General features: G+C 39.2%; 3 protein-coding genes and 1 pseudogene across 3 annotated transcripts; 2 read left to right on the top strand and 2 right to left on the bottom strand.

Moving 5' to 3' along the window:
- Nucleotides 1-12,180: 12,180 nt before the first annotated feature.
- LOC140226290 (steroid 17-alpha-hydroxylase/17,20 lyase-like) lies at nt 12,181-46,535 on the bottom strand. Its single transcript, XM_072306786.1, has 9 exons — nt 46,364-46,535; nt 25,466-25,639; nt 20,996-21,089; nt 20,270-20,428; nt 19,744-19,955; nt 15,265-15,387; nt 14,002-14,241; nt 13,574-13,672; nt 12,181-12,440 (listed from the first exon to the last, which is right to left on the bottom strand). The coding sequence occupies exons 1-9, from the start codon at nt 46,533-46,535 to the stop codon at nt 12,181-12,183; spliced, it is 1,533 nt and encodes a 510-aa protein (XP_072162887.1).
- Nucleotides 46,536-60,162: 13,627 nt separating this feature from the next.
- LOC140226288 (steroid 17-alpha-hydroxylase/17,20 lyase-like) lies at nt 60,163-68,272 on the bottom strand (annotated as a pseudogene).
- A 3,616-nt stretch (nt 68,273-71,888) lies between these two features.
- LOC140226287 (cytochrome P450 2F3-like) lies at nt 71,889-81,488 on the top strand. The gene is made up of 9 exons (XM_072306785.1): nt 71,889-72,060; nt 73,472-73,645; nt 74,592-74,685; nt 75,302-75,460; nt 75,939-76,150; nt 77,103-77,225; nt 78,832-79,071; nt 80,043-80,141; nt 81,232-81,488. The coding sequence occupies exons 1-9, from the start codon at nt 71,889-71,891 to the stop codon at nt 81,486-81,488; spliced, it is 1,530 nt and encodes a 509-aa protein (XP_072162886.1).
- A 3,436-nt stretch (nt 81,489-84,924) lies between these two features.
- Nucleotides 84,925-96,611, top strand: LOC140226286 (steroid 17-alpha-hydroxylase/17,20 lyase-like). The gene is made up of 9 exons (XM_072306784.1): nt 84,925-85,096; nt 87,284-87,457; nt 87,929-88,022; nt 89,686-89,844; nt 91,710-91,921; nt 92,781-92,903; nt 93,927-94,166; nt 94,626-94,724; nt 96,355-96,611. The coding sequence occupies exons 1-9, from the start codon at nt 84,925-84,927 to the stop codon at nt 96,609-96,611; spliced, it is 1,530 nt and encodes a 509-aa protein (XP_072162885.1).
- The last annotated feature ends 10,820 nt before the right edge of the window (nt 96,612-107,431 follow it).

Genomic DNA, 107,431 nt, shown 5'->3' with positions numbered 1-107,431 from the left:
TGCACTTGGGGTGCGAATTATACAATTTAACTTTTTCACGATGAAGAAACAGCTTTGCGGTGTGAGCGTAGAGATTTTGTTACACTGCCATCCAGTAATGGGAATATGAGTAATAATGCACACAACATATCGAATTGTGTGTGTTTACCAGCAAGCACAGGCGATCTACGAGTAACTTTACAGCCCTTGTCGCTGCACGGCGTCTGGTCGGGCTAGGTCGAGTGTACGTGTCCCCGCGGTGCTGACACGGAAGAAAGCTGGATCCAAAGAGGTTCTATGATAGTATGAAAATTAATAGAGTGAGCGCACACTATTCAGGACGTAAAAATAAGAACGGAGCCATTTGAACAGTGGCGCGCACGCACGAACGAGGTCGACTGGTCGAACCCGGAACCCGGAAGTGCACATAGTAATGCCACAGATTTGCTTGGCTCTCTATCATCTTTGGTAATGGTATGTAAGGCACAGCTTTGAATGTGGGGCTGGGTTAGCAAAATCATTCTAATTTTAAGGAAAATCAATATTCATCCAAATGCCGCCAGATTTTATTAGAGAGATACATTCACGAGATGGTCAATGTGCTTTGATGAAAAAAAGGGCATGGAAAAAAAAAAAAAAAAAAAAAAAAACTTGTTCTAATGTGTCAAATACGAACCCTAACGTGAAGCCACAAAATTGTCAAACGCATACACACGTCAATCTCACAGGCACAATACTATAGTATTACACTTAATACAGACACTCTTCCGCGCGCATGAATGTTCTTGTCTCAATCTGTATTCGCCACTATTAATTACTTTGGATTCTTCAATGAAATAAACTGCATGAATATTTTTGCAGAAATACTCTGGTATATGGAGTAATGATTAACTTTCACTGATTTCTGTGTCACTTAACAGTACACACAATATGTAGGCCCTACACACTCCATGCAATATATCTAAAAGCGCTGGCACATCGCTTCGCGGCAGCGCTATGTGTACAGTTTGTACAGCGAGTGCATCGACGAAACGCGAGATTCAATGTTGCCATCGCACTGAGCTCTGTGTTTTTTTAACCGATGTGATATGTCTTTGTTCACTATAATATATAAATATAATATAATACGGTAATTTTTCATCGCATAATAAAGGCCAAGGTGATAAGGGAAGACGTAGCCAAATAAAGTTGATTAGATTGTACAATCATGTATCTACTACTTTGTACAACGTGAGTCCCACAATGTAAACACGCATACGGCTCTATCTCAGATTGCATCAATAATTTTTAGTTCTTGAGTAACTTAAACCAGGGAGCCGTATGGGATTTTGTAAGTCCCATCTCCCTTAACTGCCAAAATGCTACAAATAGAGTGCAAATCCTTTCTATGCAAGGAAATTTTGTTCCCTGTGTTTTAGCAGCCAAATGCTGCCCATTTTGTGGGCATTTTGGTTCCTGAACTCCAGAGCAGGTAGGTACTACATGACGTGATACATCCGTGGAAGTTCGTTTTTCGACCTCTTTGCTAATGGCGGCGGGTCGTTCAAATGGCCCGCTTCAATGAGCGCGGGCGTACTCTATTAGGATACAGAATCTCTGTGGCTCGATCAAAGTCCACATGAAACAGCATGTCAGACATCGCTCGCCACGCAGTGTCGGGTGATCATGGGCGTAAATCCCGGGGGGATATATCCCCCCCCCCCCTGAAATGGAGGAGGGGGGGGGGGATGGCCTGTACAATCATCCCCTCTGAATTTTGAGGAAAAAAATGGAGGAAGCAGAAATGTGATTGTATCAATTTTGGCATATTGCATGACGTTTGTACGCCGGCCTTCAGACATGTAACAGACCTGAACAGTATTCTATCTTGTAGGAAAATGTGTAATTTTCTCAAGCGCTCGCTCGCTTCGCTCGCTCGCGAAGAAAGTAAAATCGACATGCACTGTAAGGTGTGGCTCAGACGTTGACAACGTCAAATAGTATAGGCCTACATGTAAACATGCTATGACGCGAGTAACTGGGGACCATCTGCAAAATATGTACGAAAAGAAACAAATAAACAACAATAACAAACACTATATAGCAATAATTGAACCCCCTCCATTTCCTGAATCATTCCTGAGAAACGACAGTGGACTCAGTCAGGATACATCTATGGGCATACCCAGGGAAGATCATTGGCGTCGAGTCTGTGGGGGGGGGGGGGGCAAAGGGGCAAAGGGGCGTTTGCCCCACCCCTACGGAAGTGTTTAAGCAGACAAATCATTTATCCCCCAAGCAATTCCCGAGATGAGGACAAATCTCGAACTTTCTGAATGGAAAATTGTCCAAATATCGCCAGAACTATGCACCAGATCGTTGCACTGCAATCATAAACATGCAAAAGTTGCGCTATACAGGATCCCTTTCGATAAACTTTGTACACTTTTGAGATTGACGTATATTTCCCTAATTTATCAAAGGGTGTGTAGCAGATCTTTCACTTAACAAAAGCACCCTCATTATGCAGAGGCGTCGATGGGGGGGGGGGATGGTTCCCCCATAAAAGTGGGACAAACAAAAGCGAAAAATATAGCTACAAACGGTAGTTTTTTGAGTGTAAAATGTAAAAATTTTAAAGCTCGCTCGCTCCACTCGCTCGCATTTAACCGCTATGCCGTTCTCCTAATGTTGCTGCCACTGACTGACAGCAGTTGCGCCCGGTGCGCCCCCTTAATTTCCAAAGCGGAAAAAAAAACAGCCACAAACGACAGTTTTGGGGACTGTAAAATGTCAAAATTTTTAAGTTCACTCGCTTCGCTCGCTCGCATTTAATCATTATGCCATTCTCCTGATGTTGCTGCCAGTAATTGCCAGCAGTTTTCGCCCAGTGTGCCCCCCCCCCTTAATTTCCAAAGCGAAAAAAAAAAAAAAAAACAGCGACAGACGGCAGTCTTTGGACTGTAAAATGTCAAAATTTTGAAGCTCGCTCGCTTCGCTCGCTCGCATTTGATCATTATTCCATTCTATTGATTTTGCTGCCAGTAATTGCCAGCAGTTTTCGCCCCGTGCGCCCCCCTTAATTTCCAAAGCAAAAAAAAAAAAAAAAAAAATATATATATATATATATATATATATACATATATATACAGCCATAAAGGACAGTTTTGGGGACTGTAAAATATCAAAATTTTCAAGCTCACTCGCTTTGCTCGCTCGCATTAAATCATTATTCCATTCTCCTGATGTTGCTGCCAGTAATTGCCGGCAGTTGCGCCCGGTGTGCCCCCCTTAATTTCCAAAGCGAAAAAAAAAAAAAAATACAGCGACAAACGGCAGTCTTTGGACTGTAAAATGTCAAAATTTTGAAGCTCGCTCGCCTCGCTCGCTCGCATTTGATCATTATTCTATTCTATTGATTTTGCTGCCAATAATTGCCAGCAATTTTCGCCCGGTGCGCCCCCCTTAATTTCCAAAGCGAAAAATATAGCTACAAACGGCAGTTTTTTGACTGTAAAATGTCAAAATTTTGAAGCTCGCTCGCTTCGCTCGCTCGCATTCATTATTACGCCATCCTCCTGATGCTGCTGCCAGTAATTGCCAGTAGTTTTCGCCCTGTGCGCCCCCTTAATTTCCAAAGCGAAAAAAAAAAGCCACAAACGACAGTTTTGGGGACTGTAAAATGTCAAAAATTTTAAGCTCACTCGCTTCGCTCGCTCGCATTTATTCATTATGCCATTCTCCTGATGTTGCTGCCAGTAATTGCCAGCAATTTTCGCCCGGTGCGCCCCCCTTAATTTCCAAAGCGAAAAATTACAGCCACAAAGGACAGTTTTGGGGACTGTAAAATATCAAAATTTTCAAGCTCACTCGCTCCGCTCGCTCGCATTTAATCGTTATGCCATTCTCCTGATGTTGCTGCCAGTAATTGCCGGCAGTTGCGCCCGGTGTGCCCCCCTTAATTTCCAAAGCGAAAAAAAAAAAAATACAGCCACAAACGGCAGTCTTTGGACTGTAAAATGTCAAAATTTTGAAGCTCGCTCGCTCCGCTCGCTCGCATTTAACCGCTATGCCATTCCCCTGATGTTGCTGCCAGTGATTGACAGCAGTTGCGCCCGGTGCCGTCCCCCTTAATTTCCAAAGCGAAAAAGTATAGCTACAAACGGCAGTTTTTAGACTGTAAAATGTCAAAATTTTCAAGCTCGCTCGCATTTAATCGTCATGCCATTCTCCTGATGTTGCTGCCAGTGATTGACAGCAGTTGCGCCCGGTGTGCCCCTCCCTTAATTTTCAAAGCGAAGAATATAGCTACAAATGGCAGTTTTTGGACTGTAAAATGTCAAAATTTTCCCCCTACCATACCCTCCCCCCCTCGCTTGCTTCGCTCCCTCACATAACCGCTCCTCCTTAGATCAAATCCTGTCTACGCCGGTGATAGGCCCCACTATTTAGTAGGCCTTCATAGTGATGTCGCACATGCGGAGCACCCCACTATTTAGTAGGCCTTCATAGTGATGTCGCACATGCGGAGCAAGAGCTGAAATACCACGATTTAGTCATTCAATAATATATCGTGAATATTTCATTTTCTTATTGTTTTTTTAAAGAAAAGAAAACACATTTTTTACCAAAAGTGTGCACCAGATCGCTGAATTTCAGGGCTGAAAATGCAAAATCTTCCTCGTGTGGGAGAAGGCTACCACCCCCATACACAACCTCCCCCCGTTCGGTCGTTCCGCTCCCTCTCACATATATATATATATATATATATATATATATAGATAGATATAGATATATATTAAAAAAAAAAATGTTTTCATACTTTTAAGGTCTGATTTTCCGCCGAAAGTCATCTGATAAGCAAAAAAAAAAAAAGGCAACAAGAACTTCGTCTTCATATTTTTGCTGCCACTTTCCTCCCACATTATATTTCATGCAAAAGAGTGGGACATCCGATCCCTATAAAGTGTGTGTGTGGGGGGGGGGGGGCACCAAGCTTCTCCCCCCCCCCCCCTCCCCAAGGCTGCGCCGGTCCGGTGGGCTTGTAATCGTGGTGATGGTGACCATCCCCCCCCCCCCCCCCCCCTCTCCTCAGGACGGATTTACGCCGTTCGTTGCGGGTGATGTCTCGTCATAATACATTTATGATTGTGTTAAGTATGCATGTTTGAATGCAAAATTATTCGAACAGTGCGGCTGAAAGTAAATAGAAAAAGATAGAAAAAGCACCTAACCCTTTAATTGTTCGGCACCTGATTATGAGTTAAGAAATAAACATGTCAAACCTGCAGAGGACCGCCTCAAAAAACAAACAAACAAACAAACAAACAAACGAATAAACAAAATGCCCACCATGACCATCTCACCTGGCCTAGTGCTCACCTGAGCATCGCTAGTTTCCCTTTCACGCATTCATGCAGACTACTATTATACCTAAGAAGAACATAGCGAATTTTAAGGCGGGGGGGGGGGGGGGGGGGTGGGGGGTTCGGGGCCTAATTGGGGCATGGTGTCCTTTTGAATGTACCCTCACACCGGCGATAATACCCGCCTAGTTTGTAGAAAATGTTATCATGCAGTTTCAAAATGAAGACTCGTCATCCCTGGATAAGCCACTACAAACTGTAAAGTATACACTCCGTGTAGACGTTTAATATAACGATATTTGTCAACTCTTGATCATCGTAGGCCTATGCATCTTATAAATGGAGGTGGACCGAAGGGGAAAAATTAGCTTTTGTTTTCTTACAATTTAAATTGAACGAGCTGGCGTACAATGTGGGGGAATATTCGCACATTTTTCAATCAAATAGTAAAGAAAATTAATATATGCAGAGACAATGTGAATCGCTAAATCATGGCAGATGTCCCCTCTTAATTCACGTATATGCATCTCATATGGCAGGTATGGACCGAAGGGGGAGGGTGCTGGAGGAGGTGTCCCCTCCCACTTCAAAGAGCTTTTTCAATTTTAGAATTGAAATTGAACGATCTCGTTCACATTAAAGGTACTGTTTCCATTGGGAGCAGTGATTTAAAAAAAAAAATGTTCAAGATAGCACATTTGATGTATAGCGTATCGGTCAGGTGTATCGCAAAACATCCTTCCATGTAATATTTTTTTGCAATAAAGCATAAAATAATAAGGAGATATCACTATTTTTCTCACTAAACCGTAACTGTGGACGGTTTAGTCTAGAAACAATATTATCATAACTATTGTTCACATTTTTTATATTTAACAATACTTAACATCAATTATACTGATTCAAATTTTTATATTTTGTTGTTTCTATCCCCAATTCACATTTTAGAACTATTTCAAAGCACTAAATCTGGACTTTGGTTTCATCTGCAAATGGTAAATAATGCCTTTAAGTTGTTGTAGAATACTTGCAAATTTTTCAATCCTAGAAGCAGAAAAAGGGGGAAAAAAAGATTATTCAGAGACGATGTGAATGGCTAAATCATGGTAGTTGTCAACTTAGATCCATGTATGCATCTTTTATGGGGATCGACGTGAGGGGAGGGTATTGGAGAGGGTGTCCCCCTCCCACGCAAATGACATGAATGAGCTTTGACTTTTTAGAATTGAAATTCAGCGGTCGGTTTTAAGCTTTGACGGAATGTTTACAATTCCTTTGAAGTTAAAAAAAAAAGTAAGAAAACTAAATATCCAGATGCATTGGGAATGGCTAAAATGACATCATAGATCAATGTGCTCAATACTATATAAGTTGATGGAGCTGGAGCAGAAGGGGGAGGGTGTGTCCCTCCTTTCACACCGATCGTAGGAGGGAGCTTTTTACACTTTCAATATCAAAACTCATCGATATATAGTGCACACTTGTGGTGGAATGTTATTAAGAAAATTTTCAGTTAGAAACAGCTAATTGGAATACATAATTATGTTACGACATCAAACTAAAATTAGTTAAAGTATTTCTATTTCTTGGTTCTACAGAAGACAAGGTCTTGTTTACTTTGAGAACAGTGATTTTTTTTTTTAAATCGTGATATTTCATGCATATGATATTATTTTAATGCACATGTGTAGGTCTGTTGTAGCACAAAACATCCTATCATATAACATTTTTTTTTTCGCAATAAAGCCTAAAATATAAAGAGATATCTGTATTTTTCTCAATGAACAGTAATTGTATACGGTTTACTCTGGAAACATTCTTATTATAACTATTATTCACATTTTGTATATCTATAGTTTTTGGCGGTTCAGATTTTTACAGTGGTTGTTTCTATACCTAACTCACATTCTAAAACTATCTCAAGGCACTAATGCTGGGGTTTTTTCATGTGCAAATGGTAAATTATGCCTTTAAGTATTACAATATGCTTTTTATGCAAAGTAGTTAACATTTTCTGCGAAAAAAAAATTCTTTTCCATTTTTAAAGCAAACGAAGAGAGTAGATAAATATGTCTGAAAGTATAATTGTGTCCGGTAATAACTGGAATCGTATCTATATTGTTTTTGGCTGCCTGTAGCTGCCTGTCAAATCGTATTATTTGTTTTATGTATCATAATTATGATGTTTTGTTCATTTGTACCTGAATGTCAATAAGTTAATACAATTTTTTGTGAAAAAAAAAAGAAACAAACAAACTTGGTGCTTGCCGGTCAGTATAGATAGCAAGATTCCTGGATCTGTAGACCGAATGTGCGAGTACCACCACGACCACTTAAAGAATAGCGCCATCATTCTAATGACAGGCAACCAAAGAATAAACCTTTACTTCCAAAACTCAGAAGGACGTCTTATAGAAGGACGTCCATTGTCTCACCCTTGACTTGGGACTGTCAAGCGCATGCGAGTTGACCAAAAAAAGGTTTAACTTTATCTCCTCAGACTATGAAGTCAACGTTACGTCTGGTTACTCAACAGAGTTCTGACGAAAATTGCACTGTGAAAGAAGCAGTTTAATGTAAAGAAGTGTGGCAAACAATGATGGTCTAACGATAACATGATCTCTCTTGGTGCCTAAGAAGTTTTAAAACTATCAGAAGACATATCAGAATACGTCCCCCTCCCACACAATAAGGGAGCTGCTTTTTTGGCATTCAAATCGGAAGAAAAGGTGCACACCTTGGCGGAATATTGAAAAAAGTAATACACAAAAAAAAATAAGAAAAATGAATATTCAGAGACAAAATTCGGAACACCAGCATGAATGGTCTGAGTGATTTGAGAAAGTTCCCAACAAGCTAAACTGGGCATCTGATGCCTCGGAAATTCTCTTTGTATCTTGTTTCAAAATGAATGTACTATAGGAAATAGCTGATAAATATACAGAGAGTTATGTTCCGTTTATGTTGTTCATATTTATGTTTGAATTACCTCTGTAACTCTTTGCAATGAATGTTACAAACACCTGCCCAAATACACGATGTTTGACATAATGTACTGTGATCCTACACATCTTATGGATTCATGTTCCATGAAATAATTGTAATATAGGTTTTCCCGGCCAATTTCGCACTTTTGTCAGTCCAATTGCTGCATTCAATTTACCAAAATTAAGCGTAGATGACATGTTCGGTATTTCAATTTTGTTATCTCAAAATTCAAATTCATTTTTTTTTAGCATTCACATTACCTTTAACCTCATTCTAATTGACACTTTTTTTTTTCAACTGAAATCCGTAAAACAAGCACCATTTCGTTATTCGTTCAATCAATTTAGAATATGGTCACGTTATCACGCATATATGCTGCGCTCGTTCATTCGAATTTCTCATGGGGCACCCAATTTAACGTCTTTTGCAGTAAATTTAGCACACATGTTTATGCTTTGGTTCTTTTTCTTTCTTTCTTTCAACATAGTCAATGTTTTGTTATAGATATCGTTACATTTCATATTTTCGTATTCATTTTAGAGATTTTGGCAGCAGTTTTTTTTTCCCCAATGAGTCTTCCAGTCCAAAGAAATAGTGCATGTGGCCACAACTAATCTGGCCGTTGAGCGCTTTATTCAGAGTGTGTCGGCCAGAGTTCTAGGAAGTCGAAGATATAATCATCAAAATGTTCCTATGATTCTTTCTTTGTCTTCTTGAGATGTACGTCTGTATCTAAATTGTGCTGTCATGACTGTAAGAAGATGAAGTTAATCTGTAGTATTGTACATGTAGGCCTATAATGACATGTATGAATAAAAAGGGCGGTGCAGAACAACAAACTCGAGTTATATAGGGTCAAAAATATGATACTTTTACTGTTTAACAGTGTGTAGATGAAACAAAAAGTCACACAGAAATACACATCTAAAAGTTCTCACATTTTCCAAAAAAAAAAAAAAATAAAGAAGATGTAACATTACGTTAATTTGAGAGAAAATGTTTGGAATTTGACTGCCCATTCGCGAGTTTAAATGACTCAAATATACTTTTCGGCGGGTGGAGGCGAATTTGAATGAACGTGGGGTACCGGCTAATTTGAATGTCCTTTTTACGAATTCGAAAGCCACATGTGTAAATTCAATTGATCGAAATGCTAAATTGAACGCACAAGTTGCAATTTTGCAAGACAAACTGTGCGATATTGGGGGATTTTGCTAAATTGAATGAACCATCTATCAATTGGACTGACAAATGTTATTTACGTTTGAATTCCGTTAGTATTGAAGAGAACAAACTTTGAAATACAATACTAATAAGATTTTTTACATGCTTTGTATTCTGGCAACATTTTTTTTTTCTTCTCTAGTACTAGTAGTGTGTTTATTCATATGGTATAAGTTATGAAGAATTCTGTATGCGCCAATTGTGTGCTGAGAAAGAATACGAACGCTGGCCAGGCCAAAGATATAATGTAGGTCAGCTCGCCTGGTACCTCCTCGGCTAGGCAAGCTACGGTGACATGAGAAGAACTTGATATCTCGAAGCAGCCGTTGTCATCTTTATCACATTTACATTGTGAAATATCTAAGTTTAAACAACTCAAATGATTCAAACAAGATTTTACATGACTCCAACTTGTTACGTTATAGACGTGATCAATCAAAGCAATTCAGTTTATTTCCATTTTTCTTCCATGAAACATAACATACGAGAATTACAAAATTATCTTTAGTACATATTAGATGACTATAGGCAAATGAAAATTAAAAATGATGAAGTCAGTGGAAGCATATACATAAACAAATCAAATTTGCTGCATCATATATGAACTGTAAAGTATTACGAAATGAGAGGTTTAACTGAAGAGTATTATTTGTCGACTGTGGGCAACCCATACAATCGATGAAAAAAACTTTGACTTTCTTACGAAATAGATTATATATTAAGTAATTCAAAACAGGGCAAACATTACAGGACAGACAATACAGGAAGCAAACAAACAAATAAACAAACAACAAAGAACAGCAACATTGCATGACTGTAATTGTTAATGTATAAAAATGCAAATATATGAAATACTTACAAGCTGCTAATGACACGTGAATGAAGAACAAGAGTAATCAAGGAAGTGGGTTCAGAATAACTAATGATTCAGCACAGCTGTGCTGATGAAATAAAGTATGCATTTATCATCTATGGGAATGATGACATGGGAATTTGTTATGGATGGGTTAGACACACCACCCCATTACCACTCAAAGAAAAAAGTTTCACCTCGAAAAAAAAAAAGAATACAGTGAGCGAACATTTCGTTTTTATTTCGTCATTCACAAAATTATAAACGATAAAAGTACTTAAAAGAAAGTTCAAGGGATGGTACAGCTTCGATTAAATGGGGCGTCTGATTTTAAATGCTTATCGATGATGATTTTTTTTTTTGATAATGAGAAACCTCTTATGAAATATGAAAGAACATGTAGTTCCAAGAGGAATTCAAAGTTTATTTGATGAAAATCTGTTTTGAAATGTCCAAAACAAAGCGATCCTAATAAAAGATTGGACCCATCTTTCATTCCGGTCTCTTGATTTTATTTGTTTTTTGATATCTCAGCCATTTCAAAACTGATCTTTATCAAATAAATTTTTAATTCCTCTAGAATTGTATGCTCTTTAACATTTTGTAGAGTGGTTTCTAAGTATCTCGCAAAAAGTTAAAAGCTGAATCGTCACATTAACCAATACTATATTATCTCTTACTGTTCAAATTTTTACATCAGATCTCAGGAATTTGATTCTGTTCTTGAGCCCGTGTGTCATATTTTGCCACTATCATGACTATGAAACAGATCATTTTGATTGCTATACAATGTATCCAACAAAGTTACGATTTTCACTGTGATATTACTAGTGCTGGAGGTTTCTATTACTCTTAACGTTCATAATCATATGGACAATTGATGACGATTAATATGGTGATTTCATTCGCACAATCTTAATTTGGATTAAATGTGCCTGTGCTAGTATCTACACTCGGCATGCTAGAATAAGATTGTCGTCAATCTCTTTTTATACCACCTCTGAATTTCTATAGATATTAAATGTATTAAGAGCGTATTGTGCTCAATATCATACCTGCAGTACTTGGTAAAAATCAAATTATTTTTTTTGTTGTCATACATCAGAAACTCATAAGATTCATGTAAACAACTTACTACTTATGACAACGCACTGATATACTTTGATATTGACAAAAAAAAAATGAAATTTTCAGCATGCATTGAACACCTACCAAATTGTCATGTTAATCATGTTTGCTACATATTTAGTAAGTAACGACAATGAATTTGAATGAAAATCAAGATTATACATAATTACGCTAACGCTCCTTTGAAAGTGTCAGTAATACGGCAAACTGGAACACAAAGCTGTACCACCATGCTATAAAGACAACTTGCCATCTTCTCTTCTCTCTAATTCATCATCCTCAAATTTCTCTAGCGACATTCTTTCTCCCTTCCTTTCTCAATGTCGTCCCTATCCAGTACCTTCTTCAGTATGTCCACTCTGATGGATATCAGATTGCAACTTATAATGCATTGGTTCTATACTATGAACTTTTTATTGTTAGCGTTGTATGCGACTATTTTCTCTCTTTTTATTTGTCATCGAGACCGCTTTTTGGGACCCGCGCACATGAAGTTTTATGATAACGCTATTACGCAGACATGATATTAAACAAGTTAAACGCCCTTCGAATCTTTGACAGTGGCAAGCAAAGATACAAGAAAAATCAATCGCGTTCATGGCTACATTTTTTAATGTGCTCAAAATCAATCTGTTTTTCTCAAGACAAGTGACATTATGATGTTTATTTCCTCCTCTCGCTGATCACGATTTCGTATGGTTTCAGAAGACGCCCGGCAGCTGTCTTTGGGATGAGGTTGATAAGGCTCTCACTCTCCTTGCCCGGTACCTTGGAGAAGGTGTAGTTCTGGAGGAACCAGGAGAAGATGAGGAAGAGGTCGGCCTTAGCAACCGCCTCTCCGAGACAGCTACGGCGACCCGCTCCGAAGGGCATGAAGCTGGGAGGGTGCTGGCGGACTGTGCCGGCCTCGTCTAAGAAATGTTCTGGTAGCGAGTAGAAAAACACACTAGAATGTTGGTTGGCCAGAAAATAATGACAGTTCTACTTTTTAATCAGACTGAATGAATGTTTCAATACATAATATTTAGTTAACATATTCCTACGAATCCTAAAGTAGACCCACCCATGAATTGCGCCAAGTGACGCAGTGCCATGACGTGACAAAAAATGACATCAGTTTATACGTGACGAGCCATGTCACGGCTAGACTTTCTCAACTATTCCCGGGGGCTATTCCTTTAGTCGAGGGTATTCTCTCATGCATATAGTAATTCTAGACTCGTGGGACATCTCGGTACAACTAGGCCCACCTTATCTATTGGTATAATACTGTATTGGAGCTTCCTATCTACTGATATAATATTCTGTATTGGAGATAGTGAGACACATCCGTGCAGTTATGCTAGAAAATGTCCTGAATGCCATACAGACGAGGGGTCCGTTTTATGAAGTCATCACATAAACGTCTTTACATAAATCTCAGAATGGCCAAAGTCCCTCATTATGTAGCAATGAGAAACTTTCAAAGAGAAGTTAAAGGCATACAATCGTGGCGAGTGGTCTGTGCGACACGGAGACGAACGCAACACGCGGCCTCCCCCATTCTGTATCAAATGTAGTGACCCCAAATGAGAATATTGCTGGCTCAATGGGTCAGCGAACAACACTCTAGACTACAAGAGCTCTGTGCTACAAATCTCCTAACCCAAAATGGCTGTCCGAGCGAGCCACGAGAGCTTCCGAATGGACGCACACTCTCAGTGCGCATGCGCATGAAGAGAGGCCAAAAGAGCCAAGCGTCGTCTGGCCTCTCTCCTCCAATCACCGCAGCTCGCGGTGACAATGTTTGTGTATGATGCGTACACACACACGCACACACACACACGTGTCTCAGTGGCAGCATTGTCCCACACGTTTATGGATATAGCACCGAGTCTGGCATTGCGCAATTGCATGCACAAACTTCTGTCGTTCGCAGTTTACGTTCCATAAGGGATGACTATCGTATGCCTTTAAATCCATTTCATGAATTTCTTTATAAGTGTGCCATTTGAGCAAACATTTTGTCATAAGACTTTCATGTCATGGACCCCAAGTTTTTAACAGGATTGCCTACCTGGCTTGAAGGAATCTGGGTCATCCCATTCCTGGGGCTCAAAGTGCATCGAATGAATGTTGATTATCACAATAGCTCCTTTTGGGATGATGCAGTCACCTAGTTCAAGTAATCAATGAAAATACATTACTGTCCTTATGTCTACAAAGTCGTAACCTCGACTATTTAAAAAATAAGATTTAACAATTACGAAGTTTCACTTTCATAGGACTCGACCGTTACATCCCGTAACGAAATTCCGAAATTTAAATGATTCCATTTCAGAAATGTCTTGGATGTTATGGAAGTACATTACGCCATACATTATACTCAATCCACGAAAGAATCGAGTTTCATCATTGGTTTGCCGCTGACCAGATTAATTCAGTAATTGCGTGACTGACGCAGGAACTAATGTGAATTTTACGTGCCTTTCGATCGATACTCACTTATCTTGGTATCGCACATGGTCGAATGTGGCAACGCGATAGGAGCGATCGTGCTGTACCGCATCACCTCATACAAAGTGGCCTCGGTGTACGGCAGAGTCCCGCGGTCCTCAATGGTTGGCACACGATCAAGGCCGACCACGGAGTCGATCTCCGCCTGGACTTTCTTCTGAATCGCGGGGTTCTCGGACATCAAGGCAAATGCCCAGTACAATGTGTCAACAGTAGTCTGCGTTCCAGCTGGTAGCATAAGACAGATAATATATATATATATATAGAGAGAGAGAGAGAGAGAGAGAGAGAGAGAGAGAGAGAGAGAGACTGTAATGTCTTGCTTTCCAAGGAGCCATGTAATTTTGCTTGAGTTGCGCATAACTAAGTTCACAAATTTCAAGGCTGGAAATCGTTGTTAGTGAGCTTACCTGAATGTTGCCGCTTAATAGTGGGACGAATTAAACATACAGGACAGATTTTTTAACAGTATAGTGCTTGTATTTCAATGGGGGTGTAAATCAAACCAAAACAAACAAAATTGAAATGAGTGAATGAGAATAATCGATATCAAATTTTGGTGTTATATCGAACGATCAGAGGGAAAGCTACAATTGCCATAATGATGGAGAAGCAAAATTGGAAAACCTCTTCAGGTAAGCACCCGTCTTATCACCCATGACATGTAATAATTAGTGTTTGAGCACTGATATAGTTAAGATTGCACGCCAGTACAAATACAAGTAATGAATTGCATCGTATATTCATGTATTCGGATATATGCATAGGGTCTCAGATACCATTATGGATACTGTTAAAAAACAACTGAATCACGCACACACACACACACACAAAAAAAAACAACATGTGATATATAAATTGCAGCAGGTCAAACTCGTCGTATCCGAGGTTAGTGAGATGTATGTGCTTAGCTCCATAAGACCATAATCTTAAAAGACTTGTATTTGTATTCTCGGGAAAATATACAAACTGATTTTCATTTCGGTGTGGAATGCGAGTGGTGTCAGATCTCATCAGATATGGATAAATCTTATGTACAGAGAACTTTTAGGTATTCAAGAATATTCATTCATATATTGAAATTACTGACATAACATGAAGCATACTTCCATGAGTCAATAGCGTAAAGAGGTCACACATGTTTGCAATTTTTAATTTGGCGATTTAAAGAAATGGAAGAGAAAATATTTTAAAAGGGATGACAATATCGAACCAGATCATAAAAGATCTGTCGAGTATGAGTATGCTTACCGCCAAAGATGTCCGATATAGTCTGTAGAATGTGTTCATCGGTCAGTTTGTCCACGTTCTCCCCTTCTCGCTTTGCGTCTTCTTGGGCCTTCAGCAGCATGCTGTAGAAATCGCTGATGTTGTCTGGAAAACGGATACCAATGGAATGAATCTTACTTAGTACTTTATTATCATGTCAAATTTGCAATGAATGTGCTCAGTCTAGAACACAGCAATAACGATGTTCTTGACTTCTCACCTTTGAAAGTAAATCAACAGATACATCAGGTAGTAGGTCTACATCTAAAAATGACTGCCTACCTTCGACAGGTATTGAGTGAACTGCGATTGAAATGGAATTTTGTCCGCTACTTTCCATCTGAATTTCGCAAGAAATTGCATCTTAATAAAATCTTCACGTTCCTTTCCGCTTTCCCCTTCTATCTGATAGCGGGAAGCCAGGCTTACTTTCATCAGCTCTCTCTTTCTCCCTCTCTCTCTCTCTCTCTCTCTTTCTGAAAATATGGATATACGTTGACTTCTCTTTATACATGGCAGCCGTGGGGGCCGTATAAAGGAATACATAAGGTGTCATCACTTTGGGCCCCCACACTTTTTTTATTTTACCCGGAAGTACGTAAGTAAAAAAAAAAAAATAGATAGAGATCTTGAAGTATGGCGGCTGTAAGGTTATGTTTTTTCTCTGAAGACCTTTTTTTTTTTTTTTTTTTTTTTTTGCTTGTCAGGTGAAAACACTCGGAAATGGAAGGGGAGAGAAGACTGAGCTGAGGACCCTTTTTTTTTTTTTTTCTTGTCAGCTCATGAAACCCGGAAGTGGGCCCCCACACTTTTGAAAACGCTGCGCCGGCCCTGCGCCGGCCTTTTGTTATGTCAAAAATATGCCACGGCAGCATCGTAGTGAGGATTAAAAAAAATAGTTTATAGCCGTTATATGGTCGTAATATTAGAACGCAACCAACATTTTGACATCTCGTGAAACGAGGAGGTTGTCCGTATAATTGGGACGGGATGTTTCCCGGAATCTTTCACCTTCTATTTTCAGTTTTTTCATGTTCTGCCCTGTTTTGTCCAGTTTCAACACGTTTTGTCAGGTTTTCATGACAAGCTAGGGTGTTTGATAGCCGCGTTTTCGTGTTCAATGTTTAGTGTTTGAAGTCTCAAGATACAATTATTGCTTTTGCATGGATCTTTACAGGAGTGTTCTTTTATATCGTGGGCACAACCTTGCTCCAAAGCTGCCGGTTCTCCACGTGACATCTATAGAAACCTTGTCAAAACGTAAAAAAAAAAGATAAGATCTTGATCACAACGTGAATATTTTGAGTAATCCCATCAGAACGTGACGGGCACAGCACCTGAGGGAACTTACTGGCATCCGTGGTAGAGCACGGGCTTCCGGGAGTCGGCCTCCTCTTTCCCGCACTACCTGTCACAGATACCGGGACTGACAGTGAGAAGTGATGTGCAGAGAAAGACCTAATGCTAGAGTCACACACGGCCGGGTCACAAAACGTATCCGGGTGAAAATGAGCCGGAATGGTCCCGGAATGAAGGGTAATTTATGCTACAGTCACACACGCCCGGATTTCGAACCGGTTCCATATGGAATTATAACCGTATCGACCCGATTCAAGCCCTAGAGACCCGTATTGATCCGTATCGAACCGTATAAAAATCCGCTTTTGATATCCCTTACTGAATCCTTTTCGACCCCTATCGACCCGTGTCAACCCGCTTCGACCCGAACCGACGCGGATGTAAACCTTGCATCGTCATCCGTTGCATTGAAGGTATTAATGCGGCACACGGCAAGGGTCCATACGGTTTTACGCTGCGGGTTGCAGCGGGTCGACTCGAGTCAATGCGGTTCGAACCGGGTCAATTCGGATATCAATACAGAATTGAAATCCGTGAGACAATTTTGAACATGACCAAAAATTTTTCACCGCCGTATCATAGCCCTTGGAATCCATCAGGAATTGACACAGGTTACGATGCGGGTCAATGCGGGTCTCTACGGCTAGGACCGGGTCGATACGGTTTAATTCCCTATGGACCAGGTACGAAATCCGGCCAAGTGTGACTCTAGCATAAAGCTTCGTTTACACCATGATCCGGGGGCCACGGCAGCCCCATTTGCCCGAAACGTAGGGGTAGATGGGACATTCTCCTGCTTTCCGCCCTTCGCATTCTAGTCTAGGGGTGGCATTCTTAAAATCTTCCTAAGTTTCTTCAGAAGCCAGAAAGCTAGGAAGTGCCTAGGAAAGACAGAATTGGTATTCTGAATTTTCTTCCTAGGAACTTCTTAATGCAAATTAGGCCATCCTTATCCCCTCACACGTCCTTTCTTAAGCCAATTCGAAATGTCGTATCATATAAGGAACCAACCAATGACAACTGCATATGACGTAGGGTTAGATACACGTGTGCGCGGCATGTCCCCTTTCTCATGCCCATTTCGTGCATCAAAGTACCTGTTGGGCGCAGTGAATGGCATGCGCCTTTCATGATGTTTGCAGCTTGCTATATCTTAACAACGTACTTAGGACAGGGGTTGGGTTTTTCTGAATATCTTCCTAAAATTCTTTCCCAAGAGCATTCTAGAATACCAACTTCTTCCGTAGTCAGAAATTTGCATATCTCAACCTCATTTGCACATCTTCCCAAGTTTCTTCCTAATATTTAGGAAAAAGGTTAGGAAGACGCGTAGGAAGAAACTTACGAAGATTTTCAGAATGCCACTCAGGATGAAATCCTGACTTTTAGGAAGAAATTCCGGGGTCATCCCACGAGACCGACACCCACGAGTCATACGGTCCACGAGACCGACATCAAAAATAGGTCCATGAGTCATACAGCCCATGAGTTCGACACTAAGCATAAAAGGCTCACGAGACCGACACTGAGCAAAGGAGGCCCACGAGACCGACACTACACAATTAATTTCTGTGAATGTATACCATTTCAACGCCTTTGCAGATGACTACCCCCCCCCCCCATATCATGTAAAGCAGATGTGCACTACAACACTGACCATTTTGTGGATAATTTTCTTGTAGTGAACTTCATTTCATACCTGGGTATTTTTCTAGTTGGTTGATCTGAATGTCCACATCATTTTATCATTTTTTGCTAAGTAGGTGTATACCGGTATATGGGCTTTTCACATAGGGAAACTAGGGTGTTTTGGTATTTTCGAAAGTAATGTTGAAACATCTCATGCACTTTTACTGATTTTTGTTTATTTTTTGATAAACACTCACATACGCAAACACAATTAAAGATCTTGAACCGTTCAGGGGGTGACGGAGGGCAATTGACGGGGTGATACCCTAGCAACTTTCCTTTTCCATCTCTTATACCTTCTTTATGTCATTATCTGGACACCCTATACAATTTATTAGTCTATAGATGGCGCTGTTAATCCTGTCGGTCTCGTGGGCCTTCTTTGCCTAGTGTCGGTCTCGTGAGCCTCTTTTGCCTAGTGTCGGTCTCGTGGGCCTCTTTTGCCTAGTGTCGGTCTCGTGAGCCTTTTAAGCGTAGTGTCTCTCTTGTGGGCTTTCTTTGCTTAGTGTCGAACTCATGGGCCGTATAACTCGTGGGCTTATTCTACTTGATGTCGAACTCATGGGCTGTATAACTCGTGGGCTTATTTTACTTGATGTCGAACTCGTGGGCTTTATTTACTCGGTATCGAACTCGTGGGCTGTATAACTAGTGGGCTGTATGACTTGTGAGCTGTATGACCCGTGGGCTGTATGACTTGTGAGCTGTATGACTTGTGGGCTGTCATGACTCGTGGGTGTCGGTCTCGTGACGTGCACCCGAAATTCCTTCCTAGGAATACCATCCTTGTTCGTTCCAGTTTTCGCCCCGGTGAACATAATAGGCCTAGCTATCAGTCGCTGTTCTCACGGTGTCTGGTCAGGCTAGACTATCAATGTTTTCCGTCGCGTCCCGCTACGGACCGCCTCCAAGTTTTGTTTCGGCCTATTACGTGCCGTTTTGTTTCGTTGCGTTTACCCCGTTTTATCGCGGCATACAAGATTCCTCATTAGCACCGGGACTGCCGCGGCAATTTTTTGACAGTTTAAAAATCTGACACGGCATCCACGGTAATCACGTTTGTTTATCCCGTTTCACCACGTTGTTTCACGTCCATCCCATTTTGTCCACGGTGGCCTGAAACTTGGCTGCCGTGGCTGCCGGAAACATGGTGTAGACGCAGATTAACAAACTTGAATACGGGAAAAATGGCAAAATCTCATGCATCCCGCGTGCGCGCTCTACCTTGCGGACAAACGGGACAGCATGTGCAGGGTGTGACCAAGGAGTTACTATAGGCCGGCCTCCTTGGCATGCAGAGCCTACCTCGTTGGTACTGTATAACGAAGCAGAAGCAGAATGGGGGACAATGTAATAATGTACGCTTTGTGCTTTTGTGCGATAGTAACAATCGCCTGTATCAAGAAAGCTTACCAGGGTCGTAGGCTTTCTGTCTGTGTTGCGCCAGTTCAGATTTAATGAACTTCTCCATCCCAGCCTTGAAATCTTTGATCATCCGTAGCCCGCTGGTAGGGACGCACTTGGCCCATGAGAAGAAGTCGGCTGCAAGACCGAGACCGAACTTATTGTTGAATTCGTCATTCAGCTGCATCCATTGCTTCACTCTGGGGTCATGAAGGGCGTAGCTAGATCGAGAGAGAGGGATATACTAGGTTCAATTATAGAAACAAAAACAAAAATCATGTGTTAAAGGAGTAAACGTCCTGGCGACGCTTAGATAGGGCTGGGTAGAGGGTATAGGGATTTAAATCTTGCACGAAGAGGATGAAGGTCCCGCTTCCCTGGAAATATCTCAAAAAATCTTTAGGAGCAAGTGTACGTTATATCAAATTCCATTGATTTGTGTCAACACATACATCATTGCTTGTGTTTATGTGCTCATTTTGTATGTTTCCCTGAGATCACCTGATGCCCATGCCGTGTGTAATACAATGTGTACCTCTTTCCAAAGCACATCTGTGAAAGGACATTGGACATGATCAGGGTAAGGAGGAGTCGAGGGTCGATCGGCTTCCCGTCATTCTCTGCTAGCTCCTTCTCCACCTTCGGGTACACGCTGGAGATCAGCTTTTGCACGGGCTTGCCGGTTGCAAAGTGCCTTGAAAATAGAATAGAAAAAAATGGACAATATTTTGACAGAAAGCAATGATGTGAGTACTTAATAATCATGATATTGGTAGAACTGCTACTACTTTAGAAATGAAATCTCATGTTATATCAATGGTAACTGTAGAAATGTACACATTTACAAGTATGCAAACACACTGTTACCAGTAAATAGGCAAACTGCACACAACTGACAGGAATGTAATAATTTGATGTCAAATACACGTATGCGCATGAAAAGTGACCATTTTGTCTTGTTCTCACACATGCATATCTACATACATTATTTTCATTTTCACAAGGAACTTAGTGGATAAGTATGAAGATACGCCCATGCCAAATTATTTTACTCAAAACGATTTTGTCAGAAAATTACGCCATATTCATTAGCACGTGGGGAAGTTATGTTTTGTTGTGTATATATACAATATGTAGCTTCAGATATATACACATAGGAACAATTTTTGTGTTTGGGAGAAATTATTTGAGGTTCACCTCAAAGTGCCTTTCAGCCTGGACAGAGTAGCCTACTAGTAAACAGTCAATCGTCCTTACATACCTGAGTGCCGTGTGTCCTAGTTTCCGATGAAGCTTCCACGTGTCAGAGTAAGTACTGAAGATAACATCCTTAAATCCATCCGTATAGAGCTCAGCTGCCATGAAATGTAAACAAACACAAACAAACACACACAAAAATAAGAGAATACTTGCAGGAGAATGATATTCTTGATAGCCACCAATCAGCGTATCGCCCTGATCATAGCGTAGAGACGTTACTTACTGACCAAACTGATCAAAGTTTGAGACAGATAGATGCTGGAAATGTCACTGCAGTTGTTTTACTTGATATATCGGCAGCATTTGATACTGTGGACCATTCCATTTTCACCCAGACTCTTAGATCTGTGAGTGTCACAGGACTTGCATTAGAGTGGTTTCAATCTTACCTTATACCAGCCGTTCACAGATCAATGACAGTAACTCTAATCCGGTTACATTTAATTTTACTTCGTCTCGTCTAGATTTCTGCAATTCTCTGTTTTGCATCCTTCCACAAAAACAACTCAGTAAACGGCAACGTCTTCAATATTGTGGCGCTATAGATTGTATGTTTGTTTGTTTTTATATTTCCATATTCCACATTTCAACAAATACATAAACCATAAACATAACAATACAAACGCATGGATGAATTGTGAAGTACAGCTTATAAGACAATTTAACATGTGAAATATGAGGAATCTACATTGAAGCATTGCTTGTAGGGTGTAGATTACCAGATGCGCATGTGAGATTAATTCTTACTTGACAATGCTTGATGCATGCAATTGAAGGAATGACAATTTGTGAATTGGTGAAATATAAACGTCGAAGAATAAAAAAGAAAAAGAAAAGACTAAGAAAACAATGTCCGCGGCACAAGACTTCTTGAGAGATGCGTGATCACCCGAGCGAGGTACAAGTCAGATACAGTGTACAATAGCAGAAATACAAAATATGCACAAAGGAGGTTCAGGAGATAATAAGAAATCACGAGCGAGGCACATGTTACATAATCGATAATGACAGTAATACGAAGTATGAACAGAGAATGTCGAGGAGCACTGAAGAATAAGTATAAGTATGTGTTCAGAAAAACTAGTTTAAGTTTATGCTTAAATGAATTAAGAGACTGAGATTGGATTATTTCTCTGTTCAACTCATACCAAAACTTAGGTCCTGTAGTAGTTAATGTTTTTAAAGCAGATACGGTCCGTACAGGAGAAAGATGAAAAGAATCTTTTTGTCTAGTAGGGTAAGAAGGAACTTCAGTATTTTTTAACAAACATCGAATAAACACATCAGGAAGACCACCTGAGTTTAATTGATACATAAATGATCCGATATTGAAATAATATAAATCCTGGATTTTAAGTGTTCTACTGGAAAAGAATAAGGCATTCGTGTGTTCCAGAAATGCAGCGAAGTTAATTATCCGTATAGCTCCTTTCCGTATCAATAATAAAGAATTACGTCTAATTGTATAGCAGTTTCCCCATGCCAGGATTCCATAACCTATATTAGGCAATAAAAGAGTAGAATACAATGAATGCAGAACATGCTTAGGAAAATACTGTTTTAACTTATACATAACACCTACATTTTTTGATAATAATTTACGCAGAGAATCAACATGAACTTTCCATGTCAACTTCACGCCAATTCCACGTCGTTTTATACGAACAACTTGCCCGGTAAAATATTGATATTGCTAAAAAAACCATAAATTTTGTCTTAATCAAATTCAGTGACAATTTATTAGCCTGAATCCACTTAAATACTGACTTTAATTCAGTATTAATGGTATTCAGTAAAACATGAGGGTTTCGATTCGAATAAAAAATACTGTATCATCGGCAAAAAGTAGAAAATAGAACAGAGAGGACGAACTGCGAAAATCATTCATATAAAGAATAAACAGAAGAGGACCTAAAAGGGATCCTTGCGGTACCCCCACAAGTTATAGGCAGTTATAACCACTCCAAGGCCCTTCCACGAATCCCATAGTGTTGTAATTTGTATAATAATATTTCATGGTTGATCATGTCAAAGGCCTTGGTGTAGTCAAGAAAGAATACTGTGTGACACTTGGCATCGATCGCTTTAGTAATTTTCTCTATCATTAGTGAAATAGCATGAATTGTGGAATGCTTTTTGCGAAAAGATGACTTACCTTCACGAATAAACCAACACATACTATCCCAATACTTCGGTCCCTGTAGAAAAACGTATTAACTTCAAGATTCTTCTTCTTCTCTACTGTACATTGCACAAATTTGCCCCTGCCTACCTTCAAATACTCTTCATCTTCACCAACCACCACGAAATCTCCGTTCATCGAACTCGCAAAAATTTCAGCTAAGGTACCTGGATTCAAGCATAGTTGCGGGGTCGTGCTTTCTCATACATGGGCCCAAAACTTTGGAACAGCCTTTCGATATCCCTACGACATGCACCTTCTGTTGATGCTTTCAAAAAGAACCTAAAAACCTACCTTTTTTATTTGAATTGACAATTATTGTTTACCTATACGTATATTGTTTGTTTGCTTATTGTTAATGTCTTCTGTGATACTCGTAATACTTCACAGCACCATGCGTATATATATATATATATATGTATATATATATATATATATATATATGTATATATATATATATATATATATATATATATATATATATATATATATATATTTTTTTTTTTTTTTTTTTTAGGTAGAATTGAGCTCTTCATAAGATTCTCTCTATAATTAAACGGAAGGCTCATCATAACCCACGTGGTTTCTTTTCTTCACCTTCCACGGTATTTGATGTAATTCGAGTTGTAGCACCTATTCAGTTCAGTTTAGTTGTATTTTCAGCAAACATTACAATACCTTCAGTGTCATGAATGTGTATATTGGTAGGTAATATGATGTATTGTGTGGTTGCTTAGATGTGTATGGGTACAGATTGTCCAGATTAGCGGATAAGTTTCTGTTTGTGTCAGCTGCTATTACATACATGTGGAAGGAAAGAACTCACCCAATCCAGAATGTTCTAGGCAGTGCCTACATAACGGCTATTAAAGTGATGCAATACACACACTGTATGGATAGTACATGCATAATAGCCCAGTGTTTGTGGTACAGTGTGTAACTATTTGTAGGTATGATGTCATGCACAAAACTAGTCAGTGTGAGTCAGGGTGCCTGGAATGATCTTGAAATCACAAGTATAGATAGTCATAGCTTGGAGATAATTTCAGAACATTCCAGAAAGGGGTGAATGGACCTATATATATATATATATATGTGCCACAGAAATACCCAACACCTTTGCTTTGAGAGTTACGGTACGTCACTTCCGGTTCTGAAGCGACTTGATATACGAGTAGTCAGTCCTGTGTTACCTGCTGACATGCCATATTATTTTGTGGAGATAAGGCGTGAGAAACATATTGCCTGGAAGACATATTGCCTGGGAGACATATTGCCTGCGGAGAATTGATTCGCGTACATTGGTGACCGACTCCATTTTCATGTCCATGGACATAGCTACTTTGAAGCGGTGACGGGCTGGATTCCTAGCTTGATATTATTTGCTGGAAGATCATTCACATATTGACTGGACATGGTCGTCACAACGTCCGGATTCTACACGTATCGCTGTGGATTTATGCTTTGGATTTAATACAGTAACCTGTGCCCATTAATTTACGTCAGAAGAATCATTCATCTGTGCATCGAACATCAGCTAAGAACATTTCCAGGGATTACATGTATGGAGCCTGTAATTATTACTTTCGACGGTGATATAAGTGATTATAGTAATTGTTTTACCGATTGATCATTGTCTGTACTGAAGATAAATACTTACTACTAATAAACCGCCTGAACATATTGGTTCTTTTGTGCGATCATTCCCAGTGTGAGTTTGGTCGTAACACTAAGTACAGCTAAATATGCGATCAATTTGAGCATGCTTATAGGGGCAGATCTCTAGATGTAAAGGACATTACGTCACAACTGCATTTATACAGTATTACACTTCACATGGTATAATCCGATATACCTACAAATGGCTTGAGGATTTTTCCAATACACCCATCTACCACTTGTGTTTTCTGTTGCATCATTATAAATACACGGAAACGGTAACAAAATATGATTATAACAACAGCGACGATAGCACTAGTTGTACGAAAAATTAATGAAATAGGTATTACGATCAAATTAATGATTATTAATTTCTCCCATTTTTTTGTTCAAAAGTCCGTACATAAACAAGTATCAATTTCCGTGTTCAGAGTTTAATAGAGCACATACTGACTTTTCTTTATCACAAGTAGTATACAATGTAGGACATTAATATGGGTTTCCAATTTGACAAGTCAAGTGGCAATTATACTTTGACAGCACGGTACATGTAATGCACAACCAGCTAATATCCCACTGTCAACGTCTAACATTTTAAAGATTTTTCAGTAAACAGCAACTGTTTCTTACATGAGTAGAAATCAGGGCGTCCTGCGAACTCCACATCCTGCTTTATCACAGCTTCCTTTATGAGGTCTTTGCGATTTAAGACCACCATCCATCGCTGTCCCATCTTGAGGCCAAAGATGTCACCGTACTTCTTGGCCCATTTACCAAACACTACCTCTGGGCTGTCAGTCATGTCTTAGAAACAGGAGAGATGGAAAAACTAAGATGTTATGAACCCAGTGAATGATACACATTCATGGATACCCGGCTATAATCACTCATCAGTCAAAAAACAAAACAAAACGAAACAAAACAAAAACAGAACCTTTACAAACAGTTTACATAAACTATCGTTATCATATTATGCAGGCTATATAGTAAATTGCGCTTATCATTACTTGTTCATTCTAGTTCAATTCATTTTATTACCGCCTGTATGTAATTTTGAAATGTGTTTGTCTGTGTAGCCATGTACGCCACTTCATTCATGAACATTTTCTATTTTACGGACAATCAATAAATTGAATAAATGAAATGAAATTGATATACACACATGAAGGTCCTACATAATGCAAACAGAATTCCGAATAAGGCTATAGAAAACAAGTACCACAATAGAAAGCAAAAAAAAAAGAACAGAATAGAGAGAGACAGAGAGGGAGAGAGAAGACGAAATGGGGCAGCTGAGGCAAAATATCTACACTCTTAAAGGTATTAGCCCACATTTGCAAACCCACGAAAATCAAAACTGCATATGTGACAGGCCCAATATGACTTCAAGTACAAGTTGTAACAGTAGCATACCTCACCTGTTGCTCTTTGTCTATACCATTCGATAAAAGAGAGAAAAATCATCGTTTTAAAATCAATTTTAAAACCGGGTCAACCCGACCCAAAATCGAACTACGAGCGCGGGCTAGCTACGTACATGTATCGCATGCATGTAGTACGTGCGTGGACCGGAGCTAGCGAGCGTTATACGCATGCATACGGTGCATTTTCATTTATTTTTATGAAAGTAACGGACCAATTGGAACGAAATTTTGCACAGGTGTTACTGCAATCATACCCAAACTCCATTCTAACTATGAGACAAATTGCTGCAGGTTTACAAATGTGGGCTAGTACCTTTAAAGCCCCTGTTTCACTATGCCGTTCTCGCCACGATTTGACAATTTTCTCAGATAGGGAAGGATCGGGTAAAACATGAGTCGATGTGGACATAGCTTGATGTTAGAATGGTCTAAGAAAGCTCTATTTACGACTAACACGTGCTTGCTACGCTCTTACTACGATGATCGGAAATGAGACATTACAATCTCTGCCGCTGCAGTTACGCTTTAGAACGATGTAACTACCTGTCAGTGCGATATTGCCGATGTTATCCGATCTCTGAACACTGTATACGCTCTGAACAATCTATTCGATCTTATCACCCTGTCGATTCCTCCGTCCAGAGAGCTGAAAAGTGCCCGATGCACCCCGATTCGGCCGCCGGTTCTCAGTCAGTCAGCTTATTAGCATGCAGAACCAAACAGATATACTATGGACCTCGGAGAGGCTCCTCAGCTCACGGTTCTTCTGCAGCAATTCATTATTACTCAAACACGTGCTGATCTTTCCAAAGCTTTTTTTTTTATTCCTAGCTTGCTTTTATAGTCAGTCTTCTTCCAGTTGTGGATGATTTCATATCCTTCAAAATTCTACCATGTCCTCTTCTTCGATCGTCCTCTGTTAGCATCACGTTCAGTCTCTCTTTCTTCGCCATGTGGGTAGCTGCTTCGCTGCTTTTTTGTCTTTTTTGTCTTCATCTCTTAATGTCTCTTCTTCTACTTCTTCTTCTTCGATAATTTGCACTCCTTCTTCTTCATATTCTGCCTCGACAGGTGCAGCGACAACGTCCTCCTCCTTCTCCTCAACAGTCTTGCCTCTCAATCTCTTTGATCTTTTCTGGCAGACATTTTGGCTGCGAATTTTCCAGCGAATCGGCTGCGTCCCTTCTAGAGCGGTGAGAGCGCAAGACGTGAGTACGTGATTGAGTCTGGGAAACCGTAGGAACAGCGTAGCTAAAGCGGAAACAGCGTAGCTAGGGTGGAAACGGCGTAATTACAGCGGGAAGGAAGCGTACTGAGAGCGTTGTAGGAACAGGCCTTGATTCTATACGAGAGTAGAGAACGTAGTGACAGCGACGTTAAAGCGGGAAGGTCGTGGTTTGATCAGCGAAAAGCGGCGCAGCGGCGGGACCACGTCGGTGTCTAGTTTACTTCCCGTTCTTGTATCGATGTTACGCTCATCTCGTGGTGTTTACACTGTCACTACGCTATTTGACAGAATTTTTTGAATTTTGAATTTGAGCCCTATAGAGTATACATGTAATACACACAAGCCAATGGAAAGTATTCACCTCATACAAGCTCTGCTGGTTTATGTTGATCTATTCTGTCAACTCCCTCCCTTCCCCCTTCTCTATAACTCTGCTTAACTACACTCTGTTTTCTTTTATGAACTTGTGGTACTAGATATTAGTAGCTGAATTCATAAACAATAAATTAGTCATCACACAGTTTTAATGATTGTGGTATCTTAATGTATTTCTTTGTTTTAGCCACCATTAAAACATAGTTCAAAATACATAAAGTTAATCTGTTTGATAAATCAAAGCCTTTTACAGTTCTTTGTGTACAATTAGGTGATGATGATTCTCCCTCATGCAAGGATACCTGCATGTAGACCTATTTATATATTCATCTGTACAGAATTAAATCGGCTCTGCATGCAAGATTTTTTTTTTTTTTTTTGGGGGGGGGGAACCCCCAATGTGCATCATTTTCCAAAGTGCCCCTTAGAGCAACTTTACAACCTTTCAATGTGCAATTTCTCATATGATGTTATAAGTCAGTAAGTCGAAATATGAAAAACGCATTTATGATTTCAAACAAAAACAAAAAAAAATCAGAAATGCGACCTTCACTATCGGGCTCACACCTGCATGATGGAATATCGCTGACTGCATGAAAAAAAAAAAAACACACCACATATCAAAGATTCTAAAATAAATGAAGAAAAAAAATAATTAAAAATCAGAAAAGGCAGTTTGTCAAGAGGTGTATAGCTGCTGATACCGAGTGTGAATTCCTCTACAAACTGCATTTTGGTTGGAAGATGAAAGCTTTTCTGATAAAATTTGAAGGGACTATGATTGGGTGCATGTACAGAAAATATTTGATTTTTTTTTTTAGTAAAAAAAACTCGTAGTCTGGCTTAGCGAACCCCCTTGGAAATTGGATGAAAGGATATACCTCACTTTTTCACGTTACCGAAAATGAAACACCTTATTTTTCCAGCTATTTCACGGATTTTCCTTTAGGTGATACTCTTGACGGCGTATCACCTATTATGTTTGCTCGAAATTCCCATTTCTTTCTGACGAATTTTGTGAACAAAGTATCTCAATAATAACTCAGCCAATTCATATGAAATTTTCAGTCATCATAATTATGTCATGACAATATCTCAGCACAGCAATATTTTCATGACGATGACTTATCTGTGACGTCATCTAGGCGCCATTTTGTGATTTTCAATGATCGATCATAACTTCATAACTAAATGTCATTTCTTTACCATTTTCGGTAGACATAAAGTTTAAGTCACGTCTGATCATCCTGTACTACGCTAATTACCAAGGTCACCATGACACGCGCGCACGCGCGCGTCAAAAATTTAAAATTCTCAAAACGACTTCCCGACCGGTTTTCTCGAGGTTTCAAAAAATTTTGAGCGTTTCAAAAAATTCAGCGCGTGCGCGTCCGTCCGCACGTTTTCGCGCGCACAGTGCGTAAGCAACATGAAAATGCACTTTTTCGTTTTTCGACTCATTTGTATTTCTGATACATTAAGTAACAATATCCATTGATTTCAGATCGATTTTAACCGATAACAAAGGAATGCACTGGCGTCAAAGTTAAAAATCCGTGCGCGCGTCTATGTGTAAATATAGTGAAAAACATGTCTTTGTTTATTTCGCCATGGCTCTTTAAAATGTCAGGTAACCCTATGTTTTTATTACATATTACAAAAGCATATGAATTGTAAATAACATTTCAAGTATCAACATTTCCATGAATACTCTATGTCATCATATTGTCATCTGAAATTTAAAAAAAAAGGGGGGGGACTGAATTTTTTGAGGTACTGTTTCTGACATTCATTTGCTGGTATCTCCGTTGTTTTAGCTCAATATTATCCCAAACTCGGATATGTTGTACTTTGAACATTTCTCTTTTAAGTACATGTCATTGTTTTGCAGTTTGATAACGTCATCATATTGGAAATTGTGATTAAAGGCAAAGACTCAAAATCAGTCATGTTGTTACGTGTTATGTCTATGGGAGGTGATTTTTTTCATAAACCATGCATTGACTTGATAACGTTTAAGCACCTTTACCTCAGCTGATTTTGCTCCATTTCCTCTGAAACTTAAGTATGTTGTAGTTGAGACAATGAGCTGCAGTAATCTTGCATTTTATTTTTTCAAATCTCCTCATCAGGCTGATAATTTTGCAGCTTAAAACTGAAAATGAGAATGGAATGTGGACGAAACAATTCCTGATTTATCTTTCACATATAAGCTTAAGTTCCTCGTAGTATTTCCTCGTCGAGACGTATAGCTGAGAGGTTAAAGGCGACGTCTCTGGCGCCAGAGACGTGAGGTTGCACACGTGCGGGTTCGAAACCAACAAGAATACGAAACGAAATACTTCGTTCTTTTACTTTTTTTTCTTCAATTAGGCCATGGGGTGAAGCTGAAAAAGAGGCTTAGAAAATGGGTTTCGTTCCAGCAACACTGGCACTACTTTCTGAATGCGGAAATGTGATGTTTTGTACATCCTAAATATACAGTAAAAAGTTCTCCTCGACATATCCTGTAGTTTTTGCGAAAATCCATATTTTATAAACTGCGACCAGCAGCCCAATACACATATCGTAATGGGCCTGCGGATTGTAGCATGTAGGATCATGACAGGGTAGTATCGCGGACAAACGTCAACCTTAAATCGAACAAAAAATTTTCAATTTGAAGACTTACAAGTAAGGTTGAAGTATTGACAACAGGGTTCGTGCAAGGTTTGGTTCTACAAATAGTCATTTTCTGTTCGAATTGATGACTTAATATTGACTAGGTCGAGAGGAATCTGGGAGAGCTACGCTGAATTGACGGTCAGCGCAGGCGCACACATCACTGCGCACAAATTTCGAATCCATTGACTGGATATCATGATGTCTGTGTGCGCATGCGCTGGCCGTCAATTCAGTGTAGCTCTCCCAGTTTCCTCTCGACCGAGTCACATTTAGTCATCAATTTGAACAGAAAGGAACTATTTGTAGAAGCAAACCTTGCACGAACTCTGTTATCAATACTTCAAATTTATTAATAAGTCTTCAAATTGAAGATTTTTCCCCGATTTAAAGTTGATATTTGTCCGCAGTAAAATATCCGTCATGATCCTGTATGCTACAGTTCACAGCCCCATGACGCTATGCGTATGGGGCTGCTGGCCGCAGTTATGCGTATGGGGCTGCTAGCCGCAGTATAGTTCCCATAGTGTTTCTAAGCTGAAATAAATATACACATTTGTAAAGCACTGCTTTTAGCCATATAGTACCTAGAAAAAAAAAGTGAAGTTTTTGTTTAATAGTTGCATTATATCTCATGTTTCAGCTTTTCCTGATGCTGGCTATGCAAAGGAGGACAAGAGCAAAGTGGTTCGAGACCATAATGAGAGAGAGAGCAGTGACTAACCGTCAGAGGTCAAGGCAAATGCCTTATATTCTGTTCAAAGACATGTTATTAATCAAATGACTAATCATTCAAGGCAAAAGAAAAAAAATCTTAGCGTTTGTTTGTGTGTGTGTCCGCGTGCATGTGGGAGAATCTTATTGTACACACACACACACACACACACACACACATACCCTCACATGCACACACACATATGCACACACATAGTTATGAAGATACCCAAGTGTATTACAATATTATTCTACATGCCTTGGCCATTTATCACATCAGCATCATAAAAAAGATTATCATAAACATGAACACACACAATGATATAATACATGTATTGATCAATGCATTACACATACACAGGTGCATAAAAACGCTGACATATTATATACACTCGCATGCACACATACAAACTCATTTACACACATGAGACATTACTATTAAACAGATCATATTGTTTATCTGTAAACATGTTTTTCTTTTCTTCTTCTTCTTCTTCTTCTTCTTAAGAAGCTTTAATATAGATCACATAGCAATCACGTTGTTCATGAAATATTACAGTACTTTAGAAAATTTAATCTTCATAAAATTTCCTGAAGTTTTCATTGCTATGATTAGGTTGGTGGGACACTACCTCCTTTCATGTAAGATAGCTCAAAATGATAATCAGTCAAATTTTCTAGTTTTAATAAATTTCCTGGAACATTCCATGGTCCAAATATCCTTGAAAGGGTGTAAAAGTTTTGAAAAATGCCAATATATAAAATAAAGGCAATATCATAGTTTACCCATTCATGAGTGAAAACTGCTGGATTCTGTATTGGAGGCAATGTGTACCTGAAAATCTTGGAGAGAATACATATATAAAACAGGTTTGGCATTAAAAATTATGATAACATTGCAATTAACTTCCAATATCAGAGGATCTGTGCAAACCTGACTCAACTTATGCACAATTTTCATTTGGCTGGTATTAGTTTTAGCAAACTGATTGTGTACTCACACCTACATTGTACTGACCTTTCTACATGAACATTCTGTTTCAGTATTAATAATAGTTACACATTTTTTTTTCTACCAGAGTGGGAGAAACAAATTTTAATCGTAGTCATTCAGTTTTATGAAAAAAAAACACACTTAGGAAAACATCTTTGTTCTTAGAATAATTCAACCCTAATCAAATCATAATAGTGGGCAGAAATGTTTGCTAAAGGGCAAACAATCACATACTGAGGCAAGGAGTCAAAACATGTTGCATAAACATTGGCATTCAAAATACAGGAAGCAATCTGTATTTCAAAGACATTTTATCATGCACAACTTTGGTAAGATGTCAATTCTTGGACATTAATCACATTGACCAAAGCATTGGTGCATATACAGTACATTCTGTTGTTTCTGAACTTTGCACTGAAGTTCTTTGTGTATGTGTGTGAATGTTTCAGTGGTGTATATATATTGCCCCATTTTATCAAGGACAACTTATAGTAACATGACAATGTTTTCATGCTTCAATATTAATCATATTGACCTATTTCCCTTGGCAAGTAATGAGCAGGTTGACTCTGTTGCAAATGATGCATTTTACAGGCAACACAGCAGAACCTGAAGAGCTTCCAGAAGAAAAACTTGATCTTGATGTGAGCGTCTTAGGGGAGGAAACAGATGCTCCTGCTGACGGACCAGGCTCCTCCTTCAGCTTTCGTTTCCTAGCGAGATTCAGGCGTTTGCTATCTATAAACCTCTTGTAGCACGTTTCATGGAATCCTATTTAATACAATGGAGAAATGAACAGCAATGATTAGCCGTTGGATTTTGTTAGGGGGAAAAAAAGGCTAAACGCTAGGGGGAGGGGTTGAACATTACACTCAATATATCATTAAATGTACGGTAGACTATTGACTGCCAATATTTGAATCTTGTAATTACCAATAGGCCCTAGTACTATGCCAGGTAATCATTAACACCTCATGATCATTGTCATCATCAACTACTTCAACTTGTACTTGCACTGCAATTACTGATTTTAAATGACATCTACAGCTTTCAGCACCTGATCGCATGCAATATCAATTATCATAATTATGAATACAACTGCCTTATCATCATTAATACTAGTAATCCTTGGCCTTTCACTATCACCACCACCCACTGCTTTATAATTTGGCACAACATAATGGTAATCATATGTTTTAGGGAGTTTAATTGTTGAAATTATGTTATTGTCATTGTTGGTTTTTCAGACCTATTTATATCAAATATTAATAAGTTGATTTAAGAGATGCTAAATGTGTGTTTTGAGGGGGGATTCGCCAATTTCGGGGTGAGAGAGACAGGATGGATTTTTAATATTAATACTCCATGGCCATGATTATGAAAATATAAATTTACATGCAGTTTAGACCTTTTTCAATCCAGTCCTGTGTGTCAAGATTTTTACAAAACAATTTCACAGATCAGCTACATCAACCTAACCTGGGCTGTACATAGAACAACATGTAAAATTCATCTAGGCTACATTATAACGGCGCTATGCTATGCCAAGGTGAAATTCAAGATAATTCATCTAAAATGTAACAGACACGCTACTAAACGGCTAAGCTACAGCATAAGCGTCCATTATAACATACACAAGCAACGTTCATAACATAGCTAACGTTGTACTTGTAGTCATCATGCATGGTCATTAACATTACGCATAGCCATATATGAGACTGCACTGCAGTGTCGACTGCTACGACTGTACGCACGTAAACTAACCTGTAAATTATCCTATGTAGGTTGCAGTCAGTCCCCCTGAGCAGATGAATCACTTCGTTCTGGTCTGCGATTTCACGGTTTCCCCCACTCAATTTGATCCACTCTTTGGCACACAAAATAGGTTTCGTCTATCTTAGGTTTGTCATAGCCGTGAAATTTTCAAACTTCATCGATGTTACATGCATAATAACGCATCTTAAAAGTTTCGGCAGAGCAGACGACGTAGACGCGTCGACAGGCTCACAGGGGGCGGCCATTTTGACTCGTAAACAATAATTCTCGATTCGGATTGGATAACATACATCACATGATCGTTCGCGAATGAATATCGTACACGGCAAAGTGTACATATTCAGCTCCTCAGTGACAAAAAAGTTCACTGTTTCCCCCTAAATTACCAAAATACTACAGGAGGGTTTGTGTCGAACTTTTTCCTGTAGCCTTTTTGGTTATTTGTTTACACGTAGCTGTGGAGAAATTTTAGTGCCGCAGTTGTCGGAACGAAACAAGCGAAAAAACCAGCTCACCCCATGGCCTAAATGGAGTAAATACACCTTCGTCCATGTAGAAATCACGTTCTCATGTAAACGCACCCATACGCACACACACACAAACACACACACACACACACACACACACACACACAATATCCCTTTGTTTTGTGTTGGAGACCACGTTGCTTCGACTGCTGCAAAATTTTGCAGGCTTATAGGGTTTGTCAAACTTATCATATTATAATATAATGACGAGGAGATGAGACATAGCCCGTTTGGTTGTGTAAATAATGGTCAAAATTCATATTTGAAAATACAAATGTTAAAGTGAAGGTGACTCTTAAAAGACTTTATCGCCATGTTTGATTTCTGCTTTCTTTTTTTTTTACATTTTGAAGACCTATCGGTAAATATTCAGTTACATAGCCTGTCTAATCGACTTACTTGCACACGCCGACACATGCATGAAATTTCTACTTGGTTGCATGACAGAAACAATTCTGATCTGAATTAAGTAGGACTGTATAAAAAAAAAGAAAGTGGACTTCACGAATATTTCTCAATATGACTTCAAGTCGCTATTTAACATCATTTTCGTTGTCGATCACCCGTGACCGATATCTGATGACCCCCAGCGTATCACCTAACTCGTCTTCAGCGTGACGAGTTTCATATCTCGTTTAATTTTGAATTTTTAACACACGTCTCTATGGGGAATTATTTACCCGTGCGAGCCCAGTATCCCATGGAACCCAACATGGAGCCTAATGGCCATTTTGGTAACAAATTGTGAAGGCGCTGGATTATCGTTAACGATTATTACGTGACTCAATGGAGCGAAAACTGCCTTCCTTTCATTTTCTCCATTTTAAGGAGGCAGACAGCGGTATAACTGTGTTTTAGACCTCAAAATGTCATCCAGAAGCATCTTTCCTGCCGAGGCCTCAAAAAAGTATGAAATAATGTAATTTCCTTTTCAATCTGTAGTCCCTCAAAGTTTGTGTTTGAGCTGCCAAACGACTTCTATCTCCTTCTCTCTCTCTCTCTGTCCCGATTACGGTTGACCGTAGGCCTATACAGTATCAAAATAATATATGAGAATAATAATAATGATGATGAAACCAATAAACGAACCAAAGCAAAACAGAAACAACTTTAGCAGACGACCCCAAAATATAAATGGTGCCTATGCAGTTAAGATTGTGAAGGGCAAAAGAAAGGGACTCGATAAGACTATGAATGAAGAGTTATTTAAAAAAAATTCCTTCACTGCTAAAAGAGAACGGCAAAGAAGGGAGGAGGTGGGGAGAGAAAGCCTGGGATTTTGTGAGCACTACCATTCACACCATGAATGATAGGCATACACCATGAAAACACGATGGTCTATAAAATACAAATTCTCCCCAATTACTAGTATATAGCTCATCCTTTGTGGGAAAATAAAGGGCATTTCTTCATTTGCATTTCATGCTTAGACAGGAATGATACTTTTGTATGACAAAATGAGGTCCTAAGTACATCTCATACTCTGTAAGTCCCTTAAACAAAGGGAGAAATGAAAGGGAGACAGAAATCGCCTCATATCTAGGACCCAGTGCAGATTTCATCCGGCACCATAGGGTCACGTGAATTATACGCCCTCTATCGACTACACTGAAAGAGTCAAGTGGTCGCGCACCCCAAAAGGTTTGTCAAGTAGTTCGTCAAGACATGTTTAGAGGCGATTTCACGAATAACAAATTTTTCATCACCCATGACAAATGTTTGTCTTCACTGTACGCTTGTGTGAAGTGCAATAACGACTTAAAACAGTGTACTGACGAATAAAAATTTTCCGACTGACAAAGTTCTGGGTCCCCCCCAAAAAAAAAAATCAACACTACAAATTCACAATTCCTTTACAAATAAATAAATAGATAAATAAAAATAAAGGTCCTGTGGTAATCCTGATGTAAATACCACCGGACAGTACCACCGCACAGGAACTGTCCTGTGGCATTTTGGGACATTACCACAGGGCAGTACCATAGTAACTGTCCTGTAGTATTTTGGGACATTACCACAGGACGGTCCCGCAGGAACTGTCGTGTGGTCATTTCATTTTTCGAATTAGCTAACCCTCGGAATTACGAAACCTATTGCGTTTTGGGATCAACAAACCTTATTTCGTTTTCTGATGAACGAACCTTCGGAATTCACACCTTATCTCATTTTCGGGTTAATGAACTTTCGGAATAACGAATCTTAGTTCATTTCCGGATTAACGAACCTTCGGAAGTACGAACTGTAACCGTCATTCCGAAGGTTCCAGAGACTCCAACCCAAAGCACCTTCTGATCTGGAGATTCTCCCGCCTGAAACCCCTATCAAACGGGAGACTCGAACTTGATGTGTGCGAAGCGCGAAGTTCCCAGGGTTCTAGATGCTCTCTTGTGCTATCTAAGGCTTATTTTTTCAACATACGATAGAAATAAGTAAGAAATCCCTTCCAACGGGAGACAAACAGCCAGGGCGGGAGAAATTAGATCTCAAACGGGAGAACGGGAGATTTTGCAAAAATGGGTTTTCGGCGGGAGATCTCCCGTCGAAAACGGGAGAGTTGGAGTCTCTGAGGTTCGTTATTCCGAACTTACTCGAGCAGGATGCGAACCCATGACCTCCTGATCTCTGAACAGGCGTCATCATCACAAGATTACCAAGCTTCCCGTTACCGCCCGACAGCAAGTGTTGGTTCTAATCTTTATAGCATGCAGCGGGTACTGCATAATTATTCAAATTCATGGAATTCTTGAGAAAAAAAAAACACCTTGAAAAAAAAAAACACCTCGACTGAAGTATAATTAGACCCCGTTTACAGTGCGAGGCTCGGCCGCGGCCGAGTCCAGCCTCGCTTCAGTGTAAACGCGCAAAAGGCCAAATGCGAGGCCAAAATTGGCCTCGCATTTGGCCTCGTTCTGGAGGTGGTCTCGGCCGCGGCCGAGCCGCGGCCGAGCCTGGCCTTTTCTCAGTGTAAACGCAAACTGGGCCAAATGCGCGGCCAATTGCGCGGCCAATTTTAGTCTGGCTTCCAAACCCTCTGCCTGTATCTTTCGCTATTCAGGATATTAACCCCCTCAACGTCGAAAACCAGTATAGTTTCAGGTGGTTTTGTCCTGCAAAGGATTCTTTCCTTCGGCAAAGGCCTTTGCCCGAACGGCGACTTCGTCGCCACGGAATTCATTTGGCAAAGGGTCTGAAAACCAGACAATACCAAATTGCATTTGTTTACAAGCAGAGCGCCACTACGACAAAATATTGAAAGGTTTGAATCAAAAGCGCGGCCGAGCCCAGCAGTGTAAACGGACAAAATTGCGAGGCTCGGCCGCGCAATTGAGGCCGGGCTCGGCCGCGGCCGAGCCGCGGCCGAGCCCGGCCCCGCACTGTAAACGGGGTCTATTTCTCTAACTAATATTTGAAAATGGTTTGTCATGCCAGGTATGCGCCCCAATCAAATACACGTGACTGCGACCGCGGTAGGTAAAAGCGGGGCTTGATCCGAGCTGCGAGAGACGCACTTCTATAGTATGTGCCAAAGATCGTACACACCATGTGTGCTGGATCTTTGGTATAGCTCGCGCAAAGGGTTACAGCTCGTTATTCCGAAGGTTCGTTATTCCGAAGGCTCTTAAGTTCGAAGATTCGTTATTCCGAAGGTTCATTATTCCGAATTTCATTTTCGGATTAACGAATCTCCGGAATAACAAACCTTCGGAATAACGCCACAAATGTTCGGATTAACGAATTCTTTTTCATTTTCGGATTAACGAACCTCTAGGTATAGGGAATTTGTGTGTTTAGGATTAACGGCCCTTCGGAATAACGAACCTTCGGAATAGCGAACCTTCGGATAACCAGGGAGGTGTGAGAGAAGGAGATACAACTCCTCCTCTCCTTTGAAGTCATGCTTGGCACCGCCGAGAAGTTATACGCTTAACTACAGGTGGAAACCAGGTGCTTTGACAAAAGGGAGCATCAATAATTGGGACTAGGGCTCTCACTCCAGGAAAGATTTCCCCCTACTGCAGTTCGCTCTCTCTTTGAATGTGATGGCAACAATGAATTTGTGTGCCTTAAATCGGAGCAGCGAATCAAAATACAGTGTAAAACCAACATTTTTAACAGTAAAAAGTTTAAAAGCACGCTGGAACACGCTTTAGCAGAGGGCTTTATTTGAAAGATCAAAACATCTCAGATTGAAAGATTAAAAGATCAATTTGGAGAAAAAAAAATGGGGGCCTCATGATTACGACAGATTCGCTTGTCATTATAATGCTAAATGCCATAAGTTCAATTCAAGATGGTGGTGCACTGGCACGAGCGGTATTGATGCGTTCCGCCAAAGCTGGGCGGGTACAATGAACTGGTGGGCACCACCACCCAGGTTAATCTCTAAGGCCATAGACAAACTTGTCAAAGATAACGCTACACGTACGCTTATTGTACCATACTGGAAGTCCGCCCCCTATTTTCCAAAACTGTGGAACGGAGACATTTTTTATTCTTTCTTAAAAGATCATGAATTTTTCTCATCTAATGTTATAAACAAGGGCCGGGGGAGAAATGGAATTTTTGGTAGCCGCAAGAGCAAATTTCTGCTTATTGCTCTGAAAGTACGATTTTAGCGCTTTCTTGTATTTTTCTTCACACAGATTTAAGAGTGAATGAGTCTGTTTAAATGCCATAGACGCAGCCGGGATCAAGTCCGAAAAATTTTCGGAGCTAGCCGGTGTATGGCCAAACAGCTCATCGGAGCCAGGAGCGAAGGTACAGTTGATAAGTATTTTGCTGCATACAAGAAATGGAAGCTGTTCATTCAGACCGAAGGAGGCAGAGCTTTACCAGCAGAGCCAATTCATGTAGCGTTGTACATTTCAAGTTTAATAAGGTTCTTCAGTCAGCGTCGTTCAATCTGCTTTGTACTCCATAGAATGGATCCACAACATGCACGAGGTCGATGATCCTACTGACAACGCCTTCGTTAAAAACTTATTGGAAAGCGCGAAGCGATCGACGTCAAAACCTGTGGTCAAGAAAGACGTGGTTACATCCGACCAAATCGTGCTATTATGCGACAAATATGCAGGAAGCAAAGACATCTTGGTTCTGCGTGATCTTGCTTTGATTGTTCTTTGTTTTTTTCCGGTTTTTCCTGTTTTTTCCGGTTCGATGAGGTTCAGTCATTGAGAAGTTCCGATATTTCATTTGAGGACTCGTTCATTTTGGTTCTTGTCAGTAGCAGTAAGACAGATCAATATCGAAAGGGTGGTATTGTTCTAATAAGCTAAGGCGAAACCAGTGCTTGTCCGATTAAGCTCTTAAAATCGTACATGGAGTTTGGGGGTATTTCAGTTGGCTCCGATCAGTATCTTTTTCGACCAGTTTATTCGAACAAGGGAAAGGAAGGGCTGTGTAGGAAGAATAAGCCCATTAGCTATACAAGGGCTCGTGAAACAGTAGTAGCCTAACTGCGTGAAGTTTGTGGTCAGGCTAACTTTAGTCTTCATTCTCTCAGAGCCGGTGGGGCCACTATACTGCCGCCAGGGCATCCGTGCCTGACAGGTTGTCGAAGAGGCTGGGGAGGTGGAGAAGCGAGAATGCGAAAGACGGATATATGTTGATGACAGTAGGTCCCTATAGATCACAAATTGATGGTTTCAAACTCCCTAAAGCTTAAAGGTCTTAAGTTTATTCTATCAATAGTATACGTCGTGCATAACACGATTTTTCCTGTGTTGTGTATGGTACCATTTGGTCTGTATTTTATGTTAGGAGTACGGTAATCTATATGGTTATTAAAGGCATCTCTCTTTGCACATTTCTTATCATTGATACATTTAGGCACGCTAAAGCCAGTCAGTATCATTTTTGCTTTTATTTTTCATAGATTATGACCGAATCAGAGTTTATAAAATTATGTCCCGGCTAAAGTTTTATTCGCTTGAAGACAGACTGGGGTTTTTGAGGTGTGTTCTGTTATCTACAATGCGTGGATTATTTGCAGCAAATAATTATATTGTATATAAAGCCTGTGGTATATACGTATAAAGGCTTTGAATACGCATTTCATATATATATTTTATTATGTCTCTCATTTATATTGTTTTGCTCTATATTTTCTCCTATAATTCCAAATGCATCAGTTTTTCAAGTATAAATCATTGATTTTATATAATATGATTCCAGTCGGTTCAGCTTTGTATAAGATATTTCATTTTCACTGTGTCGGGTTATCTTTTCATATTTCGGGAAGCAGAAAATTGTTTGATAATCAACTATACTTCAGGTATATTAAAATTCTTCAAAATTATATGCTCCTTAAATAGAAAAATGACAGTAAACTGATCCTCGGATTCATGGACATGTTGTATTCACACTTGATTGTTTCTGTTCAGCGTTGTTCCCGATCTTTGAAGTCTAGTCGTCGTGCAAGCCATTCCTTACTATGCCGATGTATATGTTTTCATACTTAGTTACGTTGTGCTTCTGTGATGTTAAGGAGAGGTGTAAAAGAAAATTTTTAAAGTGTGAGTTGTGTTTGTAAGATGCTGAAGTTATAGAACAGACTATTCTTTGCCTGCGTTACGTTTGTATAGCAGGCAAATGTTGTTTGCTCGTTAATGTATTCATGCTTATTGCTTACGCATTCCGTCGGAGCCAGAGAATCTGACGTATGAATAGTCCGGAATGCCACGGATGGCTTGTCTGAGTAAGGTGTTAAATGTTGGGCATATAGTGGCGTTATAACGTGTATAGAAAATCATTCTAGCTTGCATCTTCACCACGACCAGTTTAGTTTATTTGTAATAATACGGTATTAATGTATGCTCCTTAACGAGCCACAAGGTTTTCCAGAGTCTTTTGCTCATTGAGTTTTATCTCTGGTTTTTTACCCTGGGCTTATTAGGAGTTTATTATCGCCAATACACAGTTGCGCCATATTACATGTTGAAAGCGAACACAAATGCATCGTGTCGTTATATGCATATATACGTATACTGATAATGAACGGCCGGCTCTAGTCGTCGTGCCAGCCAAACACATCCCTGGAATAACGAACAACACCCGTGTAAAGAGCATTTTACAGCGTGTCCCAGATCACCTTCCATGTTTCTGTGACTAAAAAAAGACATGGCGAGGGAACGTGCAAGTTATGGTGAGTCGAGGGGAAGGTGCATTCCAATGTCTTTTGTTAAACATTTCAGTACTTTAGCAATGATTGACAGATGAGGTCATTTGAGGAATATTGGTTTGGAAGGATCTTTTTTTTTGTGTGTGGGCGTTCCAAAGTAATGTGAAGAAAAATAGAAGCAAAAATCGTTAAAAATAGACGCATTGTTGCTAGATATTCGCTTCACCGCAAAAGCGATGTTGAGGGTATCATAAATCAACACAAATCAACATGCATTTGGATTTCAGGGCCCCTTTAAATGTTCGGTGGCATTTCAACTGCACATCAGTATCTGAATCAATCTTTTCCTCTCAAAGTACAGTTATTGGATTCGTGACCAATGTCCTCTTTCTGATCTTCCATTTTTTACTGGAAACCTTCAGATTAACTCCAACCAGGCCAAGATGCACCATGCAACAAAATACTTTCATCATAAAAATTCCAACAGTGAGTCAAGCACCCCTGCGCAAAATTTAGTTAAAGAAAAACTTTGATTGAACTATAAAGTTACTGTTATCTTATAAACATTTGGTCACTCACAAGACATTTGGAAGGAATAAGACCTGAAGTCCTGAATGTTAATTAAACGGTCTCACTGAAAGTGCCAAACTTTGGACACTTATGATCTTGATAGATTTGAAATATTATTACAGGTGAGGTAGTGGCATTGCATTGTACATCCATGAGCATGCTTAATGACTGTATGAAATATTACCTAAAGCCAAAACGTTTCGAATTTATGGTTGCTGAGATAATTTTGGGAAACAGAGACAATTTTTATTGTGCTTTTGTATAGACCACCTATACAGCAAATGCAGAATTATTTACTTAAAGTAGAAATGTACCAGAATGTTTTGAAACCCTTGGAGATACAGGTTATGAATTTTTCATCCAAGAAGATTTTGTTTGTGTCATGCAGTCTCTATATAGAGCAAAAAAAAAAAATAATAATGTGACAGATTGAAAAGTTACCTGATATTGTACATGACTCCAATCGTCAAAAAAATGTTAAAGACCCAACAAGATTAACATAATCATCAGAGACTTTAATAATGATATGGCAAGAAAAACATGATTGTACTAAAGTGCAAGAATAAAAAAAAAAAATGATAAAAGTAACTACAATTGACCTTTCAATTACTGTGCAAGAGGCAGACATGAAGAAAAGCTCCAGAGACTAAACAAATTTTCACGAAACTGGAAAAGAGTACATTAGAATATTGTTAAGCAAGAAGTCAATGAAACAACTTGCGGTAATACAGTTTTAGTAATATCTTACGGATCACTGATCATCAGGTTGCATGCAAAACGTTTCATTAAGTTATGAACCTGCTTGAAACATTATACTATACGTGGATTGATCAAAAAGGTAGGCAACACTAACTATATTAGTATTGTAAGAAATGAATACTGGCGCACGCCTTTTCAAATAAGGAAATCTGAAGATTTCACAGCTACCACTATGCGTGAACAAGATATTAAGGGAAGACGGTATTTGTGACGGACGATGGACTGTACCAATTCACAGTACTGCCTTGTGGGATGGTAAATGCCCTCGCAGTCTTCTCGAGGCTCTTGCGCACTGTGGTAGAGGGACTGACGAATGTAGTCAATTACATTGACAACATTCTCGTACACTCCGAGACATGGGAGGAGCATCTCCAAGCGCGATGCAGCGGCTCGCGGAAGTTCTAACTCAGTCATGCATGAACGATGAACATTAAGTTGTACATCAAAATAATGAAAGAAGAAAAGCTGATCTTTCCATTGATGAATATTTCATAATGAAAAAGAAAGCAGGCTTGACCGCCCAAGCTAAGCAAATCTCATGTCCCATAGCCATTGGACTGCGTGCAATTATTGGTTATGTCTCATAGCTTATTCTCAATAAATGACAACAAAGGGTTTTCCGTCTCATAGAGCATTCTCTGTAAATACCTCCCCCCCCCCCCGAACAACATTCACTGTAGCACGTACTGCGGCTGTTTTGTGTGAATCCAATGGTGCAGATGAGCCCATTGTCGAATGTTAAGTCGAGAGAGCTGAATGTTTGTTTTTCGACTACCCGAGGAATCGGTACAAATGAAGCAGTTTACATGCAAATTTTTTCAAGCATGCGTTATTCATAATTGACGCGTAAGGTCTCATATGAAAGAAGAAAATATGAATTATGGGTTATGAACTTTTTTTTTCGAAAACGCAACGTTCAAAGTCTGAAAATTCACTTAAAGTCACCATTTGCGCGTGCAAATGAAAATTTGTAGCACCACTGTTCATTGTTCTAACTCAGTCATGCATGAATGATGAACATTAAGTTGCACATGAAATGAAAGAAGAAAAGTTGATCTTTCCATTGATGAATATCTCATAAACAAAATCTATGATTTCGATAGTAAAAAGTTACATGAAAACCCGGTTTCGTTTTTGCTGGGACACGCTGTATTGTGTTCTGCAGGTGACAGGCGGGAACTGTTTGCTCTGAGAGCGCCGTTGGCGAGGGGGTAGTGGAAGAAGTTTTGATTTGATTATTGGGCAGTGGGCAAGGTCATTGTTGATCCTAAAGAGCATAGAGAGACGTGAGATCTTTCTGCCGTGTTTCAGGGACTGCCAGCCAAGGGTCTTGATCATCTGGCTAACACTTGATGTGTTGTGGCACCTGTTCAACACAAAGCGAGCAGCTCGTCTCTGTACAGACTCCAGCTTATTGATCTGTTGATGTTTTTCCGAGGAGCAGGATCCCAAACACAGGAGGCATACTCAAGTGCTGGTCTTACAAATGCCTCGTACGCCCTTTCCTTGATCTTACTTGAACTTATCATGAGATTTCTTCTCAGGAAGCCCCGTGTTCTGCTTGCTTCATTGCAGATTTCGTTGATATGGTTGTCCCAGCTTATGTTCTGCTGGACAGTCACTCCGATATATTTTGTACTTGTGACCCTATCCAAAGTGTGTCCATGTAAGTGGTATGACAGCTGTAATGGGTTTCTACTCCTAGTGACTGGCAGGGAGGAGCACTTTGTCGGATCGAACTTCATGTCCCAGCTGTCCAAATGTAGTGGGGGACGGTACTCTAAAATCACATCCAGACAAGGTGAGTCAAATTCTGAACGCTGAGGCACCAAAGACGAAGACACAGGTGCGAACATTCCTAGGCCTTTCGGGCTATTATAGGAAATCATCCCTAACTTTGCCGCCATTGCCGTGCCACTAACGGACCTCACAAAAAAGGGATGTCCTAGTAACAAGGTGGAGTGGGGAGGTCTAGAACAAGGGAGGTGGGAAGAGATTCATCTCCCCGCCTAGAACAGAGGGCATTCGATACACTCAAAGCTTCTATTAACCTGCAGTGAGAAAGGCCTATGTACATATCCTCTTGATTTCGATGAAATGAAAACGAAGCAAACTAAATAAACATACACACACACACACACACACACACACACACACACACAAACACACACACACAAACAGATAACAAATTAATCGTAGTGTTAATTTGTCAATGATAACTTTATGACGGAAGGGATTGTATAGTCTAATATTGACCCCCAAACGTGATTCAGTTTAGTTCAGTTTATTTTATTACAGCTGGTCCGTGCCCGATAAAATCACATGTACATCATCATACATTATACAACAACAAAAGTAACAATACAAACAAAGCCGAAAATACAATTCATTGATTAAAATACCAAAAAAAAAAAAAAGGAAAATGAAAAACGTTTACCCTCTCCCATCCCCCCGTCCATTCCTAAAATATGATACTGAATATTCATACAATATATATCTTTATTCATCAAATATGTTTCATAAATTAACACCATCTTAGTCTAACACCTAAACACTCATCTTAAATCCAGCAAATGACTTATTTCTTTTTGTATGTACAGGAAGCTGCAGTCCATCGTGTGATATCCCTATGTGATAAGCTCCGTTTCCTGAAACTTGTATGAGGTCTTGATCATTCTAAATTCTTACATATATTTCTCAAACCATAATAAAATTCTATTAATAAAAATATTTCATAAACTCACCAGGCATAATTTCGTGGACAATCTTATACATAACATATAAAACATGTTTATCTCTCCGAACTGAAAACACTCAAATACTTCCCGACTAGAAAATCTCCACTCGATATCGGGAACCACCCGGAGTGCCCTATTTTGTATTCGCTCTAACTTTCCAAACACCCTTTGCCAGCATTCCCCCATATTATGCTAAAATAATCAAACTTACTTTACATTACAGATTTATGAAATGTTCAAGCAGTTTGTTGTGTCACTTACGGTCTTAATCTTTTAATGAATAAATGCCTTTTGCTGTATTCCTTCTTAAATAATCAGTATGTGTGTCCCAATTCAAATGCTCATCATTGATAACTCCGAGATACTTGCAGTGCGTAACGCGTTTGAGAGGAATATTGTGAATACAAATCAATGTTTTAGGGTTGTAAAAACTATCGGGTGAGTTTTGAATTGAAATGATGCCATTGCTCTTCTGAAAATGTACACATTGGTGCGAGAAAAGCTAATCTTTTAATCCGATAACTCTCGTACTCCATATTATGGAAATTCGGAGAGAAACACTTATCACACACCCTGTTTTATAATATTCAATAACTGTGAACGTTTACATGGATTGACTGTACAAGGAAATTTACTCACCATAGATGCTACCCACAATGGGAAGACCCCTTGGTCCGGGTGGGAACCTGCTTGGTCGGCTGACGCTCCATATTGCCATGGAGACCAGAAGGACTCCAAGAGTAGCTGTGATGGTCAACCCATTGACCTGTCCGAGACTGGATTCCGTTAGGGTTCCGAAGAAGTCGATCATAGTGGTGACTGCAGCTGAGCTACTTCACTCTGATCTGACTTCTGCGGCATCCGGTGTATAAAATAAGATTTCATTTGCGTTCGACATGTCATAACAATACAAGGCAATCAAGCACGGTTGTGTAAATATCACGGGACTGGCAAATTGAATGATCATCCTGACTCTTAGCCAAAGTCATGCAGGGAGCTCAAAAGATATATTTCATTTCATTTCATTTCATTTCATTTCATTTCATTTCATTTCATTTCATTTCATTTCATTTCATTTCATTTCATTTCATTTCATTTCATTTCATTTCATTTCATTTCATTTCATTTCATTTCATTTCATTTCATTTCATTTCATTTCATTTCATTTCATTTCATTTCATTTCATTTCATTTCCGTGAGTTGAATGATGCTTTCGCTCTTCTGAAAATGTACACATTGGTGCAAGAAAAGTGAATTTTTCTAATCCGACAATTTTCCTACTGTATGTGGAAATTGGGAATGAAGCGACTAGTCATGATGCAGTGACACATGAATCAATTGTCTTTCTATCTGTGAGGCAGTTCCAGTTTAGCACATACTTCAAATATTTCTGAGTGGCGGCATTAAACATGGGATCAAAGGAAATAAGACTGTTGGTACTCCATCTCTTGAACCTTCTCGGTCACACCAAGGAGGTTCGAGAAATGGAGTCACAACAGTCTTATTCGCTTTGATCCCATGCTCGAAGCCGCCACTCAAAAATATTTGAAGAATGTGTCAAACTGGATCTGCCGCTCAGATGCGAAGACAATTGACTCGTGTCTCATTGCATAATCACCAGCCACTTTCCAAGGAAGATATGTCTTTATAATGGTAATTACTTTTCGCTATCCCTACTTACAAACTATGGGCTGTAGACAATGGTAAAGGCACTGGGGTGCGCGAATAGAAATTACTCAAATATTGCTGAAATAAATATCAAAATTACTCGACTGTACGTGTCTGTATGCTAATCTGACATATTAATTTATAAGGAACCATACTTGAAGATGATACCATATTAGTTTCATTTGGCGGAAATAAGGAGAAAAGTGATAAAACCGGCTTTCCGTGAGGGTAAAATTTCAAACACTTTCACAAGATACAGTTCAGATTTACACTTTTGTACAAATTTTCGAACGGAATTGACTTTTGTTTTACATGCTTTATCATTAGGTGAAATTTCATTGCATTTTTGATATATAAACGAGTAGCATATACCCAATATTATGTTAGCGTTATAAATGAATCTTCAGATTGCTCAGAAAGATGGCGGCTTCAAGCATCGAGCATCAAAGGCACAAATGCACCTGTGGAATTCTTTTGTCCATCCATAGAAAACTGACAGCTGATTGAGTAATTATAGTCAGTTGTAACTCCATCTTTCGAACCTTCTTGGTCAAACTGAGCGAGACTTTGTTCGTCACGCATTGTTCAATTCAATTCAATTCAATTCAATTCATTTATTTCAATCTCATTTTTCTTCCAGAAAAATGACAAAAAGTACAAATCAGGAATTCTATCATAAGCATATATTAAAGGCAACAAATTTAATTTTAAGATTTGTAATTCATTGGATATTTTGTGGATTGTCCCCGTTTTCACGCATGCTGGAGTGTTGTTTTAATCCTCCAACGTTTAGCACATAAACTGTAAAATATTTTTCCCAAATATACTGACCTTCTCCCCCTGATCTCTGTCAGCGTGGTCTTCCAGTCGGACTGAGGCACACAATTGCTGCACTTGAGTGGACTATTGCTTAGCTACTTTACAAATAGATTACTTTCGGATTATGTTGGATGGATTGTTGAGTGCCGATGAAAAATTTGGCAAGATCAAGTCAGCAGCAGAACATTCAAAAGGTTTGGGGTATGTTGTTAAAACAGGTTTAACCCTTAACCTCTTTGCCTGTGTTATCTTATTGCAATTCACACACAATAAAAAGACGTATACCACATCCACACTGGCACACTACATGGATAATATAATTCAGTGAGCTGTCAGTATGGTAGATAGATAGTGACATAACTTATTTCCCGTCTCCCGGCTTTGTGATGTTTACAAAATTCATCAAATAATGACGATGCCTGGTTATCTGTATTTTTTCTTCTTTCAGTGTTTTTGCTGTCTTATAAAATGGCTTAACGAAAAGTAAAAAATCGCCATGAATATTATGAAAACAGAAAAAAAAAATCCATATCGCGATTATACTTTTGACTTTTCCTGCCCCCACCCACGAAATCGGACCTGTCATGGGGAGAGGGGAAGGGGGTGTCAAGTAGTGTCAATGGTACCCTTTCACTTTATTTAGAGCCAACAAGATATGGAAAAGAATATTCAGGGACAATGTGAATGGCTAATTCATGTTATCTGTCACCTCTTGATCAGCGTGTGCGTCCTCACGTGTAATGTATTAAAGTTTATGTAATCCACAGATAAGATTCTTGATAGATGGGTGGAATATGTTGGCGAATTGTTTGCTGATGATCGTCCTCCAAAACCAGAGGTAACTGAATGTGAAGGCCCCGCCATTCTAGAATCAGAGGTTATAAATGTTTTGAAAGAGATGAGAAACAACAAGGCAGCAGGATTAGATGGGATCCAGGCTGAAATGCTCAAAGCTTTGGATGATTATGGTGTTGCTCAGTTGACTCAATTATTGAACAGTATATGAAACAGGATATCTTCCATCAGGCTTGCTGGAATCTGTGTTCATAACACTGCCCAAAAAACCAAAGGCAATGGAATGTGGTGACTTCAGGACTATCAGTCTCATGAGCCACATCACGAAGATCCTACTCAAGATCATTCTGAAGAGGAATCAGTTTCTGCTCAGTGAGAACTCTGGAGAAACCCAATTTGGCTTCAAGTCGGGGTCTGGGACACGCGATGCCATATTTACTATGCGCATCATTACGGAGAAGTGCTTGAAAAAGGGAAAAGATCTCTATGTATGCTTCATTGATTATGCTAAGGCATTTGATAGAGTCGAGCACCAGAAAGTTTTCGAGTGTCTCCGCAATACCGGGATGGACAGTAAGGATCTGAGAGTGATTGCAAACCTGTACTGGAACCAAAGGGCATGCGTCAGGATTGACAATGAATTTTCTGATTATGCAGAAATCAAACGAGGTGTTCGTCAGGGATGCATCATGTCACCTAGTTTGTTTAATCTATACACAGAATGCATTTTTAAAAGCATTGAAGGCATGCATGATAAATAATCTGAGATATGCGGATGATACCGTGTTGCTAGCTGACAATGAACAAGACCTGCAAACAATTGTTGATGTCATATACCGCCAAAGTAAGGCATTTGGCTTGGACATGAATGTGAAAAAGACCAAAACGATGGTAATATCTCGAAAGGTGGAAATACCAAGGATAATCATCTCTATCAGCAACAATCTCCTGGAACAAGTCAGTGAATTCACATAATTAGGACAAAATGTTTATGAAGATGGGAAGAATGGTGGAGAAATTAGAAGAAGAATTGGAATGGCTAGAACTAAGTTTACCCAAATGAGTAAAGTGTTGACATCAAGGAAGATATCTACTGCAACCAAGCTCAGACTGGTTAAATGTTACGTGCATTCAACTCTCCTTTACTGTTGTGAAACATGGACATTGTACTTGGATGATATGAAAAGGCTGTCTGCATTCGAGATGTGGATATTCAGACGCCTGGGCCGTATGTCATGGTCAGACAAGAAAACATATCAGTATGTTCTAGATCATCTGAATGTCACAAAAACCTTGATGAAAGACATCAAATCAAGAAAACTCAAATATTTTGGCCATGTTAAAAGACATCAGAACATCCAAAAAAGTGTACTGGAAGGGATTATAAAAGGCAGGAGATGCAGAGGACGCCAGCGCAGTGTGTGGTGTAACAACATAAAGGAGTGGACAGGAAAGAGTGTGGCTGCATGTAGTAAGGCGGCCATGAAGAGAACAGAGTGGAGGTCTATAGTCGCCAACCTTCGGACTGAAGACGGCACTTAAGAAGAAGAATCCACAGACCGAAGGAGGGAGGGGGTAGGGGTGTCCCCCTCCCACACAAGAAGGGGGCTGCTTTTTTTAGAATTGAAATTGAACGAACTGGTGCACATTTTGGAGGAATATTGGCATTTTTCAGTAAAAAGTAAGAAAAATGAATATTCAGAGACAAATTCGGAACACTAGCATCAGCGGACTAAATGATGTAATTAAGAAAGTTCCCAACAAGCTAATAGGGCTCCTGATGTCTCGGAAATTCTCTTTTTATCAAAATGAATATAGCTCATAAGTAGGCCTATATAAATGATATGTATAAATATGGTTTCTGTTTCGTTTGTGTTGTTCACATTCATGTTTGAATTACCTCTATAACCTAATGAAAGAACAGACTGTGAAATTCAGCGTTCGCAAATTAGGAACTCTTTGCAATGAATTTTACAAACACCTACCCCATGCAATACACGATGTTTGACATAGTTTACTGTGATCCTACCGATTTTATGGATTCAAGTTCCATAAAACGAAGGTAAATATGTGATAATGTTTACGTTTGAATTCCGTAAGTATCTTATATAAATGAAGCGAACAGGCTGTGAAATATAATACAAATAAGAATTTCGACATGCTTTGTCTACTAGGCAACAATTTTTTTTTTCTAGTACTAGTAGTATGTTTATTCGGGTGCACGTCACGAGACCGACACCCACGGGTTGTACAGCCCACAAGTCATACAGCTCACAAGTCATACAGCCTACTAGTTATACAGCCCACGAGTTCGACACTGAGTAAATAAAGCCCATGAGTTTGACATCATGTAAAATAAGCCCAGGACTTATACAGCCCATGAGTTCGACAATACGCACAAAAGGCTCGGCAAAGAAGGCCTACGAGACCGACACTTGGACAGACAGGATAAACAGCGCCACCTATAGACCAATTCATTGTATAGGGTGTCCAGATAATGGCATCACCGAACTAAAATGAATGGCATAAAGGTATTGACCGATTCGGGTTCGTTGAGGGCAGCAGACATTTTACGGCACAGGGCGCAGCCATAGTGGGTGTATCAGCCGACCCCCCCCCCCCCCCCTGCTCTCCCCCACCCCCGGGCAACATGTTTATCACGCACTTGTAACAAAGGTTCGCGCGCTAAGCAAGCATTCGCGCACTCAGTACGAGACGCCTATTGGCTAAAGCAGTTTTTCATTCTGCGCGTGTGCTAATGTAGGGAGAGGGGTGGGGGAGTGCGGAGGGGGGGGGGGGGGTCGGCTGATACACCCACTATGGCTGCGCCCATGCCAAAAATACACATAGCGCGTCACAGAATCGGTCAATAAGAGATGGAAAAGGGAGTTGCTAGGGTATTACCGCGTCAGATGCCCTCCCTCACCCCCTAAAATGTTGAAGGTCTTTAATTGTGTTTGCGTATGTGAGTGTTTGTGAAAAAATAAACAAAACTCAGTAAAAGTGCTTGAGATGTTTCAACATTACTTTCGAAAATGCCAAAACACCCTCGTTTCCCTATCTGAAAAGCCCATACCGGTATACACCTACTTAGAAAAAAATAATAATAAAATGATGTGTACATTCAGATCAACCAACTAGAAAAATACCCAGGTATGAAATGAAGTTTACTACAAGAAAATTATTCACATGATATGGGGGGGGGGGTGGTCACCTGCAAAGGCGTTGAAATGGTATAAATTCACAGAAAATAATATAATCGTCACTTAAGGCAGCGTTAAAAATTCGGAAAAAGAAGACGCATCCATGAAAACAACTTTTCTATTTCATGAAAAATGTACCGTTTTGAGAAGAATAGTTTTACAAACACAAGCCACTGAAATCGAGGTGAATCGCTGCGATGAAAAAAAAAAAAAAAAAAAACGTTTTCATCCGTTGAATTTCATACATCATAGTTACAGAGAAAATTACAAATTAAACTCTAAGCAGGCCGATATAAGCAGGCAGATAGGATATCAAATAAGGCCTACTTTACTCGTGAAGGGAGCAAGAAACAGGCCAAAAAAACTGAGATCCTGTCCACCGTCTAATTAAAGATTAGGAAAGCCTATGAAATATAACACGATGGCATCTGAAATTAAACCATTCACCGTTCTTGTCTTCTATCATTTTTTCATACTTTTTTTTTGGGGGGGGGTGGTCCCATGAAGAGGACAATTTTGTGTAAAAAAGAAAAAATGGTAACTATGTCGCTCCCCGTAGCGTGACAGAACTGCCCCTAAAAGCCACACGTGTACAATACATAATGTTGTTGATATGTAGATGGTGCTGTTATTCAAGCTCAAGTTCATATTTATTCGTTTTTTTCCACAATATACAAACATAAATCTCACTTTCTTAAGTGACAAAAACAATGCATACAATTGTACAGAGAAGACAACAATAATAGGAAAAAAACTAACAGTAGCGATACATTGCAATATATTGCAATGTATCGCTACTGTTAGTTTTTTTTTTTCGTTATCTTAGCAACTATAGTTGCTAAGATAACGAAAGTGAAATAGTTTTCAATATATGCACTGTGTGAAAAAAAACAAAAACAAAACGGAGGGACCCACTAAAAAGACAGAGCTTGTAGAGTGCGGGCCCCTTTTGTATAAAAAGCCCGATGCAAAAATTGAATTGAAAACAACAACAAATCGGCACAAAAAGTTCGTCACAAAAAAAAAGTTTGGCAGCCCACTAAGTGACAGACGAACAAACAGTTATACATAAAACAACAACAAACAGAGTAATGAACATGAAACAGGACTGGGACAGCAACAAGACTACTTATAGGAGGGGAAAAAAAGAAAAAAAAACTGACTAGACGACACAAGAGGAAACAAGACTATAGCGTGATAAAGAGGTAACAGAATAGACAGGAATATGCAACACAGACAACGATCCTCGGAGGTTTGAAGAAGAAAGAGAAGAAGAAAAAGAAGAAAAAGGAATATAGAACAAACCCTTCAACTGCAAAGTATAGGTTAAAGAAAATCTTATAATGAAGGCTTAAGCAATAGTTACAATAATAAAGAAAACGGCAATGCAGATATTGCGGATGAGTAACAAAGTAAGCCTAATAAACTAATCTGTTTCTGGGAGTCGTCATTATAAGATTGTAAAAGAAAGGACTGTAATCTCCTTTTAAATGAGTATATAGATGAGCAGATTTTAGATTATGATTCAGGGAATTCCAATAATTTGGTCCAGTGTAAATAAGTTTATTCTTAGCTAAAATCGTTCGAAGAAGTGGTAAATGAAACTCGTTAGAACGTCGGGTGGGGTAATTATGGAATGATTGATTTTTTTTTTTAAACATAGTACCAAAGATAGGTGGGAGTAAATTGTTATCATACATATACATAAATTGACCTAAGTTAAATAAAAATAATTCGTTGATTTTTAATAGCTTATAACAGTCAAACAATGCATTTGTATGTGAACGTGTAGGAGAATTAGAAATGATACGGAGGGCTTTCTTTTGCAATAATAACACTCTCTTCAGTAGTGTCTGATGAGTATTGCCCCAAGCTAAAATTCCATAATTAAGGTAGGGGAGTATCAAAGAGGAGTATAACACTAGTAAGGTCTTTTCAGGAATGTAAAATTTCAGTCTATTAATAACACCTATATTGCGAGAAATAATTTTGCAGATATGATCAATATGTATTTTCCAAGAAAGTTTATCATCCACAAAAATACCAAGAAATTTAGAATATGACACACTTTCTAAATTACAATCATTCAGAACTATTTCTGAGTTCAAAGGATCAACAGTATTGCTGAAAAGCATATATTTTGTTTTTTGAATATTCAAAGATAACTTGTTAGCTCTGACCCAGTTAGTCACTTTTTTCAATGCCGTATTTACTTGTTGAACAAGAACATCGATATCGTTATGGGCAAGAAAAACACTGGTATCATCAGCAAAGTGTATAAAAGAAAGTAGCTCTGAAACAGAGGAAAAATCATTGATATAAATTATGAATAACAACGGCCCTACAAGACTTCCCTGTGGAACGCCACACTTAACATCTCTTATAACTGAATGATTATCCTTAATTGAAACAAACTGTTTTCTGTTAGCTAAATAACTCTTGAACCAATCCAAGGCCTTCCCACGTATTCCATAGTACGATAACTTATGGAGCCAATGTTATGATTAATTGTATCGAAGGCCTTGGAGAAGTCCAAGAATATACTAATTAAATGAGAATGGTTGTCGGTTGCATTAACAACTTTATCAATGAAATAAAGAACTGCGTGGATGGTACTGTGTCTCTCTCGAAAACCAAACTGGCAATTTGTGAATATTTTGTGCACATTAAAAAAAAATAATAATTCTGGTGCATTTTTTTCTAAAACTTTCGACAATAAAGATAATAAAGAGATTGGACGATAATTGCTGACATCCAGATTATTACCTTTCTTAAATATTATAATTACTTTAGCCAATTTCATTTTATCAGGAAAAATACCATTAGAAATTGACAGATTAAAAATGTGGGCCAAGGGATCTGCAACTGAGGATATGACACCTTTAAGGATACAATTATCTATATCATCATAACCGGAACTTCGTTTGTTTGTTAAAGAGGATACAATGTCGATAATCTCATATCTATTTGTTGGAGTTTAAAAAAAAAACGAATTTGGGTTATTCTGGCCTAAAAATTCAGTGAAATTCTGTTTTGTAGCCGGAATGCCATGAGCAAGCGTTTCACCTATTCTTGAAAAACAAGAATTAAAAATATTTGCAATATCAACTGGATCATCAATTATTTCATCATCCCACTTTATTTCACCAATCTCTTACTAGTTAGTTACAATCTCTCGCTCGACAGCGTAACGAAATTGCACCCGCCAGTATGTAATTTTCCCCTCAATGGAACACCCTGTACAGGTCGGTCTCGTGAGCCTCTTTTACGTACTGTCGGTCTCGTGAGCCTTAATTGTGTAGTGTCTGTCTCGTGGGCTTTCTTTGCTTAGTGTCGGTCTCGTGAGCCTTTTGTGCCTAGTGTCGAACTCATGGGCTGTATGACTCGTGAGCCGTATAACTCATGGGCTGTATGAATCATGGACCTATTTTTGATGTCGGTCTCGTGAACCGTATGACTCGTGGGTGTCGGTCTCGTGGAATGACCCCTGTTTATTAATATGGTATAAGTTTTGAAGAATTCTGTATGCGCCAATTGTGTGCAGAGAAAGAATACGGACGCTGGCCAGGCCAAAGAGATAATATAGGTCAGCTCACCTGTTACCTCCTTGGCTATAGGCAAGCTACGGTGACATGAGAAAAATTTGATATCTCGAAGCAGCCATTGTCATCTTTATCACATTTACATCGTCGAATATCTAAGTTTAAACAACTCAAATGACTCAATTTTTAGATGACTCCACCTTGTCACGTTATAGACGTGATCAATCAAAGCAATTCAGTTTATTTCCATTTTTTTTCTTCCATAAAGCATAACATACGAGAATTACAAAATTATCTTTCAATAGTACATATTAGTTGACTGCATGCAAGAGAAAATTAAAAATCATAAAGGCAATGAAAGCATGATACATAAACAAACCAAATTTGCTGCATCATATATGAACTGTAAAGTATTTAAAAAATGAGATGTTTAACTAAAGAGTATTATTTGTCGACTGTGGGCAATTCATACAATCAATGCCAAACTTTGACTTTGTACGAAAGTCAAATATATATTAAGTAATTCAAAACAGGGCAAACATTACAGGACAGACAAGACAGGAAGCAAGCAAACAAATAAACAAACACCAAAGAACATCAACATTGCATGACTGTAATTTGTTTTGGATGGTTTAGAAACACTACTCCATTACCACTGAAAGAAAAAAAAATGTTTCACCTTGCTAAAAGAATACAGTGGGCGAATATTTCGTTTTTATTTCGTCATCCACAGAATTATAAATGACAAAAGTACTTTCAAGGGATGGTACAGTTTCACTCTGTCGCCCTTGAATGCCTTGGTCCAGCCACTAGGCACCATCAAGACTGGTTTGATGAAAACGACGCAGAAATTCAGGAGCTCTTAGATACTAAACACAACCTTCTACGTCTACATCAGAATGATCCCTCCAGCATGGCAAAGAAAGCTGCATTCACCAAGGCCCGCAGCAAGGTCCAAGCAAAACTACGCCACATGAAAGACTCTTGGCTTAGTGCTAAGGCCGATGAGATCCAAAGCTTTGCCGACAGAAACGACATGAAGAACTTCTATGATGCCCTGAAAGCAGTCTATGGGCCAAAACCGTCCGGATCATCCCCAATTCTCAGTGCTGGTGGTTCTACGCTGCTCACAGAGAAGAAGCTGATTCTAGATAGATGGGCTGAACACTTCAACAGCGTACTAAATCGACCAGCCCAGATCAACAATGAAGCCATCAATCGCCTCCCCCAGGTGCCCATAAATCACAAGCTTGATGTGCCCCCTTCAAAGAAGGAAATCGACACAGCCATCACACAGCTGTCTAGTGGGAAAGCCCCAGGCTCTGATTCCATCCCTGCTGAAGTGTACAAAAAGGGTGGCCCAATCACCCTCATTAAGCTCACCAAGCTGTACCAATCCATGTGGAGCAAAGAACAGTTACCACAAGAATTCAGAGATGCTACAGTTGTTCACATCTACAAACGGAAAGGAAATCGCCAGGCTTGTGACAACCATCGAGGCATCTCCCTCCTGTCTATAGCAGGCAAGATCCTGGCCCGAGTCCTCCTCAATCGCTTACTGGAACATCTGGAGCAGGGTCATCTCCCTGAAAGTCAATGCGGCTTCCGTGCAGGTCGAGGTACCACTGACATGATTTTTGCTGCCCGCCAGCTTCAGGAGAAGTGCATTGAGCAGCATCGTGACTTATACACAACCTTTGTCGATCTGACCAAGGCCTTCGACACGGTTAGTCGTGAGGGACTCTGGAAAATTATGGGAAAGTTTGGCTGCCCCCCGAAGTTCATCACAATTGTCCGCCAGTTTCACGATGGGATGACTGCCAAAGTTCTTGACAATGGTGAACTCTCCAATGCCTTTCCAGTGACAAATGGAGTCAAGCAGGGCTGTGTCCTGGCCCCGACACTATTCAGCATGACGTTCTCGGCAATGCTCTCAGACGCCTTCAAAGACTGCGAACCTGGCATCAACATTAGGTACAGGTCGGATGGAAAGCTCTTTAATCTTAGGCGCTTGAAGGCCATCACGAAGGTGAAGGAGACCGTCATCAGAGACTTCTTGTTTGCTGACGACTGCGCACTCAATGCCAATGGTGAGGACGAGATGCAGTTGCAGATGGACAGATTCTCCTCAGCCTGTGACAACTTCGGCCTCACCATCAGCACCAAGAAGACTGAAGTGATGTTCCAACCAGCCCCAGGGAGCCAGTACCACAAACCACAAATCCAGGTGAACGGACAGACCCTCCAGGCAGCAAAGACCTTCACCTATCTGGGCAGTACCCTCTCCAACTGTGTCACAATTGATGCTGAGATCAACAACAGGATTTCTAAAGCCAGCAGTGCTTTTGGGAGACTCAGAAAAAATGTTTGGGAGAGGAGAGGGATCAGCCTTTCAACAAAGCTGAAAGTCTACTGTGCAGTTGTTCTCACCACGCTTCTCTATGGCTGCGAAACTTGGACTTTGTACCGGAGACATGAGAGGCAAATCAACCACTTCCATATGCGATGCCTCCGCAACCTCCTTCGCATCCGCTGGGAGGATAAAGTTCCGGACACAGAGGTACTGAAGCGGGCAGGCATCCCCAGCATCATTACCAAAATCCGCAAGGCCCAGGTGAGATGGGCAGGCCACGTCACCCGCATGTCTGACGACCGCATCCCGAAAAAGCTTTTCTATGGGGAACTCGCTGATGGGAATAAGCGTAAGGTGGGAGGACAAAAGAAGCGCTTCAAAGACAACCTGAAGTTCTACCTAAAAGACTTCTCCATCAACACTGAGTCCTGGGAGACACTTGCCGCAGATCGCCCTTCCTGGCGCCACGCTATTGCTATAGGGGCCCGTAGAGCAGAGGAGCAGCGCGTCAAGCAGGCAGAGCACAAACGCCAGATGCGAAAAGCAAGAGCAGCCAACCCCAGCAGTGTAGCCCCTACCCACTTCTGCCCTACCTGTGGGAGAGGCTTTCTTGCCCAGATTGGCCTCATCAGCCACCTCCGAACCCATCGAGCCAATTGATGTCATTGGTCATCCTCGAGAACGAGGGACGAACACACACACACACAGTTTCGGTTAAATGGGGTCTCTGATTTCAAACGTTTATCGATGGTGACCTTTTTTTTTTTTTTTTAGATAATGAGAAACCTCTTATGAAATGATATGAAAGAACATATAGTTCTAGAGGAATTCAACGTTTATTTGGTGAAAATTGGTTTTGAAATGTCCAAAACAAAGCGATCCTAATAAAAGATGGAACCCATCTTTCATTCCGATCGATTGGTTCTATTTGTTTTTTGATATCTCAGCCATTTCAATACTGATTGTCATCAAATAAATTATGAATTCCTCTAGAATTGTATGCTCTTAAACATTTTGTACAGTGGTTTCTATAGTATCTTGCAAAAGTTAAAGGCTGAATCCTCATTTCAACCAAAACTATACTATCTCGTACTGTTCAAATTTTGACATCAGATCTCAGGAATTAGATTCTGTTCTTGAGCCTGTGTGTCATATTTTGCCACTACCATGACTATAAAACAGATCATTTTGATTGTTATACAATGTAACCAACAAAGCTACGAGTTTCACTGTAATATTACAAGTGCTGGAGGTTTCTATTACTCTTATAACGTTCATAATCATATGGACGATTGATGACGTTTAATATGGTGAATGTGCTTATGCTCGTATCTACACTAGGCATGCTGGAATAAAATTGTCGCCAATCTCTACTACCTCTGAATTTCTGTAGATATTACATGTATTAAACGCGTATTGTGCTCAATATCATTCCTGCAGCACTTGGTAAAATCACTTTATTTTTTTTTTTCATACAACAGAAACTCATAAGATTCATGTAAACAACTTACTACCGATGACAACGTACTGATATACTTTGATAATATTGACGAGAAAATTATATTTTACAGCATGCGTTGAACACCTACCAAATTGTCATGTGATGTTAATCATGTTTGCTACATACTTAGTAAGTAACGACAATGAATTTGAATGAAAATCAAGATTATACATAAGTACGCTAGCGGTCCTTTGAAAGTGTCCGTAATACGGCAAACTGGAATACAAAGCTATGCCACCATGCCATAAAGACAACTTGTCATCTTCTCTTCTCTCTAATTCATCATCCTCTACTTACTCTTGCCACCATAATTCTCCCTTCCTTTTTCAATGTCTTCCCTATCCAGTACCTTCCTCAGTATTTCCACTCTGATGGATATCAGATTGCAACTTATAATGCATTGGTTCTATACTATGAACTTTTTATTGTTAGCGTTGTATGCGACTATCGTTATCTTTTTTTTATTTATTTATTTATTTTTTTTTTTTTGGTCATCGAGACCGCTTTTTGGGACCCGCGCGCATGAAGTTTAATGATAACGCTATTACGCACACATGATGTTTAACGCCATTCGAATCTTTGAAAGTGACAAGCAAAGACACAAAAAGAAAAATCAATCGTGTTCATGGCTACATTTTTCAATGTGCTCAAAATCAATCTGTTTTTCTCAAGACAAGTGACATTATGATGTTTATTTCCTCCTCTCGCTGATCACGATTTCGTATGGTGTCAGCAGACGCCCGGCGGCCGTCTTCGGGATGAGGCTGATAAGGCTCTCACTCTCCTTGCCCGGTACCTTGGAGAAGGTGTAGTTCTGGAGGAACCAGGAGAAGATGAGGAAGAGGTCGGCCTTAGCAACCGCCTCTCCGAGACAGCTACGGCGACCCGCTCCGAAGGGCATGAAGCTGGGAGGGTGCTGGCGGACTGTGCCGGCCTCGTCTAAGAAATGCTCTGGTAGCGAGTAGAAGAACACACTAGAATATTCGTTGTCCAGAAAATAATGACAGTTTTACTTTTTGATCAGACTAAATGAATGTTTCAATACATAATATTCAGTCAGCATATTCCTACGAATCCTAAAGTAGACCCTATCCATGAGTTGGGCCAAGTGACGCAGTGCCATAACGTGACAAGAGATGGCATCAGTTTATACGTGACGAGCCATGACACGGCCAGACTTTCTCCACTATCCCCGGGGGCTATTCCTTTATTTCATGCTATTCTCTCATGTATATAGTAATTCTAGACTCGTAGGACATCTCGGTACGACTGGGCGCACCTTATCTATTGGTATAATACTGTATTGGAGCATCGTCTCTACTGATATAATATTCTGTATTGGCGATAATGAGAAACATCAATCCTGTGCGAGCATATTATCGGTTGTTGTTGGATTTCTCCCCTAATTTCCGCGCAGTTATGCTAAAAAATGTCCTGAATGGTACGTTTTATGAGGTCATCACATAAAAGTCTTTACATAAATCTCAGAATGGCCAAGTCCCTCATGTAGCTATAAGAGACTTCCAAAAATAAGTTAAATCCATTTCATGAACTTTCGTTATAAGTGTGCCTTGTGAGCAAAAGTTTTGTCACAAGACTTCCATGTCAAGGACCCCAAGTTTTTAAAAGGATTGCCTACCTGGCTTGAAGGAGTCTGGGTCATCCCATTCCTGGGGGTCAAAGTGCATCGAATGAAGGTTGATGACTACCGCCGCTCCTTTAGGGATGATGTAGTCACCTATTTCAAGTAATCAATGGAAATACATTACTGTCCTTAGGTCGATAAAGTCGTAACCTCGACTATTTAAAGAATAAAATTGAACAATTACGAAGTTTCACTTTCATAGGACACGACCGTTACATCCCGTGACGAAATTCCGAAATTTAAATGATTCCATTTCAGAGATGTCACGGATGTTATGGAAGTACATTACGCCATACATTATACTCAATCCACAAAACAATCGCATTTGATCATTGGTTTTGCCGCTGAGAAGATTTATTCAATTGCGTGACTGACGTAACAACTAATGTGCATTTGACGTGCCAATCAATCGATACTCACGTATCTTGGTATCGCACATGGTCGAATGTGGTAGAGCGATAGGACCGATCGTGCTGTACCGCATCACCTCGTACAAAGTGGCCTCGGTGTACGGCAGGGTCCCGCGGTCCTCGATGGTTGGCACTCGATCACGGCCGACCAAGGAGTCGATCTCCGCCTGGGCCTTCTTCTGAATCTCGGGGTTCTCGGACATCAAGGCAAATGCCCAGTTCAGTGTGTCGATGGTAGTTTGTGTTCCAGCTGGTAGCATAAGACAGAGAGACAGAGGGAGACTTAAATGTCTTGCTCCCCCCCCCCAAAAAAAAAAGCTTTTTGGTTTTGTTTGAGTTGCGCATAAAAAGTGAACAGCCTCAAGGTTGGAAATCGTTCTTAGTTAGCTTTCCTGAACTGTTGTCTTTTGACAATGGGACGTATAAAACCCTACTAGGTGTTTGTATTTCCAGGACAGAATTTTGAAGAATATGCTAATCTTTCAGTGGCGGGTACCAATCCATAAAGAATAAACGAGATAGAAAATAAGTGAGTGTGAATATATCAAATGTTGGTGTCATATCCAAAGATCAGAGGAAAAGCTGTAATTGCCATAATGACAAAGACAAGTAAAACTGGAAACCTCTGCAGGTAAGCACTCGTCTTATCACCCATAACATGTACTAATTAGTGTCAGGCACTAGTTATCAAAGATTGCACGGACAATATAAAAACAAGTAATGAATGGTGATTGACATCATATAGTCACCTATTCTGATATATGCAAAGGGTCTTATAGATACTGTTAAAAAAAACTGAAAAAACCCTGCAACATATACATTACGGAAGACTAATATGTATAATGACTTTCATTTCGGTATGGAATGCGAATGTCGTCAAACAGATCTCATCAGATATTGATAATTTTCTGTACAGAGCACACTTAGGTATTCAAGGATATTTGCATATTCAAAGTACTGTCATATAACACAAAACATATTTCCATGAGTGAATAGAGGTCAGATATGTTGGTAATTTTTCATACGATTTAAAGAAATGGAAAAGTAAATACTTTGAAAGCGATAACAAAATCGAACAACATCATTTAGAGATATGTCGAGTATGCTTACCGCCAAAGATGTCCGATATAGTCTGTAGAATGTGGTCATCGGTCAGTTTGTCCACGTTCTCCCCTTCTCGCTTTGCGTCTTCTTGGGCCTTCAGCAGCATGCTGTAGAAATCACTGATGTTGTCTGGAAACAGATACCGATGGAATGAATCTTACTTATTCATCACGTAAATTTGTAATTAATGTTACCCAGAAACTCCCACCTCCTTTCGAGTGAAGTTTTGTCACGTTCTGCCACGCTTTGTCAAGACTCCCACAACAAACAAGGGTGTTTGGTTGCCGTCTCTTTCAATGTTCAGTGTTCGAAGTCGTGGGATACAATGATTGCTTTTGCATGAATACAGGCCGAGTGTTCTTCTATACTGAGTGCACAACCTTAATCCAAAGCTGCCCGGTGTCCACGTGATTATCTATAGAAACATTGACAAAACGTGTCAGATCCTGATCACATGTGAAGAACTTGTGGAATCCCATCAGGATATGATGGGCACAGTACGTGAGGGAACTTACTGGCATCCGTGATAGAGAGCGGGCTTCAGGGGTCCAGCATCCCCTTTCCCCCCACAGCCTGTCACAGATACCGTGACAGATCGTGGAGAGTCAGAGCAAGACCTAGCAAACTTGAATACGAAGAAAAAAATGGCAAACCCCCATCCCGCATCGCTATACCTTGCGGACAAACTGGACTGCACGGTATGACCAAAGAAGTACTATGTGTCGACCTCCTTGGTATGTAGAGCCTACCTCGATGGTATAACAAAAAATAGGGGACTGTGTTCAATGTCGTACGCTCGTTGTTTTTGTGTGATAATAACAATCGCCTGTATGAACATAGCTTACCAGGGTCGTAGGTTTTCTGTCTGTGTTGCGCCAGTTCGGATTTAATGAACTTCTGCATCTTAGCGGTGATATCTTTGATCATACGGGGCCCGCTGGTAGGGACGTACTTGGCCCAGGAGAAGAAGTCGGCGGCAAGCCCGAGACCAAATTTGGAATTGGCCTCGTCATTCAACTGCATCCATTCCTTCACATTGGGATCATGAAGAGCGTAGCTGAAGATTGAAAGAACGAAAAATATTCAATTTAATTATTGAAACATCAAAATATTATGCGGTAAATTGGTTCACATCCCGACGACGTTTAGATACGGATGGGCAGGGGTATAGGGATTTAAATCTTGCGCGAATAGGATGTATTTCCCCTCTTAAATGGACATATCTCCAGAAATATTCAGGAGCAAGGGGGGTTAACGTCCAGATAACAAAGTAGAAGAATCTTATCTTGTTTATCCCTCAAGACTCATCTCTTCAAATTGAAAAACTAGCCAATGTGTAAGAATGTATGTTTACACATTTGGAGACAATTATTTCCTGGAACTATTTCTTTTTATTTTAACTGTCATATCACAAGCTGTGCACCCATGAAATTTAAGCTGAATTATGTATTTATTTTGGAGCAAGCGCCATGAGCGCCTGACTTGGCGGATACCGGCGCTATACAAGACTTCATTATTATTATTATTATTATTATCCTTTGTTTGTCCCTATGTGCGTCCCTTTTTATCGAACATGAAATTTACTCAACTGTGTATTCACTGTGGATATGCATTGCAAGAAAAAAAAAGACATCGAATCATAATATCCATACTTATCAAATTTCATTGATTTGTGTCAACACACACATCATTGGTGTGTGTTTATGTGCTCATTTTGTATGTTTTCCTGACATCACCCGGTGCTTATGCCATGTGTAATAGTTACCTCTTTCAAAAGCACAACTGTGAGAGGACATTGTACATGATCAGAGTAAGGAGGAGTCGAGGGTCGATCGGCTTCCCGTCATTCTCGGCTAGCTCCTTCTCCACCTTCGGGTACACGCTGGAGATCAGCTTTTGCAGGGGCTTGCCGGTCGCAAAGTGCCTTCATAATAGAACAGGAAAAAAAAATGAACAAAGTTGTGACAGAAAGCAATAATGGTTTGAGGACTTAACAATCATGAAAATGGTAGAACTGCTTCTACTTTTGAAGTGAAAACTCATATAATAGCAAATGTAGCAAATGTAGGCATTTTAATTCAAATATATGCAAACACATTGTTGCTAGTAAACTAGTTAGCTAGTAAAATAATTTGGTGTCAAATACACGTTAACACATGGAAAGTGACCACTTAGTCTCAGATGTGTGCTCACTCATACATATATCTACATAGATAATTTTCATTTTCATTTTCACAAAGAAGTTAGTCGAAAGTGAAGATGAGCCCATGCCAAATCATTTCGCTCAAAACGTTTTCGTCATAAATCTACGCCATTTTCACTAGCACGTAGGGGAGTTATGTTTGGTTGTGTATTCATAGCTTCAGATATATACTCGTAGGAATATTTTTTTGGTGTTTAAGGTTTTTTTGTTTTTGTTTTTGTTTTTGTTTTTTTTTTTGGTTTTTGGGTTTTTTTTTTTTTTTGTAGGTTCACCTCAAAATGCTTTTCAGCCTGGACAGAGTACTATAGTAAACGGTCAATCGTCCTACATACCTGAGTGCCGTGTGTCCTAGTTTCCGATGAAGCTTCCACGTGTCAGAGTAAGTACTGAAGACAATGTCCTTAAATCCATCAGTAAAGAGCTCAGCTGCCATGAAACGTAAACACACACAAAAACAAACACACAGAAAACGTATGTTATCATTGAAGAAAAGGAAATTAAAACGGAAGGCTCATCATAACCCATGTGGTTTTCATTCTTCATCTATATCACTGCATTTGATGTAATCCGAGTTGTAGCTCCTGTTCAGTTCAGTTTAGTTGTATTTTCAGCAAACACTAATATACCTAAATGTCATGAGTGTGTATATTGGTAGATATAATTATGATGTACTGTATGGTTGCTCAAATGTGTGTGTATATATGTATATACAGATTGACCAGATTAGCGAAGAAGTTTCTATTTGTAAAGCTGCTATTACATGCATGTGAAAGGAAAGAACTCACCCAATCCAGAATGTTCTAGGAAGTGCCTACATATTTGGCTAAGCAATGCAATACAAAATACTGTATAAAGTACATGTTTACTAGTAGCCTAGTGTTTTGTGGTACAGTGTGCAGCTATTTTTAGATATGATGTCATGCACATAACTAGACAGTGAGTCAGGGTGCTCGGAATGATCTTGAAATCACAAGTAGGTAGTCCTAGGCTTGAGATAATTTCAGAACATTCAAGAAAGGGGTGAATGGACCTATAAGCTACAGAAATTTAGTAGGCAGTACCCAAAACCCTTGCTCTGAGAGTTACATGTACGTCACTTCTGGCTCTGAAGAGACTCGTTACAGTCAGTCCTATGTTACCTGCTGATCTGCTATATTCTGTGGAGATAGGGCCTGAGAGACATTGAGCCTGGGAGACATATTGCCTTCGGAGAATTGATTCGCCTACATTGGTGACGGAATCCATTCTCACGTCCATGGACATTGCTACATCGAAGCGTTGACGCCCATGATTCTTATAGCAGAATATCATTTTCTGGAAGATCATTCACATATTGCATGGAAACGGTTGTCCGGATTACACACGTACCGCTGTGGATTTATATACTATATCTACCACTTGTGTTTTCTCTTGTATAGTTATAGACACTCGGAAACGGTAACAAAATAATATTTATGATTATAACAGTTATTATAACACTAGTTGCCCAAAAAATGACAAAATAGGGACTACGATCAAATTAATAATGATTTCTTTCTTTCTTTTTTTTTGTTCAAAAGTCTTTACATAAACAAAATTCAATAATCATTCCCGTCTTCAGAGTTTGATAGAGCACATACTCATTTATCTCTATCACAAGTAGTACACATTTTAGGACATTAATAGGCTTTCCAGTTTGACAAGATATATTAGGTGTAATCTAATTTGGCAGTTCGGTATACATGCGATCAGCAGACCTACTATAAGCTCCTGACATTTTTAGGATTTTTCAGCAAACAGCAACAATTTCTTACCTGAGTAGAAATCGGGGCGTCCGGCGAACTCCACACCTTGCTTTAGCATAGCCTCCTTTATCAGGTCTTTTCGATTTAAGACCACCATCCATCGCTGTCCAATCTTGAGGCCAAAGATGTCACCGTACTTCTTGGCCAATTTACCGAACACTACCTCTGGGCTGTCAGTCATGTCTTAGAAACAGGAGAGATGGAAAAAACTAAGATGTTATGAACCCAGTGAATAATGCACATTCAATGGTGCTCGGCAAAATAATCACTGATCAGTCAAAAACAGACAGACAAACAAACAAAACAAAACAAAACAAAAACAAGCCTTCACGAGCAGTTTTCTTAAACTGCCTTTATTATTTATTATTATAGATATGCAGATTGTTATAGCGTAAAAAATATATAGTTAATTTTGCTTATTATTACTTGATGATTATTTTATTACCGCCTATATATAATATTGATATGTGTGTCTTGTCTATGTAACTATGTACGCCACTTGATCCATGAACATTATCAGTTTTATGGATAATCAATAAATAAAGCAAATCGAATTAAATGAATAAACATACATGTACTAATACAAACAGAATTCCGAATAAGGCTATAGAATGCAAGTACCGTAATAGAAAGAAAAGCAAACGGAGAGAAGAAAAATAGCGCACCTGGGGCAAAAATCTATCTTTCAATATAGGGACAGAGCGCGGAAGCTTGGGTTTATCAAATAGACTAAAATCAATCACACCGAATGGCATAGGAGAGATATAGGCGAGTTTGTTTCATAAATTTTGCATGAGTTTGTTTCAGTGAGGTTAGTCACAACCTCACAATCTCACAGTATGCCACTTTGATGAGGTTATGGTATTATGATCTCATAAGTCTCTATTAACCTGCAGTGAGAAAATTTCGCTAGGCCTATAACATTATTTTCTTGATTTCGATGAAATGAAAATGAACCAAACTGAATTTACACGCTCGCGCGCGCCCGCACACACACACACACACACACACACACACACACATACACAAAAACACACAAACAAATTAATCGTAGTCTTAATTTGGCATTGATAATTTTATGACGCAAGGGATATTGTACAGTCTAAACTTGACCCCAAAAAACGTGCTGGGGTGTGAAAACCAACGGATGGGCCGTGAGTTGAATGATGCTTTCGCTCTTCTGAAAATGTACACATTGGTGCAAGAAAAGTGAATTTTTCTAATCCGACAATTTTCCTACTGTATGTGGAAATTGGGAATGAAGCAATCACCATGATCACTCACCCTTTTTGATAATATTCAGTACAGTCAACTGAACGTGAATTGACTGTACAAGCAAATTTACTCACCAAATATGCTACCCACAATAGGAAGACCCCTTGGTCCAGGCGGGAACTTGCTTGGTCGGCTGACACTCCATATTGTCATGGAGACCAGAAGGACTCCAAGAGTAGCAATGACGGTCAACCCATTGACCTGTCCGAGACTGGACTCCGTCAGCGTTCCTAGGAAGTCGATCATGGTGGTGATTGCAGCTGATCTACTTCACTCTGATCTGATCTGTGTAGTATTCAGTCGATGTAGAATCAATTTGTATGCGAGATGTTATATCAGTACAAGGCACTCAAGCATCGTTGTGTAAACATCTGGACTGGTATGAATGAATAATTATCATTTACGATTAGCCAAAATCAGGGAGTAAAGGATACAAATTATGTGTCAGCTAAGAAAGACAATAAATTATAACGTAAGGCCAACGGTTTGCAAGCCGCTTTAGTCAAGTATCATAGAATAATATTCTATCATAATCGGACTGACCTGACACAATTTGAGAGAGAGCTCTTCAACGCTCTCGGGCAGTTGTTGGGTGCGAATTTCTTTCGATTTTAATAATTTTTTCACGATGAAGAAACAGCTCTGTGGTGTGAGTGTAGAACTGTTGTTACACCGCCATCCTGTAATGGAAATATGAGTAATGCTCGCAACAGATATCGCAATTGTGACTTTGTGTACCAATTCATTCTTTATCAGCCAGCCTGCAGCTTCACGGGCTCTGGTCGGGCTATGCCGAGCGGTGTTGACAAAAAAAAAAAAAAAAAAAAAAAAAGTGGATCAAAGTCCACATCGAACATTGTGTCAAACTGGGCGAGACATTTCTCGACACGCATTGTCACGTGATGTCTCGTCATAATAAGATTAGGATTAACTTATGTATGCATTCATATACATATGTGTATACGTATGTGTTTGTGTGTGTTCATGTGTGTATGGGTGTCTGCGTGTTTGCATGTGTTACATATTAGTGATTATCAGTTGGCGCTAATTCAGAAGTATGGAAGATGATATTACGAATCGGTGCTGTAAAACTCCGTGCAATATAAAAGAAAATAACCAAATTATTTGCACATTGTGGCTGAAAGTAAATAGAAAATGTATATAATAAGCCCGTTTATTGCTCCTCACCTGATCATTGTCAGTCTAGAAATAAACATACAAATCCTGCAGATACGGCCTGGAGAGAAAAAAAAAACTGCCTACAATGATCATCTCAGTGGATCTAGTGCTCACCTGAGCATCGCAAGTTTCCCTTTTACGCATTCATTCAGACTATTAATAGAAAACTTGGAGGTGATTCGACCGGGGCCTCGTTGGCATGCTGTCCTTTCAAATAGTCTTGTACAGCGACAATAATTAATACCCGCCTAGTTTGTGGAAAATTTGTTCACGCATTTTCAAAAAAAAAAAAAGACAAAAAATTAAGACTGGGCCCGTCATACCTAGATATGCATTACAAACTTGAAAGTATATACACTCTGTAGACGTTTATTATAACATTATTTTTCACCTCTTGATCCGCGTATGCATCTTAAAATGGAGGTGGACCGGAGGAGAAAATGAGCTTTTGTTTTCATAGAATTCAAATTTAACAATATGGTGGTCACTTTGTATTCCAACGCGAGAGAGCTTTGCATATTATTTTAGAGTGTGTCAGCGATCTGGTTTACGCTTTGGCGGAATGTTTACAATTCCTTTTAAGTTTAAGTAAGCAAGCAAACTGGGGTGTAATCATGGAATCTGGCATCTCTTGATCCGCACGTGCGTCTTCACTGCGTCCCTATTAAGCTTTAACCTATCGGAGCAGGTGAGACAGAAGAGGGAGGGTGTGTCCCTCTTCTCACACCTATCGTATGAGGGAGCTTTATACATTTTCAATATTAACAATCATCCATCTAAAAGACTTCTGGCGGAATGTTATTTAGAAATTTTCATTCAAGTTTTTCTTTGAAGTTTTGAGTAGGTTTGCTGATACAAACATAATCAAAATGCTAGAAGAATGAATTGAAAATACTCAGCTTTAAAATCAAGGGAGCGGTCCCCCATAGAGATCCCAGGAAAATTCCAAAGGGATTCTCCCATCCCCGATCACCACCTATACAGGATGTATGAGCTTGGGCGAGACACAACGTACTGATTGTTCAATATTATACATTAAAACGTGTGTGCGGAGATGGGGTAAGAACGTCAGCAAGGTCGCGTGTACTATCATTATTATTTATTGAAAAGATGAATCTTTAAGATCACTCGACGCACCCACGCACCCCCTTACTGGCCTGTGATACTATGTCGCCTTACAACTTTCGTAATTGTTTGCAACATTATGACAAAAAAAAAAATTGACCAAGAATTCAGCTACAAATTTGCAACATTAGTGTTAAAAAACTATGGCAATTCTTATAGAATGATTTGCTGCGCGATTTTGATAAAATGCTATACGTTACGGCTTTCTTGATATATGTGTAAAGAACCGGAGAGACTGTAGAAAATAATAAAATGCAAAGAGGGTCACAGAGAGAGGTATAGCGGGAGAGAGGGGAGTGGAAGAGTAAGAGGAGAAAAAGTGAGCCTCAGGAAAGGGACTGTCGAGATTTTCATGGACGTATTGTTTGCCATATCATTACAACATCATTTGGTTGCAAGTCATCAATACTTCGCATGATGTTTGGATCTGTTGACCAATGTGCGAGTACCACACTTAAAGAATAGCGCCATCATTCTAATGAATGAACCGAAATTTCTGTAGCACAGAAGGTCGTCTCACCAAGGAGCTATCGTACGTTCATGGTCTCACCCTTGACTAGGGACTGTCAAGCGCATGTGAATTGACCTAAAAAAAAAAAGGTTAACTTTATCGCCTCAGACTATGAAGTCAGCGTTACGTCTGGTTACGCAATAGAGAATCTGACTAGAATGGTACTGTGAAAGAAGCAGTATAATCAAGGAGGTATGAGAGATACCTCCTTGGTATAATGTAAAGAAGTGTGGCAAACAATGATGGTCTAACGATAACATGATCTCTCTTGGTGCCTAGGTTGTTTTCAAATTATCAGCAAACCAAAAACGACACTTTCTTTCTCTCATCCCAAAGCTATTGTTCACAGTTCATATGTAACATTAAAGATCCACAAGACTGGATCCAATTAAGTATTTAATTATTTCAGTGTGAACGCTGATCGACTTGAGGTTGTGGTGGTGTTCAGGAGGAAGATCATGTTTGGGGTTGCTAGGAATGGTTATTCCTCTTAATAGGGTTAAAAGTTGATTTGGATTATTTGTAGTCTCTGCATGTTACAAAAAAAAAAATGTATCACCCATTTTTCAAAATTAAAAAGCCATGGAGGGAAATGCAGCAAACTTCTTTGATGGGTTCATAACCAATGTAATCACTATGTCACAATGTTTGAACAACAGGGGGTACTGCCATTTTGACCTATTTATATACAACCATGTTGCCACACCATGGTATAGCAGGCTTGATTTATTATACGTGTATTTGCTATGACATAGGGCAGGCCATGATCGTTACGTAAGATCGTTTTAATTATTAAGGAAGTATATATGGCATAGGAAGTCCTGCGCAAATTCCACAGGCTACAAGTTCGTCTTGTGGATACACACCAGATAAACGCATACTACATTCTCCACGTCTTCATTTGTTGTACTTCATGAAACTGTGCTTATTGCAGAGGTACCAATTTGCACTTCAAGTGAACTCACGTCTCACTTGAACTTACACGATATAGCACCTTTCATAGATCCAAACAGTGCGTTCGATGTTTCAGCAGTTATTCACTCAACCATGATCGACATATTCGGAGTGATCTCGGAGTCCAGTTTCGGACAGGTCAATGCGTTGACCATCACTGCCGCTCTTGTAGTCATCCTGACTTCGATGGCGATCTGGAGCGTCATGCGGCCGACCGGATTCCCTCCCGGGCCGCGGGGTCTGCCGTTCGTAGGCAGCATCTTTGGTGAGCAATTTTTGGTTTCCAATCGTCATCGTTGGTGCTTGAGTAGAATTTCATATCAACGTTTACAAGAAACCATACCTCTATATTTCAACAATACCCAACGTCACGAACCATCATGCCATATAGAAATTTTTCGAGATACATGCTTCAAAAAGTGTTACTTCAAGAAGATGAGATTCAGCGATTCAAACTGAAAAATATCATGATGTAAGAGATAGGAATTCATCAGGTGTAAGAAAGCACTGGACATATTGTCTTCTTTTCGAGTTGTCATATAATAATGTTATCATTATCTTACCCATCACTGATGGTCTCTGACCCCCATCACACAGAGACAACCTTGTTGTTATACCAAGGTAAAATTTGTAAAGGGATTTAAAGGACAAGCCCACCTTCATATACATTAGAATTGAGAGAATGCAGCAATATTAGTAGAACACATTAGTGAAAGTTTGAGGAAAATCGGACAATCCGTTCACAAGTTATGAATATTTTAAGTATCTACAATGTGTCTATGCGCAGTCACTGCTCGATCAGAAGACTATACTACAGTGTATGATGTCACATGCGTACAGCTATATAAGGAAAATAAAAAGATAATTTTACAAAACTTTACTTTTTGAATAGAGTGCACATTTCTTCGACTTGCTATTATTCTCATCATTAATATCATTTCCCCTGCCTTCTGAAAGAGAGAAGTCGAGTGTTCTTTTGCTACGCGAGACAAAGGAAATACGTTGAATTTTCTTTATTCTTTCTTTATATCGTTGTACTCTTGTGACATCACAAGCTTACTTAGTCTTTTCATCCATCCGTAACTGAGCAGAAACTTCAAAATTCATAACTTTTGAACAGATTGTCTGATTTTCCTCAAACTCTCACTGATGTGTTCTACTAATATTGCAGCATTCACTCAACCCACATGTCTGTGAAGGTAAACTTGCCCTTTAACCCCATGAACCACTCTTGATTAGATATTTAACAAGTTTAAATGGCTTATTCTTAATATTAGGGATTACTAATAGTATCTTGTATGAAATGTATAATGTACTTAGCTTGTTCAATTGAGTTTGTATCTAATCTATGTATTAAAAAGAAAGACACAAATAAAATCAAGCAAATCTAGCTAATCTTTGTTTTAAACATTTGATAAAGAAGTTAAGGGACTCAGGGACTGGTTCGCTTTAAAAATGGAGAGTACATAATATACTTTCCACCTTCTCAGTGTGCGAAGATTGTAAAATCACGTGACCCTCTGCACACACACACACACACACACGCACATACACACGCTATTATGCCTTAATGATATGCAGAGTGTTACGTTAACTCGTGGTGTATACTGTATAGAACCTAATTCATTATTTTCTCTCTCTCTCTTTTTTTCCCCACGCACGACTCGCGAATTTAGATATGAACGATAGTCCTGAAGTGGTGTTCGGCAACCTGGCGAAGAAGTACGGCGACATCTTCGGGCTGAAATTTGGGCAGCGATGGGTGGTGGTCTTAAATCGAAAAGACGTAATCAAGGAGGCTGTAGTGAAGCAAAGTGTGGAGTTCGCTGGACGCCCAGACTTTTACTCAGGTGAGTCGAGAAAAGGACCCTCAACTTGAACCAACTCAAATCTATGATATATTCTGTTGTCTGGTGAGGAAAATATCTTTATCTGGAAAATAACGATATTACGTCTGTATCATTGTCACCGTCTTGGTGGTAACGCTAATATGCTTTGTATGTTTATATAATTGTGGATATATATATATATATATATATATATATATATATATATATACAAATACACACACACACACACATATATATATATATATATATATATGTAGAATTGTACACATGAAGAGTTTGTTCGCAAAAACCGATAAGTCCATTTTTGAAGATTTTGAAGTACGGTTTCTGTCATAAAGTACAAAATAATACCTTTTAAATGATATATTGGTCACTACATATGATAAAGGTACATTTTTGTAGTTATGGTCAAAAGAAGCAAAAAATTTCTTATTATTCTCTTTAATTTTCTTGACCTTTAATCGCAAATATCTCGATTCACTTGGCAAATATGGACTTATCGGTTTTTGCGAACAAACTCTTCTTATATATATATATATATATATATATATATATACACTTGGTGATTCTATCCTTCTATGAAGAGTGCCTGATGATTGCGCCTCATGGAGGTGGCATGAAACTCCGAGTAGCAATAAATACGGATGAACCTGCTGTCAACCGAGTGAACTTGTTCCAATACTTCTAAATATATACCACACACACACACACACATATATACATATATATATATATATATATATATATATATATACACTTGTGTGTGTGTGTGTGTGTGTGTGTGTGTGTGTTTGTTTGTCCTACGATGTGCTTCCAGTTTAAACGTTATATACATATTCGTAGAATAAACATCATTTCTTGTGTCGTCAGAAAATCATGTCTCTCTATGATTTGATCCATACTAGAATGTATCATATTCTAAACTATTCTGTTTTGTGACCCGCAGCCGAGTTGTTTACCGACGGGTTTAAGAATATTGCTTCAAGTACTTACACCGACACGTGGAAACTCCACCGAAAGCTTGGCCATACAGCCCTCAGGTATGTAGCCTATCAGCTTCTGACATCATAGGAACCACGTTCTGTCCCATTTTGTAGTCCAACAATAATTGAACAATGAGCTGCCACGAGCTGTGTGTGACATGATTCTTTCTATTTATTTTATTTATTTATTTCCAATCTTTTGTCAGGGTGGCCCATACACCAATAAATAGTGGTCTTCCATGGAGCTCTGAATAATATTGATGAACATTATGTACATTAAACAGCAAAACGTATATACAGAGGATATACTATAAACGTTTCAGGCATCAGGCCACCGCGCGTCACATCTGGATGGATTTTATCCAAATTCGGTATGGAGGTGTATCAATAAAAATACATGGTCGCTTTTAATTGTCTTCCGGCGGCGGCGCCCTAGTTAATTCCTTTAGCTTCACATATCCATAAAATATCAGATAGGGTCTTCTCGTGTGCACTTCAATGGCCACATTCCTTGACGATTTTCGCTCCAGCGTCCTGGTTTATCAGGGAATAGACGCTGATTTCCCTTGTAAGTTAAAATCGGTGATATTTTATTTTGTTTTCATTATTCATTTAATGTTTAAGATGAACCTAATCTTACTGACTGAATCGTTACATCTTTCTTCATTTCCAGGCACTTTGCAACGGGCAAGCCTTTGCAAAAACTAATAACCAGTGTCTACCCAAAACTGGAGAAGGAGTTAGCTGAGAATGAGGGAAAACCGATCGACCCAAGACTTCTCTTAACCCTCCTGATGTACAATGTCCTCACACAGATGTGCTTTGGGAAGAGGTATCTCGAAGTAAAATAATAGTTTTGTCGACGGAGTTGTACTTTTTTCAGTTAGACTTTTTTCTATAAAAAAAGGTCATTTATAGAGTCACAGTATAGTGTCAAATCAATTCTATTGAAAGTTTTGTCTTATATTTCAGATAACATTTTCCTCATCATTCCCACCAACTATGAGCAAAAGAAAATTAAGGATCGTATTTCCTTTGCACATGACATGGATAAACATTAAAAAAAACAAGCAGACAAACGTAATTTGTCTCCTTAAACTCTAGGCTACAATGAACCTGCATACTTGCAAATAGACTACGGATCATAGCAGGAGCAACGTATCTGTTAAGAATAAAGTCAGAGGTACATTTTTCACTCTTTAACGGCATAACTTCATCATACACTTGTCATAGTTTAAAGAATTTAATTCGTTGCTGTAATTGAGAGTATTTATCACAATTTCAACTATGTTAACTGAATTTCGTGGTAGCTATGGGTTGCACGACCCAAAAGTTAAAACGTGGATGGATCTGAACGACGAAGCGAACGCGACTTTTGGGCTAGGTCTCGCTGCAGACTTCTTCAAGTGGGCGAGAATTCTACCTACCTCAGGTCCACGTCTCATCAAGAGAGTGTCGGATGCCTTCAAGGATATGATCAGAGCCGAGGTGGCCGAGCACCGGGAAAAGAAATACGATCCAGGTATCTTATCCCTGCTGGAAAACACATAGTGTAACACAGTCATTGACAGTGTGAAAACTTTGTGAACACACAGTGAACACAGTGTGAAATCTCCTCACATTGTTAAATTTGAGTGTTTCAACATATAGTGAGCTCATTGTGAATCATGATTCGAAGTGTGAACTCACTGTGAATCATCTTTCACAGATAGAACATTACAATGAGAACATTCTGTGAAAAAAAAAATAAAATGCATTACAGTATGAAATCATCTTCGAGAGTTTCACATAGTCCATAATGTGGACACACTGTGAACACACTGTGGAAGACTGTGTTCTTTCCGACAGGGATTCTCATTCTTCCTGTCACTGTGTATTGGTAGGTTGACAGAAGAAGAAAGTGCGATTCAAAGTCACGACTGTGAAACTTGGAGAAAGCCCGTACTAGTTTTGTCAGGAAGGTATACAAGGCTCACATAGTCTGTGTCTATCAAATCGATGGATGCCATTAGTATTACCTAATTACCTATTAACTCTGCCTCGCCATGTAGGAAATGAAATGTTTCATACCTGTCACAGCCTCATGCGGCCATTCCTGCAGGTACCTTCCCCTTCTCTCTCCAGCATTTAATATCGAAAGGTCCACGAAGATCGGGGGAAGCGTTTTTGTCGCTCCCGTAATCAATCAAAGGCAAGGGTTTCACTGATTTATAACAATTTGCCCCCCCCCCCCAAAAAAAAAAAAAAAATCCGATCAAACGCCTCATGAAATGTCCCTGTGTTTGACGTGAGCAACTCGAGCTTTTCTGCTCTAAGCCAAGCCTTTCTCGGAGCTTCAAAACAGGTGATTGATTTGTTGTGTGCATGTGTGTTATCACGTATTTTTAAGCAGTAGCATCTCTCTTGCAATTATCAAACACATTATTTTAATGGACATTCGTGTCAGTCTCTCTTTCTCTTTCATTTCCTTTCAGAAAATATCAATGATTTCTACAGCATGATGCTGAAGACTCAAGAGGACGCTAAAAGGGAAGGTGAAAATGTGGACAAGCTTTCTGATGCTCACATCTTGATGACAATTCTCGATGTATTTTTTGGTATGAAGTAGACAAAAGTGTAAGAAATGTTTGTTAACTTGTCCAACTTTCAAAGTGATTTTTCTTTTAAACTCTCCATCATGCACCCTCTTCACCCTCTTCCGCCCGATTCGTATTTTTTTTTCTTTTAGTGTGCGTGCATGAGAACGTTTATGATAGCCGTTTACTATGGGATGAACCTGTTCTCTTTGACTGTCTTTTCGTACCTAAATTCATCTTAGCACTTTAGCGATCAACATCAGTACCGAAAACATGAACTTACTGGCCCATTGGTAAACATGATATTGTTAAAAAAACAAGGGTATAATGGGTTTACAGTAACAATACAAAATGTTTGATTTCAACATTAAAACACTATATCGTCATCGTCAATACACCAAAGATATGATATTTCATTGCCAGTTCACAGTTGGTCCTTTGTTACGATATTGTACTGACTTTGTGTTACTATAAATGTTTTGCCTTGTTGGAAATGAAAGAAAATGATGTGAAATGAAAAAAATATCATGAAACGAAAGACCGATTGGGCCTACAATCGAACATGAACATACATGACATACGGCAGATAAAATGATTATGGTGTAAGATACACAGGTTATTGTGGGCTTACCTTAGTTACTGTCTATATGTGACCCTGCACCTCAAAACAAACAAAAAGTCGCCAGACATGATTTTTTAGGTAAGACCATATTCTGAAAGAGCAGACTTTAAGCTTTAAAATGATGTATAACTCAAATCAAATGGACTCTCCTAACCTATCTAAATATTGGAAAGAAAGCACAAACTCAGGAAAAGTGTGAACTGAGAAAAGAGGCTCTGAAGTACAGTGTCTATTCAAGCGCTTAATCTTTACCAAACCGTGCTGGCTGTGCGATGAATGGGACAAAAAAACAGGAAGTAAACCACCAGAGTAACAACAATGAAGGGATTATCAGATTAAATTGAAATTAAGCATGTCTCATTAACACATTCTGTCCATAATTAATGCCAACTTTCAAAGCAGTAGCACTATTTTTTCAAAAGTTATTAGAGTTGAAAGTGAAGAGTGTGGATAAGGTTTTTCAGAAATGAAAAAGGGATTCTAAGGACACACTTAATCACACTATTCTACCAAAAATGTTCGAGATAAACTGCTAAAAAAACACACTTTCCTGCCCGTTTTATGATACTAAATTTTTAGCATAATGTAAAAGAAGACCCGCTCTTTCAGAAAATATAAAAAAGTCAAGTTCGGCTGGGTTGACCCATTTCACTTATTTCAGTCCTCACGCAAAATCAGTGTGTGCGACTTTATGTTCGTTTTGAGGTGCACGGTCAACAGTAATTAAGGATCTGGATCTGGATCTGGATGAATACGCTGAAAAACTGGATAGAGTATCACTCAGCATAAATATCATGAAACGAAAGACAGGATAAATGTTTGTTCCTCTCATGTGGCAACTATACACTTTGGGTGAGATAATTCTTACCGTAAGTGTGGTGATACTGCATTTGACCCGGATACTTGACAGAAACCTGAAATGCGTCTCAAGTAAGTTGATGTATTCTGAACATTTCTGTTGCCATTTTTGATACACCACTCCCGTATCTATTCGCTCAAATCCAGCTGGTACTCAGACCACTATCGACACACTGTATTGGGCTTTTGCCTGCCTTGCCGAGACACCTGAGGTACAGAAGAAAGTCCAGTCAGAGATCGACTCCGTGGTCGGCCGTGATCGTGTGCCAACCATAGAGGACCGCGGGACGCTGCCGTACACCGAGGCCACACTGTACGAAGTGATGCGGTACAGCTCTATTGTGCCAACTGCCGTACCTCATTCTACCACACGTGATACTACACTCCGTAAGTTTCTCTCACTGTTTTAGTACCTTCAGATTTAGTATACCTCATCGTAAGACCAGCGAGTTACAAAGTATGGGTTGTCATGCAAACGCATCGACGGAATACCATAATACCATGAATATAATGTTTCTGAGTATATTTTCCAGTTAAGTTGACAACGTATGATTTGCTACAGATACTGTTCCTTATTCTGAGGGTTCGTTAATCCGAAGGTTTGCGCCTTCCTGAAACACACAAACTCCGTATATCTAGATATCTGTAAATGCGAAAATAAAATGGGGTTCGTTCATCGGATGGTTCGCGAATCCGAAAATGAAACAAGGCTTGGTGTTTCAAAGGTTTTTTCATTCGGAAATGAAATAAACTTCGTTTTTCCGAAGGTTCGATAATTCGAAAATGAAATAAATTTCGTTCGTTCGGAAATGAAAAGATGTTGCGTACTAACCCTCCTTCGGCAAATAATAAAACTGTTTTATGTTTTGGGGTCATCGATTCTTCGGAGCAGCAAACCTTATTTCATTTTCGGAATTACAAACCTCTGGAATAAGGTATCATTTTCGGAAGAGTGAACTGTAACCGTTGATACAACATAAGAGGTTTACTCGATAGTTTACCTCAGCAGTTCGCTTTTCAGAAAATGATATACACATTATTCTGAAGGTTCGTTAGTCTGAAAGAGGGAATTGATAGATCCGACCTGTGACCTTGTACTACTGGTGAGCTGAACAGTTATTCCTGTGTATAAAATCATTGTCACTTTTCATTTTATTTCTTGTTTTGTTTATATTGTAGTGGGCCTACATGTTGTAACAAATTCTGAAGATGACAGATCAATTTATGTCAACAGTTTTATGAATACAATAATGTGTATGATTTTTTTTTTTTATGGGGGGGGGGGGTGGGGACGTAGCTTCGCTTCATATTGAATCACATATATATGATTGTAATGAGAATGTTATTTTCCCCTACAGGTGGCTACTCCATACCAAAAGGAACAACCGTTATGATCAACATCCACTCAATGCACTTTGACCCCAACGAATGGAGCGATCCAGAATCGTTCAAGCCAGGTGAAAAGAACCTCCCTCAAAAACACAAAAGACGCAAACACAACAACAATTAAACAAATAAACAAACCAATATTGACTTGACAATGAATATGTATATCTGCCAAGCTCAAACAAATGTCCAGGTGAAACGAGGAATTTGCATGTCTTTTCACTTCCATGGATTAAAAAAGAAATATGTTCAAATAAACACACATAATTCGATTTTTTTGGGGGGTCGTTCTTTTTAATGCCCAATGAGTTCTGGTAGTGGTTTCGTTGGTGAGATTTAGAAAAATGAAAATACCAGTTGTCCTCTTAATGCTACCAAAGAATGAATACTGTACTAACAAAAACGGCAAAGAACTGTTATTGTTGTAAAAGAAAGAGTGGTTGTCAATCTTTCATGATCAGAATATTCATTTGCTGATACACCGCTTTGATTTCTCACAGATGCACCGAAAGAAACAAGATATTTGATGAGTTTGCCCGAAGGATTCTCTCTTTCAAAGCACGTCTATTGTTAGAAAAAAAAAAGATGGACTTAACTTGTCCAAAAGCATATGTGGTTGTTCATAAAAGCAATGCTCACCTCAAGCACATTTAGAATATCTTTTCCAAAGTTTCTTGTTTACTTTAACAGAACCATCCATTACTGTCTTGTCGGCAACAAAAATATTGGTTTGTACATATCCTCTCGATAGATGCTAGAAGAGTGTTTGAATTTAATCCTATTCAATTATCGTTTATTATGTAAACTCTGATGAAAAGGAATTATAATGTTTAAAAGAAGATGCTGGCACAATGTCTTAACTAATCGAATTCATAAGGAATTTTTGCAACTTGAAAGGAATGTATGATCCGGAGATTCTATTTATTGGTAGCATACAACCCGGAATTACTGAGCTGGGTTATAATTCAGTATAAAGGCTATATCGCGCAAAAATTAACATGTATTTATTGATATTTCTTTAGAAATATGATATTCAAAAGACAGGACCAATTTCTCTTAAGCCATAGAGGTAGTACTAATGCCATGATGTTATCATAATATCCTCCAACTGACGAACGAATTGTTTCTGTTTATATCCTAATACTCTATCCTTGATTACAGAGCACTTTTTGGATGATGGAAGCACTGTTCGTCAGCACCCTCCCAGCTTCATGCCTTTCGGAGCGGGTCGCCGTAGCTGTCTAGGGGAGGCGGTTGCTAAGGCTGACCTCTTCCTCATCTTCTCCTGGTTCCTCCAGAACTACACCTTCTCCAAGGTACCGGGCAAAGAGAGCGTGAATCTCTGCAAACCCATTCCGAAAACAGTCACTGGGCGTCTGCTGACACCATACCAAATTGTGATAAGCAAGACGAAATAGACAGGCGAGGAACATATCCTTTGCCAATTAGAAGAAAAATATTTGACGTAGAAAGAAATGAACACAATCAAGTAACTAATGATACCGTAGCCTAGATTTACAGTGGTGTTTTTTTTTTTTTTTTGTGGTCATTTTAAAATATTTTAATGACTATCAAAGTGATACTTGTGAGAGCTCTAGGTATATAGGCCCTATAACCATATTTCTTAACCCATTTGTTTCTACGCTCAGAAATTCTATTCAAACTGTCTTGTAGTTATTTTGTTGCACCTTCAATTTAGAAATACGAATCATACATAATTGTAATCAAGGTACAAATAATAGTAGGAAATGAGAAGGAATTATTCTATTTTATGTATCGCGGGGTCTTTACATGTATATGAGTCTCAGTTCAAAACGTGTCACTGGTATTGAACACTTCACTGCTTCACTGCTTGAAGAGAGAATGCCGTCATAGAATACAAGTAAAAACTAAAGAAACCGCAATTGGATTTTCTTGACAAATGAAATGTGTCAAAGAGAAACAGATAACGGAGGAAAATGGAAAAAAAAATAAGAATGACAAGTATGGAAAGATTGTACGCAGGAGAGAGAATCTCAATCAACTACTTCATTGTCGCAAACCATGCACAAAATATATACAGCTAGGACACTTGGCGAACATGAGGATGTTTATTCAATACAATATGTTACATTATGTTACGTGTTTAAATTTGTAGTAAACATAATATGTTTATTTCATGTTCTTGATATGTATCATTATACCGTATATAAATATATATATATATATATATATATATATAATTTATATATATATATATATATATAGATAGATAGATATGTGTGTGTGTGTGTGTGTGTGTGTGTAATATACGCTATGTTACATTATGTTATAACAATACATGACGAAATCAGAATTGCTTTCATGTCTATTTCATTGCGTAGTTTTACGTAATTACTATATTATACGTTAAAAAAGATATGATTAGATTGCTATAAAAATAAATCAATCAGTGTGATGTAGCAAATAACAGTTTTACACATGACATTGAAATTATGGAATTATGGTGAAAGCGTCATTTTATGTTTTGTTTTGTTTTTTTTGTAAAAACGTATAAATTGCATAAAGTGCAGTAGTGTTGTGAGAAAACAAAAATATATTGGTGGGATGATGATTCTCTATTATATTGACAGAAATAGTGTCATTTCGAACGAAGAAAAATTGTTGATTCAACAAGTTTAGTACAGCATGATGTGGTAAAAATGTGCCTTTCTGAGCGGTATCAGACGCATGAGGACGCCCTTCCAAATAGCATTATCATTTCTTAATTCCCCTGTACTCGTAATGCTATCATAATGTTGTGTACGTTTCAAGTTTACCTTGAGGAGTAGGGCCATTCGCCCGTGTTTTACGTGTTTTACGCTATTATCAAAATATCATCACTTGTCATACATATGCGTTCATTGTATCTATTAAAGCGGAAATGAATTGTCATACCACGTTTCTATTCATTTGTGTAATCTCTGAGGATTTAAATTATTGTCGTCAACCCAGCCAGTCACCATCAGAATGACATAACCAGTGGCAAATGAACCATGTGCTCGTGAAAGGTACAGAATCGAATATGACTTACACAGTGCAGGCAGATAACACTGTGGGCTTGTGAAATGAACATTAATGAACATTAATTTTTCCTCAGTGTTGATAAACATTTATGACCACAGTGACGACATAATGCAAAAATTCACTGTTGACTTTGCTTGCAGACAATGAACAGGCAAAGTATACAACATCACAATGGACGTAGATTTATTATACAATCTGCTGTCATGTTATAGCCTGTATACCCCACAAATACGGAGTCACGTCAAATGTAAGAATGATATCATGATAATCTGATTACTGTTGGATGATGTGGAATCTATGCGGTTTAAGTTTAAATCTAAGTTTCATTACTTTGTCATTATCAGCATCGTCATCATGGTTATCGAAGCTGTGATAATGTTAAGGTGATAAAGGTGACAATGACTGATGTCTCCAGGGGGTGTTTCATCAATATAGTCAACCCTGACATGAGTGACTATTTCAGTAAAACCCTTGGTTTTGATTGGCTGAGAAGCTTTGGTCAGTGACTGTTACTATGGTAATTGTCAGAGACTGACAACTTTCCAGCGCTGAAAACTTTGATGAAACGGTACCCATTAACGCCACATAAATCAAGTTGCCTACAAGGGCAATTCTGGACTAGACCAATTCCGGAGCAGTTGTTTAAAAAAGAAAGAGTAAACATGAATGAGCATATCAGGAAGAAATTGACCAAAATCGGTAAAAATGGGAAGTCGTGAAGTTGGGAAGTGTTGTTATTTTCTTTAAACATTTTTAAGCAGTCGTTGTGAAAATGCAAAATACGTGAGTTGATGATGTCATCGCTCACAACTTCGATGTGGTTTGAACACAAGATCTTGGAATTTCCAGTTTGTTTGTTTGTTATGCCCCAGACTGAAATCTTCGTATATCTGACTGATCACTATATTGGACGTTATTTCGCTACAGGATTAACAATTTTTACACTTTTATAGACCCCCCCCCCCCCCAAAAAAAAAAAGCGTTATTTTTTCTTGTAAAACGATAAATAGAAAATTTTGAGGTAATCATCATCATCAAATGACTCATTCGCATTTTCATATAATCTGTTCGAGAACTGTTACGCAAGTTATGAAAAAAAGTGTGTACCTGTAATTTCTAATGCAGAAAACAAGAAAAAAAAACACAAAGATACACGCAAACTACAATGAAAGTTCAAAAGCACAGTCATCAACACGTGCGAATATCATGTACACATGTCTTTCTTCTTCTTCTTCATCTTCTTCTTCTTCTTCTTCTTCTTCTTCTTCGATCTTCTTCTTCTTGGAGAGTAATACAGTCCACCACAGGATGTATGGTCGTAATATTTGGCAGGTCTGATGTGGTGTATGTATAATGCTTACACGTTACACTATGTGCGGCTAAAGAAAATGGACAATACACACTCCTCTATTAACGAAGCACGTTCATAAACAGTGACAAGCAATGGTGGTCTTACACTTTGTCTCTCTATCAATAGCAACACGGTCATGTGTCAACACCGTAATGTACCGCTATCTGCTTTTGAATAGGACCCTCGTCTCTACGCCAGAGCGCTTTGATTGTAAAGGAAGTCTGTGGAAGAGGGATTCCTGCGTAGATCCCACAAAAGTACGACCTTGAATAGCCCTGTCAAAGTCCACTGAATAAATACGAGATAGGTTCTGCATGTTTCAATTATTGAGTGGAATTTTACTGAGCATAGCGCACTGGTAACCAGGAGCCCGTCAAGTTAAGTGGCGCATTACTGTGTACTCACTTGGCTGCAAAGCCAAATCCTATATCCACATTTCAACAGCTTTATTCGCCATCATGTTCAATATATTCGGAGTGATCTCGGAGTCCAGTTTCGGACAGGTCAATGCGTTGACCATCACTGTCGCTCTTGTAGTCATCCTGACTTCGATGGCGATATGGAGCGTCTTGCGGCCGACCGGATTCCCTCCCGGGCCGCGGGGTCTGCCGTTCGTAGGCAGCATCTTTGGTAAGCAGCTAAACCTCCATAACCATCCACTGTGCGTGGACTACATGTTCCTCATGGAACGGTAGAACTACTTACTTACTCCTCTCAACTGACTGTAGACAATAAATTATATACCGTTGAATCCGTTGGATAAACCCTTTACCACTGTAGGTAGCTATGCATTCTCAGACACGAACCAGGGATGAGCATCTACCTAGTCAAACAAATAGTTATCTATAGCTACTAATAATATGTAAGGATCAAAAGGAGTTTATAAGGGCTAAATGTTAGTGAGTAATCATGGCGTTAGATATATCCTTAAGATATTTATGGATCCTCAAGCTATCTTAAAAAACACAAACAAACAGACAAACAGAAAGTTAAGAGAGAGGAAAGTTCCGACCGAAGACTACTTGTAACAGTTTGAAACACAGCTACGAGGCTTAAAGGCAAGACTACCACGAAACTATTGAGACTTGGAATAGTAAATACCATGCCGTAAGGCTTGAAAGAAAACGGTGTACATGGGTCAAAGAAGTAGAGATGGAATGTTTAAGTTATGTTAAAGAACAACGTTTAATTCTATCTCAATATACATCATGTACATAACGAGTTGGTACTGATTCTGAGGACATTTTGTGGTTTATCTTTCCTATGTCAGACCTCGTGACATTATTGGACTGTTGCGGTACACTGCTTGCAAAGTTTTTGGGGTTTTTTTTTCCAGGAACACTATCTAGATCATGGTCACAGACTGACACATTGTTCATACACCAATCTGCTGCGAAGACTCGGTTGTCAGTTATGATTGTAAATGGATCTCAGAATATAGCCTTATGATTTACACCGTCACAATATTCAAATAAAATAAATCTATTCATGACAACTACTATATATAGCATAGGGTTGCGCAATGTTCGTCTGACATAAATATAATGTTTGATTCCAAATAACTTAGTGCATTTCAGACGGAAATTTATATATCCCGAATACAAAATGCATTTTACGTGAATTCAGGGAATGCAGAAACATTAGAACACGACATTGGTACGCTTGAGGGATAACAGTTCCAAAGTTTAAAAGTTGCAAACATTTATAAAGATTTAGTGAAATCCCTGTGTCGTCACCGTAAGATATGAAGGCTTCAACAGCTAGCTTGTAATGTCCGAGTTATGTCATGATATAGGAAAAGACGTGACTGATTTTTTTTTTTTTTTTTGAGGAGGGGGGGGGGGGGGGGGCTTGCTGGGTTATGACCCATCGTTATTGGGTCAACCATCCCCCCCCCCCCCTCCTCTTTCGCCACAGCTGGATCCACCTTTTCAGCTGTAGATTATCTGTTGCGCAACCAACTCTCACAAGTTGTTCTTTGTACAGTGTATCAAGAAAGACCGTGTAATAACAGAAACTGAAAACAAATGCTCAACACAAGCTTATTGTACAAACTCTGTACTATTTCAAATCAGTGTTGAACTTCTTGGTCGGACATATCGTTTCATTTTCTTGTGGCCTGACAATCAAAGTTTGCGGCCCTGAACAGTCAAGAAAAACGTATAAAACTTCATGAAAGGAAGAAAAAAGGGAAAAACCCGCGAATGTCAGGCCGTGCCTTATCTCTTAACTATATAGGTTTCTTACAAGTCTTTGACATGACATTGATAGATTCTCCTATAAGGTTTATATGGTGAAAGTTATTCTTCTGTATTCAGTTTTATGTCAATATTAAATTTGTTTGATCAGCTTGCTTTAATCTGTTCATGCCTTCAGCATTCATCTTATCCATTACAGCATTCATAATTCTCGTTAAACAGTCTTCTTCAATACCAATTAAAAAGGCTTTAAAAATGTCATCGGCATTATACGTCCATTATCGTAAATATCTTCTAGTTGACGTTAACAATGCCGGTACAGTATCATGTAAATCCTTAAGGGAAAAAAAAGAAAAAATATATCTCTCTAACGCACACACACACACACACACACACACACACACATACACTATAATGTCCTATAGAGTGTTACACCGAGTGTCGAATATTTCGACTGTAGTTTTTCCTGCCTATTAGAGACATACAATAATAATGATAAATAATAATAATACATACAATTTCTATAGCGCCGTTCTCCACTTTGATAAAAAAAAAACCAACAAGGACCTATATGAAGTCATGGCTTTGTTTTCTGTTGTTTCTTTGTTTTCTACTTCAGATATGAACGATAGTCCTGAAGTGGTGTTCGGTAACTGGGCGAAGAAGTACGGTGACATCTTTGGGCTAAAACTTGGAGAGCGATGGATGGTGGTCTTAAATCGCAAAGACGTTATCAAAGAGGCTGTCGTAAAAAAAAGTGTGGATTTCGCTGGACGGCCAGACTTTTACACATGTAGGTCAAAGAGAAAAAACAAAAACTAAGATTGAGGGACAGTATTTCTGTTAATCATTGTGCAACTGTAATTAACTAATATTTTGTCGTCTAGGCTTGAAGTGAATTGAACGACTGCATAATCTACATAATAGACCTGTATTTTGCTGTGTTGTAAGGAAATGACTTGTTCATCTTGCCTTTGTCCGTATGTCCGTCGTCATCATAGCAGTAAGAAGTTGTAGTTGGATGACGAAGTAACGCTTGTTCACAAATAAGAAGAGAATAATAAGATGGTATGAAGATGGTAAGATGTTTGCTGTGCAGATAGTTATGTGAGTTTAAACGCACATAACTTCTTGAGTAAAATCAATATAACAATTGCTTATGTTTTGGGAAGATCTACACGTCTCACGTTGTTTAAACCATGGATGTCTTGGATTGAATTTATCTAACGTATTGTTTAAATGTATCCTCTTTTGTGATGGGCAGCCGAGGTGTTCAGTGATGGGTTTAGGGATATCGTACTAAGTCCTTACTCCGACACGTGGAGACTCCACCGAAAGCTTGGCCACACAGCTCTCAGGTAATGCAGACCTACGCCTGTCAGCCTCTGACATCACTACAATCATTCACAGGTCTTATTATTAGACCCTCATGTCGACGAGGTGCCATAACCGTTGATCTAAGGGAATGTCGGGGAATAAATTCTGCATAAAGGTCACACAATCATGATATGCCTCTGCACGTTACAGTACGACTCTAACGGTCAAAGTAATCATCTTTTTACAAACAAGGCAAATAAAAGTTACCGCGGATTATCAGCCTGTCTTCTAGTTCATCTTTGTTAAAGCGGAAACATTCTCCACAATACTCCAGGAGGTTAAACCACCATAATGTTTTCGTTTTTGCTTTTGTTTGTTGTTTTTTGGTATGAATTTGAAGCTATGGGCGTCAAGTTTCGGAAGAAAACGGCTTTATATCCTATGATTATGACAACCACAGAGAGAAAGATTAAATGGACATTCCAGACGATTTTCATAATTTCACATCATGTAGTACATAAATCGACAACTCTATGTATAGATATGTGGCATTTATTGTGGTTCTTGAGCAGAGACACAATAGTTTGAAAAACCTTAAACAAATTACACTGAACAAGGATGATGACATAGAGGCTCACATATTTCAGAAATGTATCAGTGTAATTCAATTGCAATACCGCCTGCTTGGGAGTTCACCTGTGTATAATCTATGCATGCCTTCTTCTTTTGTGCTGCTTCCTAATTGAGCCCCAACTCCTGCATTCTAATGGTGACTCTGCCATGTCATCTTCCTTGTTCATTGCAATTTGCTATACATTTCGAAAATATTCTTATTCTTCATTCCAGTAATCGTAAGTTCTGAAACTCTGTCCTCAGTATAACTAATTTATGGTTGTTCAAATGTAAAAATCTGAAAATCATCCGGAGGTCTCCTGTAAGATCTTGAGAAAGAAGCTTGGGAGCTTGGAAAAGAAGACCGAACTCATGCTCCCTTGACATTCCACTAGCAGGTATCAGGGAAGGGAGATATTACGCATGCGCCGGGCTTCAGAATGGCGTCATCATTTCACAAAGTTGATGTTTCCTGTCTAGCACTTGTAAATGATTCAATCCCACGCATAGAGATGCGTTTTGATAGTTTTGAGAGTCTTTTTTCTTTTCTTGTATTCACGTGAAACACCCGAGTTTCTCTTTCACTATAGGCCTACAACTGTGAAATGTGCAAGAAGGAGACGGGTCTGCCCATATTCCGCCGGAAGCTCCTTGAAGAAAGACTACAATATAACTCCTTTTATTGTTTTTCCTTCTCCTATGAATTTACCCTAAAATAAACAGTCCTATCATATGTCAAAGAACTCATGTCCATTCTTTAGAAATGAGGGTTATGGTTAGGGGTACGATTAGTAGACAAGCAGACTGTACAAAATTCCACAAACATGAACCACAGCTCATATTTTAATCAAACTGGAATAACTAAGCTTCTTGTACAGAGAATCGACTGTAGCAAAGTATTCAAACAACCGAAAACAGTGTTACAAAATCAGATGAAGCAGATGACAGCGAGAAATTTGTTTTATTTCTTAAAATAGTTGGTACTTTCTCTCGTCCGTTTGAATTTATTCATAATTATTCTTGCTTCAAAATTCAATTTGTTTTGGGATTTAAACCAATTGGTTGATTAATCACATCTTTTTTCATTTCCAGGCACTTTGCAATGGGCAAGCCTTTGGAAAAATTGATTACTGGTGTCTACCCAAAACTGGAGAAGGAGCTAGCCGAGAATGAGGGAAAACCGATTGACCCAAGACTTCTCTTAACCCTTCTGATGTACAATGTCCTCACACAGATGTGCTTTGGGAAGAGGTAATAATCTAAAGTGAAATTACTTTGTTTGCTCACACTATTGAAATCCTTCTTAGCCACGTTCGAGTTCATGTTTCTTTTTTTCTTCTTCTTCTCAGGCCAACAATAGAATCACAACCTTGAGTATTTAATCAATACGGAACAATTTTTTTTTCCTTGATAGAAACTGTGATTTATTCTAATTGTTATATCTTTATGTGAAAAATTCAAACCTTTACTTCTGTTAACACATAATAAGTGAAATATGAAAAAAAAAAGCGCTAGAACTGTTCACTGTTCTTCAAGTGTAAGACCAGTGCAGTTTCAGTAAGTCAAAATAAAGTTAAAAACACGCATTTGACTTCACCTGATTCATGTAAGGCGAATTCCATGCTAATGATATGGCTTTGCTTTGGATGAGAACAGGAAAGAAATGAGAAAGGTAATGGAGTGATAATAATAATTTTAAAAGATTATCACATACATAAAAAATCTACATTCCAAAAGCAAATGTGAAATCGTTTCTATGGAGGTCGAATAAAATGTAGAGCGGTCTATGTCGTAGACACCCAAAGCAAAAACCCAATAATTGCATGTGAGGTTTTATGTTGAAATACAAGTAATGTCTTGCTGCAGAGTATAGATTTACGGAATATATCAAATATTTTAAACAAGTCTAAATTTTTTTGTCTGCATTTTTCTTTTCAGGTTTATGTGATTGAAATATCTTTAATATCGCATAGTTTTTCGTGTAAATATCGTCATACTTTTGGGGGTTTTTTTCAACAATGTATATATTTCATCTTCTTGTTGAATCTTTTTTCGTTATCATTTACTGATTTTCTTTCAATCTACTTTTCCACCCTAAGGGGATGGCATTAATGACAGAAACAATTACAAAACAGTCTGCATAAGATAGGCATCATATTTGGCACCGAAATTGTTCTTAACTTTAAAATGGTGATCTTTCATCATTCAGTGGATGATTTAACTTTTAAATGCCTTTTCAATCATCGTTTTGTCAAAAATAATCTCAGTGTATTATATATTGAATGAATTGAATCAAATCTCATGATTTCTTTTCCGTTGTTCTATAGTAAAGAAAGTATATTCACACCAACACCACACCTCACACATATACAACTCGATGTAGGTCTACAGAATTTATTTGCTTCTCCGCAGTTCGGCCAATTTGGAATATCAAATTTAGGAATTACCATCGGTCCTGTATTTCAGTAAAGAAATTCGACTCTCATTTTGTATTTACTATATTGATATTGCAGATTATCTGTAGATGTTGTTTGTAGTTTTCAAGAAAAGAAAAAGATATATACATATATATTTAACTTTGAGTGTATCTTTTCTGCTAATCAAAATGATACCATCTTTATTCATATCGCATTGTCCCTTGATCTTAGAATCGATTTTTTTTTTTTTTGGGGGGGGGGGGTTACTTATTTTACTCATGTTTACTCATAGATAAATTTATTTCAGGAAAGCTGGATCTGGATAAATATGAGTTTGATTTTCCAAGTACCAATTTCTTTATCAATCATAATGCTCTTCATGACTATGACTGTAGCTACTAAAATTGCTGAGAAGGATGCTCAATGGCGATTGGCTGGCGTATTGGCGTCCTCAATAATCCAAAACTTGATAACTTGTTCCATAGTTTAACTTGTCTGTTAAGATAAACACAGAGTATAGGAGTTACGAATAATGTACTGATGGAACGAAACACTTTCTACTTAGAGCTGTTTCTTGCTGAAATTATACTTTTTCTCTTTGGAGGCGTATTAACGCCGTTACAGTTTAAATTTAATTCATTCTTGGAAAGAAATGAGAATACATTTCCTCACAATTTCAATTGTTGAACTCCACGCTAGCTATGAGCTTCACGACCCGAAAGTCAAAGGATGGATGCAACTGAACGACGATGCGAACGCGAGTTTCGGGCTGGGTCTTGCGGCTGACTTCTTCAAGTTGGCGAGGTATATACCAACCTCGGGTCCACGCCTCATCAAGAACGTAACAGAAGCCTTCAAAGACATGATCAGCGCGGAGTTGGCCGAGCACCGAGAAAAGAAATACGATCCAGGTATAGGTTAATTCTCCCTCTGCCATCAACTGTGCGATCTTACATTTGCAGAAGACGTCTTGAAGAACTTGCTTGATCAAGGTCCTTAACCAACAGTTCAACCACAGGTTGATAATCATTGAATAGATGTTGCCCATCAGATTCTGATGGGCATTATGTAACGACTCGTTTACTCTCTTAGTAGCCTCTATTTTGTATAGGCCTATACAGTGTGCTTCCTTGCAAGTACGGCTGGTGTAAATGTGAAATCAGTTTATGAATAAATTAAGCACTTTTCAGGCGGGTTCATTGTTACAGATAGATAAATGTGAAAAAGAAAACAAACAAACAAGGATCTCTCTGACCAGCGCATACTTTCCAAAGACCTTCATGGGTACTAATGGACCTTTTTGGTATTGAAGTTCAAAGCATGTCCAGAACGCTCCTGAATATCCAGCAGCAAAAACAAAAGGAATTGGAAATATCGCTGAAGTTACCATGAGAACGCATCATCCGCTCCCATTAAAAAATGTGCCCTGCACAACTTTACACGAACTCAACAGAGAGGTAGTTACTCCACAACATTTCCAATGTATCGACCTCCCGTCTACCCTACCACGTTCTGATTCCTTTATGGCCCCTAAACTCTCCCTTCTTTTGGCTGAGGTACTTGTAATTGTACGAACCACCTGGGAACTTTGTAATTCCTGTGTGTACAGGTATGTGCCTGCGTGTCTTATTTTAATCGCAGCATATTATTTTGCAAGTCAAACACTGAGGTTAATATGGCAAAATGGACATACATGTTAATCAGACTATGAATTTTCGTCCGTCTGTCTGTTCCTTCTCTCTCCCTCACTTTCTTGTATATTTCTCTCAGAAAACATCAATGATTTCTACAGCATGATGCTGAAGACTCAAGAGGACGCCAAAAGGGAAGGTGAAAATGTGGACAAGCTTTCCGATGCTCACATCTTGATGACAATCATCGATATATTTTCTGGTAATGAAATAATAGTTGTAGTAATAGTAGTAATAATAGTTTTTTAATAATTCAAATAAACTCCTTCTTACTCATCACAGTCACTATTTTACACCCAATTCATATTTCTGTATGATGACGTTTGTAACAGGTGTTTTTGTGCTTGTTTTTGTTTTTAGATAAGGATGATGGGGGATTCCCCTTAAGGTTGGGGTGGAAGGAGGTGAACCTGTATTTTCGCAATCATTACATCCCATCCTAAAACACATAGCACTTTTTTCCGATGCATAGGTAAACACGTCTGATACAAAACAATTAGTGGCGTAATATAACAATGAAAATATTTGATTTCATGAAAAATCGCCATCCTCATTATCAATCGACGGAGAACTATCGCACATGCCTTTACCAGCAAAATTAAACAAAAATAAATGGATGAATGAATAAATAGAAAAGGAATGGGTAACATCACTCGGACTCAAGGTCAGGAAGTTTGAAGCTATGAATAAATTACGTTACCATGGAGATGGGTTAAGTACCAGAGGGGTAAGACGGCAGCTGTGGCTAGGGTAGAAGAGACCCACTGTAGCTCTAGATGATAGAAACATCTCCCCAGTTGATAGCTGAATGGAGGAATCCATGTGGGAGAACCCGCGAGAGAAAGAATGAATCATAGAAGACAAAAGACAGCTTGTAATAAACAGTGACCCATCAGACAGGATAGAGTATAACGATGATGATAATGATGACGGCGACGACGATGATGATGATGACGACGGATATTTGGTGTGTGTGTGTGTGTGTGTGTGTGTGTAAGTGTGAGTGTATGTATTTTCACTACATGTACACTCTTGAACTACAATTGTATCAAGTCCGTTTTGTATGAGATATAAATATAATTATTAACGTTTTGTGTAAGAGGTAATTAATTCTATTGAAAGGTATCTTGCCTTTGATACAACTTTCTGAACAGAGTGCCCGTGAATAGTTAAACATTTTACCAATTTGGATATGCCACTCCTTTATCTATTCGCTAAAATCCAGCTGGTACTCAGACCACTATCGACACACTATATTGGGCTTTTGCCTGCCTTGCCGAGACACCGGAAGTGCAGAAGAAAGTCCAGTCGGAGATCGACTCCGTGGTCGGCCGTGATCGTGTGCCAACCATAGAGGACCGAGGGACGCTGCCGTATACCGAGGCCACGTTGTACGAAGTGATGCGGTATAGCACTATTTTGCCAACGGTTCTGCCTCATTCTACCACTCGCGACACTACACTTCGTAAGTTCACTCGCTGCAGAACCTCAAATAAAATTTCTAGTTATCACCGAAAGACAGGCGACTACAAACTAGGATGAAGATAAAGTTTATTATTCACCAGGCTATGCTAAGTACCTACAGAATGGTGCATATGCATTTGCACCGTGTGGTCGATATTATGTTGTCATAAACATAATATTTTTATGTATTTTTCCAGTTCATATGAGTTGTTGTGACATTTATAGTGACTACTAAATAGTTTACAGAGCCAGTCTAAAACAAATTAATAGATCTGACATTTGTTTGTTTCCCTTTTTATCCGGTTTATTGGAAAATGCAGCAATTGATGGTGCATTTTTAAAATGAATGTTTTAAAATGATATGTAAACGTCCTATCGGATCTTTCTTGTGGCATAGCTTCGCTTCACTGTTAATCACAGTCATGAATGTAATGGCACTCTTTTTTTTTTTACCCTGCAGGTGGCTACTCCATACCAAAAGGAACTACCGTCATGATCAACATCCACTCTATGCACTTTGACCCCGACGAATGGAGTGATCCGGAATCGTTCAAGCCAGGTGAAAAAAAAAAACCCTTAAAAAAAAGAAATGATAATAATAATGATGCCCTCACGCAAATACGCATGCACGCATTTACAAATAAGTGAAACCAAGTAAACAAAACAACATTGACACAACATCATGTAAATCTATGAAGCTCAAGAACTATTTACGTGAAACAATGAGGACAATGAATGTCGTTTAACCCTAATCAGGCTGGGCTTTTTTGGCTATGCTATATCGGGGGGGGGGGGGGGGGATTCCGCCCCCCCCCCCCCTTCAGATCTCGCCTATATGGAACGCGTGATCGCGCCGAAAATCGGCACACGCGACGCCCGCGACGTATACTATCAAAATGTATGGTTGCTTTCTCCGAAAAATTTTTCTTATATTTTATATTAATTAATTATTGTAATTTATGCATAAAATCAGTTTGGGGCTCTAAATCACTTATTAATGCTCTAATTAAGCTGATTTCTTTTTTAAAATGTTTCTTGTATCATTCTCCTGAGACATAGGATAAAAAAAAATTGTATCGAAATTAATTTCTTATGTATTTTATTGTTTTTTGAATTTCTTATGTATTTCATTGTTTTTCGACCTTTTTGTTTTTGTTTGTTTTTTGGCCAAAATTTGTTACAGACGTTTTTCGAAGCTTTATTATGCTAAAATAAATTAATTTCGTCCATTCTAAGTCAAGATATGAATTTTTATGTGAATTAATTGAAAAAACACAATTTGCATTGGATTTGTACACAAAATCACGTTTTGGAGCAATTTTGGGGTTGACAATTTTTTTCGAACAGGTGTCGCGTCAAAACGGTACGCGCGGGCGCAACAATTTTGGTCTCAAAAGTTGCGCGATACTTAAAGAAAAAAGTCATGAAACATCGCGGCGGGATCTTATCGCGCTGCGAAGATATTGCGCGAAACGTGGGGGGGGGGCGGATTCCGCCCCCCCCCCCCTCCCAGCCTGATTAGGGTTAAATTCATGGAATAAAAAGACATATTATGTTCAAATGAATACACAATGTTATATTTTTCACTACTTTTGTTGTGCTTTTAAATGCATTGAGTGAAGCTGATAGTTTCATTTGCGAAAGTTATAGAAAATGAAAATATCAATTTATCCTGTTAGTTCTGCCGAACACGAGAATACTGCGAACAAAGATGTGATGATGAATTTAGAGTAAAAGAACGTAGGTTTGTTAATCTTTCATGATCAGAATAATTGAAAACATTTGCTTTCATACATCGCTTTGATTGACTTCTTACGCATTAACCTTAAGAAACACCAAAAAAAAAACACCTCCGGTTTTGGTGTGAAAAGAATAAATATGTGAAATATGATGGCTGGAATGGTGTTTCAAACAATGCAGTCCACAAGGAGATTTTTACAAATAAAAGCCCTGCATAACCCATAAATTCTTTGGGTTGGTAGTACTGTGAGAATAACAAGTGAGTTGATAATTTGATAAATCGCGAAACTATAGTGTTACTCGTTAACACTCCTTGACGGAGACAGGAACAATCAGTCAAATGCCGTTGAGGTAAACTTCTAATCCAATGACGTCATCATAATAATATACTCTAGATTACGAAATAATTATTTCTAGTCATATCCGAATAATACTCAACTTCATGACAGAGCACTTTTTGGATGATGGAAGCACAGTTCGTCAGCACCCTCCCAGCTTCATGCCGTTCGGAGCAGGTCGCCGTAGCTGTCTCGGTGAGGCGGTTGCTAAGGCCGACCTCTTCCTCATCTTCTCCTGGTTCCTCCAGAACTACACCTTCTCCAAGGTACCGGGCAAGGAGAGCGAGAACCTCTGCAAAACCATCCCGAAAACAGTCTCTGGACGTCTGCTGACCCCATACCAAATCGTGATTAGCAAGAGGAAATAAACAGCTGGCGAGGAACATATCAAAAATGAACACATCGGCAAACCAATGTGATTCAATGTCTAGATTCATTTTTTTAAGCACTTTCAAAGATTTTATTAACAATGAAGGGATGTTTATAATCGCTCAAAGTAGGCGCTTAAATCTTTTTTCTTTTCATTTAGTATCCCATTAATTACCTGCTTATATTTACGCTTGGAATGTTTATTCAAATGTCTTGTAGTTATTTTGATGTACCTCCATTTAATTAGAAATAATACATGTGTGTAATCAATGTTAAAAGGAAATGGAAGAAATTAAGTGGAATTATTAAACACGTCGTGTGTCGGGATCTTTACGTGAATCTCAGTTCAAAACTGGTCACTGATATTGATCGCTTAATTGTTTAAGTACTGTGGTCGACAGAGAATGCTGTAATGTCTGGCAATATATGTATTGTTCTTCAGTTCATAGTATTTTTCCTGATGACAGTGTTGTACTGACTATGTGCATTCAAATGTCTTATGGAAACTGAATTTTTGTTAGAAACTAGATAAAAGAGATAAAAGCTGAAAAAAAAAATAAGGTGCAAAACCGTGTGACGGAGAACCGTGATGTGCCTTGGTGAAACCAGGGTGGGGTGGAATAAAAGTGTCCATTCGGGACAGGAGAGTTGGAGTTGGCAAACATGGCGTGAACAGTCGCAGTCATTCGGTGCTGATCCAAGAATGTTTTGTCGGTGTATGACAGTTGTTATGTCGGTGCTGACGGGTGTTCTGTTGGTGCATGACATGTGGGGAACATGTCCGGGAAATGAACATACAAACAGGCCGTGTTTTGGTAGTATTTCGGTGTTTTGTACATCGTTGTAATGATTGATGCCCGTTGGAGGTATGTGTGGTGTTCGCACTCATGTGAGATGTGTACACAGGGTAGCGAACGTAACAGTGTCGTTCGTTCGTTCGTAGCGGTATTGTATACTGCGTGACATTGCACGGTATGTGTAATGGGGCTGCGTTAGCAGTGGTTGTGAATGGAAGTGCGATTCGCGAAGCGATGCGATGAGTATGTTTTGCGCACTTGTACTGGTCTTCTCGCTAGCTGAATACCAGGGTTGCAGCATTGATTGCTGGAAAGGAAGGGTACGTATTACCGTTTCCGTCATGTCATTTCGATCAGATTAGTGTGTCACTTTCTGGTTTAATATTTGGATTAGCATCGTTAGATGTGGCTTTACGAGGAAATTGGCCTCGAGATATACGAGTGTTTGTCAGGTCTGAATTGCTTAGACTATTCTCGTAGTTCGGTACGCAGTGGAGTGTACTGTAGGAAGTTGCGTTAGCGACGTAGTCTTGAAATCTAGTCGGAAAGCTAGATGTGAATAATCATGGCAGCCAAGTTCGATGCTGCAGAGTTTGTGAAAGACGTCACTCTTGGTAGATTGAGAGGGTTAGTGAAAGCCCAACTGATTGAGGTTGCAACTCATGTAGATGCTGATATCAGAGAGTGCAGTCGAAAGAAAGAAATCTTTGCAGTTCTGGTGAAGAAGCTTGAACTGGGTGGTGTAGAATATGAACACACAGACCAGAGTGAGAGTACAGATGAGATTGAGAGTGCTGGTAGAAAAACTGCTCCAAGTACTACTACTACTACTAGACCTAGTGAGATGAGGGTAGATTCCACACAACTAGAACTGGCTAGATTGGAGTTAGAAAAAGAAAAAATGAAGGCAGAAAATCTGAGACTCGAACAAGAGTTAATGCAACGTCAAATTGAGTTGACCCAGGCCCAGTACAGTAGCGTTCCAGGGGATAGGCCTAATGTTACTATGTCGAGACCAAAGACGCCTGACATTGCAAAAATGGCAAACACAGTCCCCCGCTTTGATGAAGAGGATGTAGACTCTTTCTTTTTCTCCTTTGAGAGAATAGCCAGGAATTTGGAGTGGGAGAAGAAATATTGGTCTATGATAGTACAACAAAAGCTCACAGGCAAGGCACATTCAGTAGTGTCTGCTCTCTCGGATGAGGAGGCAAATAACTATGACACAGTTAAGGAAGCAGTCCTTCTTGCCTATCAGTTAGTCCCAGAAGCTTACAGGCAAAAGTTTCGAGGATATAGGAGAGGTTCGAGACAGACCTACGTAGAGTTTCAGAGAGAAAAAGAAATTATGTTTGATCGATGGGTTCGATCAATGAAAGTAGATCTCACTTATGACAATTTGAGAGAGATAGTGTTGATGGAGGAGTTCAAGAAATCGACACCTCCAGATTTGAGAACATATTTGGAAGATCGAAGAGTACATGATGTAAAGAGTGCAGCAGTCACCGCTGACCAGTATGAGTTGACACATAAAGTGAAAACAAAAAGTCCTGAGGGAAAGAGGAAGTTTGATCAGTTGAGAAATCCTGACACTCAAAAGTGGCACAGTAGTCATAGTGAATGCAGGGATAAAGTAAAGACTGAATCACAGAAAGAGCGACCAAAATCGCCACGGCCTCAATACAAAGAAGTGAGATGCTTTTTCTGTGGGAAAACAGGTCACATTAAGTCTGAATGTAGGCGGTTGCTGGAACAAAATGAAGCAAAAGAAAAACAAAAGCAAAGAGCAACACATGGTTTAGTCCATGCAGACACACGTACACAGAACAGTTCAGATACTGAAACAAAAGAGAAACAGTACCAAGCAGCCACCAATGGTTTTGTAAAGTCAAGTGAAAGTGATGAACAGCGTCATCCAAATGTTGTGAAAAGCAGTGTCTCAAAAATGACAGATACGTGTTCAAGTGGTCGTGTGGATGAAAAGTACAAGGACTTCATTTCCAAGGGTACAGTTACCATTGCTGAATTTAGAGTACCGGTTGTCATCCTTCGTGATACTGGAGCTACACAGTCCCTCATGGTAGGAGATGTGAAGAGTATGCCCATAGAATGTAACACGGGTAGAAAAGTATTGATACATGATGTCAATGGAGGAACTCAGGCGGTCCCTCTTTTCCGAGTGAATTTGGATAGTGGACTGATTTCAGGAGAAGTGATTGTGGGAATTGTTCCATTTCTCCCTATGGATGGAGTTTCCTTTTTGCTTGGTAATGACCTTGCAGGAGGTCGAGTGAGTGTCCTTCCGGTTGTTTCTGAAGTCCCAGTGTACGAGCAGGAAACTGAAAAACTTGTCGATGAATTTCCAGAAGTATTTCCAACATGTGCTATCACCAGGTTTCGAGCAAGTGAAGCAGAGCGTGAGAGAAAGGAGTCTGAAAGTGAAATTTTTCTTGGTGACACATTCTTTGGAAAAGTGACTAGTGAAGGTGAAAGAGAACAAAGTTGGGAGGAAGGTGTGTTCTGTCAGCCAGCTTTAATCAAAGCACAGATGGAAGATGAGGAGTTGTTGAAGTTGAGAGAGGGTGCATTGACTGTAGATGAGGCGAAGGGAGTGCCAGAATGTTTCTATGTAAAGTCTGGTGTTTTGATGAGGAAATGGCGTCCTCCAGATCGTCCCGCAGATGAGGACTGGACGGTTGTCGACCAGATAGTTGTTCCTCCGCCGTATCGAAAGGAAATTCTACGTCTTGCACATGAAATTCCAGTGGCCGGACACTTGGGTGTCAAGAAGACTTTGTGTAGAATCAGAACTCATTTCTTCTGGCCCAAGATGAGAAAGGATGTGTCTGAATTTTGTCGAACGTGTCATGAATGTCAAGTGGTAGGAAAACCACAACATGCCATTAGATCTGCGCCGTTGATTCCTATTCCGGCTTTTGAGGAGTTATTTAGCCGTGTGATGGTAGAAGACGTAGGTGCAGTTGTGAGTGAGAGTGTCCTACACAGTGCTGAGAAAAGTGCAGAAGAGTTTGAATCTGATGCTCCAGATTCTCAGAGTGTGAGTTTCAAGTCGGGAATGATTCCGCGAGTAGAGAACTCAAAGGCACTAGAAAATCCAGAGTTACTACTCAATCATTTGTCTGATTCGGAGAGGCAAGATGTTGTCGACATCTTCCAGGAATTTCCGGAGGTTTGCAGTGATACATTGGGCTGTACGAAAGACACTGTTCATACAGTAGATGTTGGTAAAACTGCGCCCATAAAGCAGCATCCATATCGGATTCATCCTGCTAAGAATCTAGCCAAATGCGAGTTCGGGAAAGCTTGTGTGACTTACCTAGGTCACAAGGTAGGCCGAGGTAGCGTCGCACCACGAGATGCTAAGGTCCGAGCCATCGTGGACTTCCCTGTGCCGTCATCGAAACGGGAGCTTCAGCGCTTTTTGGGAATGTGCGGATTCTACCGGAGATTCGTTCCCAACTTCAGTCACCTGGTGGTGCCCTTGACGGACCTGTTGAAAAAGGGTACAACGTTCCAGTGGTCGGCGAACTGCCAGGATGCGTTCCAGAAGCTGAAGGCCGTCCTCATGAATGATTCCGTGCTCATCGCACCAAACTTCGAGAGGAGCTTCCAGCTGGCTACGGATGCTAGTGACCGAGGAGTAGGAGCCGTGCTACTTCAGGATGACGACAACGGACACAGCAAACCCGTGTGTTTCTTCTCCAAAAAACTGAATCGCCATCAGCAAAAGTATTCAACTGTGGAGAAGGAATGCCTCAGTGTCGTTCTAGCCGTGCAACATTTCGAAGCGTATTTGGACGGTGGAAGAGACATCGTGGTGTACACTGACCATAACCCATTGACGTTTTTAGAACGCTTCAAGCACAAAAATCAGCGTCTCTTCCGTTGGAGTTTGATTCTCCAGCCGTACCCACTGAGAATTGTGCACATAGCAGGAAAGGACAACAAATTAGCAGACGCTTTGTCGCGAGTTTGAAACTGTGCGCGCGCTGATAATGTTGCCGAACGATAACAATCTCAAATCTACAGAGAAACCTACATCAAGCTGAACATTTCAAACAGGACTCAAAACAGACAAGAAACTGATGTAATTTTTTTTTTTGTATATGACAACGTATACATGTGTTTATGTATTCTCGTTCAGTTTTCTTCCTTTTCCAACGATCTGTGAAGGAAGAAATTGTATTTATGTTAATCATCTTTGTTTTAAGCGAAAACAGCATGTGAGTGATACTAGGAAGTATGAGAAAGTACTAGTACACAATATTCTGTCTTTACAAGAAGACATCGCTTGAAAAATTTCATGATGTGTTACACGCCAAGCATTATATGATATTTTGGAAACCCAACATTACAGGAAGCGCCAGGATACAATATCTGTGGTGTGTAAGATTACAGTGAAAGTTGTGCTTCAGTTGCACACTTCTACATGTATTGTGAGTTTATTCAATGTACCAAAGAGTCAAAGGATTCAGATTTGTATGTATACCGATACGTTACCGAGTTGATGCTAGCAAATGCAAAAACAGTATAGCAAAACACATCCGGGCAGCCACAGGAAAACTGTTGACCAAATTTTTAGTTTTATATCTACCGATTTGTGTTAAAACACAAGACTTTGTGTTGTTTTGTATAAATGAAAAAGTGTTGAGTGACAGTGAGGCATAAAGAAGCCAAGATGTTATAATGTCACTTTTGTAAATTAATAACCTGTATGTGTATTTCGTTACAGAGTGACAGCGTCACATTTGTGTGTCGAGTATGATCTCGATATTTTCCAGAGTTTGAACATACATTGTATATTATAACATTTTAACGAGTGACAATACATAATCATTATGTGTGAAGGGACAAAAAGAGATGTCCGGTGGTTAAATTTTTGTTGTTGTTTTGGCTAACTTATGACGCAGAGTTGACATAAGTATAAAATTTATGAGCAAGTACATTGAGTAGATGTACACGTGTGTTGACGTGTTTAAATACGATTTTGTTATAATCAAGAAATGTGTGCTGTAACCACATTCAGTGAAACTCCAGTGAAAGTTTGTGTTGGAAAAACAGACATATCTTTGCAACAGTCAGAACAATTTCGTGAAGAAAGTATTTTTGGTTTTGGTATTTTTGGTTTTCACATTTAAAGATGAAGTGTATGTGTTACCAAAAACAAAATACTATTCATGCCTGAAGTTTATTGGTCAAATATGTGAGGATATAATTACAGTCGAGACTACCAGAAAGCACAGTCTCAGTCAAAATATTGATACTACTGGAGAAATGATTGATTACATTTGGTGTAATCTTTCCATAGTATGTGCACCCGTTGAAAACAGTTTCACATGTGTACTGTAGACTGTTGATTTGCGTATTTACATGTTTTGTAGGGGGCTTGTCAAGTTTTCATATATTGTTCTAAAGGTGGACAATATGATGCCGGAGTGAACTGATTCTGATAAGGCTCAAAATCAGTCATTATAAGTGTACAATGTAGTATGCCAGGTGAGGTTGTAAGAAAACAACACAAAACTTTTTGAGTTTGTAATCATGTAAGCTGAATAGTAAGCAAGAACAGTGAAGTAAGCCTTACAACGAAGATGTTTATAGTCGAAAAGTTACATTCATAACTTTCCTCTTGTTGGGGGGAGGTGTGACGGAGAACCGTGATGTGCCTTGGTGAAACCAGGGTGGGGTGGAATAAAAGTGTCCATTCGGGACAGGAGAGTTGGAGTTGGCAAACATGGCGTGAACAGTCGCAGTCATTCGGTGCTGATCCAAGAATGTTTTGTCGGTGTATGACAGTTGTTATGTCGGTGCTGACGGGTGTTCTGTTGGTGCATGACAAACCGCAACACGACTTTCTTGAGAAAGGAAATGTACTGTTAAGTGGGTAAGGAAATAGGAGGAAAATAAAGAAGAAAAGAGAAAGACCGATAGGTAGAAAGATAGTAGGATCCACGCCATGAAGAGGAAATCTTGGACAATAACTTCATCGCTGCGAGCCATTAACTGTAAGCAAACGTGACGAACTATTTTGGTATATTTTATACAACACCAGTCATGACAAAATCATTATTGGTTTCGTGTCCATCTTAGTGTACTATTATGTTGCTGTGAGTTGTTGACTATACATACGACGTGGTTACCTCACTATTCTCTTTGAAAAATAGTTGGTTTTTTTTTTTTTACCGTCAGAAAGGAATCACTCGTTATGATGTTACAAATAAAAATTATACTCGTGTGATAATAGTGAGAGAAATAAGAGCTATTTCATATTCTTGAATAGATATTCGGGTAAGAATGAATAGGATCGAGTACCTGCATTTCGATTGTAAGTGGAAAATATGTTAATGGAATGATGACTCTTGCAATCATAAAATAGTTGTATATATTGTTGTTGAAAAAGAAAATAACTGATTCTTCAGATTGATGTCACGATAGGTAATATTGTCTGCATTTCTCAGCAACGTCAGTCGCATGGGGACACCTTTCAAAACAATATAATTTTTGTACTCGTATGAAGTACTACCCTGGTATGAAAACAAATCACGTTCAAGTTTGCAACTATTTATGATGTATGACATACAACTTTGCTGTCAACTCACACTCGGTCACCTTTACGGTGGCATGATCCGTTGCAATTGAATCACATGTTAGTAAAAGCCAAAGAATCATAGTGCATATTACATGCAGATTACACTATACATGGTGGGCTTCGAGCGAATATTGATGAATACTGATTTCCGTATTTAAAAACGCGCATAGATAGTAATAACGACATTTTGTACAGCTTCACAGCTGTATGCCTCATGTTACCATCAATATAATGAAAAGTGTATACTTCCAATGATGAACTTGTACGGTACATGTATTGTAGTTTTGTCAGCTATGTATTAATGTATTGTACTGATGTAACGTGAGTAAGTGAGGGGACTGCACTATACACGTTCGCTTTTTAGCAGCCCCTCAGTTTTCATTTCCACCAAGTCCTTTATGAAACAAGATGTATTATGTTACAAGATATGTTGTCATTTGACGTTTGTATTACGTACTATTGATTGGAAATGAAAATAGAAACACGAATGAATGAATGAATGAATGAATGAATGAATGAATGAATGAATAGCTTGCTGATCTTAGCTGCATAGCATAAGATGTTACAATAGACATAGAAATGTTTTATATTACTGTCGTGTTATACTGTAATTCACAAAGTTCGACATTACATCACGCTGCATCCAGTGTTATCTGTGTAGTTTACGTTTAAATATAAGTTTTCTTTACTCTGTCATTATCAATTATTGTTCATGTGATTAAAGATGACCTAGGCTGCCTGAAGATAAGCCGTGCATCAAGTTCTTTATGTTTCACTCAAGTGCACTGTATAGTTTGCCCTAAAAGTGTAGTTTGAAAATACTTTGTTGGAATTTCCGGTCTTTATGCCCCCGTCTCAAATCTGAATACATCCTATTCATAATTATTTTGAAGTTATCAATTTCTATATAGGAGTAACATCATGCTTTACACTTTTATAGCGCAAAAAAAAAAGCGTTTCGTCAGCATTTTGTACAATATCAGAGGAAAATAGTGAGATATTGATTATCATCAGCTAGATCATTCATTACATAGTCATATCAAATGTTACAGAACTGCATGTTTGGTAAAAATAGCAAAATGATATCATAATACCCAATATTTTGTCTATTTGCACATGTCATAAACACAAAGGCCGTCTCCCTCTTCCCGGTAATTAAAGTGCCGGGACATGGATGTCATGCTTGCCAAGTTTAACGGAGGTTGAATGAAATAGGATAACATTAGAGCTTTAAAAGGGGGCTGTACAAAACGCACACACGTTTGCACAAACAAACACGCAAACGATAGTGAAAGTTTCAGAGTAATTCTATTACGTAATACTCGTATAAGTCGAAGAGGTTAGCATTTCCCAGGTGTTTAAGGCAGTGAAGTCACATAATGAAATTCAAAGTAGGTAAAAATTCCAGGCAGTCCCAGTTGGCTATAAATACCCGTGTCAGTGAGCAGTAAGCATCTTTTTCAAGTGTGACGGCAGTGAATTATACCAGGGAGGTGAGACACCTCCGTGATTATACATCTCAAACTCCAATGTCTAGTGATCAGGAAGACGACGCTACCTCTCAGCCCCCATCCCCGCGGGGAGATCAGGGCATGGAAGGCCGCCTTGAAGCTCAGCTAGAGAGACCGAGATACTCTCCCGCTTCATGGATAGGGCGGCGGCACACCGTGGTAATGACAAACGGCATGCGAGCCATGCCAGCTGGTGCAGGAGAGCTTCTCCTCCCGGCGATTAGTCCGGACATGCGAGCCATGTCCGCGGGGACAGGGGCGCTGCCCCGCCCATCGAAGACTTCAGCGAGCTAGCCATCCCCATCGGCAGCTCAACAGACGACGATATTCTCATGTCAGCCTCCTTCCTGGCAAAACTGATTGCGTTGCCCTGTATGGGTGGCCTTGACTCTGCCCTTGTGGTTATGGTCATTTTGACAACCGAATTGATCCGGATGCCATGTTCCTACAGCCAAACTCTTTCAAAGCCTGGTACCAAATTTGATTTTAACTTAAATTCTGATCTCATTTGGGCCAAATTTAAAAATTGGCTGATTTGCTAATGAAGGCAGTCACACTGCCCATATCAGAAGGTAAGTGCTCTATAAAATCGCGAAGCAAATGCTCAATTGCCATCGAATGCCCAAGCAGTTCTCACACCAAAAATCGAGAGCAAAATTTGGGCGATCCTCCTTCACGAGGCCTTGGGTCTTGTGAGCTCCCAACTTCTACAACAAAATGTAGTGAAGGGACTTCTACCACATAGATAAATCCTTTCTGAAATTCACATATCATGCACGGATAATCATCCATGCAATTGACACAACGAGAATTGTAACAACTCATGTCACCATCGATGGCCTGACACTCCCGGGCTTTGCTTATCGTATGATCCGAGCATGCACCATCGAGGTATCTTAAAACCCCTTCTCAACCCTTCTCAGCAACACTTGCGCAGCAAGTCGATTCCACTTGGTAGAAAGTTGTTCAGAAAGACATCTGAGAGAAATTGACAAGTGTCACATAAGCATACATCGTGTGTCATGAATGTCTCTACGCAAGCCAGCAAAAAAAAAAAAAAAAAAAAAAAGAGAGAAAAAAAAAGATGAGTACTGTCCAAGACCGCTCAGTGCTGGAAATCTCAAGCTTTCCAAAGATGACTGGTCAAAATAATTCCCGAGCCTTGGATATTGGCCACAATATTTGGCTATGAAGCCAATAATTTCATTTCAACCCCATACCAATAAATTTTTCCTCTACAAAGTGTACATTCTACCGAGGAGGAAAAGGCAACCCATGAAGAATTGTCTCCGAACATTCTCGCAAAGCAAGCTATTAGAGAGATTCCTCACATGGAGTATCAACTCTATTCTAGCGCTACCAAAGACCGGCGGTCTAAGTCCAATCATAAATTTGAAAAACTTGAACAAATTTGTAAGATACGAACACTTCAGAGTGGAACAGTTTCGCTTGATTACGGCCTTAATTTTGCCCCTCCAAAGGGTGCATATTTATCCGTATCCGTTCACCTTGTTCATCAAGCATAGTCTTTCGAATGGAAATACTAAGTAGTATTTTCACTGCATTCTTTCAGTGCCTTCCATTTGACCCCACAGAATTCCCTTAAAGTTATGAAACCTGTCTTTGCCTCGGTGAGTAGTGGCATTACAACAATCACCTATTCGATGATATCCATATTCTTTCTCACACCAGAGAAGAGTGTCTTGACAAAGCCAATGATCAACTTGTCACCCTTAAAGAGTTTCAGTAAGGATTTCGACAAATCCAGTTTCAACCCAAAGCACGTCGAGACCTTCCTTGGTTCTCATATTAATTCCCAGCAAATGATTTTCAGTTTTTTCCTCAGAACAAGCTTGACAAGGTTACTGCCCTTGGAAATTCAATCTTGTATGGCAACGAAA

Source organism: Diadema setosum, chromosome 3 (assembly GCF_964275005.1).
Source record: "Diadema setosum chromosome 3, eeDiaSeto1, whole genome shotgun sequence".
NCBI classification, from domain to species: domain Eukaryota; kingdom Metazoa; phylum Echinodermata; class Echinoidea; order Diadematoida; family Diadematidae; genus Diadema; species Diadema setosum.
The sequence above is the reverse complement of the archived record's forward strand: the minus strand, read 5'-3'. Positions and strand labels throughout refer to the sequence as shown.

Bases quoted from the DNA above. Each gene is read 5' to 3' on its own strand.
- LOC140226290 (XM_072306786.1), bottom strand. From the start codon at position 46,535: ATGATCGACTTCTTCGGAACCCTAACGGAATCCAGTCTCGGACAGGTC. The intron at 15,388-19,743 runs GTAAGCTTTCTT...TCCGTTTTCCAG, and splicing joins ACAGAAAGCCTACGACCCTG to ACAACATCAGCGATTTCTAC. The intron at 12,441-13,573 runs GTAGGCAATCCT...ACTCGCTACCAG, and splicing joins CCCAGATTCCTTCAAGCCAG to AACATTTCTTAGACGAGGCC.
- LOC140226286 (XM_072306784.1), top strand. From the start codon at position 84,925: ATGTTCAATATATTCGGAGTGATCTCGGAGTCCAGTTTCGGACAGGTC. The intron at 87,458-87,928 runs GTAGGTCAAAGA...TGTGATGGGCAG, and splicing joins ACGGCCAGACTTTTACACAT to CCGAGGTGTTCAGTGATGGG. The intron at 94,167-94,625 runs GTAAGTTCACTC...TTTACCCTGCAG, and splicing joins CACTCGCGACACTACACTTC to GTGGCTACTCCATACCAAAA.
- LOC140226287 (XM_072306785.1), top strand. From the start codon at position 71,889: ATGATCGACATATTCGGAGTGATCTCGGAGTCCAGTTTCGGACAGGTC. The intron at 73,646-74,591 runs GTGAGTCGAGAA...TGTGACCCGCAG, and splicing joins ACGCCCAGACTTTTACTCAG to CCGAGTTGTTTACCGACGGG. The intron at 75,461-75,938 runs GTATCTCGAAGT...ATTTCGTGGTAG, and splicing joins CAGATGTGCTTTGGGAAGAG to CTATGGGTTGCACGACCCAA.